Source organism: Triticum aestivum, chromosome 3A (assembly GCF_018294505.1).
Source record: "Triticum aestivum cultivar Chinese Spring chromosome 3A, IWGSC CS RefSeq v2.1, whole genome shotgun sequence".
Lineage (NCBI taxonomy): Eukaryota > Viridiplantae > Streptophyta > Magnoliopsida > Poales > Poaceae > Triticum > Triticum aestivum.
In genome coordinates this window covers 517,424,842-517,569,020 of record NC_057800.1, presented here as the reverse complement: position 1 = coordinate 517,569,020, position 144,179 = coordinate 517,424,842, and positions in this window count along the sequence as shown.

Below are 144,179 nucleotides of genomic sequence, written 5' to 3'. Positions count from 1 at the left end.
TCTCTATTTGCCTCCTTTTGTCCGCTTGCTTTTTTTTTGCTTGTGTGTTAGTTGGCTTGCTTGTCGTTATGGCTAGTCCCTTATCTTCTCCATTGTCTCCCGAGAATGAAATTCTAAATTTTAAGCAAAGGGAGGGTGAAAATCTAAAATATGCTTGGTATAGAATTTGCAAAGCTCAAAATAAATCTACTAGGAAGCAATCTACTACCATTCTCCTTCGCAATTTTTTTGTAGGCATTACTCCTTGGCACCGTTATGTTCTTGATACTATTACCGGAGGGAACTTTTTGGGTAGCCATACTTTTGATTCTTATAATGCTATGTTAGATTTATTTGGCTCACCCCCTCTCTTGGTTAATGGAACTATATTAACTTTGGAGCATGTAATGCAAAGGCTTGAAATTATCGAAAATAAGGTTGCTACTGTAGAATTGATTGAAAATTTGGATAAAAAGATCCACAGCCGAATCTCTCAATATGGATCTAAAGTAGGAGTTACTTTGAAAGATATTAAAGAAAAGGAACCCATAGTTAATGAGAAAATAAATCACGATTCCGTTAGGATCGATAAACTTGAGAATATTATTACCAACTTGGGAACCACTTTTTCTTCCGTAAAGTATACTCCGAGTCCTTCCACTAAAGTTTCCAAACTTATGTACGTTCCTAAAAATAAGGGTGAATCATCTAGTAAGGAAAATGCGGATCTCAAATCTATAAGTGCTCATCCCAATCTTTTTGCTATCATTAAAGAACCGTTTGTTACAAATGAATTTTTCGATCTTGTGCCTAAAAGTTTGATAATTAATCAAAAGAAATAAATTCCTAAAGATGGTAGATGCCTCATTGAAGAATTGCCTACCAAAGATGGCAATACCTAGATTTATTCTTGCTTGTTATGCCTAGCTAGGGGCGTTAAACGATAGCGCTTGTTGGGAGGCAACCCAATTTTATTTTTATTCCTTGCTTTTTGCTCCTGTTTAGTAATAAATAAATTATCTAGAATCTGTTTTGGTTGTGTTTTTTTGTGTTTAATTAGTGTTTGTGCCAAGTAGAACCGTTGGGAAGACTTGGGGAAAGTCTTGTTGAACTTGCTGTAAAAAACAGAAACTTTAGCGCTCACGAGAACTGCTGTCATTTTTATTTGGAAAGTGCTATTTAGTTAATTATTTTTGAAGATGATTAATAGATGAATTCCTCACGTCCGCACATTTATTTTAGAATTTTTGGGGTTCCAGATCTTGCGCTAGCTACAGATTACCACAGACTGTTCTGTTTTTGACAGATTCTGTTTTTCGTGTGTTGTTTGCTTATTTTGATGAATCTATGGCTAGTAAAATAGTTTATAAACCATAGATAAGTTGGAAATACAGTAGGTATAACACCCATATAGATAAAGAATGAGTTCATTACAGTACCTTGAAGTGGTCTTTTGTTTTCTTTCGCTAACGGAGCTCACGAGATTTTCCACTTTAAGTTTTGTGTTGTGAAGTTTTCAAGTTTTGGGTAAAGATTTGATGGATTATGGAACAAGGAGTGGCAAGAGCCTAAGCTTGGGGATGCCCATGGCACCCCCAAGATATCTAAGGACACCTAAAAGCCAAAGCTTGGGGATGCCCCGAAAGGCATCCCCTCTTTCGTCTACTTCTATCGGTAACTTTACTTGGAGCTATATTTTTATTTACCACATGATATGTGTTTTGTTTGGAGCGTCTTGTATGATTTGAGTCTTTGCTTGTTAGTTTACCACAATCATACTTGCTGCACACACCTTTTGAGAGAGCCATTCATGATTTGGAATTTTTTAGAATACTCTATGTGCTTCGCTTATATCTTTTGAGTTTTATATAATTTTGCTCTAGTGCTTCACTTATATCTTTTAGAGCACGATGGTGGATTTGTTTTATAGAAACTATTGATCTCTCATTCTTCATTTAGATTATTTTGAGAGTCTTAAATAGCATGGTAATTTGCTTAAAACCCTAATATGCTTGGTATGCAAGATTAAGAATAAAAATTCTCTTATGAGTGTGTTGAATACTATGAGAAGTTTGATACTTGATAATTGTTTTGAGATATGGAGATGGTGATATTAAAGTCATGCTAGTTGAGTAGTTGTGAATTTGAGAAATACTTGTGTTGAAGCTTGTGATTCCCGTAGCATGCACGTATGGTGAACCATTATGTGATGAAGTCGGAGCATGATTTTTTTATTGCCTTCCTTATGAGTGGCGGTCGGGGACGAGCGATGGTATTTTCCTACCAATCTATCCCCCTAGGAGCATGCGCATAATACTTTGCTTTGATAACTTGTAGATTTTTTCAATAAGTATATGAGTTCTTTATGACTAATGTTGAGTCCATGGATTATACACACTCTCACCCTTCCACCTTTGCTAGCCTCTCTAATACCGCGCACCTTTCGTCGGTATCATACACCCACCATATACCTTCCTCAAAACAGCCACCATACCTACCTATTATGGCATTTGCATAGCCATTCCGAGATATATTGCCATGCAACTTTCCACCATTCCGTTTATTATGACACACTCCATCATTGTCATATTGCATATCCCGGTACACCGCCGGAGGCATTCATATAGAGTCATATTTTGTTCTAAGTATCGAATTGTAACTGTTGAGTTGTAAGAAAAATAAAAGTGTGATGATCATCATTATTAGAGCATTGTCCCAGTGAGGAAAGGATGATGGAGACTATGATTTCCCCACAAGTCGGGATGAGACTCCGGATGAAAAATAAATAAAAGAGGCCAAAGAAGCCCAAATAAATAAAAGAGAAAGAATAGAGGCCATAAAAAAGAGAAAAGGACCAAATAAAAAAGAAAAAAAATGAGAGAAAAAGAGAGAAGGGACAATGTTACTATCCTTTTACCACACTTGTGCTTCAAAGTAGCACCATGATCTTCATAGTAGAGAGTCTCTCATGTTATAACTTTCATATACTAGTGGGAATTTTTCATTATAGAACTTGGCTTGTATATTCCAATTATAGGCTTCCTCAAATTTCCCTAGGTCTTCATGAGCAAGCAAGTTGGATGCACACCCACTTAGTTTCTTTTGAGCTTTCATATACTTATAGCTCTAGTGCATCCGTTGCATGGCAATCCCTACTCACTCACATTGATATCTATTAATGGGCATCTCCATAGCCCGTTGATACGCCTAGTTGATGTGAGACTATCTTCTCCTTTTTGTCTTCTCCAAAACCACCACTCTATTCCACCTATAGTGCTATATCCATGGCTCACGCTCATGTATTGCGTGAAGATTGAAAAAGTTTTGAGAATGTCAAAAGTATGAAACAATTGCTTGGCTTGTCATCGGGGTTGTGCATGATTTAAATATTTTGTGTAGTGAAGATAGAGCATAGCCAGACTATATGATTTTGTAGGGATAACTTTCTTTAGCCATGTTATTTTGAGAAGACATAATTGCTTTGTTAGTACGCTTGAAGTATTATTATTTTTATGTCAATATGAACTTTTGTCTTGTATCTTTCGGATCTGAATATTCATACCACAATTAAGAAGAATTACATTAAAATTATGCCAAGTAGCACCCCGCATCAAAAATTCTGTTTTTATCATTTACCTACTCGAGGACGAGCATGAATTAAGCTTGGGGATGCTTGATACGTCTCCAACGTATCTATAATTTTTGATTGCTCCATGCTATATTATCTACTGTTTTGGACATTATTGGGCTTTATTATCCACTTTTATATTATTTTAGGGACTAACCTATTAACCAGAGGCCCAACCCAGAATTGCTATTTTTTGCCTGTTTTAGGGTTTCGAAGAAAAAGAATATCAAACGGAGTCCAAACGGAATGAAACCTTCGGGAACGTGATTTTCTCATCGAATACAACTCAGGAGACTTGGACCCTATGTTAAGACACGTAATAGGAGGCCACGAGGTAGGGGGGCACGCCTACCCCCCCAGGCGCGCCCTCCACCCTCGTGGGCCCCCCTGTTGCTCCACCGACGTACTTCTTCCTCCTATATATATCCACGTACCCCCCAACGATCAGATACGGAGCCAAAACCCTAATTCCACCGCCGCAACTTTCTGTATCCACGAGATCCCATCTTGGGGCCTGTTCCGGAGCTCCGCCGGAGGGGGCATCGATCACGGAGGGCTTCTACATCAACACCATAGCCTCTCCGATGAAGTGTGAGTAGTTTACCTCAGACCTACGGGTCCATAGTTAGTAGCTAGATGGCTTCTTCTCTCTTTTTGGATCTCAATACAATGTTCTCCTCCTCTCTTGTGGAGATCTATTCGATGTAATCTTCTTTTTGCGGTGTGTTTGTTGAGACCGATGAATTGTGGGTTTATGATCAAGTCTATCTATGAATAATATTTGAATCTTCTCTGAATTCTTTTATGTATGATTGGTTATCTTTGCAAGTCTCTTCGAATTATCAGTTTGGTTTGGCCTACTAGATTGATCTTTCTTGCAATGGGAGAAGTGCTTAGCTTTGGGTTCAATCTTGCGGTGTCCTTTCCCGGTGACAGTAAGGGTAGCAAGGCACGTATTGTATTGTTGCCATCGAGGATAACAAGATGGGGTTTTCTTCATATTGCATGAGTCTATCCCTCTACATCATGTCATCTTGCTTAAGGTGTTACTCTGTTTTTAACTTAATACTCTAGATGCATGCTGGATAGCGGTCGATGAGTGGAGTAATAGTAGTAGATGCAGGCAGGAGTCGGTCTACTTGTCTCGAACGTGATGCCTATATACATGATCATACCTAGATATTCTCATAACTATGCTCAATTCTGTCAATTGCTCAACAGTAATTTGTTCACCCACCGTAGAATACTTATGCTCTCGAGAGAAGCCACTAGTGAAACCTATGGACCCCGGGTCTATCTTTATCATATCAATCTCCTACTACTTAGTTATTTACTTTGCTATTTACTTTGCCTTTATTTTACTTTGCATCTTTATCATAAAAATACAAAAAATATTATCTTATCATATCTATCAGATCTCACTCTCGTAAGTGGCCCTATAGGGATTGACAACCCCTATTTGCGTTGGTTGCGAGGATTTATTTGTTTTGTGAAGGTGCGAGGGACTTGCGCGTAGCCTCCTACTAGATTGATACCTTGGTTCTCAAAAACTGAGGGAAATACTTACGCTACTTTGCTGCATCATCCCTTCCTCTTCGGGGAAAACCAACACAATGCTAAAAGAGGTAGCAAGTCATCAATGTCCGGGGGTTGAACATATGTACCTTTGAAGTTATCAAGGAAGGCTTCTTCCAAGTCCTCCCAGCTGCCGATGGAATTTTCGGGCAGGCTGTTCAACCAGTGCCGGGCTGGTCCTTTGAGTTTTAAGGTGATGTATTTAATGGCATGAAGGTCATCGCCGCAGGCCATATGAATATGGAGAATGAAGCCTTCGATCCATACCGCGGGGTCTGTGGTTCCATCGTATGATTCTATATTCACGGGTTTGAACCCTTCTGGGAATTCATGTTGCATGACTTCGTCGGTGAACCAATGAGGGTGTGCGGCGCCTCTATATAGGGCTGTATCGCGACGTAGCTCTAATGGAGTCCGTCTGCGGCTTTCAGCCCGCGCATGACTAGGTTTGTCACGTCCGAATAGATGGCCGTCGTCGCGTGTCGGGGCACGTCCTCGCGATCCGTAGATCGATCTGGTATGTCCTCCTCTATTGTTAAGGTCCTGCCGAAGGTCATATGTATGACCGCGAGCTGATTTACCTCTGCCTTTGCGATGAGGCGGGGCGGGCTGGTGTTCGTCTTGAGTTGCCGTTTTATCCCATGTGGTGGTCGGTCAGCTGCATTGCGCGATGGTGGTATGTGTTTCGGCGCCTCGTCGTCGAACTGAGGTAGCAATTTGCGCCCCGGGTAGCTTTTGGCTGGGCGCTTGAGGCCATATTCTTCGGCTGCTAGGACATCGGTCCATTTATAGTTGAGCAGATCTTGGTCAGCTTGAAGCTACTACTGCTTCTTTTTCAGGCTCCTTGCAGTGGCTATTAGCTGGCACTTGAAGTGCTCCTGCTCAAGAGGTTCCTCAGGCACGATGAAATCCTAAGTGCCGAGGCTTGCCTCATCCTCGGAGAGCAGAAGATAATTACTATCCTCCGAGTCTTCGTGCATGGCCTGTTTACCAGGGCTAACCTGCCCATCTTCCCGTTCATCCTGTTCAGTAGCTGCGTCAATGGGGTCTTCGTTCTCTTCGGCACCTTTCGGAGTGTTATCTTCTCCTGTGCCGGTGTTGCTGTCTTTACTGCGGCATGAATTAGAGCGGCATCACTGACGCCGACGCCTTGATTGTATCTTGGGAGGTTTATCCTCAACTGGATATTCCTTGTCATCGCCGCTATTCTCCTTTGGTGCATCCACCATGTATACATAATATGAGGAAGTGGTCGTCCAACGTCCGGTGAACGGCGGTTCTGGGCCTCTTCTTCTCCGGCATCATTGTCCATACCGTCGATGTTGTCAGAGCAGTAATCAAGCATGTCAGTTAAGTCTTCGACTGTGGCTATGAAGTGGGCGGTGGGTGGGAAGTGAAATTCTCCATCATCAGCCTCCGGTTTGAACCGGACACAATTCGGCTGTGAGCCCCCCCGCTAAAGATAGTGCTCTTAATGAGTTTAACATGTCGCCCAAAGGGCGAGTGTCGGAAGATGTCCGCGGAGCTGAATTCGACGATCGATGACCGATCAAGCTCGATGTACACGGACGCACAAGGTTCGAAACCTGTAGCCTGAGACGAGTCTGTAGCTCTGGTGACATAGATGTCACCTGAAGTTAAGTCTCTGTGCGGCTTCAACGCTGCTGAGTCTGCGGCTTCCGCGGCGGGGTTGAGCTTCCCATCTTTGGATGGCGTGATCTACTCTGGATCTATGGCTAGAGCAACTACAGGTACTATCTCCTGCGTATGGACCGATGACAGACTTACGTCATGTTCATCGTGGTGGAAGGGAGCGGCTGCTGTGGTCTCGAATCCGTAGAAGATCAAGTCTCCACGGATATCTGCGATGTAGTTCAAGCTTCCAAATCTGACCTGGTGGCCAGGGGCGTAGCTTTCGATCTGCTCCAGATGGCCAAGCAAGTTAGCCCACAGTGCGAAGCCACCGAACACAAAGATCTATACGGGGAGGAAGACTTCCCCTTGGACAACATCATTGTAAGTTATCGAAGGAGTAATCAAACCTCTTGACGACGGCACAGTGGAACTCTCAATGAAAGCACCAATGTCGGTGTCAAAACCGGCGGATCTCGGGTAGGGGGTCCCGAACTGTGCGTCTAGGATCAATGGTAACAGGAGACGGGGGACACAATGTTTACCCAGGTTTGTGCCCTCTCTATGGAGGTAATACCCTACTTCCTACTTGATTGATCTTGATGAATATGAGTATTACAAGAGTTGATCTACCACATGATCATAATGGCTAAAACCCTAAAAGTCTAGCCTAACTATGATTATGAGGATATATCTACGAACCTAGCCCTCTGGGTTCTATAGATACAGGAGGGATCTAGGGTTACACAAGGTCGGTTACAGAGAAAGGAATCTTCATATTTGGTTGCCAAGCTTGCCTTCCACGCCAAGGAGAGTCCCATCCGAACACGGGTAGAGTCTTCGGTCTTTGTATCTTTACGACCCATCAGTCCGGCCCATATCCAATAGGTCGGGCACCCGAGGACCCCTTAGTCCAGGACTCCCTCATACCGACCGTCGCCTGGCGGGCGGGCGCCTGGAGCTGATCTCTGGCTGGATCCATTCCGACGTGGCCGTCCGGGCGGCGCTGAGCCAGGCTGCTGCGGACTCCGAGAAGGACAAGTAGGCCGTCACCCAAGCTACGGCTGCCCGCGAGGCAGCGCTGAAAGATGCCAGAGCCGCCCAAGATCGCTGCCAGCTGCTGGAGGCCGAACTGAAGACCATGCGCAGTGAGCGTGCGGACGAAGCTCGGGCCGCAGGGTGGAGGAGGAGAAGATGAAGGCCCGGGAGGACGCCATCAGGGGTTGCGACGCTGAGATAAGGCAATTGCCAGAGGAGCAGGCTGCGGAGCACAGCCGGTTGGAGAAGCTGGAGTAGGAGGTGGAGGCAGAAAAGGCCGAGTTGGAGGCCAAGGCACGGGTCCTGGCCGAAGACCGCATGGCCTTCAAGCTCCTCGAGGAGAGGTCTCGCGCGGCGCTGCGGTCACTCTACGAGAAGGGCTTGGAGGAGCCACTAGCCACCAACGACGAGGGCCCCACCCAGCTGCTTCCTTATCTGGTCGGGGCGCTTGAGGAAGTCGTGAGCAGTATCAGCTGCTTGGCAGAGGCAGAAGCCCGCATCGTTTCCTCGGCCGCGCTGACACGCGTCTTCAGCCACCTCCTTCTTCGTGATCCTGTGGCAAACCTCGACGAGCTGCTGGAGCCTGTGGACGCCGAGCACTACGCAGCTGCTGCCAAAGCCGTGAAGGGTTAGGTGGAGGCCCTGCTGAAGAGGTTCCACGCCTTTGATCCCGTGCCCTCAACCGGCGGTGCTGCTGATCCTGCGACTTCGGTGGGTGGTGCAGGTGAGGGCAACGCCGCTACGGGAGAAGCATCCCTTGCGGGTGACGGCGGCGTCCGGGGATGACGAGATGATCTGCTGGCGACTCCTTTCCTGCTTAGCTCCTGAGACATGCACCTTGCCTCGTGGAGGCATTTAAACTTGCGTTTGGTATCGGAAGAACAATATGATTACACAGTGGAACTCTCAATGAAAGCACCAATGTCGGTGTCAAAACCAGCGGATCTCGGGTAGGGGGTCCCGAACTATGCGTCTGAGGATCGAAGGTAACAGGAGGTAGGGGACATGATGTTTACCCAGGTTTGGGCCCTCTTAATGGAGTAATACTCTACTTCCTGCTTGATTGACTTTGGTGAGTATAGGGGTTACAAGAGTTGATCTACCTCGAGATCATAATGGCTAAACCCTAGATGTCTAGCCTGTATGATTTTCTTAGCCTCTAAGGACAAAACCCGGAGGGGCCTAGGGTTGTACATAGTCGGTTTACAGAGAAAGGAAACTACACATCCGGACTCCAAGCTTGCCATCCACGCAAAGGAGAGTCCCATCCGGACACGGGGGAAGGCCTTCGATATTGTATCTTCATGGCCCATCAGTCTGGCCCATGTCACATAGCCCGGATGCTCGGGTGTCGGATTTCGGGTTCCAGGAGACCCTTGAGGTTCGAACACTGGGTGCGCGCGGAGATCTCTCCCTACCAATCTATGTCCAATCTCCTCGCGTGATCTAAGCTGGAAACAACGAGCAACACAAGGGACACGAGGTTTATACTGGTTCGGGCCATCGTTGTGGTGTAATACCCTACTCTAGTGTGTGGTGTGGTGGATTGCCTCAGGGGCTGATGATGAATAGTACAAGGGAATAACAGCCTCGCGAGAGGTGTTCTTGAGCTGGTGCGATGAACTGCTAGGGTGAGTTCAGTCGCCTCTCTCTCTCTCTCTCTCTTTGCTAGGGCTCTACCAGATTTCTAGATGTCCCTCTTTCATCCCCCTTGGTGTCATCTTCCTTCTCGATATCTCTCTACTCTGTGGTGGCTAGCTCTATTTATAGGGGCCCTGGGCCTCTTCCCAAATAATGAGCGGGAAGGGCGCCAACAATTGGCCATTTTGAAGGGGAACATCTAGTACAAGTTATCCTGACCAAAGGTGGTCTTCGGCTGCCAAAAGTACTGGTGATGACGCCGTCTTGGGCTCCACGGTGACCTCCGTCCTGCCGCTCTGCTAGTCTTAGTCTCGTTGCACCGGAATGGTAACCTTTGCCCGATGCCTTGGCCTGTGCTTGCCCCCTTTGCACCAAAGGGGAAACAAGGACACTGCGCAGGTCGGTGCCCGCCTGGTCTCGATCATCATGGCTTGCATCACAGGTTCCTCGCGAGGTACCCCTACCTTCTCTCCACCTCCTCGCGAGCCTGCCTGATGAGGCTGCCTCTGAGGTAGCTTTCTGTCGTCCGCCCCACGAGGCTTGGCCCCTCGCGAGGGTCTTGAGCTTGAGCTGATGAAGATGGGCCGCGCTGGGCCCCCACTTGAGCCACGCCGCAGGATGCAGGCAGGCAAGTCTGGGGACCCCCGTTCCCAGAACACCGACAGTAGCCCCCGGGCCCAAGGCGTGCCCGGGCTTGGCCTGGCGGGGAAGCGAAGGGGTAAGAGCGAAGCGCCATGGGCCCCAACAGCCTGTGGCCTTGGGCGCCGCATGGCGGTTGACTGGACGTGGGCGTCTGCGCTTCCCCACGACACCTCGGCGGCTGCACAACTTGACAAGTCCCTGCATGCTGAGAGACTGGTCATGATTACCTGCGATTGTGGGGCTCTGCGGTTGGTCTCCTCCGGCTATAAGTACGGGGCTGTGTGAGCCCCTTCAGCCCGTCCCTTCTTGCTGCTCCTTTTCTTCTTCTTGGCTACTCGCCGTCCCCATGGCCCCAAAGAGATTCTCGTCCGCGGAGAAAGGAAAGGCCCCCCAGGCAGGGCCTGACTCCCCCCCGACCAAGCGCAGCCGAGGCCGCCCTCGCAAGTATACCGCGGTCCCCGTGGTGGCCTCCCGCGGCCATGGAGGTGGTTCCTTGCGCGGTGGTGAGCGCCCGGTTGCCGACGGGGGGCACGCCGTGGGTGTGGACCCCCTAGGCCACGCTTTCGCTCTGCGGAGCTGCTGTCGGAGTTCGTCGTGTGGTCGGCGGACCCATCCAGCACCCGGCTCCAGCTCCCCCGTTTCTTCATAGATGAACTGTCGGCCAGCGCTCGATGCGGCTTCTGGCTCCAGGCAGACGGCTGCTGCAGCAGGGCCTCCTGGGCTTCACTGGAGGTCTCCGTTTCTGGGAATGGGGCTCTGACACGCGGTTGGCAAACGTTTGCCCACGCGCGCGGCCTGGGCCGGTGGTGCACCTTGTACTTCAAGTTTGATAGCGACGCCACCCTCTACGTGAGGGTGTTCGGGGAAGATGGTCGCCGTGCCGGGTGCTGCCCTGAAGACGACGACCACGGCCGCCTGCCCAGCCCCGGCACTGACCAGGATGAAGATGGCGACTGGCGTACATGCGGCGGTGCTCGGGGTTTGCTGAGCTTCGGCGACCCTCTCTCAGGCAGCAGCTCCTCCAGCGGTGGCCGCGACCGGCCCCCGCGCCGTCGCGTCCGCCTGGGTGAAGGTAGCGGGTCAGCCCGCCGTCGCGCCCCAGTGAAGTGAGAGGGGGGATCCGCTTGAGCCCGAGGAGTAGCTCGAGCCTTCAGTGTGGGTTGGCGCAGGACGAATCACGCCCGTTTTGTTTTCTTTCTTATCCTGCGCAGAAAATAGAAAGTAATGTAGGGCCCCGCGGGGGCGTGTTAGAACTGCTGCTGTTTAACCATCGCGTTGTTTCCGCTATTTCTGCGCTGTGTTTCCGCGCCACGCACCCATGTGTGGGAACTATTTTAGCTCGGTGGGGCTTGGCGCGGTCCTCGCCTCCCGAGGCCGTGGCCTCGTCGTGCGCTTCGTGCCCTGCAAGGATCAGTAGGAGGGGTAACTTACGGTCTTGGTTGTGGGGGCGATCAGCCCAGGTCCCGCGCTCGTGTCGCGATGCCCGTGGGGCACGGACTGGGAGGGGTGCTCCCGCAGAGGATTCGGATAGGAAAGCTCCAAACGATCGGGACAGAAAACACTCGCGAGGGCGCCCGCGAACCTCCCTCACAAGACTTGCACGAGAGAAAACGAGGCAAGCGAGCAAGAAAGACAAAGAGTCACAAGCCAGGAACGTCAGCAACTCCAATAAAAATTCAAATGGGAATAAACAAGCCAACTGCAGAAAGCAAATGGGAAAGCCGCGTCCGGCACCTATTCTAGTCTTCGACGTCTTCTCACCAGCGCGGAGCTAAGTGCTGCCACTGGGCGTGGGCGGGAGCCCCCGAGGACCGAGGGCGGCACTCCGGAGACTCCTAGGCGTGTACAGCCCCACTCATTATTACGTGAGAGTGTCACGGGCGGTGAGCTTCACATGCATTTGCCTTCTTCACAGGCACTGGGCCTTTCCCAAAACGCAGCAGCTTCACAGGCATTCGCCTTCTTCACAGGCACCGGGCCTTTCCCAAATCGCAGCAGCTTCACAGGCATTCGCCTTCTTCACAGGCACCGGGCCTTTCCCAAAACGCAGCAGCTTCACAGGCATTCGCCTTCTTCACAGGCTCTGGGCCTTTCCCTAAACGCAGCAGCTTCACAGGCATTCGCCTTCTTCACAGGCACCGGGCCTTTCCTAGGCGCTAGGCCTTGCTCAGGGATAGAACATCCGGAGATGTTGAATGTTCCACGCGTTCTGGATGGGTACCCCCTCCGGGGTCTCCAAGCGCGCGGAGCCAGGCCTGGAAACATGAACAACCTTGAATGGGCCCTCCCACATGGGAGAGAGCTTGTGCAACCCCTCCCTGGAGAGAACCCGTCTGAGCACGTGATCCCCTACCTCAAGAGTTCTGGGGCGGATGTTGCGGCAGTGGTATCGTCGCAGAGCCTATTGATACCTTGCCACTCACAGCACGGCTTCTCGACGGTTTTCCTCCCCCAGCATGAGATCCGTCCCCCGCATGGCGTCCTGCTGCGTCTCATCGAACGCCAGGACCCGTGCGGAGCGACGCCTAACCTCGTGAGGGAGAACAGCCTCTGCTCCATAGACGAGGAAGAACGGGGCCTCGCCAGTCGGCTTGGTCGCAGTTGTGCGGATTGACCATAGCACGGACTGGAGCTCGTCGTACCAGCCCCTGCCGCAGGCTTCTAGCTTCTTCTTAAAGGTCCTGGCTTTGAGGCCCCTCAGGACCTCCGTGTTGGCCCGCTCGGCCTGTCCGTTGCTCCGGGGGTGTGGTACCGAAGCGTAGCATATCTGCGTTCCAAGGTTAGCACAATACGTTTTGAAGAGATTACTGGTGAATTGCGAACCGTTGTCAGTGATGATGCGGTTGGGCACCCCAAATCGGCTCACGAGGCCCTTGATGAATTTGACCATTGAGCCTGCCGGGATTGTGCGGACGGCTTCCACCTCAGCCCACTTGGTGAATTTGTCCACGACGACATAGAGGTAGCGATAGCCCCCTGGCGCCCGAGGAAACCGGCCCAAAATGTCCAGCCCCCCAAACTGCGAATGTCCATGAGAGGCGTATAGTTTGTAGACCCCCCGTAGGCTGATGGATCTGCTTAGCGTGAAACTGGCAGGCCTCGCAAGCCTTCACAAGCTCAACGGCGTCGTTGAGCGCTGTGGGCCAATAGAATCCACTACGGAACGCCTTGCCGACGAGGGTCCGTGACGATGAGTGGTGCCCGTAGTCTCTGTCGTGTATGTCCGCCAGTAGCTCCTTCCCTTGCTCTCGGGAGATGCAACGTAGGGACACGTCATTTGGTCGCTTCCTGTAGAGCTCTCCATCCCTGATGCAATAAGCCGTGGCTTGCCGCGCCACACGCTCCACTTCCTCCTCATTCTCCTGCAGAGTCCCTTGCATCAGGTAATCCTTGAGCTCCGGGATCCAACACCCTTCCTGAGGCTCTAACGCCAGGAGCAGGCGTGCCCCTGAGGCTGGGCCACAGACCGGGGCTCCTGAGGCAGGCGGCTGAGAGAGCTCCTCCCTTGGTTGCGCCGTGCTCGACAGTGACGGCACCGCCGAGGGTTTGAAGAGCCGCTCCTCGAAGACGCCAGGCTCCTGAGGCAGCCGCCTAGATGCCCTCTTGGCAATGTCATCAGCCTCCTGATTGGTGCCGCGAGGCACATGCTGCAACTCCAACCTCCAGAACTATTTCTCCATCTTGCGAACCTCGGCGAGGTAGGCTTCCATGTGCTCGTCCTTTGGCTCGTATATCTTGTTGGAGAAGTTGACGAGCAGCTGCGAATCGCCCTTGATGATGAGGCGCTTCACCCCTAAGGCAATTGCACCCTTCAAGCCTGCTATTAGGCCTTCGTACTCCGCTATGTTGTTGGAGACCTTTTCTCCGTGCTGGAAGCAAAGTTGTACGGCGTAGTAGAGTTTATCCTGGGTAGGGGATACGAGCACTGCGCCAGCTCCCGCACCGTGTTGGGAGAACGCCCCATCAAAGTACATGACCCAGCCATCCGGTGCTTCACTTCCCGGGGAAAGTGATCGGTCTTCGCCTGCCTTGAGACCCGGCGCTTCTGCCCATTCTGCCACGAAATCCGCAAGTGCGGCTCCCTTGATGACTCTGGTCGTACTGAATTCTAGCTGAAATGCCTGTAGCTCTATGTTCCATTCAGCAACCCTTCCAGTTGAGTTGGGGATCCTAAGCACTCTTTCCAAGGGGTATGCTGAGACAACTTTGATGGGATGTCCTTGGAAGTAGTGGCGCAGCTTGCGTGAGGCCACTAGTAGCGCGAGGAGGAGTTTTTGAGGCATGGGATACCATGCCCTTGCTTCCCGTAGCACCGTGCTGACAAAGTACACGGGATGCTCGACGAGGTTGAGGGTGCTGGTGCAGCTTGCGTCCTCCAGAGGTCGAGGCGTCTCTTGAGACGACGGAGCTCCTAGTGCTTGGTCGCCTGAAGAGGCCTCTCCTGCTTCGGGTGCGTTCTCCTGCTGCTGCTGTTCCTTTCCGGCTATGGTTGCAGCCTTCGCGAGGCCCTCCTGGCTCTGCTTTGCTTCAGTTCGGACGGTCGATGCGGCCTTGGCATAGCGCTCCTCCCTGACCACCACCGGGGCTGCGCTAGCGAGTAGGGGGTGGCTGCAAGGTAGAGCACCAGGGGCTCCCGAGGACGCGGGGCTACCATCACTGGTGGACTGGTAAGGTACCTCTTGAGGTCTTGGAATGCCTTGTCGGCCTCTTCAGTCCATTCGAAGGGGCCCTTTTTCTTCATCAGCTTGAAGAAGGGCAGCGCTCGTTCCCCCAGCTTGGAGATGAAGCGCCCCAGCGTAGTCACACGCCCAGTGAGCTTCTGCATTTCTCTGAGGGTCCTCGGCGGGCTCATGTCTTCGACTGCCTTGACCTTCTCCGGGTTGGCCTCGATGCCCCTGTGGGATACGAGGAAACCCAGGAGCTTGCCCGAGGGGACTCCAAACACGTGCTTCTCCGGGTTGAGCCGTAGGTCCACTTCGTTGAGGCTTGCAAAGGTTTCTTCCAGGTCCTGTATCAGGGTTCTTGCCTCACGAGACTTCACCACAATGTCATCGACATAAGCTTCAGTGTTCCTCCCTAGCTGCCGGCCTAAGGCGATGTGCATCAGCCACTGAAAGGTCGCGCCTGCATTGCGCAACCCGAACGGCATGCACGTATAGCAGTACACTCCACACGGGGTCAGGAAAGCCGTCTTCTCCACGTCTTCTACCGCCATCTTGATCTGGTGATAGCCCGAGAAGGCATCTAGGAAGCACAATAGGTCACACTCTGCGGTGGAGTCGACTATCTGGTCAATGCAGGGGAGCGGAAATGGATCCTGCGGGTAGGCCTTGTTGAGGTTGGTGAAGTCGACGCACATGCGCTCCTTTCCTCCCTTTTTTGGCACAACGACCGGATTAGCCAGCCAATTAGGGTAGCATACCTCGCGGATAACTCCTGTCACCTCTAGCTTCCGGGTCTCTTGAATGATGAAAGCCTGTTTCTCAGTAGACTGTCGCCTTGCCTGCTGCTTCACGGGGCGCACATTGGGGCACACGTTGAGGTGATGCTCAATCACTTCCCTTGGGGACCCCTGCTAACTGATCAGGTTCCCACGCGAACACCTTCTTGTTCGCATGCAGGAACCTGATCAGGGCCTTCTCCTACTCGGGCTCAAGGTTGGCCCCTATGGTGAAGGTGGTGCTAGTGGGCCCGTCCTCGTCGACTGGTACCTGCTTGGTTTCCGCCTTGTCTTGGGTGAACAGCTGCTTCTTTTTAGCCGGCGCAGCCTCCTTGGGCTCAAGGGCGTCGGTGCTAGTGGGCTGCGCCACCATGGCCACCCTGAAAACAAGCTGGAGCACATGCAGCGCATCCCTTGTGTCTCCTGACACGGCGAGGACGCCGCTGCTCACAGGCATCTTCATGAGGTTGTACGCCGGGTGAGTTGCTGCCATGAACTGAGCCAAGGACGGATAGCCGAGGATGGCGTTGTAGGGGAGGCCAATGGGGGCGATGTCGAAGTCGATCAGCTCCGTGCGGAAGTTGTCGCAGGTGCCGAAGGTCACTGGGAGGTGGATCTGTCCCAAGGAGGCGGTGGAACTGACTCCGACGCTCGAGAAAGGCCTGCTGGGTTGGAGCCGCTCCAGCGGCACGTGGAGGAGGCTGAAGGCCTCCACCGAGAGCATGTTGAGGCCAGCACCACCATCGATGAGGGTCCTAGTGACGGCCACTTGGCAGATGGTGGGGGTGCACAGCATCGGGAGCGCACCCGAACCAATGGGGTTAAAGGGGTGGTCCTTCGAGTCGAAGGTTAGATCGGCCTCGGGCGCCACCTAGCCCGGGGGGGGGGGGGCTTCTCTGCGCTTGGAGGCGGTGCTGATCCGGCGGGTGAACGGCTTGATGTGATGGCTCGAGGGTGGTGCCTGGGAGCCACCCAGGAGGGCTGCGACGACGGTGGCGCTGGTGCGGCGAAACGAGCGAGGAAGAGGTCGCGCAGCTCCTCCCAGGAGGTGACAGAGGCCGTTGGCAGGTGGAGGAGCCACGCACGTGGGATGCCAGTGAGGGCCATGGGTAACCAGTTGGCCATCACCCGGTCGTCGCCCCCGGCTCTGAGGACGGCCTCCTCGTACGCCAGCAGGAAAATCATTGGGTCCGTCGCGCCGTTGTAGCGCGGCGGCATCTTGGGCTTGAACTTGCGCGGCCACTGCACCTGTCGCAAGGTGGGGGCCAAGGCCCGGAGCCCCCTAGCCCCAGTGTTGGCATCCGTTGCTGGAGCGGACGACGCGTTGTCCGCCATGAGGGCGGGATGCGATGTCGGGGGAGAGCGGGTCGTCAGGAGGGAGGACTCCGGCGCACCCCCTACCTGGCGCGGCAAATGCCGGATTTCGGATTCCGGCAGACCCTTGAGGTTCGAACACTGGGGTGCGGGCGGAGATCTCTCCCCTACCGATCTACGTCCAATCTCCTCGCGTGATCTAAGCTGGAAACAACGAGCAACACAAGGGACACGAGGTTTATATTGGTTCGGGCCACCGTTGTGGTGTAATACCCTACTCCAGTGTGTGGTGTGGTGGATTGCCTCAGGGGCTGATGATGAACAGTACAAGGGAAGAATAGCCTCGCGAGAGGTGTTCTTGAGCTGGTGCGATGAACTGCTAGGGTGAGTTCAGTCGCCTCTCTCTCTCTCTCTCTGCTAGGGCTCTACCAGATTTCTAGATGTCCCTCTTTCACCCCCCTTGGTGTCATCTTCCTTCTTGATGTCTCTCTACTCTATGGTGGCTAGCTCTATTTATAGGGGCCCTGGGCCTCTTCCCAAATAATGAGCGGGAAGGGCGCCAACAATTGGCCATTTTGAAGGGGAACATCCAGTACAAGTTATCCTGACCAAAGGTGGTCTTCGGCTGCCAAAAGTACTGGTGATGACGCCGTCTTGGGCTCCATGGTGACCTCTGTCCTGCCGCTCTGCTATTCTTGGTATCGTTGCACCAGAATGGTAACCTTTGCCCGATGCCTTGGCCTGCGCTTGCCCCCTTTGCACCAAAGGGGAAACAAGGACACTGCGTAGGCCGGCGCCCGCCTGGTCTCGATCGTCATGGCTTGCATCACGGGTTCCTCGCGAGGTACCCCTGCCTTGATCTCTCCGCCTCCTCGCGAGCCTGCCTAATGAGGCTGCCTCTGAGGAAGCTTTCTATCATCCGCCTCGCGAGGCTTGGCCCCTCGCGAGGGTCTTGAGCTTGAGCTGATGAAGATGGGCCGCACTGGGCCCCACTTGAGCCACGCCGCAGGCAGGCAAGTCTGGGGACCCCCGTTCCCAGAACGCCGACATCGGGGACCCCCTAATCCAGGACTCCCTCATCTTCTTCCTCACACAACACGTGGTCATGCTGCGCGCCTTCGAGGGGTTGGCAGCTACATCGCCCATGGCCGTTGGGCGTGATCTCGAGGCTCGGCTCTGCATCCCACCCCACCAGCTACGGATGACGGCGCACTGTCCTGAGGACTTGCTAGTCATCTTCACCCAGCCGGCTCACCACACAAACGCCGTGTGCCGCGGCACCCTACGCGTCGACAACGCCAACTTCACCATCCTGCTGTGGTGCGAGGACGACCACGCCAGCTTCGCCACCTTCAATCTTCACATCTGCTGCATCATCGAGCACATGCCAATGCAGTACTGGTCCATCGAGGGGGCATGGGAGGTCTTCGGTGACAAGGTGCACATCGATCGCCTCGACAGCCACACGCTGTAGCGCGGCCACACCAAGACCTTTGCGTGCTGGGTCTGGGTGTGGGACATGGCGTTCATCCCCACCAGGAACACCTACTGGAAGCTTCCCCATGGCGCTAGCCATGTCGAGGAGATGGAGGGTTTCTCGTTGCCGGATCGCAGGGTTGCTCCTCCTCCGGGCGCAGCACGGTATGACCTCCTCATCCACATCGACCGCATTGAAGACTGGTCACCAAGATCACCATGCTCCTCCCACTCGGCGTAGAGTGGCCTGCCATCCTTCGGCTTCGACGACGACGACGACGCGCTGCCGCGCATCCACCCGGGGACCTGGACCATGCACGTCAAAGACGGTCAGCGCGAAGAGCGATAAAACTGGCACACCCGTGCCCCAGTGGCGGACACTGGGTGCCGAGGAATGCCACTCGGCGGCCCTAGGCGCGACCACGACAACTATGGGGCTGGAAGTAGATCCTGGAAGGACATGCTCCTGGGGCGTGGCCATGCTTACCATGAACGGGTCGAGGCGTCCTCTAAGGAGCGCCCCAACCATAGCCGCTCCCCTCTGGCGCATCACCGCTCCAGCAGCTCCAAGGGCCACAGGCGTTAGGGCGCGCGCCATGGATGGAAGAAGGGTGGAGCCAACGAGCATGGCGCAGCACCCCCTGCTACACCACCTGCTCAACCCTCCCCCAACGCACATGGTGACAACGTCGAGAAGTTCTTCTCCAAAGCCAAGAGGCCAATCAACGCCGGGGGGCAGGCGCACTGAGGACGCACTCCTCGACGCTAATATAGAGGCTACGCTGGTGGCCCCACTCGATTTCTCCGTCAAGGCTAAAGCAAAAGAGGATGACGCGGCGATGGCGATCCCAGACATCTTCGGCCCCACCCTCTCTGGGCCGAACCTGGTGAGCTTCAGCTGCCGCACACCCACTGCTGCATCCATGGTGGCGGTGCAGCTGGGAGAAGTGACCAAACAAGTCTGCCAACTGGAAATCGAAGACTCTGGTGCTGCACCTCGCCGCCTCTTCATTACCCCCACCAGCACTATTGCCTCCACCGCCTTCCAAGCGTCGCTCTGCCCGGCCCAAGTCTTGCGCGACGTCTATGCCACTGCCCCGCCAGAGTGTGCGCTAGGCCGCGCAGAACAACACAACCCTGAAGGAAATATGCCCTAGAGGCAATAATAAAGTTATTATTTATTTCCTTATATCATGATAAATGTTTATTATTCATGCTAGAATTGTATTAACCAGAAACGTAATACTTGTGTGAATACATAGACAAACAAAGTGTCACTAGTATGCCTCTACTTGACTAGCTCGTTAATCGAAGATGGTTATGTTTCCTAACCATAGACATGAGTTGTCATTTGATTAACGGGATCACATCATTAGGAGAATGATGTGATTGACATGAACCATTCCATTAGCTTAGCACCCGATCGTTTAGTATGTTGCTATTGCTTTCTTCATGACTTATACATGTTCCTATGACTATGAGATTATGCAACTCCTGTTTACCGGAGGAACACTTTGTGTGCTACCAAACATCACAACGTAACTGGGTGATTATAAAGGTTCTCTACAGGTGTCTCCAAAGGTACATGTTGGGTTGGCGTATTTCGAGATTAGGATTTGTCACTCCGATTGTCGGAGAGGTATCTCTGGGCCCTCTCGGTAATGCACATCACTTAAGCCTTGCAAGCAATGCAACTAATAAGTTAGTTGCAACATGATGTATTACAGAACGAGTAAAGAGACTTGCCGGTAACGAGATTGAACTAGGTATTGAGATACCGACGATCGAATCTCGGGCAAGTAACATACCGATGACAAAAGGAACAAACGTATGTTGTTATGCGGTCTGAGCGATAAAGATCTTTGTAGAATATGTAGGAGCCAATATGAGCATCCAGGTTCCGCTATTGGTTATTGACCGGAGACGTGTCTCAGTCATGTCTACATTGTTCTCGAACCCGTAGGGTCTGCACGCTTAACGTTATGATGACAGTTTCATTATGAGTTTATATATTTTGATGTACCGAAGGTTGTTCAGAGTCCTAGATGTGATCACGGACTTGATGAGGAGCCTCGAAATGGTCGAGACATAAAGATCGATATATTGGACGGATATATTTGGACACTGGAAAGGTTCCGGGTGAGATTGGGACAATACCGGATCACCGGGAGGTTATCAGAACCCCCCGGGAGGTATATGGGCCTTATTGGGCCTTAGTTGAAAGGAGGGGAAAGGAGCAAGGGAGGGGGCGCCCCAACAAGCCCAATCCGAATTGGGAGGGGGGCCGGCCCCCCTTTCTTTCCTCCCTCCTTCCTCTTCCTTCCCTCTCCCACTCCTAATAGGAAAAAGGGGAGTCCTACTCCCGGTGGGAGTTGGACTCCCCCCTAGGGCGCACCACCCTCCTTGGCTGGCCCCCTCCTCCACTCCTTTATATACGGGGGCAGGGGGCACCCCATAGACACAACAGTTGATCATTGATCTCTTAGCCGTGTGCGGTGCCCCCCTCCACCATAGTCCTCGGTAATATTGTAGCGGTGCTTAGGCAAAGCCCTGCTACGGTAAAACATCAAGATCGTCACCACACCACCATGCTGACGGAACTCATCCCCGACACTTTGCTGGATCGGAGTCCGGGGATCGTCATCGAGCTGAACGTGTGCTAGAACTCGGAGGTGCCGTAGTTTCGGTGCTTGATTGGTCGGGCCGTGAAGATGTACGACTACATCAACCGCGTTGTGCTAACGCTTCCGCTTCCGGTCTATGAGGATATGTAGACAACATTCTCCCCTCTCGTTTCTATGCATCACTATGATCTTGCGTGAGCGTAGGAAAATTTTGAAATTACTACGTTCCCCAACAGTGGCATCAGAGCCTAGGTTTTATGCGTTGATGTTGTATGCACGAGTAGAACACAAGTGAGTTGTGGGCGATATAAGTCATACTGCTTACCAGGATGTCATACTTTGGTTCAGCGGTATTGTTGGATGAAGCGGCCCGGACCGACATTACGCGTACGCTTACGCGAGACTGGTTCTACCGATGTGCTTTGCACACAGGTGGCTAGCGGGTGTCAGTTTCTCCAACTTTAGTTGAACCGAGTGTGGCTATGCCCGGTTCTTGCGAAGGTTAAAACAACACCAACTTGACAAACTATCGTTGTGATTTTGATGCGTAGGTAAGAACAGTTCTTGCTAAGCCCGTAGCAGCCACGTAACACTTGCAACAACAAAGTAGAGGACGTCTAACATGTTTTGCAGGGCATGTTGTGATGTGATATGGTCAAGACATGATGCTAAATTTTATTGTATGAGATGATCATGTTTTGTAACCGAGTTATCGACAACTGGCAGGAGCCATATGGTTGTCGCTTTATTGTATGCAATGCAATCGCGCTGTAATGCTTTACTTTATCACTAAGCGGTAGCGATAGTCGTGGAAGCATAAGATTGGCGAGACGACAACGATGCTACGATGGAGATCAAGGTGTCGCGCCGGTGACAATGGTGATCATGACGATGCTTCAGAGATGGAGATCACAAGCACAACATGATGATGGCCATATCATATCACTTATATTGATTGCATGTGATGTTTATCTTTTATGCATCTTATCTTGCTTTGATTGATGGTAGCATTATAAGATGATCTCTCACTAAATTTCAAGATAAAAGTGTTCTCCCTGAGTATGCACCGTTGCCAAAGTTCGTCGTGCCCAGACACCACGTGATGATCGGGTGTGATAAGCTCTACGTCCATCTACAACGGGTGCAAGCCAGTTTTGCACACGCGGAATACTCAGGTTAAACTTGATGAGCCTAGCATATGCAGATATGGCCTCGGAATACTAAGACCGAAAGGTCGAGCATGAATCATATAGTAGATATGATCAACATAGTGATGTTCACCATTAAAAACTACTCCATTTCACGTGATGATCGGTTATGGTTTAGTTGATTTGGATCATGTGATCACTTAGAAGATTAGAGGGATGTCTTTCTAAGTGGGAGTTCTTAAGTAATATGATTAATTGAACTTAAATTTATCATGAACTTAGTACCTGATAGTATCTTGCTTGTTTATGTTTGATTGTAGATAGATGGCCCGTGCTGTTGTTCCGTTGAATTTTAATGCGTTCCTTGAGAAAGTAAAGTTGAAAGATGATGGTAGCAATTATATGGACTGGCTCCATAACTTGAGGATTATCCTCATTGCTGCACAGAAGAATTACGTCCTGGAAGCACCGCTGGGTGCCAGGCCTGCTGCTGGAGCAACACCAGATGTTATGAATGTCTGGCAAAGCAAAGCTGATGACTACTCGATAGTTCAGTGTGCCATGCTTTACGGCTTAGAATCGGGACTTCAACGACATTTTGAATGTCATGGAGCATATGAGATGTTCCAGGAGTTGAAGGTAATATTTCAAGAAAATGCCCGGATTGAGAGATATGAAGTCTCCAATAAGTTCTATAGCTGCAAGATGGAGGAGAACAGTTCTGTCAGTGAGCATATACTCAAAATGTCTGGGTATAATAATCACTTAATTCAACTGGGAGTTAATCTTCCGGATGATTGTGTCATTGACAGAAATCTCCAATCACTTCCACCTAGCTACAAGAGCTTTGTGATGAACTATAATATGCAAGGGATGGATAAGACAATTCCCGAGCTCTTCCCAATGCTAAAAGCTGCGGAGGTAGAAATCAAGAAGGAGCATCAAGTGTTGATGGTCAACAAGACCACTAGTTTCAAGAAAAAGGGCAAGGGGAAGAAGAAGGGGAACTTCAAGAAGAACAGCAAGCAAGTTGCTGCCCAGGAGAAGAAAGCCAAGTCTGGACCTAAGCCTGAAACTGAGTGATTCTACTGCAAGCAGACTGGTCACCGGAAGCGGAACTGCGCCAAGTATTTGGCGGATAAGAAGGATGGCAAGGTGAACAAAGGCATATATGATATACATGTTATTGATGTGTACCTTACTTGAGCTCGCAGTAGCACCTGGGTATTTGATACTGGTTCTTTTGCTAATATTTGCAACTCAAAACAGGGACTACGGATTAAGCGAACATTGGCAAAGGACGAGGTAACGATGCGCGTGGGAAATGGTTCCAAAGTCGATGTGATCGCAGTCGGCACGCTACCTCTACATCTACCATTGGGATTAGTATTAGACCTAAATAATTGTTATTTGGTGCCAGCGTTGAGCATGAACATTATATCTGGATCTTGTTTGATGTGAGACGGTTATTCATTTAAATCAGAGAATAATGGTTGTTCTATTTATATGAGTAATATCTTTTATGGTCATGCACCCTTGAAGAGTGGTCTATTTTTGATGAATCTCGATAGTAGTGATACACATATTCATAATGTTGAAGCCAAAAGATGCAGAGTTGATAATGATAGTGCAACTTATTTGTGGCACTGCCGTTTAGGTCATATCGGTGTAAAGCGCATGGAGAAACTCCATACTGATGGACTTTTGGAATCACTTGATTATGAATCACTTGGTACTTGCGAACCATGCCTCATGGGCAAGATGACTAAAACACCATTCTCCGGTACTATGGAGAGAGCAACAGATTTGTTGGAACTCATACGTACAGATGTATGTGGTCCAATGAATGTTGAAGCTCGTGGCGGATATCGTTATTTTCTCACCTTCACAGATGATTAAAGCAGGTATGGGTATATCTACTTAATGAAACATAAGTCTGAAACATTTGAAAAGTTCAAAGAATTTCAGAGTGAAGTTGAAAATCATCGTAACAAGAAAATAAAGTTTCTACGATCTAATCGTGGAGGAGAATATTTGAGTTACGAGTTTGGTTTACATTTGAAACAATGCGGAATAGTTTCGCAACTCACACCACCCGGAACACCACAACATAATGGTGTGTCCGAACATCGTAATCGTACTTTACTTGATATGGTGTGATCTATGATGTCTGTCGGTGTCAAAACCGGCGGATCTCAGGTAGTGGGTCCCGAACTATGCGTCTAGGCCAGATGGTAATAGGAGGCAGGGAACACGATGTTTTACCCAGGTTCGGGCCCTCTTGATGGAGGTAAAAACCTACGTCCTGCTTGATTAATATTGATGATATGGGTAGTACAAGAGTAGATCTACCATGAGATCAAGGAGGCTAAACCCTAGAAGCTAGCCTATGGTATGATTGCTGTATATGGAGTTGATTGCCTACGGACTACAACCCTCCGGTTTATATAGACACCGGATAGGGTTAGGGTTACACAGATTCGGTTACAATGGTAGGAGACCTTGAATATCCGCATCGCCAAGCTTGCCTTCCACGCCAAGGAAAGTCCCATCCGGACACGGGACGAAGTCTTCAATCTTGTATATTCATAGTCCAGGAGTCCGGCTGAAGGTATAGTCCGGCTACCCGAACACCCCCTAATCCAGGACTCCCTCAGTAGCCCCTGAACCATGCTTCAATGATGACGAGTCTGGCGCGCAAATTGTCTTCGGCATTGCAAGGCGGGTTCCTCCTCCAAGTCCTTCATAGAAGATCGTAAACACCAAGAGTAGTGTCCGGCTCTGCAAAATAAGCTTCCACATATTGCCATAGAGAGAATAATATTAACACAAATCAAATCTGCTGACGTATTCCGCAGTGTGTCATCACACTACGGCCAAGTCCTTTACTCGAATCGTTTTTACTTTTCCACCTCAGCATGTTTTGCAAGGCAGTTTCCTTGGCACGTCTTGTCAAAGCAGAGATCGTGTACCCCCTTTACGGGATTCTCATCAATACGGACGTGGGTAACCCAACCGTGCCATTTATCACGGCGCTTGGGAGGCAAGCGAGTTTTACTAGGCTGGTGGGGACGCACAACCACATCCGCCCATATAAGGGGATAAGGATCCACCTTTTTACCTACGCCTTCTTCCTCCTTTGCCTATCCATCTCCTGCGCACTCGAGCTCCAGCGCCCAAGCCCGCACTTCCCACCTCAACCTTCTCCAGCAATGTGCGGAGCGGGAGGCAAGTGGATGGTCTCCTCCGCTATGGAGGGCCATGTCAAGAAGCTAAGGAAGGCCGGATACCTGTCCAAGGACATCGCGCACCGGCTTCCCGAAAAGGGGCAACTCCTCCCCACCCCAAGGCCCCATGAGAGGGTAGTATTTCTTCCCCACTTCCTCTGCGGACTGGGTTTTCCACTCCACCCATTTGTCCGGGGGCTCATGTTCTACTACGGCCTGGATTTCCACGATCTGGCCCCGAACTTCATCCTCAACATCTCGGCGTTTATCGTCGTGTGCGAGGCTTTCCTCCGCGTCCACCCTCATTTCGGCCTCTGGCTCAAGACCTTCAACGTCAAGCCCAAGGTGGTGCGCGGCAGCCAGGCGGAGTGCGGAGGCGCCATGGCGGGAGAGATGGCCAACGTCCTATGGTTCGAGGGCTCTTTTGTGGAGACCCTAAAGGGGTGGCAATCCGGGTGGTTTTACATCACCGATCCACGCGATCTGAACTGGATCGCAGCCCCCGAGTTCCGATCCGGACCCCCCACGCGGCTTATGTCCTGGAAAGAGACGGGCCTGTCATGGGGTGACGAAAAAGAGGTAACCGGATTGCAAACATGCATCCAGTCCCTGGTGAACAAGCCAATCTGGCTTGTTAATGTAATCCAGGTTATGCTCGTCCGCTGGATCCTCCCGTGCCAACAACGGGATTTTAATCTATGGGAGGTCGACCCGGCGCAGCACCAAACCCTTAGCAGGCTCTTCGACATGACGTACGAAGATGCCTGGAAGGTGCTATTCAAGGGCGCCGAGGCTCCCGCATCCGCTTTCGCGGACCGTGGATACAGCTCGCAGCGTCACGCTAGCGAGGTAGGCTATCTTCACCTTTTACAGGATGTTCAGCTTTTTTCATAGTTTAACTCTATGCGGGATCTAAACTCCCTTACCTTTGACAGGCTTGGCGGGCGATATCCGGACTGATTAACTGTCTGGCTCCGCTTCCCGAAGACCCAGCCCCAGCTCTACTAGTGAAGCTGCTGGCTCCGGCACCTTATGTGGTGCCGGAAAAGAAGGCCAAGAAGAAGAAGACCACATGGACTCGAAAGAGTGCCTGCAACGTGGTGGTGTCGGACTCGTCATCTGACGAGTCCGAGACGCCCTCCTCCCGCGAAAACGGGGAGGAGGAAGAAGAAAGCTCTCCCCCCTCAGCGGAGGGAGGAGAGAAGAGGAAGGCCGCCCCAACGGGGGAGGCCGAGGGGTCTAGGAAAAGGAAGACCCCTCCGCCGGACTACGCCCCCAACACCGAAGAGGGCAAAGAGGAGTGGCCAAACAGGGCCAAGCGTCCGGCGAAATCGTAAGTTCGGATATCAGAATAACTCATGATGTTCCTTTGTTGCACAGCTTTCCCTAATGTCGAATGTAATTATGCAGTCCGCCCCGGGCCGAATTTGACGAATCGTCGGGCGGCTCCCTGGACTCATCGGATGTGAACTCAGTTCCGCCCGCTGTCTCCCCCCGCACTGCAGACGACGCCGAAGTGGTGTCGCGACAAGCTCCGGGGCAGGAGGTGGTCCCGGAGGAGCCGCAAGGCAACCTCCCGGACTCCAGGAGTGAAAGGGATAAGGCCCCCCAGGGCTCCAAGTCTGGCTTTGTGCCGGACACCGCGCCGGCATCTTCCATAGTTCCGGACCGCGGTAGGCGAACTCCTTCCAAGAGGAGCAAGCCTTCTGAGCCGGCGGCCTACGTCCAACCGGAGGTGCCGGACAATCTGCTGGAGGTGCTTGACGGCGCCTCCATCGACGAGGGGCATCGTACTATTATGAGTACGGTGATCTAGAAGGTTCAGTCCGCCAAGAGCAGACTGACTGAAGCTTGCGCTAGCCTTCTAACAGGCTTCGAGGTAAGTGAAAATATGTAAAAATATTACTGCATAGACAGTAGCCCCTGATGCTCTGTTTGGCGTTCGGAAAGAAAAGCCGAATAGAAGATCTATTAAATTTCACAGGAGTCTAACAAAAAAAGAGTCAATATGCGTATGCAGGCTTCGCTGCTATCCACCGCCGCACTGACTGCGGAGGTGGGTGTCCTGAAGCAGGACTTCGAGCAGACCGAGCAAGAGCTCGGCCTTGCCAAGCGGCGGCTCGAGGAGAAAGAAGGTAAGAAATACCTTATAGAAAAAGTGCCTATAAAAAGGCTTGGTTGCAAAAAAAATAACAGGACTGTACTGCTTATTGTAGGGGCCACGACTGAGGTGGCGACCCTTAAGCAGGCACTGTCTGAGGCCGAAAAGAAAACGGCCGCGGAGCGCACCGAGTGAGATAGACTTGGGGCTCAGGTCGGCGAGGTGCAGCAAGAGCTTCAGGCTCTCATGAAAAAACATGAGAGTTTGGAGCTTGAGTCAAAGGCGCAAGCATCCAAGCTCGCGACGGCCCTTGAGACTGCCAAGTCTGCCAAGGCTGAAGCCCAAAAGGCCCTCCAAGAGTTGGAGGAGATGAGGAAGATAGCAGCGGGTAAGGCATTCTTCATGCAAAGCAGAAATATAAAAGTAAACTACTTGTTACTTACCCGAATCCGGAGCTCTCCAGGGGCATTCGCAGATCTTCCCCGCAGCGTATCCGATGCCGCCGCATTCTACCGAGCTGAAGAGGGCAGCTCGACGGAGAAGGTGTTCTGGTCTCAGTATTCTAAGGCCGAACACCCTGTGCCTTTGAGCGACCAGCTGAAACAGCTGGTCGAGCTCCACAAGGCGGCCGAACAGGCCATGAAGGGCTTCATAGTTCGGCTGTGGCCCAGAGAGGCCCTGCCTGGGAGCTATTTCGGGCTGGTGCGGCGGCTGGTGGAGGCCTGTCCGAGGCTCGAGGTCATCAAGCGCTCCGTCTGCATCGAAGGTGCCCGTCGGGCCCTTGCCCGTGCACAGGTGCACCGGGGTAAGCTGGACGGTGAGAAGGTTGTGAAGGACGGGCCGCCGCCGGGGAAGGAGCATCGCAAGCCCGAGAACTACTACAAGGATGTTCTTGCAGGTGCCCGCCTTGTGATGGATGAATGTACCAAGGATGTGATTTTTGAATGAACTCGCTCGTGTTTATCCTGTGCGCTGAAAACGTGTTCATATGCGCTAAGAAATGCTTATTGAATTTAAAATATTACTTTCTGTGTGGCCGTTTATCAAAAAATTGAGAGATGGCCAGTCGTCGGCTTCTGCCCCCATGCCACTAGTTCTGGGGTGTTCGGGATAAACCTGAGCGCTCTTTTTCCCATAGTTGGGTCCTTCGAGGGAGGCGCTCAGCACAACGAACTAGGCAATCGGACTATAATGCTTGAACACTCTCACTTAGCCATAGAACTCTATAATTTTAAATTTCGGCGAAGCCCCTAGTTCGAAAGACCGAGTTCGGGGCGCTATCCACGCCTTGGCCAGACAAAGCCAGCTCCTCGCTCGAAGCGGCATAAGTCTTTAGGGACTCGAAAAACCTCTCGAACAGCGACCAGTCTCTCGCCTCATCATGACAGTCAGTTTTAGCTTTCTCCACTGAGGTGCTTTACCCAGCTGAACCGGGGCACAATCGCAGTGGTTCTCCTAGTGCTACCATAGCCGATAGAGCAGAACGTAAGGCACCAAAACATAGGAGCCGGGCAAACCCAACTATTGACCCAAATCATGATTGGGAGCCGATGCATATAGTGCTATAAGTTCGGGGTGCCGCACTTGTGAAAGTGTACGGACTTCTCACACCATTATGAGGGGTACTGAAGCCCATGGCGTGTTTTCCGTACCATGGTGTACGGGTGCAATCATGTCATTTAATAAACATATATGTGAAAAGAGGATAATGCAAAAAATAGACAAAAAGCTAAGCATTGTTTATAGAGAGGCTATTTATCAAAGCCGAACGATACAAATAGTGCGGTAAGCAAAAGATATTGGACTATTCAGTATGTCCTGACCAGGGGCAGGCCGCGGAATTGTATTTAAAACAGGTATACCGCTCGTAATAGAGACCACCTGGGAGTTCCATAATGCGGCATGGCTTGTCTGCCTCCCTGGATCTTGCATCGTTTGTGCGGCAGTCGAATTGCCGAATAGGTCATCCGAAGTATGGAGTCCTGAAAGTAAGAAAGAATTAAAAAAAGAATCCGGCAGCCCCTAGTACGTTTTAAGCCGTATTTTGGGCGTGTCGTTATTGTGCCCCTTCCCCTGTGCCCATGGTATTTCAAGGGCGTAGTTATGTACGCGAGGTACTGGTTTCGCTATGTCGCGAAAGTTGGGGTTGGGGCCGCATTGCTATGCTTGCTCAGAGTGTGCCAGGCGGTCCTGCTTTGGGTTACTCCGGGCGCGCTTGGCAGTGTCTGGCTTTTTAATGGACGGACTGGAGAATTGCCTGAGAAGGCTACTTTGTACCTCCGCTGCGAGAGCTTCCGTATGCTCCTCCGTACGGAGGGAGCATTCGGTGTTTCCGTTGACCGTAATTACTCCTCGAGGGCCTGGCATCTTGAGCTTGAGATATGCGTAGTGCGGAACCGCATTGAACTTTGCGAATGCGGTTCGTCCGAGTAGGGTGTGATAGCCACTGTGAAACGGGACTATATCGAAGATTAACTCTTCGCTTCGGAAATTGTCCGGGGATCCGAAGACCACGTCAAGTGTTACTGAGCCTGTACAGTTGGCTTCTACACCTGGTATAACGCCTTTAAAGGTCGTTCTTGTGGGCTTAATCCTTGAGGGATCTATGCCCATTTTCCGCACTGTATCCTGATAAAGCAGGTTTAGGCTACTGCCGCCGTCCATGAGGACTCTTGTGAGATGAAATCCGTCGATGATTGGGTCGAGAACCAATGCGGCGAAGCCGCCATGACGGATGCTAGTGGGATGGTCCCTTCGATCAAAAGTGATCGGGCAGGAGGACCATGGGTTGAACTTTGGGGCGACTGGCTCCATCGCGTATACGTCCCGTAGCGCACGCTTCCGCTCCCGCTTGGCAATGTGGGTTGCGTATATCATGTTCACCGTCTGCACTTGTGGGGGAAAGCCCTTCTGTCCATTGTTGTTCGGCGGCTTGGGCTCCTCGTCGTCGCTGTGCAGCCCCTTGTCTCTGTTTTCGGCCCTTAACTTGCCTGCCTGCTTGAACACCCGACAATCCCTGTTAGTGTGATTGGCTGGCATTTCGGGGGTGCCATGTATCTGGCACAAGCGATCGAGTATTCGTTCCAAACTGGACGGGCCCTGAGTATTCTTTTTGAATGGCTTTTTCCGCTGACCGGATTTATAGCCTTTGAATCCGGCATTGACTGCCGTGTCTTCATTGCTGTCGCTGTTAACGCGGCGTTTTTGCTTATTCCGATGTGTCCTGCCACTTTTGTCCTTGGTATCCAAATTACCAGGGTTCTTTGATAAGTTGTTACTGCGAGCTAGCCAGCTGTCTTCTCCCGCGCAAAAGCGGGTCATGAGTGTCGTGAGGGCTGCCATGGACTTCGGCTTTTCCTATCCCAGGTGCCGGGCAAGCCACTCGTCACGGATGTTATGCTTGAAGGCTGCTAGGGCCTCTGCGTTCGGACAGTCGACTATCTAGTTTTTCTTTGTTAGGAACCGTGTCCAGAATTGTCTGGCTGATTCCTCTGGCTGCTGAATTATGTGGCTTAAGTCGTCGGCATCCGGCGGTCGCACGTAAGTGCCCTGGAAGTTGTCGAGGAATGCGGCTTCCAGGTCCTCCCAAGAACCGATTGAGTCTGCTGGCAAGTTGTTAAGCCAATGCCGGGCCGGTCCTTTAAGTTTGAGCGGGAGGTATTTGATGGCGTGTAGATCATCACCGCGTGCCATGTGGATGTGAAGGAGATAATCCTCGATCCATACCGCCGGATCTGTTGTGCCATCGTATGATTTGATGTTTACGGGTTTGAAACCCTCCTGGATTTTATGATCCATTACTTCATTCGTGAAGCATAGCGGGTGTGCGGCGCCTCTGTACTGGGCTATATCATGATGCAGCTCGGAAGAGCTATGTCTGTTGCGTTCGGCCCGACCCGATTTGTTGTATCCGGAGTGAAGATCATTGTCACATGCCGTAGGGCGCCTGCGCGATCTGTAGATCGATCTTGTTTGTCTTGCCTTATCCTCCAGTATGTCTCGCAGGTCGGGCGCATTTTCCCGTGCCTTAGTTGAGCGGCGTCGGGGCATGGCTTGGGTGGAGGGCCGAGAGGCCTCTCTGTCGCGGCCGCGAGGTGGCCGGTCTGCCATGTCATGCGCTGGTGATGTAGGTGCTTCCTCCTCTGATCGGGGTAGCGGCCTGCGCTTCGGGTAACTCTTGGAGGGGCGTTCGAGTTCATACTCTTCGGCCGCAAGGACTTCAGTCCATCTGTCAGCTAGCAAATCTTGGGCAGCTCTAAGCTGTTGCTGCTTTTTCTTGAGGCTGCTTGCCGTGGCTAAAAGCCTGCGTTTAAAACGCTCTTGTTCGGCGGGGTCTGATGGTATGAGGAATTCGTCGTCATCGAGGCTTGCCTTGTCTTCGGAGGGAGGCGTATAGTTATCATCCTCGGCCTCTCGGTCTGCCGCTCTCTCATGGGGGCTGGCTTCTCCATCTTCCTGTGCTGAATCTTGCTGAGGTGGGTGTTCTTTGGCGCTATCTGGGGTAGTATTATCTCCCGTGTCGGGATCACCGTTTTTGCTTTGGCGGGATTTAGAGCGGCGCCGCTGACGCCGGCGCTTTGGCTGTTTCTTGGGGGCGTCATCCCCCACTGTTCCATCGCCATCTCCATCTTTTGGAGTATCCACCATATATATGTCATATGACGAGGTGGCCTTCCAGCGCCCTACAGGTGCTGGTTCCTGTTCGTCTCCTACATCGTCGTCCATGCCGTCGGTGTCTTCGGAGCTGAAGTCAAGCATGTCGGTTAGATCGTCGACAGTGGCTACAAAGTGGGTGGTGGGTGGGCTTTGAATTTCCTCATCATCCGTATCCCACCCTCGCTGACCGTAGTCCGGCCAGGGCTCTCCTGATAAAGAGAGAGACTTAAGAGAATTCAGGATGTCGCCAAAAGGCGAGTGCTGAAAGATGTCTGCGGTGGTGAACTCCATTATCGGCGTCCAATCAGATTCGATTGGCAAGGGCGCGGGGGGTTCGGAGTCCGGGGAGGAGTCCGAATCCTCGGAGTCACGGGTCGTGCAGAGTGCGGGGCTAGCGTTCGGCTCGATCGCTTTCGGGATTGCAGCCCCCGAGGTGACGTCCAACCGCTCATCCTCGATTGGCGCAATAGGCTCCGAGTTATGGGTCGGAACCGATGCGTGTGCGGCCTCCAGGACACTGTCCGGGGGCAGAGCTAGATCATGCCCCTCAAGATAGTGCGGCGCGCTTGGCCGTGGCTCGAGTCCGTCAAAGATCAAGTCTCCGCAGATGTCAGCCGTGTAGTTTAAGCTTCCAAACCTGACTTGATGGCCAGGGGCGTAGCTTTCGATCTGCTCCAGGTGGCCGAGCGAATTGGCCCGCAGAGCGAAGCCGCCGAAGACGAAGATCTGTCCGGGGAGCAAAGTCTCACCCTGGACCGCATCATTGTTGATGATCAAAGGAGCCATCGGGCCTAAAGGCGACGACATAGAGGAACTCTCAATGAAAGCACCAATGTCGGTGTCAAAACCGGCGGATCTCGGGTAGTGGGTCCCGAACTATGTGTCTAGGCCGGATGGTAATAGGAGGTAGGGAACACGATGTTTTACCCAGGTTTGGGCCCTCTTGATGGAGGTAAAACCCTACGTCCTGCTTGATTAATATTGATGATATGGGTAGTACAAGAGTAGATCTACCACGAGATCAAGGAGGCTAAACCCTAGAAGCTAGCCTATGGTATGATTGTTGTATATGGAGTTGATTGCCTACGGACTACAACCCTCCGGTTTATATAGACACCGGATAGGGTTAGGGTTACACAAAGTCGGTTACAATGGTAGGAGACCTTGAATATCCGCATCGCCAAGCTTGCCTTCCACGCCAAGGAAAGTCCCATCCGGACACGGGACGAAGTCTTCAATCTTGTATCTTCATAGTCCAGGAGTCCGGCTGAAGGTATAGTCCGGCTACCCGAACACCCCCTAATCCAGGACTCCCTCAATGTCTCTTACAGATTACCGCTATCGTTTTGGGGTTATGCTTTAGAGACGGCCGCATTCACGTTGAATAGGGCACCATCAAAATCCGTTGAGACGACGCCTTATGAACTATGGTATGGCAAGAAACCAAAGTTGTCATTTTTGAAAGTTTGGGGCTGCGATGCTTATGTGAAAAAGCTTCAACCTGATAAGCTTGAACCCAAATCGGAGAAATGTGTCTTCATAGGATACCCGAAGGAACCTGTTGGGTACACCTTCTATCACAGATCCGAAGGCAAGACATTTGTTGCTAAGAATGGATCCTTTCTAGAGAAGGAGTTTCTCTCGAAAGAAGTGAGTGGGAGGAAAGTAGAACTTGATGAGGTAACTGTACCTGCTCCCTTATTGGAAAGTAGTACATCACAGAAATCGGTTTCTGTGACACCTACACCAATTAGTGAGGAAGCTAATGATGATGATCATGAAACTTCCGAACAAGTTACTACTGAACCTCGTAGATCAACCAGAGTAAGATCCGCACCAGAGTGGTACGGTAATCCTGTTTTGGAAGTCATGCTACTAGATCATGATGAACCTACGAACTATGAAGAAGCGATGGTGAGCCCAGATTCCGCAAAATGGCTTGAAGCCATGAAATCTGAGATGGGATCCATGTATGAGAACAAAGTGTGGACTTTGGTTGACTTGCCCGATGATCGGCAAGCAATTGAGAATAGATGGATCTTCAAGAAGAAGACTGACGCTGACGGTAATGTTACTGTCTACAAAGCTCGACTTGTCGCAAAAGGTTTTTGACAAGTTCAAGGGATTGACTACGATGAGACCTTCTCACCCGTAGCGATGCTTAAGTCTGTCCGAATCATGTTAGCAATTGCCGCATTTTATGATTATGAAATTTGGCAGATGGATGTCAAAACTGCATTCTTAAATGGATTTCTGGAAGAAGAGTTGTATATGATGCAGCGGGAAGGTTTTGTCGATCCAAAGGGAGCTAACAAAGTGTGCAAGCTCCAGCGATCCATTTATGGACTGGTGCAAGCATCTCAGAGTTGGAATAAACGCTTTTATAGTGTGACAAAACATTTGGTTTTATACAGACTTTTGGAGAAGCCTGTATTTACAAGAAAGTGAGTGGGAGCTCTGTAGCATTTATGATATTATATGTGGACATATTGCTAATCGGAAATGATATAGAATTTCTGGATAGCATAAAGGGATACTTGAATAAGAGTTTTTCAATGAAAGACCTCGGTGAAGCTGCTTACATATTGGGCATTAAGATCTATAGATATAGATCAAGACGCTTAATTGGACTTTCACAAAGCACATACCTTGACAATGTTTTGAAGAAGTTCAAAATGGATCAAGCAAAGAAAGGATTCTTGCCTGTGTTACAAGGTGTGAAGTTGAGTAAGACTCAATGCCCGACCACTGCAGAAGATAGAGAGAAAATGAAAGATGTTCCCTATGCTTCAGCCATAGGCTCTATCATGTATGCAATGCTGTGTACCAGACCTGATGTGTGCCTTGCTATAAGTCTAGCAGGGAGGTACCAAAGTAATCCAGGAGTGGATCACTGGACAGCGGTCAAGAACATCCTGAAATACCTGAAAAGGACTATGGATATGTTTCTCATATATGGAGGTGACAAAGAGCTCATCGTAAATGGTTACGTTGATGCAAGCTTTGACACTGATCCGGACGATTCTAAATCGCAAACCGGATACGTATTTACATTAAACGGTGGAGCTGTCAGTTGGTGCAGTTCTAAACAAAGCGTCGTGGCGGGATCTACATGTGAAGCGGAGTACATAGCTGCTTCGGAAGTAGCAAACGAAGGAGTCTGGATGAAGGAGTTCATATCCGATCTAGGTGTCATACCTAGTGTATTGGGTCCAAACACATCAAGAGACGCTTCAATTCCATCCGGGATCTAGTCCAGGTGGGAGACATAGAGATTTGCAAGATACATACGGATCTGAATGTAGCAGACCCATTGACTAAGCCTCTTCCACGAGCAAAACATGATCAGCACCAAGGCTCCATGGGTGTTAGAATCATTACTGTGTAATCTAGATTATTGACTCTAGTGCAAGTGGGAGACTGAAGGAAATATGCCCTAGAGGCAATAATAAAGTTATTATTTATTTCCTTATATCATGATAAATGTTTATTATTCATGCTAGAATTGTATTAACCGGAAACGTAATACTTGTGTGAATACATAGACAAACAAAGTGTCACTAGTATGCCTCTACTTGACTAGCTCGTTAATCGAAGATGGTTATGTTTCCTAACCATAGACATGAGTTGTCATTTGATTAACGGGATCACATCATTAGGAGAATGATGTGATTGACATGACCCATTCCATTAGCTTAGCACCCGATCGTTTAGTATGTTGCTATTGCTTTCTTCATGACTTATACATGTTCCTATGACTATGAGATTATGCAACTCCCATTTACCGGAGGAACACTTTATGTGCTACCAAACGTCACAACGTAACTGGGTGATTATAAAGGTGCTCTACAGGTGTCTCCAAAGGTACATGTTGGGTTGGCGTATTTCGAGATTAGGATTTGTCACTCCGATTGTCGGAGAGGTATCTCTGGGCCCTCTCGGTAATGCACATCACTTAAGCCTTGCAAGCAATGAACTAATAAGTTAGTTGTAAGATGATGTATTACAGAATGAGTAAAGAGACTTGCCAGTAACGAGATTGAACTAGGTATTGAGATACCAACAATCGAATCTCGGGCAAGTAACATACCGATGACAAAAGGAACAAAGTATGTTGTTATGTGGTCTGACCGATAAAGATCTTCGTAGAATATGTAGGAGCCAATATGAGCATCCAGGTTCCGCTATTGGTTATTGACCGGAGACGTGTCTCGGTCATGTCTACATTATTCTCGAACCCGTAGGGTCCGCACGCTTAACATTACGATGACAGTTTCATTATGAGTTTATATATTTTGATGTACCTAAGGTTGTTCGGAGTCCCGGATGTGATCACGGACTTGACAAGGAGTCTCGAAATGGTCGAGACATAAAGATCGATATATTGGATGACTATATTTGGACACCGGAAAGGTTCCGGGTGAGATTGGGACAATACCGGATCACCGGGAGGTTATCAGAACCCCCCGGGAGGTATATGGGCCTTATTGGGCCTTAGTGGAAAGGGTGGGAAAGGAGCAAGGGAGGGGGCGCCCCCCCAAGCCCAATCCGAATTGGGAGGGGGGCCGGCCCCCCTTTCCTTCCTCCCTCCTTCCTCTTCCTTCCCTCTCCCACTCCTAATAGGAAAAAGGGGAGTCCTACTCCCGGTGGGAGTTGGACTCCCCCCTAGGGCACGCCACCCTCCTTAGCCGGCCCCCTCCTCCACTCTTTTATATACGGGGGCAGGGGGCACCCCATAGACACAATAGTTGATCATTGATCTCTTAGCCGTGTGCGGTGCCCCCCTCCACCATAGTCCTCGATAATATTGTAGTGGTGCTTAGGCGAAGCCCTGCGACGGTAAAACATCAAGATCGTCACCACGCCGTCGTGCTGACGGAACTCATCCCCGACACTTTGCTGGATCGGAGTCCGGGGATCGTCATCGAGCTGAACGTGTGCTAGAACTCGGAGGTGCCGTAGTTTCGATGCTTGATCGGCCGGGCCATGAAGACGTACGACTACATCAACCGCGTTGTGCTAACGCTTCCGTTTCCGGTCTACGAGGGTACATAGACAACACTCTCCCCTCTCCTTGCTATGCATCACCATGATCTTGCGTGTGCGTAGGAAAATTTTGAAATTACTATGTTCCCCAACAAACCCCTGTGGCCCAACGCGCCACGCTTCGTCTGGTGAAGGGGTTGGGGCTGCTGGGGCCCAAGGAAAAGATGACAGCTAGGGCGCGATGACCCACAAGTATATGGGATCTAGCTCTTTTCGATAAGTAAGAGTGTCAAACCCAATGAGGAGTAGAAGGAAATGACAAGTGGTTTTCACCAAGGTAATATCTGCAAGTGCTGAAATTGTAAGTAACAGAGTAGTTTGATAGCAAGATATTTTGTAATGAGCAAGTAATGATAATAGTAACAAAAGTGCAGCAAGGTAGCCCAACCCTTTTGAGGCAAAGGACGGGCCTAAACGGTCTCTTATAATAAGCAAATCATTCTTGAGGGTACACGGGAATTTCATCTAGTCACTTTTATCATGTTGATTCGATTCGTGTTCGCTACTTTGATAATTTGATATGTGGGTGGACCGGCGCTTAGGTGTTGTTCTTACTTGAACAAACCTCCTACTTATGATTAACCCCCTCGCAAGCATCCACAACTATGAGAAAAGTATTAAGGATAAATCCTAACCATAGCATTAAACTTTTGGATCCAATCGGTCCCTTACGGAATAGCGCATAAACTAGGGTTCAAGCTTTTATCACTCTCGCAACCCATCATCTAATAATTACTCCACAATGCATTCCCTTAGGCCCAAATATGGTGAAGTGTCATGTAGTCGACGTTCACATGACACCACTAAGGGAATCACAACATACATAATAACAAAATATCGAACACATATCAAGTTCACATGATTACTTGCAACATGATTTCTCTCGTGATCTCAAGAACAAAAGTAACTACTCACAAATGTTAATCATGCTCAAGATCATAGGGGTATTAAATAGCATATTGGATATGAACATATAATCTTCCACCAAATAAACCATATAGTAATCAACTACAAGATGTAATCAACACTACTAGTCACCCACAAGCACCAATCACTACTGCAGGATGCTGCTAACGCGACACTACGATCAAAGACCCTTTCACGAAAATGTGTGCGATGCATTTATCACAAACGGGGATGTAAAAAACCCGTCAAAAAAGGTGCAAAACGTTTGCAATGGAGGATGCATCAAACACGATTCAGATTTTAGTTGCGTGTGCGATCCAGGGCATATTGTTCAGTCCAATGAACCGTTTGTGATGAGGTGGAACAGAAGAAACGGGCAGCCTAATGAAGGCGTGTGCGATGTACAACATATGGTTCACTCGGATGAACTGTTTGTGATTAGGCGACACAAAAGAAACGGTCAGCCAGATCAAGGTGTGTGCGATGTACAACATACAGTTCACTCAGATGAACTGTTTGTGATTAGGCAACACAAAAGAAATGGTCAGCCAGATCAAGGAGTGTGCGATGTACGACATGTGGTTCACCCGGATGAACTGTTTGCGTTGAGACAAGAGAAACGGTTCAGTATAACAAACACCATAAATATTGCAAGGTTCAAATTCAAAGGTTACAACGCCCAAATTCAAACATTTCAAACCGCGTAATTTCTGAAAAGGGATCAGCCGCTGACAAGTCATGTATGGGTTTGACACAATAACTTCCAATTGCTTTCCATATGCTCTTCCAATACGAAGTTTGGCATTTTTGGAGTGATACGTCTCCAACGTATCTATAATTTTTGATTGTTCCATGCTATTATATTATCTGTTTTGGATGTTTATGGGATTTATTATGCACTTTTATATTATTTTTGGGACTAACCTATTAACCCAGAGCCCCGTGCCAGTTTCTGTTTTTTCCTTCTTTTAGAGTATCGCAGAAAAGGAAAATCAAACGGAGTCCAATTGACCTAAAACTTCACGGAACTTATTTTTGGACCAGAAGAAGCCCACGGAGTATCGGAGTTGGACCAGGAGAGTCCCGGGCTGCCCACGAGGGTGGGGGCGCGCCCCCTGCCTCGTGGACAGCCCGGAGGTCCACCGACGTACTTCTTCCTCCCATATATACCCATATACCCTAAAAACTTCGGGGAGCACAATAGATCGGGAGTTCCGCTGCTAGAAGCCTCCATAGCCACTGAAACCCAATCTAGACCCATTCCGGCACCCTGCCGGAGGGGGAATCCCTCTCTGGTGGCCAGCTTCATCATCCCGGCGCTCTTCATGACGAGGAGGGAGTAGTTCCCGCTCGGGGCTGAGGGTATGTACCAGTAGCTATGTGTTTGATCTCTCTCTCTCTCTCTCTCGTGTTCTTGAGGTGGTACGATCTTGATGTATCGGGAGCTTTGCTATTATAGTTAGATTTTATGATGTTTCTCCCCCTCTACTCTCTTGTAATGGATTGAGTTTTCCTTTGAAGTTATCTTATCGGATTGAGTCTTTAAGGATTTGAGAACACTTGATGTATGTCTTGCGTGGGATACCTGTGGTGACAATGGGGTATTCTATGATCCACTTGATGTAAGTTTTGGTGATCAACTTGCGGGTTTCGTGACCTTGGGAATCTATGCATTGGGGTTGGCACACGTTTTGTCTTGACTCTCCGGTAGAAAGTTTGGGGCACTCTTTGAGGTTCTATGTGTTGGTTGAATAGATGAATCTGAGATTGTGTGATGCATATCGTATAATCATACCCACGGATACTTGAGGTGACATTGGAGTATCTAGGTGACATTAGGGTTTTGGTTGATTTGTGTCTTAAGGTGTTATTCTAGTACGAACTCTAGGGCTGTTTGTGACACTTATAGGAATAGCCCAACGGATTGATTGGAAAGAATAACGTTGAGGTGGTTTCGTACCCTACTATAATCTCTTCGTTTGTTCTCCGCTATTAGTGATTTTGGAGTGACTCTTTGTTGCATGTTGAGGGATAGATTATGTGATCCAATTATGTTATTATTGTTGAGAGGACTTGCACTAGTGAAAGTATGAACCCTAGGCCTTGTTTCAACGCATTGCAATACCATTTACGCTCACTTTTATCATTAGTTACCTTGCTGTTTTTATATTTTCAGATTACAAAAACCTATATCTACTATCCATATACCACTTGTATCACCATCTCTTCGCCGAACTAGTGCACCTATACAATTTACCATTGTATTGGGTTTGTTGGGGACACAAGAGACTCTTTGTTATTTGGTTGCAGGGTTGTTTGAGAGAGACCATCTTCATCCTATGCCTCCTACGGATTGATAAACCTTAGGTCATCCACTTGAGGGAAATTTGCTACTGTCCTACAAACCTCTGCACTTGGAGGCCCAACAACATCTACAAGAAGAATGTTGTGTAGTAGACATCATGGAGGCACTTCCATTCCGCAGTACCAGCCGCCTCTGATAATCATACCATTGATCTTTCCTAGTTAAATGCGTGTTCAACCTCAGTACCCTCAGCACCTTTGCTCTAGCAAGAAAGAACATGGCGAGTGTAATCTACGGTGGGGTCCCTCGGTAGGATTTCAAAGTAATATTTGAGAGATGCAGAACATCTTCCACCAGGCCTAATATGTACTACAAAAGAAGAGAACGTGTTAGTGCCTACATGCAGTTTTGAACACTGCTACACGCCCATTTGGTTTGCAGGATTTGTAAAATGCACCAACGTGCCATCTTCGATCTGTCATGATTAACATGTGCATTAATTTGATTACAATCTAGAAACATGTAGCCTTCTTCACAAGAGGTTGGATTGGATGAAAAATTCCCTAAGAAAATTAGTACAGATGAATCCAAAGGAGAAATGCTTATCGACGATTGTAACCATATGAATGAAGCAACCAATATGGGGTGGGGGTGTATATCCTAAAATCCTCCAAAATTCCTTCAGAAATCGTAGTACATAGTCATTGTAAACTTGGGAAAGGTGCAAAAAATTGAACTCCCTTATGGTTAACATTTAACAGGAAAGGAACATCACCTCGATATACAGCTTCTCCAGGCACGGAAAGCATCTTAGACGACTAAAAACTTGGTCCAGGTTGGGGACGAGAAATTCTAGTGCCAAGACCTTCACTGTGCCCAGAGTCTGGGTGAAGCTTCGCTGGATGACTGACGAACATACATCTTCAAAACTAGAAATAACGTTGATATCAAGAAGGAGAGGTATATAAGATGATTGTTGTACCTGAAAGTTGTAGTATTTGACAGACGAGTAGACCACCACTTTCAATTTCGGCGCAGAAATGACATTGATTCTTGTTGGACCTTGTTGATCAACTACAAGTAATCTCTCAAGTGAAGGTGTGTCCTGGATGACCATATTTTGGTCCACCTTTTGTGATCTCTCGTTGCAGCACCAACAACACACATAAATAGTGCGGAGAGTCCTGGAGGTGACGTGCAAGGTACTCAACCAATTCATCGCCTGAAGATGAAGGAACTCGAGTGAAGTACAGCCGCAGAGCAGTCACTCCATGTCATCCTTTGGGATGCGGACATCGACAAGCTCGAGGTGCTTCAGTCGTGGTAGAAAAAGAGCAGGCGCATCATTAAGGGGGGATGGCAGTTCATGAACTTGGTGAGGCGCAGCGTGGGCGCGAAGCGGAGCGCGGACTTTGGCAGCAAGCTCATATGCCCATCATTATAACTTAGCTTCTCGAGCTGATATATGGCGTGGGATCGGAACCACTCGTCAAGCTTGGCTCGCTCCTTGCCATTGGAATGGAACTTGCCCGCGATAAGGCCTTTGATTGGGCCATGGTGACTGCCGAGGATCTGGGAGAACACATCCAAGCTTTGGCGATAGCCATGGCAGAGCTTGTGGGCGTGGATGAGGTCGACAGGGGTGCGGAGCCATAGGGTGCGCCACCGCCGGGAAACGACGGCTGTCCTCGCCCGATTTATGATTGGGAGGAGGGATATGATGACTATCAACATATCATCAGGGAGGTTGTTGATGAAGTCTAGGCCTGCTGGAGTCGCTTGCGGTTCTTTCTTGACCCGCCTCCGCTTGTTGGCAGCCTCATTCTCCACCTCGTCGGCGGGGACGGGAACCTCTATCTCCATATTCACGCCATGCTCCGGTGCTTCAGCAGCCCCGGCGTCGCCACTCCCTCCGATGGGGCGCTTCAGCGGCATCCTCATACACTGACGGCTTTGAGGACTCGAAGCAGCGTCAAGGATGCGGGCGGAGAGAGAGCAATTGTGTGTGTGGCAAGGATGGGGGGGTGCGGCCGCTCAGCGTCGCCACTAATATACACCAATGGGAGCGAGGCGGGTGGCGGTCCAAGGCTATATCGCTTCCCGGTGAGAACGACTGCTTAATCTCTAGTATGAATGAAATCTATGCTTAATTACTGAATTTTAGTTGGAAAAAATAGATAGTGATATTGATTTTTAGCTGCATATTTTGACAAATCGCAGTGTCTCTTGGCTTAGCGCCGAAACTGGCTTTAATTTGCATACCGTAATCTGAACCATTTGTGTTGAAGACATGCACAGATCCTGCGATGAACAGCTTGTACGCTTCCCGATGAGCCTCCACACCGGACTGCGCTTGCACGCCCCCGTTTAGTCAAGCAGCTGTCCACATGGCACCTCCTATAGCCACTAAAACCAAGACACGTGGTGTCACATGAATGGTTAACCGAACACATAAGGTTTGAATTATACAAATGTTTGAGATATTGAAGTAGCAGCTATTTTTTTCAAAATGCCTTTGTTGGCTGTCATTATTCGAGTGCGCCTTCTCTCAAAATGGAGACGAAAAATACCACAGCATGTCGGGTGCCCTTCCAAGATAGCATGCCAAGTTTCATGAATTTCAGACAAGTTTTGGATTTACTAGAATTTAAAAACCAGGCATCTCAATGTTTTGCCGGCAATCAACGGTGCCCTGGTGTTTGAAATTCAATCCCATTTCTTGCATGGGACCTAAGCATGCACCCAAGGACACATATTTGATTTTTCAACCAATTTATATGCACTCGAGCATGCGCATGTAGTTCAAATTTGAAATATGCACATAAATGCATTGAAAACTCATTTAATGCATAAAAATGTCCAAACAAACCCCGAAAAATCACAAAAATTCACACAACACTCCTGTTGTTCTATGTTGACACGACAAAAAAACTTCAAAGCAATAAGAGGCAATGGATATCATTTCGTCCCCAAAGGTGGGACGTTCCCTATCGAAAACCATCATGCTTGTTGTGCGAAGCTCCGGTTTGTGAGAAGCATATACCCAAACCTGCCCCAAATGGGACAAAATTTGTACCACGGCATGTCGATGCCGCTCCATGATAGCATGCCAAGTTTCATGAACTTCAGACGAGTTTTGGATTTACTAGAATTTAAAAACCAGGCATCTCAATGTTTTGTCGGCAATCAACGGTGCCCAGGTGTTTGAAATTCATTCCCATTTCTTGCATGGGACCTAAGCACGCACCTAAGGACACATATTTGATTTTTCAACCAATTTATATGCACTGGAGCATGCGCATGTAGTTCCAATTTGAATTATGCACATAAATGCATTGAAAACTCAGTTAATGCATAAAAATGTCCAAACGAACCCCGAAAAATCACAAAAATTCACACAACACTCCTGTTGTTCTACGTTGACACAAGGAAAAAACTAGAAAGCAATAAGAGGCAATGGATATCGTTCCGTCCCCAAAGGTGAGGTTGTTCAATACCGAAAACCATCATGCTTGTTGTGAGAAGCTCCGGTTTGTGAGAAGCATGTACCCAAACCTACCCCAAATGGGACAAAATTTGTACCATGACATGTTGATGCCGCTCCATGATAGCATGCCAAGTTTCAAGAATTTCAGACGAGTTTTGGATTTACTAGAATTTAAAAACCAGGCATCTCAATGTTTTGCCGACAATCAATGGTACCCTGGTGTTTGAAATTCATTCCCATTTCTGGCATGGGACCTAAGCATGCACCCAAGGACACAAATTTGATTTTTCAACCAATTTATATGCACTGGAGCATGCGCATGTAGTTCAAATTTTAATTATGCGCATAAATGCATTGAAAACTCAGTTAATGCATAAAAATGTTCAAACGAACCCCGAAAAATCACAAAAAATCACACAAACTCTTGTTGTTCTATGTTGACACAAGAAAAAAAACTTCAAAGCAATAAGAGGCAATGGATATCGTTTCGTCCCCAATGATGGGACGTTCCCTACCGAAAACCATCATGCTTGTTGTGAGAAGCTCCGGTTTGTGAGAAGCATATACCGAAACCTGCCCCAAATGGGACAAAATTTGTACCATGGCATGTTGATGCCGCTCCATGATAGCATGCCAAGGTTCATGAATTTCAGACGAGTATTGGATTTACTACAATTTAAAAACCAGGCATTTGAATGTTTGCCGACAATCAACGTTGCCCTGGTATTTGAAATTCATTCCCATTTCTTGCATGGGACCTAAGCATGCACCCAAGGACACATATTTGATTTTTCAACCAATTTATATGCACTGGAGCATGCACATGTAGTTCAAATTTCAATTATGCACATAAATCCATTGAAAACTCAGTTAATGCATAAAAATGTCCAAACAAACCCCGAAAAATCACAAAAATTCACACAACACTCCTGTTGTTCTATGTTGACATGAGAAAAAAAACTTCAAATCAATAAGAGGCAATGGATATCATTTTGTCCCCAAAGGTGGGACGTTCCTACCGAAAACCATCATGCTTGTTGTGAGAAGCTCCGGTTTGTGAGAAGCATATACCCAAACCTGCCCCAAATGGGACAAAATTTGTAACACGGCATGTTGATGCCGCTCTATGATAGCATGCCAAGTTTCATGAATTTCAGACGAGTTTTGGATTTACTACAATTTAAAAACGAGGCATCTCAATGTTTTGCCGGCAATCAACGGTGCCCTGGTGTTTGAAATTCATTCTCATTTCTTGCATGGGACCTAAGCATGCACCCAAGGACGCATATTTGATTTTTCAACCAATTTATATGCACTTGAGCATGCACATGTAGTTCAAATTTGAATTATGCACATAAATGCGTTGAAAACTCACTTAATGCATAAAAATGTCCAAACGAACCCCGAAAAATCACAAAAATTCACACAACACTCCTGTTGTTCTATGTTGACAGGAGAAAAAACTTGAAATAAATAAGAGGCAATGGATACCGTTTCGTCACTAAAGGTGGGACGTTCCCTACCGGAAACCATCATGCTTGTTGTGAGAACCTCCGGTTTGTGAGAAGCATATACCCAAACCTGCCCCAAATGGGACAAAATGTGTACAACGGCATGTTAATGCTGCTCCATGATAGCATGCCAAGTTTCATGAATTCCAGACGAGTTTTGGATTTACTAGAATTTAAAAACCAGGTATCTCAATGTTTGCGGCCGAGTGATAGTGGCAGGGTGTTTGACATTCATTCCCTTTTCTTGCATGGGACCTAAGCATGCACCCAAGGACAAATATTTGATTTTTCAACGAATTTATATGCACTGGAGCATGTGCATGTAGTTCAAATTTGAATTATGCACATAAATGCATTAAAAACTCACTTAATGCATTAAAATGTCCAAACGAACCCTGATAATTCCAATTCTTTTATGATCACTGTAGATAAAAGGTCTAGCAATTCAAACACCGTCCATGGCCGCTGTGAACCCATTATGTAATTCAAATCAAGACCAAAAATCAAGTAGATCCCACATAGTTTATTATAACCAACCGTGTGAGATGCAGCACAAAATATCTTCAGACCTTGTCTGAATAAGGGACCGTGTCTGATGACACTTTGCGCGCCAGTTTTTTGTCTGAAGTGATTCCAAATTTTCGGCTTCTGCAGAAATATCTACCTCCCCGCCCCTCCCCCTTACCAAAAGCCACATTTCCCCTCTTTCCGCCTTCCTTTCCAAGTTGAAACCTTCACTCCTTGCTTGCAACGCTGTCGCCTCCTCGCCGACGACCCTCCTTCACACTGCTCGGCCTCGCCTATCCAGGCAGGTAATCCACACCCGACCCCCATCCTCCTCCTCCTCCTTCCACATCACACATGCCCCGACCGCCGGCGTGAGCATGACACCTTCCACCCAAATCACCGACCCCTCCATCGAATAAGCGCCGGCCTAAGCCATGGTGCACGCAGTATAGCCAGTACCTCAAGGAGCATTTGGTAGTGGAAAAGCAAATCGGGTTGGCTGCTTTAAACGACAGTTCATGGGTGTTCACAGATAGCAGCGGGTAAGGCATTCTTCATGCAAAGCAGAAATATAAAAGTAAACTACTTGTTACTTACCCGAATCCGGAGCTCTCCAGGGGCATTCGCAAATCTTCCCCGCAGCGTATCCGATGCCGCCGCATTCTACCGAGCTGAAGAGGGCAGCTCGATGGAGAAGGTGTTCTGGTCTCAGTATTCTGAGGCCGGACACCCTGTGCCTTTGAGCGACCAGCTGAAACAGCTGGTCGAGCTCCACAAGGCGGCCGAACAGGCCATGAAGGGATTCATGGTTCGGCTGTGGCCCGGAGAGGCCCTGCCTGGGAGCTATTTCGGGCTGGTGCGGCGGCTGGTGGAGGCCTGTCCGAGGCTCGAGGTCATCAAGCGCTCCGTCTGCATCGAAGGTGCCCGTCGGGCCCTTGCCCGTGCAAAGGTGCACTGGGGTAAGCTGGACGGTGAGAAGGTTGTGAAGGACGGGCCGCCGCCGGGGAAGGAGCATCGCAAGCCCGAGAACTACTACAAGGATGTTCTTGCAGGTGCCCGCCTTGTGGCGGATGAATGTACCAAGGATGTGATTTTTGAATGAACTCACTCGTGTTTATCCTGTGCGCTGAAAACTTGTTCATATGCGCTAAGCAATTCTTATTGAATTTAAAATATTACTTTCTGTGCGGTCGTTTATCAAAAAATTGAGAGATGGCCAATCGTCGGCTTCTGCCCCCATACCGCTAGTGCTGGGGTGTTCGGGATAAACCTGAGCGCTCTTTTTCCCATAGTTGGGTCCTTCAAGGGAGGCGCTCAGCACAATGAACCAGGCAATCGGACTATAATGCTTGAACACTCTCACTTAGCCATAGAACTCTATAATTTTAAATTTCGGTGAAGCCCCTAGTTCGAAAGACCGAGTTCGGGGCGCTATCCACGCCTTGGCCAGACAAAGCCAGCTCCTCACTCGAAGCGGCATAAGTCTTTAGGGACTCGAAAAACCTCTCGAACAGTGACCAGTCTCTCGCCTCATCATGACAGTCAGTTTTAGCTTTCTCCACTGAGGTGCTTAACCCAGCTGAACCAGGGCACAATCGCAGTGGTTCTCCTAGTGCTACCATAGACGATAGAGCGGAACGTAAGGCACCAAAACATAGGAGCCGGGCAAACCCAACTATTGACCCAAATCATGATTCGGAGCCGATGCATATAGTGCTATAAGTTCGGGGTGCCGCACTTGTGAAAGTGTACGGACTTCTCACACCATTATGAGGGGTACTGAAGCCCCTGGCGTGTTTTCCGTACCATGGTGTACGGGTGCAATCATGTCATTTAATAAACATATATGTGAAAAGAGGATAATGCAAAAAATAGACAAAAAGCTAAGCATTGTTTATAGAGAGGCTATTTATCAAAGCCGAACGATACAAATAGTGCGGTAAGCAAAAGATATTGGACTATTCAGTATGTCCTGACCAGGGGCAGGCCGCGGAATTGTATTTAAAACAGGTATACCGCTTGTAATAGAGACCACCTGGGAGTTCCATAATGCGGCATGGCTTGTCTGCCTCCCTGGATCTTGCATCGTTTGTGCGGCAGTCGAATTGCCGAACAGGTCGTCCGAAGTATGGAGTCCTGAAAGTAAGAAAGAATTAAAAAAAGAATCTGGCAGCCCCTAGTACATTTTAAGCCGTATTTTGGGCGTGCCGTTATTGTGCCCCTTCCCCTGTGCCCATGGTATTTCAAGGGCGTAGTTATGTACGCGAGGTACTGGTTTCACTATGTCGCGAAAGCTGGGGTTGGGGCCGCATTGCTACGCTTGCTCAGAGTGTGCCAGGCGGTCCTGCTTTGGGTTACTCCGGGCGCGCTTGGAAGTGTCTGGCTTTTTAATGGCCGGACTGGAGAATTGCCTGAGAAGGCTACTTTGTACCTCCGCTGCGAGAGCCGCCGTATGCTCCTCCGTACGGAGGGAGCGTTTGGTGTTTCCGTTGACCGTAATTACTCCTCGAGGGCCTGGCATCTTGAGCTTGAGATATGCATAGTGCGGAACCGCATTGAACTTTGCGAATGCGGTTCGTCCGAGCAGGGCGTGATAGCCACTGCGAAACGGGACTATATCAAAGATTAACTCTTCGCTTCGGAAATTGTCCGGGGATCCGAAGACCACGTCAAGTGTTACTGAGCCTTAACAGTTGGCTTCTACACCTGGTATAACGCCTTTAAAGGTCGTTCTTGTGGGCTTAATCCTTGAGGGATCTATGCCCATTTTCCGCACTGTATCTTGATAAAGCAGGTTTAGGCTACTGCCGCCGTCCATGAGGACTCTTGTGAGATGAAATCCGTCGATGATTGGGTCAAGAACCAATGCGGCGAAGCCGCCATGAGGGATGCTAGTGGGATGGTCCCTTCGATCAAAAGTGATCGGGCAGGAGGACCATGGGTTGAACTTTGGGGCGACTGGCTCCATCGCATATACGTCCCGTAGCGCACGCTTCCGCTCCCGCTTGGCAATGTGGGTTGCGTATATCATGTTCACCGTCCGCACTTGTGGGGGAAAGCCCTTCTGTCCATTGTTGTTCGGCGGCTTGGGCTCCTCGTCGTTGCTGTGCAGCCCCTTGTCTCTGTTTTCGGCCCTTAACTTGCCTGCCTGCTTGAACACCCGACAATCCCAGTTAGTGTGATTGGCCGGCCTTTCGGGGGTGCCATGTATCTGGCACAAGCGATCGAGTATTCAGTCCAAACTGGACGGGCCCTGAGTATTCTTTTTGAATGGCTTTTTCCGCTGACCGGATTTATAGCCTTTGAATCCGGCATTGACTGCCGTGTCTTCATTGCTGTCGCTGTTAACGCGACGTTTTTTCTTATTCTGACGTGTCCTGCCACTTTTTTCCTTGGTATCCGAATTACTAGGGTTCTTTGATAAGTTGTTACTGCGAGCTAGCCAGCTATCTTCTCCCGCGCAAAAGCGGGTCATGAGTGTCGTGAGGGCTGCCATGGACTTTGGCTTTTCCTGTCCCAGGTGCCGGGCAAGCCACTCGTCGCGGATGTTATGCTTGAAGGCTGCTAGGGCCTCTGCGTTCGGACAGTCGACTATCTAGTTTTTCTTTGTTAGGAACAGTGTCCAGAATTGTCTGGCTGATTCCTCTGGCTGTTGAATTATGTGGCTTAAGTCGTCGGCATCCGGCGGTCGCACGTAAGTGCCCTGGAAGTTGTCGAGGAATGCAGCTTCCAGGTCCTCCCAAGAACCGATTGAGTCTGCTGGCAAGCTGTTAAGCCAATGCTGGGCCGGTCCTTTAAGTTTGAGCGGGAGGTATTTGATGGCGTGTAGATCATCGCCGCGTGCCATGTGGATGTGGAGGAGATAATCCTCGATCCATACCGCCGGATCTGTTGTGCCATCGTATGATTCGATGTTTACGAGTTTGAAACCCTCCTGGATTTTATGATCCATTACTTCATTCGTGAAGCATAGCGGGTGTGCGGCGCCTCTGTACTGGGCTATATCACGACGCAGCTCGGAAGAGCTATGTCTGTTGCGTTCGGCCCAGCTGGATTTGTTGTATCCGGAGTGAAGATCATTGTCACATGCCGTAGGGCGCCTGCGCGATCCGTAGATCGATCTTGTTTGTCTTGCCTTATCCTCCAGTATGTCTCGCAGGTCGGGCGCATTTTCCCTTGCCTTAGTTGAGCGGCGTCGGGGCATGGCTTGGGTGGAGGGCCGAGAGGCCTCTCTCTCGCGGCCACGAGTTGGCCGGTCTGCCATGTCATGCGCTGGTGATGTAGGTGCTTCCTCCTCTGATCGGGGTAGCGGCCTGCGCTTCGGGTAACTCTTGGAGGGGCGTTCGAGTTCATACTCTTCGGCCGCAAGGACTTCAGTCCATCTGTCAGCTAGCAAATCTTGGGCAGCTCTAAGCTGTTGCTGCTTTTTCTTGAGGCTGCTTGCTGTGGCTAAAAGCCTGCGTTTAAAACGCTCTTGTTCGGCGGGGTCTGATGGTATGACGAATTTGTCGTCATCGAGGCTTGCCTCGTCTTCGGAGGGAGGCGTATAGTTATCATCCTCGACCTCACGGTCTGCCGCTCTCTCATGGGGGCTGGCTTCTCCATATTCCTGTGCCGAATCTTGCTGAGGTGGGTGTTTTTCGGCGCTATCCAGGGTAGTATTATCTCCCGTGCCGGGAGCACCGTTTTTGCTTTGGCGGGATTTAGAGCGGCGCCGCTGACGCCGGCACTTTGGCTGTTTCTTGGGGGCGTCATCCCCCACTGTTCCATCGCCATCTCCATCTTTTGGAGTATCCACCATATATATGTCATATGACGAGGTGGCCTTCCAGCGCCCTACAAGTGCTGGTTCCTGTTCGTCTCCTACATCGTCGTCCATGCCGTCGGTGTCTTAAGCTGAAGTCAAGCATGTCGGTTAGATCGTCGACAGTGGTTACAAAGTGGGTGGTGGGTGGGCTTTGAATTTCCTCATCGTCCATATCCCACCCTCGCTGACCGTAGTCCGGCCAGGGCTCTCCTGATAAAGAGAGAGACTTAAGAGAATGCAGGATGTCGCCAAAAGGCGAGTGCTGAAAGATGTCTGCGGTGCTGAACTCCATTATTGGCGCCCAATCGGATTCGATTGGCAAGGGCGCGGGGGATCGGAGTCCGGGGAGGAGTCCGGATCCTCGGAGTCACGGGTCGTGCAGAGTGCGGGGCTAGCGTTCGGCTCGATCGCTTTCGGGATCGCAGCCCCCGAGGTGACGTACAACCGCTCATCCTCGATTGGCGCAATAGGCTCCGAGTTATGGGTCGGAACCGATGCGTGTGCGGCCTCCAGGACAATGTCCGGGGGCAGAGCTAGATCATGCCCCTCGAGATAGTGCGGCGCGCTTGGCCGTGGCTCGAGTCCGTCGAAGATCAAGTCTCCGCGGATGTCAGCCGTGTAGTTTAAGCTTCCAAACCTGACTTGATGGCCAGGGGCGTAGCTTTCGATCTGCTCCAGGTGGCCGAGCGAATTGGCCCGCAAAGCGAAGCCGCCGAAGACGAAGATCTGTCCGGGGAGCAAAGTCTTACCTTGGACCGCATCGTTGTTGATGATCAAAGGAGCCATCGGGACTAAAGGCGACGACACAGAGGAACTCTCAATGAAAGCACCAATGTCGGTGTCAAAACCGGCGGATCTCGGGTAGTGGGTCCCAAACTGTGCGTCTAGGCCGGATGGTAATAGGAGGCAGGGAACACGATGTTTTACCCAGGTTCGGGCCCTCTTGATGGAGGTAAAACCCTACGTCCTGCTTGATTAATATTGATGATATGGGTAGTACAAGAGTAGATCTACCACGAGATCAAGGAGGCTAAACCCTAGAAGCTAGCCTATGGTATGATTGTTGTATATGGAGTTGATTGCCTACGGACTACAACCCTCCAGTTTATATAGACACCGGATAGGGTTAGGGTTACACAAAGTCGGTTACAATGGTAGGAGACCTTGAATATCCGCATCGCCAAGCTTGCCTTCCACGCCAAGGAAAGTCCCATCCGGACACGGGACGAAGTCTTCAATCTTGTATCTCCATAGTCCAGGAGTCCGGCTGAAGGTCTAGTCCGGCTACCCGAACACCCCCTAATCCAGGACTCCCTCAATGTCTCTTACAGATTACCGCTATCGTTTTGGGGTTATGCTTTAGAGACGACCGCATTCACGTTAAATAGGGCACCATCAAAATCCGTTGAGACGACGCCTTATGAACTATGGTTTGCAAGAAACCAAAGTTGTCGTTTCTGAAAGTTTGGGACTGCGATGCTTATATGAAAAAGCTTCAACCTGATAAGCTTGAACCCAAATCAGAGAAATGTGTCTTCATAGGATACCCGAAGGAGACTGTTGGGTACACCTTCTATCACAGATCTGAAGGCAAGACATTTGTTGCTAAGAATGGATCCTTTCTAGAGAAGGAGTTTCTCTCGAAAGAAGTGAGTGGGAGGAAAGTAGAACTTGATGAGGTAACTGTACCTGCTCCCTTATTGGAAAGTAGTACATCACAGAAACCGGTTTCTGTGACACCTACACCAATTAGTGAGGAAGCTAATGATGATGATCATGAAACTTCAGAACAGTTACTACTGAACCTCGTAGATCAACCAGAGTAACATCCGCACCAGAGTGGTACGGTAATCCTGTTTTGGAAGTCATGCTACTAGATCATGATGAACCTACGAACTATGAAGAAGCGATGGTGAGCCCAGATTCCGCAAAATGGCTTGAAGCCATGAAATCTGAGATGGGATCCATGTATGAGAACAAAGTGTGGACTTTGGTTGACTTGCCCAATGATCGGCAAGCAATTGATAATAGATGGATCTTCAAGAAGAAGACTGACGCTGATGGTAATGTTACTGTCTACAAAGCTCGACTTGTCGCAAAAGGTTTTCGACAAGTTCAAGGGATTGACTACGATGAGACCTTCTCACCCGTAGCGATGCTTAAGTCTGTCCGAATCATGTTAGCAATTGCCGCATTTTATGATTATGAAATTTGGCAGATGGATGTCAAAACTGCATTCCTGAATGGATTTCTGGAAGAAGAGTTGTATATGATGCAGCCGGAAGGTTTTGTCGATCCAAAGGGAGCTAACAAAGTGTGCAAGCTCCAGCGATCCATTTATGGACCGGTGCAAGCATCTCGGAGTTGGAATAAATGCTTTGATAGTGTGATCAAAACATTTGGTTTTATACAGACTTTTGGAGAAGCCTGTATTTACAAGAAAGTGAGTGGGAGCTCCGTAGCATTTATGATATTATATGTGGACATATTGCTAATCGGAAATGATATAGAATTTCTGGATAGCATAAAGGGTACCTGAATAAGAGTTTTTCAATGGAAGACCTCGTTGAAGCTGCTTACATATTGGGCATTAAGATCTATAGATATAGATCAAGACGCTTAATTGGACTTTCACAAAGCACATACCTTGACAAAGTTTTGAAGAAGTTCAAAATGGATCAAGCAAAGAAAGGATTCTTGCCTGTGTTACAAGGTGTGAAGTTGAGTAAGACTCAATGCCCGACCACTGCATAAGATAGAGAGAAAATGAAAGATATTCCCTATGCTTCAGCCATAGGCTCTATCATGTATGCAATGCTGTGTACCAGACCTGATGTGTGCCTTGCTATAAGTCTAGCAGGGAGGTACCAAAGTAATCCAGGAGTGGATCACTGGACAGCGGTCAAGAACATCCTGAAATACCTGAAAAGGACTATGGATATGTTTCTCGTATATGGAGGTGACAAAGAGCTCATCGTAAATGGTTACGTTGATGCAAGCTTTGACACTGATCCGGACGATTCTAAATCGCAAACCGGATACGTATTTACATTAAACGGTGGAGCTGTCAGTTGGTGCAGTTCTAAACAAAGCGTCGTGGCGGGATCTACATGTGAAGCGGAGTACATAGCTGCTTCGGAAGTAGCAAACGAAGGAGTCTGGATGAAGGAGTTCATATCCGATCTAGGTGTCATACCTAGTGTATTGGGTCCAATGAAAATCTTTTGTGACAATACTGGTGCAATTGCCTTGGCAAAGGAATCCAGATTTCACAAGAGAACCAAACACATCAAGAGACGCTTCAATTCCATCCGGGATCTAGTCCAGGTGGGAGACATAGAGATTTGCAAGATACATACGGATCTGAATGTAGCAGACCCATTGACTAAGCCTCTTCCACGAGCAAAACATGATCAGCACCAAGGCTCCATGGGTGTTAGAATCATTACTGTGTAATCTAGATTATTGACTCTAGTGCAAGTGGGAGACTGAAGGAAATATGCCCTAGAGGCAATAATAAAGTTATTATTTATTTCCTTATATCATGATAAATGTTTATTATTCATGCTAGAATTGTATTAACCGGAAACGTAATACTTGTGTGAATACATAGACAAACAAAGTGTCACTAGTATGCCTCTACTTGACTAGCTCGTTAATCGAAGATGGTTATGTTTCCTAACCATAGACATGAGTTGTCATTTGATTAACGGGATCACATCATTAGGAGAATGATGTGATTGACATGACCCATTCCATTAGCTTAGCACCCGATCGTTTAGTATGTTGCTATTGCTTTCTTCATGACTTATACATGTTCCTATGACTATGAGATTATGCAACTCCCATTTACCGGAGGAACACTTTGTGTGCTACCAAACGTCACAACGTAACTGGGTGATTATAAAGGTGCTCCATAGGTGTCTCCAAAGGTACATGTTGGGTTGGCGTATTTCGAGATTAGGATTTGTCACTGCGATTGTCGGAGAGGTATCTCTGGGCCCTCTCGGTAATGCACATCACTTAAGCCTTGCAAGCAATGCAACTAATAAGTTAGTTGCAAGATGATGTATTACAGAATGAGTAAAGAGACTTGCCGGTAACGAGATTGAACTAGGTATTGAGATACCGACGATCGAATCTCGGGCAAGTAACATACCGATGACAAAAGGAACAAAGTATGTTGTTATGCGGTCTGACCGATAAAGATCTTCGTAGAATATGTAGGAGCCAATATGAGCATCCAGGTTCCGCTATTGGTTATTGACCGGAGACGTGTCTCGGTCATGTCTACATTATTCTTGAACCCGTAGGGTCTGCACGCTTAACATTATGATGAAAGTTTCATTATGAGTTTATATATTTTGATGTACCTAAGGTTGTTCGGAGTCCCGGATGTGATCACGGACTTGACAAGGAGTCTCGAAATGGTCGAGACATAAAGATCGATATATTGGACGACTATATTTGGACATCGAAAAGGTTCCGGGTGAGATTGGGACAATACCGGATCACCGGGAGGTTATCGGAACCCCCCGGGAGGTATATGGGCCTTATTGGGCCTTAGTGGAAAGGATGGGAAAGGAGCAAGGGAGGGCCCCCCCCCCCAAGCCCAATCCGAATTGGGAGGGGGGCCGGCCCCCCTTTCCTTCCTCCCTCCTTCCTCTTCCTTCCCTCTCCCACTCCTAATAGGAAAAAGGGGAGTCCTACTCCCGGTGGGAGTTGGACTCCCCCCTAGGGCACGCCACCCTCCTTGACCGGCCCCCTCCTCCACTCCTTTATATACGGGGGCAGGGGGCACCCCATAGACCCAACAGTTGATCATTGATCTCTTAGCCGTGTGCGGTGCCCCCCTCCACCATAGTCCTCGATAATATTGTAGTGGTGCTTAGGCGAAGCCCTGCGACGGTAAAACATCAAGATCGTCACCACGCCATCGTGCTGACGGAACTCATCCCCGACACTTTGCTGGATCGGAGTTCGGGGATCGTCATCGAGCTGAACGTGTGCTAGAACTCGGAGGTGCCGTAGTTTCGATGCTTGATCGGTCGGGCCATGAAGACGTACGACTACATCAACCGTGTTGTGCTAACGCTTCCGTTTCCGGTCTACGAGGGTACGTAGAAAACACTCTCCCCTCTCGTTGCTATGCATCACCATGATCTTGCGTGTGCGTAGGAAAATTTTGAAATTACTACGTTCCCCAACAAACCCCTGTGGCCCAACGCGCCACGCTTCGTCTGGTGAAGTGGCTGGGGCTGCTGGGGCCCAAGGAAAAGATGACAGCTAGGGCGCGATGACCCACAAGTATAGGGGATCAATTGTAGCTCTTTTCGATAAGTAAGAGTGTCAAACCCAATGAGGAGCAGAAGGAAATGACAAGTGGTTTTCAGCAAGGTAATATCTGCAAGTGCTGAAATTCTAAGTAACAGAGTACTTTGATAGCAAGATATTTTGTAATGAGTAAGTAATGATAATAGTAACAAAAGTGCAGCAAGGTAGCCCAACCCTTTTGAGGCAAAGGACGGGCCTAAACGGTCTCTTATAATAAGCAAATCATTCTTGAGGGTACACGGGAATTTCATCTAGTCACTTTCATCATGTTGATTCGATTCATGTTCGCTACTTTGATAATTTGATATGTGGGTGGACCGGCGCTTAGGTGTTGTTCTTACTTGAACAAACCTCCTACTTATGATTAACCCCCTCGCAAGCATCCGCAACTATGAGAAAAGTATTAAGGATAAATCCTAACCATAGCATTAAACTTTTGGATCCAATCGGTCCCTTACGGAATAGCGCATAAACTAGGGTTCAAGCTTTTATCACTCTCGCAACCCATCATCTAATAACTACTCCACAATGCATTCCCTTAGGCCCAAATATGGTGAAGTGTCATGTAGTCGACGTTCACATGACACCACTAAGGGAATCACAACATACATAATAACAAAATATCGAACACATATCAAGTTCACATGATTACTTGCAACATGATTTCTCTCGTGATCTCAAGAACAAAAGTAACTACTCACAAATGTTAATCATGCTCAAGATCAGAGGGGTATTAAATAGCATATTGGATATGAACATATAATCTTCCACCAAATAAACCATATAGTAATCAACTACAAGATGTAATCAACACTGCTAGTCACCCACAAGCACCAATCACTACTGCAGGATGCTGCTAACGCGACAGTACGATCAAAGACCCTTTCACGAAAATGTGTGCGATGCATTTATCACAAACGGGGATGTAAAAAACCTGTCAAAAGAGGTGCAAAACGTTTGCAATGGAGGATGCATCAAACACGATTCAGATTTTAGTTGCATGTGCGATCCAGGGCATATGGTTCAGTCCAATGAACCGTTTGTGATGAGGTGGAACAGAAGAAACGGGCAGCCTAATGAAGGCATGTGCGATGTACAACATATGGTTCACTCGGATGAACTGTTTGTGATTAGGCGACACAAAAGAAACGGTCAGCCAGATCAAGGTGTGTGCGATGTACAACATACAGTTCACTCGGATGAACTGTTTGTGATTAGGCAACACAAAAGAAATGGTCAGCCAGATCAAGGAGTGTGCGATGTACGACATGTGGTTCACCCGGATGAACTGTTTGCGTTGAGACAAGAGAAACGGTTCAGTATAACAAACACCATAAATATTGCAAGGTTCAAATTCAAAGGTTACAACGCCCAAATTCAAACATTTCAAACTGCGTAATTTCTGAAAAGGGATCAGCCGCTGACAAGTCATGTATGGGTTTGACACAATAACTTCCAATTGCTTTCCATATGCTCTTCCAATACGAAGTTTGGCATTTTTGGAGTGATACGTCTCCAACGTATCTATAATTTTTGATTGTTCCATGCTATTATATTATCTGTTTTGGATGTTTATGGGATTTATTATGCACTTTTATATTATTTTTGGGACTAACCTATTAACCCAGAGCCCCGTGCCAGTTTCTGTTTTTTCCTTCTTTTAGAGTATCGCAGAAAAGGAAAATCAAACGGAGTCCAATTGACCTGAAACTTCACGGAACTTATTTTTGGACCAGAAGAAGCCCACGGAGTATCGGAGTTGGACCAGGAGAGTCCCGGGCTGCCCACGAGGGTGGGGGCGCGCCCCCTGCCTCGTGGACAGCCCGGAGGTCCACCGACATACTTCTTCCTCCCATATATACCCATATACCCTAAAAACTTCGGGGAGCACAATAGATCGGGAGTTCCGCTGCTAGAAGCCTCCATAGCCACTGAAAACCAATCTAGACCCGTTCCGGCACCCTGCCGGAGGGGGAATCCCTCTCCGGTGGCTAGCTTCATCATCCCGGCGCTCTTCATGACGAGGAGGGAGTAGTTCCCGCTCGGGGCTGAGGGTATGTACCAGTAGCTATGTGTTTGATCTCTCTCTCTCTCTCTCTCTCTCTCTCTCTCGTGTTCTTGAGGTGGTACGATCTTGATGTATCGCGAGCTTTGCTATTATAGTTGGATCTTATGATGTTTCTCCCCCTCTACTCTCTTGTAATGGATTGAGTTTTCCTTTGAAGTTATCTTTTCAGATTGAGTCTTTAAGGATTTGAGAACACTTGATGTATGTCTTGCGCGGGATACCTGTGGTGACAATGGGGTATTCTATGATCCACTTGATGTAAGTTTTGGTGATCAACTTGCGGGTTCCGTGACCTTGGGAATCTATGCATAGGGGTTGGCACATGTTTTGTCTTGACTCTCCGGTAGAAACTTTGGGCCACTCTTTGAGGTTCTATGTGTTGGTTGAATAGATGAATCTGAGATTGTGTGATGCATATCGTATAATCATACTCACGGATACTTGAGGTGACATTGGAGTATCTAGGTGACATTAGGGTTTTGGTTGATTTGTGTCTTAAGGTGTTATTCTAGTACGAACTCTAGGGCTGTTTGTGACACTTATAGGAATAGCCCAACGGATTGATTGGAAAGAATAACGTTGAGGTGGTTTCGTATCCTACCATAATCTCTTCGTTTGTTCTCCGCTATTAGTGATTTTGGAGTGACTCTTTGTTGCATGTTGAGGGATAGATTATGTGATCCAATTATGTTATTATTGTTGAGAGGACTTGCACTAGTGAAAGTATGAACCCTAGGCCTTGTTTCAACGCATTGCAATACCATTTACGCTCACTTTTATCATTAGTTACCTTGCTGTTTTTATATTTTCAGATTACAAAAACCTATATCTACTATCCATATACCACTTGTATCACCATCTCTTCGCCGAACTAGTGCACCTATACAATTTACCATTGTATTGGGTTTGTTCGGGACACAAGAGACTCTTTGTTATTTGGTTGCAGGGTTGTTTGAGAGAGACCATCTTCATCCTACGCCTCCTACGGATTGATAAACCTTAGGTCATCCACTTGAGGGAAATTTGCTACTGTCCTACAAACCTCTGCACTTGGAGGCCCAACAACGTCTACAAGAAGAAGGTTGTGTAGTAGACATCATGGAGGCACTTCCATTCCGCAGTACCAGCCGCCTCTGATAATCATACCATTGATCTTTCCTAATTAAATGCGTGTTCAACCTCAGTACCCTCAGCACCTTTGCTCTGGCAAGAAAGAACATGGCGAGTGTAATCTACGATGGGGTCCCTCGGTAGGATTTCAAAGTAATATTTGAGAGATGCAGATCCAGGCATTCGATGTGATTGTCGTTATCAACATCTTCCACCGGGCCTAATATGCACTACAAAAGAAGAGAACGTGTTAGTGCCTACATGCAGTTTTGAACACTGCTACACGCCCATTTGGTTTGCAGGATTTGTAAAATGCACCAACGTGCCATCTTCGATCTGTCATGATTAACATGTGCATTAATTTGATTACAATCTAGAAACATGTAGCCTCTTCACAAGAGGTTGGATTGGATGAAAAATTCCCTAATAAAATTAGTACAGATGAATCCAAAGGAGAAATGCTTATCGACGATTGTAACCATATGAATGAAGCAACCAATATGGGGTGGGGTGTATATCCTAAAATCCTCCAAAATTCCTTCAGAAATCGTAGTACATAGTCATTGTAAACTTGGGAAAAGGTGCAAAAAATTGAACTCCCTTATGGTTAACATTTAACAGGAAAGGAACATCACCTCGATATACAACTTCTTCAGGCACGGAAAGCATCTCAGGCAACTGAAAACTTGGTCCAGGTTGGGGACGACAGATTCTAGTGCCAAGACCTTCACTGTGCCCAGAGTCTGGGTGAAGCTTCGCTGGATGACAGACGAACATACATCTTCAAAACTAGAAATAACGTTGATATCAAGAAGGAGAGGTATATAAGGTGACTGTTGTACCTGAAAGTTGTAGTATTTGACAGACGAGTAGCCCACCACTTTCAATTTCGGCGCAGAAATGACATTGATTCTTGTTGGACCTTGTTGATCAACTACAAGTAATCTCTCAAGTGAAGGTGTGTCCTGGATGACCATATTGTGGTCCACCTTTTGTGATCTCTCGTTGCAGCACCAGCAACACACATAAATAGTGCGGAGAGTCCTGGAGGTGATGTGCAAGGTACTCGACCAATTCATCGCCTGAAGACGAAGGAACTCGAGTGAAGTACAGCCGCGGAGCAGGCGCTCCATGTCATCCTTTGGGATGCGGACGGCGACGAGCTCGAGGTGCTTCAGTCGTGGTAGAAAAAGAGCGGGCGCATCATTAAGGGGGGATGGCAGTTCATGAACTTGGCGAGGCGCAGCGTGGGCGCGAAGCGGAGCGCGGACGTTGGCAGCAAGCTCATATGCCCATCATTATAACTTAGCTTCTCGAGCTGATCTATGGCGTGGGATCGGAACCACTCATCAAGCTTGGCTCGCTCCTTGCCATTGGAACGGAACTTGCCCGCGATAAGGCCTTTGATTGGGCCATGGTGACTGCCGAGGATCTGGGAGAACGCATCCAAGCTTTGGCGATAGCCATGGCAGAGCTTGTGGGCGTGGAGGAGGTCGACAGGGGTGCGGAGCCATAGGGTGCGCCACCGCCGGGAAACGGCGGCTGTCCTCGCCCGATTTCTGATTGGGAGGAGGGATATGATGACTATCAACATATCATCGGGGAGGTTGTTGATGAAGTCTAGGCCTGCTGGAGTCGCTTGCGGTTCTTTCTCGACCCGCCTCCGCTTGTTGGCAGCCTCGTTCTCCACCTCGTCGGCGGGGACGGGAACCTCTGTCTCCATATTCACGCCGTGCTCCGGTGCTTCAGCAGCCCCGGCGTCGCCACTCCCTCCGATGGGGCGCTTCGGCGGCATCCTCATACACTGACGGCTTTGAGGACTCAGAGCAGCGTCAAGGATGCGGGCGGAGAGAGAGCAATTGTGTGTGTGGCAAGGATGGGGGGTGCGGCCGCTAAGCGGCGCCACTAATATACACCAATGGGAGCGAGGCGGGCGGCGGTCCAAGGCTATCTCGCTTCCCGGTGAGAACGACTGCTTAATCTCTAGTATGAATGAAATCTATGCTTAATTACTGAATTTTAGTTGGAAAAAATAGATAGTGATATTGATTTTTAGCTGCATATTTTGACAAATCACAGTGTCTCTTGGCTTAGCGCCGAAACCTGGCTTTAATTTGCATACCGTAATCTGAACTATTTGCGTTGAAGACATGCACAGATCCTGCGATGAACAGCTTGTACGCTTCCCGATGAGCCTCCACACCGGACTGCGCTTGCACGCCCCCGTTCAGTCAAGCAGCTGTCCACATGGCACCTCCTATAGCCACTAAAACCAAGACACATGGTGTCACATGAATGGTTAACCGAACACATACGATTTGAATTATACAAATGTTTGAGATATTAAAGTGGCAGCTATTTTTTTCAAAATGCCTTGGTTGGCTGTCATTATTCGAGTGCGCCTTCTCTCAAACTGGAGACGAAAAATACCACAACATGTCGGGTGCCCTTCCAAGATAGCATGCCAAGTTTCATGAATTTCAGGAAAGTTTTGGATTTACTAGAATTTAAAAACCAGGCATCTCAATGTTTTGCCGGCAATCAACGGTGCCCTGGTGTTTGAAATTCAATCCCATTTCTTGCACGGGACCTAAGCATGCACCCAAGGACACATATTTGATTTTTCAACCAATTTATATGCACTGGAGCATGCGCATGTAGTTCAAATTTGAATTATGCACATAAATGCATTGAAAACTCAGTTAATGCATAAAAATGTCCAAACGAACCCCGAAAAATCACAAAAATTCACACAACACTCCTGTTGTTCTATGTTGACACGAGAAAAAACTTGAAAGCAATAAGAGGCAATGGATATCGTTTCGTCCCCAAAGGTGGGACGTTCCCTACCGAAAACCATCATGCTTGTTGTGAGAAGCTCCGGTTTGTGAGAAGCATATACCCAAACCTGCCCCAAATGGGACAAAATTTGTACCACGGCATGTTGATGCCGCTCCATGATAGCATGCCAAGTTTCATGAATTTCAGACGAGTTTTGGATTTACTAGAATTTAAAAACCAGGCATCTCAATGTTTTGCCGGCAATCAACGGTGCCCTGGTGTTTGAAATTCATTCCCATTTCTTGCATGGGACCTAAGCATGCACCCAAGGACACATATTTGATTTTTCAACCAATTTATATGCACTGGAGCATGCGCATGTAGTTCAAATTTGAATTATGCACATAAATGCATTGAAAACTCAGTTAATGCATAAAAATGTCCAAACGAACCCCGAAAAATCACAAAAATTCACACAACACTCCTGTTGTTCTATGTTGACACGAGAAAAAAATTGAAAGCAATAAGAGGCAATGGATATCGTTTCGTCCCCAAAGGTGGGACGTTCCCTACCGAAAACCATCATGCTTGTTGTGAGAAGCTCCGGTTTGTGAGAAGCATATACCCAAACCTGCCCCAAATGGGACAAAATTTGTACCACGACATGTTGATGCCGCTCCATGATAGCATGCCAAGTTTCATGAATTTCAGACGAGTTTTGGATTTACTAGAATTTAAAAACCAGGCATCTCAATGTTTTGCCGGCAATCAACGGTGCCCTGGTGTTTGAAATTCATTCCCATTTCTGGCATGGGACCTAAGCATGCACCCAAGGACACAAATTTGATTTTACAACCAATTTATATGCACTGGAGCATGTGCATGTAGTTCAAATTTTAATTATGCACATAAATGCATTGAAAACTCAGTTAATGCATAAAAATGTTCAAACGAACCCCGAAAAATCACAAAAAATCACACAACACTCTTGTTGTTCTATGTTGACACGAGAAAAAAAAACTTCAAAGCAATAAGAGGCAATGGATATCATTTCGTCCCCAATGGTGGGACGTTTCCTACCGAAAACCATCATGCTTGTTGTGAGAAGCTTCGGTTTGTGAGAAGCATATACCGAAACCTGCCCCAAATGGGACAAAATTTGTACCACGGCATGTTGATGCCGCTCCATATAGCATGCCAAGTTTCATGAATTTCAGACGAGTATTGGATTTACTACAATTTAAAAACTAGACATTTGAATGTTTTGCTGGCAATCAACGTTGCCCTGGTATTTGAAATTCATTCCCATTTCTTGCATGGGACCTAGGCATGCACCCAAGGACACATATTTGATTTTTCAACCAATTTATATGCACTGGAGCATGCACATGTAGTTCAAATTTCAATTATGCACATAAATCCATTGAAAACTCAGTTAATGCATAAAAATGTCCAAACAAACCCCAAAAATCACAAAAATTCACACAACACTCCTGTTGTTCTATGTTAACATGAGAAAAAAACTTCAAATCAATAAGAGGCAATGGATATCATTTTGTCCCCAAAGGTGGGACGTTCCCTACCGAAAACCATCATGCTTGTTGTGAGAAGCTCCGGTTTGTGAGAAGCATATACCCAAACCTGCCCCAAATGGGACAAAATTTGTACCACGGCATGTTGATGCCGCTCCATGATAGCATGCCAAGTTTCATGAATTTCAGACGAGTTTTGGATTTACTAGAATTTAAAAACCAGGCATCTCAATGTTTTGCCGGCAATCAACGGTGCCCTGGTGTTTGAAATTCATTCCCATTTCTTGCATGGGACCTAAGCATGCACCCAAGGACACAGATTTGATTTTTCAACCAATTTATATGCACTGGAGCATGCACATGTAGTTCAAATTTGAATTATGCACATAAATGCATTGAAAACTCAGTTAATGCATAAAAATGTCCAAACAAACCCCGAAAAATCACAAAAATTCACACAACACTCCTGTTGTTCTATGTTGACACGAGAAAAAAACTTGAAAGCAATAAGAGGCAATGGATACCGTTTCATCCCTAAAGGTGGGACGTTCCCTACCGGAAACCATCATGCTTGTTGTGAGAACTCCGGTTTGTGAGAAGCATATACCCAAACCTGCCCCAAATGGGACAAAATGTGTACCAACGGCATGTTGATGCTGCTCCATGATAGCATGCCAAGTTTCATGAATTCCAGACGAGTTTTGGATTTACTAGAATTTAAAAACCAGGTATCTCAATGTTTGCGGCCGAGTGATAGGTGGCAGGGTGTTTGACATTCATTCCCATTTCTTGCATGGGACCTAAGCATGCACCCAAGGACAAATATTTGATTTTTTCAACGAATTTATATGCACTGGAGCATGTGCATGTAGTTCAAATTTGAATTATGCACATAAATGTATTAAAAACTCACTTAATGCATTAAAATGTCCAAATGAACCCTGATAATTCCAATTCTTTTATGATCACTATAGATAAAAGGTCTAGCAATTCAAACACCGTCCATGGCCGCTGTGAACCCATTATGTAATTCAAATCAAGACCAAAAATCAAGTAGATCCCACACAGTTTATTATAACCAACCGTGTGAGATGCAGCACAAAATATCTTCGGACCGTGTCTGAATAAAGGACCGTGTCTGATGACACTTTGCGCGCCAGTTTTTTGTCTGAAGTGATTCCAAATTTTTGGCTTCTGCAGAAATATCTACCTCCCTGCCCCCTCCCCCTTGCCAAAAGCCACATTTCCCCTCTTTCCGCCTTCCTTTCCAAGTTGAAACCTTCACTCCTTGCTTGCAACGTTGTCGCCTCCTCGCCGACGACCCTCCTTCACACTGCTCGGCCTCGCCTATCCAGGCAGGTAATCCACACCCGACCCCCATCCTCCTCCTCCTTCCACATCACACATGCCCCGACCGCCGGCGTGAGCGTGACACCTTCCACCCAAATCACCGACCCCTCCACCGAATAAGCGCCGGCCTAAGCCATGGTGCACGCAGTATAGCCAGTACCTCAAGGAGCATTTGGTAGCGGAGAAGCAAATCGCGGCCGCACGCGCGGATGAGATTGCGATGGCTGCCATTCGTGCCGAACCCCAACTCTTGGAGGAGAACCTCACCGTCGAGGCCACCGTTGATGCCTCGCGCGCCGACGCGGCGATGCAGTTGGCTGCTTTAAACGACAGCTCGTGGCATTTTCTCGAGGCCACCGTCGGTGCCTTAGATGAAGACTACGAGGTGTTTTATCAGTGTGCACGTGCTTACCTCATCTCAAGAGCCAGCAGGTTGGTGCCCGGAGTGGCTCAGACAACTCACCACTACAACGAGGGCACCCACGATGCGGAGGCCTCGCCCTCTTCCATGTCCAAGGAGCCAATCGTCATCGATATATCCGACAATGAGGAGTAGCTTGTCTTATTAGCTCACTATAAGGACCCATGTTCAGTTTGCTAGCTACTGCCTTTCCTTAACAAATTCTAGTGAATTGTGCTATCTACTTTTACCATGCAATCTTCTGCTATAGTGTATATGTTCTATATGTCGTGCAATGTGGTGTTCAATTAACTGCTTGGTTCAATTATGCAAATGTGATGTTCAATTCTTCAGGGTGCAATATTTCCAAGTTGTTAAGCATGCTTGGTCTGATCTTCTATTAGGAGTATGTTATATTGTTCAATTGGTGTTTAGTTAACTGCTTGGTTCATTTGTTGTGGCTTGGTTCACTTGTTGTGGTGTTTAGTTAACTGCTTGGTTCAATTCTGCAATGCGATGTTCAATTGTTGTGGCTGCATTCTGTTATTGTATACCATGTGAGGAATAAATCGAATTTGGTTGTACTAAATACATGAGAAACAAATACAATTGCTATATTTCCAAGTTGTTAAGCATGCTTGGTTTGGTTAATTGTCTGATCTTCTATTAGGAGTACGTTATATTGTTCAATTGGTGTTTAGTTAACTGTTTGGTTCATTTGTTGTGGCTTGGTTCACTTGTTGTGGTGTTTAGTTAACTGCTTGGTTCAATTCTGCAATGTGATGTTCAATTGTTGTGGCTGCATTCTGTTATTGTATACCATGTGAGGAATAAATCGAATTTGGTTGTACTAAATACATGAGAAACAAATACAATTGCTATATTTCCAAGTTGTTAAGCATGCTTGGTTTGGTTAACTGTCTGATCTTCTATTAGGGGTATGTTATATTGTGCAATGTGGTGCTCAGTTAACGTTTGGTTCATTTGTTGTGGTGTTTAGTTAACTGCTTGGTTCAATTCTGCAATGTGATGTTCAATTGATGTGGCTGCATTCTGTTATTGTATACCATGTGAGGAATAAATCAAATTTGGTTGCACTTAATACATGAGAAACATATACAAGTGCTATATTTCCTAGTTCTTAATCATGCTTGGTTTGGATAAATGGGTTTTCCATGTGGCTTGAATTAATCTGATGAATCTGCAATGTGCTTATTTATCATCAACATATTTTACTGATAGCATGTGAACCCTTACTTAACCTGATGACTAACTACCTTATATGTGTTGCAGGGAAACAATGGGAAGCAGTGAGGTTTACAAGATGGTACTAACTATTATACCTTGCCTTTTTGTATTCCTTTGCCCCATTTCCAATATAGAGAAGATATTTATGCACATCCTTGTTTTTAGGCTTCACTAATGATTACCTCTCAAACCACTTTTTTGGTCAGGAGGCGAGGAAAGTTTTCATACAACACCCATGGTTCAATATTGAAGTGTTCCTGAAGAGGTCGAAGGATGGGCGGTCAATCATCCACAGGCATTGGCCTAAAGTTGCAAAGACCTTCAACATGAATGAAGGCTCAATATTCGCCTTCCGCTTCAGACGTATTCTAGATGAGATGCATCTCTCTATGTACCGTCTATGATGCTAATTTCGAAAGGTTCTACATGTTGCATGTGAAACTTGCTGCTGGTGCAGTTGTGTAATGGGTAGTTGAGTGCTGAAGCTATATCATGTTGTACTCTGATGTATTTCAATTATGAAATCCTGCGTCCTTAATATGGAAATGGAATATATTATGTGCTTAATATGAATGTCAATTAGATTAGTAAATGGATTATTAATAATAGGGCAATTAGCCCGCTAATTAGGTTTTCCTATTGCAAACGGTTAATGAGAAACCACCGTGGTTAATGACCTAAAGCAACGCACACATTTCTAGGAATAAACCGTGTTGGATCAATGAACAATAACACACGACATTCTCTTCAAAACTGTTTGCGTTACGCCACCTTGCGCAAACATTTTCCTTGTAGTGACTGTGTGGCATGTATATATGAACGGAAATGTTTAGTGGTGACTGACTATGTGGGATGTACTTATGACCGTAAATGATTTCGCCTGTATAATTGTACTTTTTTAGCACTACTGTACGTATTTTTGTATTTGAGTGCTCGCCGGTCGCACACGACCTCATTTTGCCGAGCGTGTATGCCAGGAGGGCATATCCCCAACGGTTTCGGGGTCGTGTGGGAAGGATCCCCCTATCGCCCACACTCACTTGGCGACGGTTCTGAATGCCGTCGGGGAAAGGGGTTAAAAATGGTTTGTTTAGGATCGACACACACCGATGAATCTATAGTTCCGGTAACAAGATTGAACACAAGAGATGAACTAGGGTTTGAGATGAGATGGTGTTGTTGAAGATGTTAATGGAGATTGCCCTTCCCAAGATGGGAGAGTTGTTGGTGATGATGATGATGATGATGATTTCCCCTTTGAGAGGGAAGTTCCCCTGGCGGAATCGCTCCACTAGAGGGAAAAAGTGCTCCTGCCCAAGTTCCGCCTCGAGACAACGGTGCTCCATCTAGAAAGTCCTCTCCTTATTTTTTCTAGGTCAAAATGACTTATATACCATAAGATGGGCACTGCAGGTGGGCCTGGGTGAGCACAACCCACCAGGGCATGCTAGGCTCCCTGGCGCGCCCAAGTGGGTTGTGCTCACCTGGTGGGGCCCCTCTGGTACTTATTGGCTCCAATATTCCTCAAATATTCCATAAAAAATCTTCGTAAAGTTTCAGCTCATTTGGAGTTGTGCAGAATAGGTAGCTTGACGTAGATTTTTCAGGTCCAGATTTCCAGCTGCCAGAATTCTCCCTCTTTGTGTGTACCTTGCATATTATGAGAGAGAAGGCATTAGAATTACTCCAAAAAGCATTATTATGCATAAAAACATCATAAATAATAGTAGGAAAACATGATGCAAAATGTACTATCAACTCCCCCAAGCTTAGACCTTGCTTGTCCTCAAGCAAAGACCGAAATCGAAAAACATGTCCACATGCTTAGAGAGAGAGGTGTCGATAAAAACAAAATACGGACATAGAAGCATCATGTGAATTATTATAACAGCAACAAACTTTAACATAAAATTTTATCATATAACTTTTATCATAGACTTCTCATGAATAAGTAACAATTCATCACACTATTGAAGTATAAAGCATAAACTCTATTAGAAACCAACAAACTATGTTCTCTGTCAACTTTGCAACTACAATTCATCATCTTTTTAGGAAGGGTCATGTATCGGAGCCTTTAGGCAAGTCCACATACTCGACCATCATATAGTCTTCTATGATTGCTAACACTCACCGCATACACATGAGCAAAACGTTTCAACCGTACACATAGAAAGATTGGGGCTTATAGTTTTGCCTCCCAATGTACTCACCTCAAGGGTGATGTCAACAATAATAACTTATGACACCCATATTCAACTGGACATATGTGCCTAGATCTTTCCTCACCACATGATGCTTCCCAAAGGAGAAAAATAAAAAGGAATAGAGGGAAAACTTTGACTCATGCATAAAAGTAAAGACATAAAAGTAAAATATAGGCCCTTCGCAGAGCGAAGTGATAACCCACAAGTATAGGGGATTGCAACAGTTTTCGAGGGCAAAGTATTCAACCCAAATTTATTGATTCGACACAAGGGGAGCCAAAGAATACTCTCAAGTATTAGCAGCTGAGTTGTCAATTCAACCACACCTGGAAACTTAATATCTGCAGCAAAGTGTTTAGTAGCAAAGTAATATGATAGTAGTGATAACGGTAACAAAAGGTAACTGTAGTAAAAGCAATGTTTTTGGTATTTTGTAGTGATGATAGCAATAGCAACGGGAAAGTAAATAAGCGAAGAACAATATATGGAAAGCTCGTAGGCAATGGATCGGTGATAGAGAATTATGCCGGATGCGGTTCATCATGTAACAGTCATAACATAGGGTGACACAGAACTAGCTCCAGCTCATTGATATAATGTAGGTATGTATTCCGAATATAGTCATACGTGCTTATGGAAAAGAACTTGGATGACATCTTTTGTCCTACCCTCCCGTGGCAGGGGGGTCCTTACAGAAACTAAGGGATATTAAGGCCTCCTTTTAATAGAGAACTGGAACAAAGCATTAACACATAGTGAATACATGAACTCCTCAAACTACGGTCATCACCGGTAAGTATATCGATTATTGTCACTTCGGGGTTAATGGATCATAACACATAATAGGTGACTATAGGCTTGCAAGATAGTTTCAAGAACACTCATATATTGATGAGAACATAATAGGTTCAGATCTGAAATCATGGCACTCGGGCCCTAGTGACAAGCATTAAGCATAGCAAAGTCATAGCAACATCAATCTCAGAACATAGTGGACACTAGGGATCAAACCCTAACAAAACTAACTCGATTACATGATAGATCCCATCCAACCCATCACCGTCCAGCAAGCCTACGATGGAATTACTCACGCACGGTGGTGAGCATCATGAAATTGCTGATGGAGGATGGTTGATGATGATGATGGCGACGGATTCCCCTCTCCGGAGCCCCGAACGGACTCCAGATTCCCGAGAGGTTTTAGGGCTTGGCGGCGGCTCCGTATCATAAAATGCGATGAATTCTTCTCCTTGATTTTTTCTCCCTGAAACTCAATATATGGAGGTGGAGTTGGAGTCGAAGAGGCAACAGGGGGGCCACGAGGTAGGGGGCGCGCCCTAGGGGGGCAGGCGTGCCCCCCACCCTCGTGGCAAGGTGGTGGGCCCCTGGCCTTCATCTTTGGCAGGTATTTTTCTTATTTTCCGAAAATTGGCTCCGTGAAGTTTCAGGTCATTCCGAGAACGTTTGCTCCTGCACATAAATAACACCATGGTAATTCTGTTGAAAACATCGTCAGTCCGGGTTAGTTCCATTCAAATCATGCAAGTTAGAGTCCAAAACAAGGGCAAAAGTGTTTGGAAAAGTAGATACGTTGGAGACGTATCAACTCCCCCAAGCTTAAACCTTTGCTTGTCCTCAAGCAATTCAGTTGACAAACTGAAAGTGATAAAGAAAAAAATTTACAAACTCTGTTTGCTCTTGTTGTTGTAAATATGTAAAGCCAGCATTCAAGTTTTCAGCAAAGATTATAACTAACCACATTTGCAATAACGCATAGGTCTCAAGTTTACTCATATCAATAGCATAATCAACTAGCAAGTCATAATAATAAATCTCGGATGACAACACTTTCTCAAAACAATCATAATATGATATAACAAGGTGGTATCTCGCTAGCCCTTTCTAAGACCGCAAAACATAAATGCAGAGCACCTTTAAAGACCAAGGACTGACTAGACATTGTAATTCATGGTAAAAGAGATCCAGTCATGTCATACTCAATGTAAACTAACAGTAATGAATGCAAATGACAGCGGTGCTCTCCAACTAGTGCTTTTTAATAAGAGGATGATGACTCAACATAAAAGTAAATAGATAGGCCCTTCGTAGAGGGAAGCAGGGATTTGTAGAGGTGCCAGAGCTCGGTTTTGAAACAGAGGTGAATAATATTTTGAGCGGTATACTTTCATTGTCAACATAACAACTAAGAGATGGCGATATCTTCCATGCTACACACATTATAGGCGGTTCGCAAACAGAATGGTAAAGTTTATACTCCCCCTTCCACCACAAGCATCAATCCATGGCTTGCTCGAAACAACGAGTGCCTCCAACTAACAAGAGCCCCAGGGGAGTTTTGTTTGCAATTATTTTGATTTAGTTTGCATAAAGCATGGGACTGGGCATCCCGGTGACCAGCCATTTATCTCGTGAGTGAGGAGCGGAGTCCACTCCTCTTGAGAATAACCCGCCTAACATGGAAGATACAGACAACCCTAGTTGATACATGAGCTATTCGAGCATACAAAACAGGATATTTATTTGAAGGTTTAGAGTTTGGCACATACAAATTTACTTTGGAACGGCAGGTAGATACCGTATATAGGTAGGTATAGTGGACTCATGTGGAATAACTTTGGGGTTTAAGGGATTGGATGCACAAGCAGTATTCCCGCTTAGTACAGGTGAAGGCTAGCAAAAGAGTGGGAAGCGACCAGCTAGAGAGCGACAACAGTCATGAACATGCATTAAAATTAATCAACACCGAATGCAAGCATGAGTAGGATATAATCCACCATGAACATAAATATCGTGAAGGCTATGTTGATTTTGTTTCAACTACATGCGTGAACCTGCGCCAAGTCAAGTCACTTAAATCATTCAGAGGAGGATACCACCGTATCATACCACATCATAACCATTTTAATAGCATGTTGGCATGCAAGGTAAACCATTATAACTCATAGCTAATCAAGCATGGCACAAGAAACTATGATCTCTAATTGTCATTGCAAACATGTTTATTCATAATAGGCTGAATCAGGAATGATGAACTAATCATATTTACAAAAACAAAAGAGGTCGAGTTCATACCAGCTTTTCTTATCTCAGCCAGTCCATCATATATCGTCATAATTGCCTTTCACTTGCACGACCGAACGATGTGAATAATAATAATAGTGCATGTGCATTGAACTAAGCTGGAATCTGCAGACATTCAATAAACATGAGAAGACAAGGCAATATGGGCTCTTTTATCAGATCAACAATAATGCATATAAGAGCCACTTCAACAATTTAATTATGGTCTTCTCCTATCGACCCCCAAAGAAAAGAAAAGAAATAAAACTATTTACACGGGAAAGCTCCCAACAAGCAAGAGAAGAACAGGAAATCTTTTTGGGTTTTCTTTTTAATTACTACTACAAGCATGGAAAGTAAATTGATTAAAAGCTACCACTATTTTTTTGTTTTTCTTAAGGTTTATTAAACACACAAGAAGAAAGCATAAAAAGGAAAATAAACTAGCATGGATGATACAATGAAAAAGTATGAGCACCGACATCTAGCAATGAGTGTGTGAGCATAAATGTAATGTCGGTGGGAAATACGTACTCCCCCAAGCTTAGCCTTTTGGCCTAAGTTGGTCTATGGCCACGGCTGGCCTGGCAGATATCCATAATAGTAGTTGGGGTTGTACTACGAGGAAGAAGAGGAAGACTCATCTTGCCATTGGCTGACAATCATCTCCGGATCCCACTGGTAATTAGATTGTCGTGAAGGATCAATTTGTGGTTCCGGCTCTGGCTCCTCAGCTGGTGCAGGGTTCCAGATCAATTTGTGAATAGCCTTCAATGGAACAAGGTACGTGCCTACAGACAAATCAAACAAAAAAGGAGCAGGCAGGGTAATAGTCTCATGATGATGTTTGTTAAAGAACAATTGATATTTAAGTTCTCCTTCCCTATTCTTAACAATAAAATCATGTGCCACCATACTTTTATAATCTAAATAAACACGAAGCAGCACTTTTTCTTCCTTCTCAGAATGCCTAATAGGTATGTTAAAGTGTGCAGCTAAGCGTGAGGCATAGATGCCTCCAAAGATGGGGCCCTTTGTACGGTTCAGACTTAACCGTTTGGCAATAATGTCACCCATACTAAAAGTGTTATCACCGTATAAACCTTGGAGCAAAATAATAATATCAGGGATACTAAGGTTTCCATAGTTTCCGCGACCAATTAAACAACGACTAGCAAATAATGCAAAGTAACGTAAAACAGGAAAATGTATGCTAGTGATTCATGCATCGGAAACCTTCCTTGTTTCCCCTACAGTGATAGTACCAACAAATCCCTCCACATCATCACACTGTGGCTCTTCTGTCTTGCCCTCAAAAGGGACTAAACAAATCTGACAAAAATCATAAAGCGACATCTCCTTATGCTCATCATATAAATGAAACTCCACCGTAGGTGGTGAGTTCCTAGAATGAAAATGAAAGTTTTGCACAAAGGTATTTGTGAGTAAGAGATACTGGTCGCATTGGTCGTGGAGGAAAGCGGCGAGGCCTGCATTATGAGCCAATTCATGAAAATCTTCATAAATCCCGACTGCTCTCAAGAAATCCTCGAAAGGCCATTCACACGCCCGAACCTCCGCGGTGCGAGGCAGATTATACTTAGGCTTTGGTGCCTTTTCCTTCGAGCTTTGGCTCGATGAGCCCCTCAAAAATCTCCTCATCATTTTCTGAAAAATTCTGAAATTTTTAGTAACTTCAAAATAAAAGTAAACCAAACTCAATAGTATTGATAGCAACTACTCCTACAAGTGCCTAGGGCCTATATCATGCATCAAAACTACTTTTGACCATATAATTTTGACATGCAAGCTCAAGAACAGGGTCACCTAAGCAACACATATTTGCAACGAATAAAGCACTAGAAAAAAACTAATTGGATCAATGGAGGAGTCACATACCAAGGAACAATCTTCCCAAGCAGTTTTGTGAGAGGTGCTTTGAGCAAGGAGATCAAAAATGGCAGCAAGATGAGCTAGAACTCGTGCTTGAGCTGGTTATTCATGCTTGTGGGAGGAAGATGAAGTGTGTGGCTGCAGGAATAAGTGGAGGAGGGCCACCGTGGGACCACGAGGCAGGGGGCGCGCCCTCCACCCTCGTGGGCAGGTGGTTGACCCCCCCTGGTGTGTTGTGAGTTCCATAAATCCTCAAATATTCTAGAAAAAATCATATTTAAATTTCAGGGCATTTGGAGAACTTTTATTTTCGAGGTATTTTTATATTGCATGAATAATCAGATAACCGACAGAAAAAATTTATTTTTATTTTATTTAATATAAATAACAGAAAGTAAAAGTGGGATACAGAAGGTTGTGCCTTCTAGTTTCATCCATCTCATGATCATCAAAAGGAATCCACTAACAAGGTTGATCAAGTCTTGTTAACGAACTCATTCCGAATAACATGGAACCGGAGAAATTTCGAATAACACTATGTTACCTCAACGGGGATATGCACATCCCCAATAATAAGAATATCATATTTCTTCTTGATAGTAGGAAGAGGAAATTCAAAACCTCCAAATATAATTGATGGAATTTTTCCAATAGAGTTGATACTATGAACTTGAGGTTGTTTCCTCGGAAAGTGTACCGTATGCTCATTGCCATTAACATGAAAAGTGACATTGCCTTTAGTGCAATCAATAACAGCCCCTACAGTATTCAAAAAGGGTCTTCCAAGAATAATAGACATACTATCATCCTCGGGAATATCAAGAATAACAAAGTCCGTTAAAATAATAACGTTTGCAACTACAACAGGCACATCCTCACAAATACCGACAGGTATAGCAGTTGATTTATCAGCCATTTGCAAAGATATTTCAGTATGTGTCAACTTATTCAAATCAAGTCTACGATATAAAGAGAGAGGCATAACACTAACACCGGCTCCAAGATCACATAAAGCAGTTTTAACATAATTTCTTTTAATGGAGCATGGTATAGTGGGTACTCCTGGATCTCCAAGTTTCTTTGGTATTCCACCCTTAAAAGTATAATTAGCAAGCATGGTGGAAATTTCAGCCTCCGGTATCTTTCATTTATTTGTAATAATATCTTTCATGTACTTAGCATAAGGATTGGTTTTGAGTATATCAGTTAATCGCATACGCAAAAAGATAGGTCTAATCATTTCAGCAAAGCGCTCAAAATCCTCATCATCCTTTTTCTTGGATGGTTTGGGAGGAAAAGGCATGGGTTTCTAAACCCAAGGCTCTCTTTCTTTACCATGTTTCCTAGCAACAAAATCGTCTTATCATAACGTTGATTCTTTGATTATGGGTTATCAAGATCAACAGCAGGTTCAATTTCTATGTCATTATCATTACTAGGTTGAGCATCATTATGAACATTATCACTAATTTCAGGTTCATTACCAGATTGAGTTTCAGCATCAGAAATAGAAATATCATTTGGATTCTCAGGTGTTTCAGTAATAGGTTCACTAGAAGCATGCAAAGTCCTATCATTTTTCTTTTTCTTCTTTTTATAAGAACTAGGTACATCAATATTATTTCTCTGAGAATCTTGCTCAATTCTCTTAGGGTGGCTGTCGGTGTCAAAACCGGCGGATCTCGGGTAGGGGGTCCCGAACTGTGCGTCTAGGCTGGATGGTAACAGGAGGCAGGGGACACAATGTTTTACCCAGGTTCGGGCCCTCTTGATGGAGGTAAAACCCTACGTCCTGCTTGATTGATATTGATGATATGGGTAGTACAAGAGTAGATCTACCACGAGATCAAAGAGGCTAAACCCTAGAAGCTAGCCTATGGTATGATTGTTGTTCGTCCTACGGACTAAAACCCTCCGGTTTATATAGACACCGGAGAGGGCTAGGGTTACACACAGTCGGTTACAATGGTAGAAGATCTACATATCCGTATCGCCAAGCTTGCCTTCCACGCCAAGGAAAGTCCCTTCCGGACACGGGACGAAGTCTTCAATCTTGTATCTTCATAGTCCAGGAGTCCGGCCGAAGGTATAGTCCGGCTATCCGGACACCCCCTAATCCAGGACTCCCTCAGTAGCCCCTGAACCAGGCTTCAATGACGACGAGTCCGGCGCGCAGATTGTCTTCGGCATTGCAAGGCGGGTTCCTCCTCCAAGTACTTCATAGAAGATTTTGAACACAAAGGTAGTGTCCGGCTCTGCAAAATAAGTTTCCACATATTGCCATAGAGAGAATAATATTTACACAAATCTAATCTGCTGACGTATTCCGTAGCGTGACATCACACCACGGCCAAGTCTTTATTCGAATCGTTTTACTGTCCCACCTCAGCGCGTTTAGCGAGGCGGTTTCCTTGGCACGTCTTGTCAAAGCAGAGATCGTGTCCCCTTATTCCGGGATTCTCATCAATACGGGCGTGGGTAACCCAACCGCGCCATTGATTACGGCGCTTGGGAGATAAGCGAGTTTTACCAGGCTGGTGGGGACGCATAGTCGCGTCCGCCCATATAAGGGGATAAGGATCCACCTTTTCATCCACGCCTTCTTCCTCCTTTGCCTATCCATTTCCGCGCACTCGAGCTCCAGCGCCCAAGTCCGCACACCCCACCTCAACCTTCTCCAGCCATGTCCGGAGCGGGAGGCAAGTGGATGGTCTCCTCCGTCACGGAGGGACACATCAAAAAACTGAGGAAGGCCGGATACTTGTCTAACGACATTGCGCACCGGCTTCCCGAAGAGGGGCAGCTCATCCCCACCCCTAGGCCCCATGAGAGGGTGGTGTTCCTCCCCCATTTCCTCCGCGGACTGGGCTTCCCTCTCCACCCATTTGTCCGGGGGCTCATGTTCTACTATGGCCTGGATTTCCACGATCTGGCCCCGAACTTTGTCCTCAACATCTTGGCGTTTATCGTCGTGTGCGAGGCTTTCCTCTGCATCCGCCCCCATTTCGGCCTATGGCTCAAGACTTTCAATGTCAAGCCGAAGGTGGTGCGCGGCACCCAGGTGGAGTGCGGAGGCGCCATGGTGGGCAAGATGCCCAACGTCCTATGGCTCGAGGGCTCCTTCATGGAGACCCTAAAGGGGTGGCAATCGGGGTGGTTTTACATCACCGAGCCGCGCGACCCTGAATGGGTCGCAGCCCCTGAGTTCCGATCCGGACCCCCTACGCGGCTCACCTCCTGGAAAGAGACGGGCCTGTCGTGGGGTAAAAAAGGAGAGCTGACCGGACTCCAAACATGCGTCCAAACCCTAGTGGACAAGAAGCTCAAACTTGTCAACGTAGTCCAGGTTATGCTCATCCGCCGGATCCTCCCGTGTCAACAACGGGCTTTCAACCTGTGGGAGTTCGACCCGGCGCAGCACCGAACTCTGAGCAGGCTCTTCGACACGACGTACGAAGATGCCTGGAAGGTGCTTTTCAAGGGCGCCGAGGCCCCCGCATCCGCTACCGAGGATCGCGGATTCAGCACGCAGTGTCACGCTAGTGCGGTAAGCTGTTTTTACCTTTTACAGGGTATTAGTTTTTCATAGTTTGACTCCATGCGGGATCTAAGCTCCCTTACCTTTGACAGGATTGGCAGGAGACGTCCGGACAGATCAACTGTCCGGCTCCTTTGCCCGAAGGCCCAGCGGACGCTCGCTTGGCGAAGCTGCTGGTTCCGGCACCCTATGTGGTGCCGGAGAAGAAGGCCAAGAAGAAGGCCACGGGGACTCGAAAGAGTGCCCGGCGCCTGGAGGTGTCGGATTCATCATCCGACGACTCCAAGACGCACTCCTCCCGTGAAGACGAGGAGGAGGAAGAAGAGACCTCTCCCCCTCCAGCGGGGGAAGGGAAGAAAAGGAAGGCCGCCCCAACTGGGGAGGCCGAAGGGTCCAAGAAGGGGAAAACCCTTCCTCCGGACTACTCCACCAACACCGATGATGGCGAAGAGGAGTGGCCGCACAGGGCCAAGCCCCTAGCGAGATCGTAAGTATTCGGACGCCAGAGCAATTCATAGTGTTCCTTTCTTACACAGCTCCTCCTTACGCCGAATATGACTATGCAGTCCGCCCAAGGCCGGGCTCGACGAATCGTCGAGCGGCTCCCTGGATTCGTCGGATGTGAATTCGCTTCCGACGGCTACCTCCCCCCATCCTGCGGACGATGCTGAGGTGGCGTCACAACAGGTTCCAAGCCAGGAGGAGGTGGTCCTGGAGGCGCCGCAAGGCGACCACCCGGACTCCAGGCGTAAAGGAGATAGAACCCCCAAGGGCTCCAAGTCCGGCCTTGAGCCGGACACCGCGCCAGAACCTTCAACAGTTCCGGACTCTGGTAGGCAGCCTCCTTCCAAGAGGAGCAAGCCTATCGAGCCGGTGACCTCCGTCCAACCAGAAGCATCGAACAATTTGCTGGAGGTGCTTAACGGCGCCTCCATCGACGAGGAGCACCGCACTATTATGAGTGCGGTGATCCGGAAGGTTCAGTCCGCCAAGAGCGGACTGACCGAAGCCTGTGCCAGCCTTCTAACAGGCTTTGAGGTAAGTAAAGAATATGTAAAAATATTACCGCATAGACAGTATCCCTGATGCTCTGTTCGGCGTTCAGAAAGAAAAGCCGAATAGAGGATCTAATAACATTCGCAGGAGTCTAACATAATCAAGTCAATATGCGTATGCAGGCTTCGCTGCTGGCCTCCACTGCACTGACTGCGGAGGTGGATACGCTGAAGCAAAACCTCGCGTGGTTCGAGAACAAGCTCGGCCATGCCAAGAGGCAACTCGAGGAGAAGGAAGGTAAGTAATACCTTGCGCAAGTATATAGAGAAGATGTGGTTGCAAAAAATGACAGGATCAACGTGCTATTATAGGGGCCACGACCGAGGTGGCAACCCTTAAGAAAGCGCTGTCCGAGGCCGAAAACAGAGCGGCCGCGGAGCGCACAGAGAGAGGGAAGCAGGAGGCGCGGTTGGAGGAGGTGCAAAAAGAGCTCTAGGCTCTCATGAAAAAACACGAGAGTTTGGAGCTTGACTCAAAGATGCAAGCGTCCGAGCTTGCGGCAGCCCTCGAAAGCACGAAGTCTGCTAAGGCCGAAGCCCAGAAAGCCCTCCAAGAAATTGAAGCGATGAAGAAGATAGCGGCGGGTAAGGCATTCATTATGCAAAGCAAGCACGTGAAAGTGAATTACTTGTTACTTACCCGAGTCCGGAGCTCTCCAGGAGCATTCGCAGATTTGCCCCGCAGTGCATCTGATGCTGCCGCCTACTATCGAGCCGAGGAGGGGAGTTCGACAGAGAAGGTGTTCTGGTCTCAGTATGCTGAGGTCGGACACTTGGTGCCTTTGAGCGACCAGCTGAAGCAAATGGTCGAGCTCCACAAGGTGGCCGAATAGGCCATAAAGGGCCTCATAGTTCGGCTTTGGCCTGGAGAGGCTCTACCTGGGAGCTATTTCGGGCTGGTGAGGTGGCTGGTGGATGCATGTCCACGGCTTGAAGTAATCAAGCGCTCCCTCTGCATCGAAGGTGCCCGTAGGGCGCTTGCCCGTGCTAAAGTGCACTGGGGCAAGATGGATGCGGAGAAGCTGGTGAAGGACGGGCTGCCACCGGGCAAGGAGCATCGCGTCCTGGAAGCGTATTATGAGGGCGTCCTAAAGGGTGCCCGCCTTATAGCGGATGAATGCTCCAAAGATGTAATTTTTGAGTAAACTTGCATTTGTGATCCTGTATGCTGAAAACTTGTTCATATGCGCTAAGCAACGCTTTTGAATTTAAAATATTACCTTATGTGCGGCCGTTTATCAAATTTGAGAGATGGCGAGTCATTGGCTTCTGCCCCCATGCCGCGAGTGCTGGGGTGTTCAGGATAAACATGAGCGCTCTTTTTCCCATTCTTGGGTCCTTCGAGGGAGGCGCTCAACACAACGAACAAGGCAATCGGACTATAATGCTTGAACACTCTCACTTAGCCATAGAATTCTATAATTTTAAATTTCGGCTAAGCCCTTAGTGTTTGGAATACCGAGTTCGGGGCGCTATCCACGCCTAGGCCGGACAAAGCCGACTCCTCGCTCTAAGCAGCATAAGTCTTTAGGGACTCGAAAACCTCTCGAACAGTGACCAGCTCTCGCCTCATCATGACGGTCAGTTTTAGCTTTCTCTACTGAGGTGCTTAGCCCAGCTCAACCGGGGCACAATCGCAGTAGTTCTCCTAGTGCTACCTTAGCTGATATAACGGAATGTGAGGTACCAAAACATAGGAGCCGGGCAAACCCAACTATTGACCCAAGACATGATTCAGAGCCGATGCATATAATGCTATAAGTTCGGGGTGCCGCACTTGTGAAAGTGTTCGCACTTCTCACACCGTATTGTGGGGTACTTAAGCCCCTGGCGTATTGGTCGTACCAAAGTGTACGGGTGCAACATGTCATTAATGAACATATATTCGTAAAAAAGAGTAATGCAATAATAGACGGAAGCTATGCATTGTTTATTTTAAAAAGCTGCAATCAAAGCAGAACGATACAAATAGTGCAATAAGCAAAAGATGGGACTATTTAACATGTCCTTTCCAGGGGCGAGCTGCGGAATGGTATTTGAAACAGGTATACTGCTCGTTATAGAGACCACCTTAGAGTTCCATAGTGCGGCGTAGCTTTCTGCTTCCCTGGTTGTATCGTTTGTGTGGCAATTGTACTGCCGGACAAGCCTTCCGAAGAATGGAGTCCTTAAAATAAGAGAAAATTAAGAAATCGGCAGCCCCTAGTGCGGTTTAAGCCGCGTTTCGGGCGTGCCATGATGGTGCCCCTCCCCCTGTGCCCATGGTATTTCTAGAGCGTAGTTATGTACGCGCAACACTGGTTTCGCAAGTTCGCAAGGGCTGGGGTTGGGGCCGCATTGCTACGCTTGCTTGGAACGTGTCAGGCGGTCTTGTTGTAGGTTACTCCGGGCGCGCTTGACGTTGTCCTGACGTTTAATGGCCGGACTGGAGAATTGCCTTGAGAGGCCGCTTTGTACTTCCGCTGCGATAGCCGCCGTATGCTCCTCCGTTTGGAGAGAGCGTTCGATGTTTCCATTGACCGTGATGACTCCTCGAGGGCCTGGCATCTTGAGCTTGAGGTATGCATAGTGCGGCACCGCATTGAACTTAGCAAATGCGGTTCGCCCGAGCAGTGCGTGATAGCCACTGCGGAACGGGACTATGTCGAAGATTAACTCCTTGCTTTGGAAATTATCCGGAGATCCGAAGACCACTTCAAGTGTAACTGAGCCTGTACAGTTGGCCTCTACACCTAGTATGACGCCTTTAAAGGTCGTTTTAGTGGGTTTAATCCTCGAGGGATCGATGCCCATTTTCTGCACTGTATCCTGGTAAAGCAGGTTCAGGCTGCTGCCACCGTCCATAAGGACTCTAGTGAGGTGAAATCCGTCGATAATTGGGTCTAGAACCAATGCGGTGAATCCGCCATGACAGATGCTAGTGGGGTGGTCCCTTCGATCAAAAGTGATCGGGCAGGAAGACCATGGGTTGAACTTTGGGGCGACTGGCTCCATGGCATATACGTCCCTTAGCGCACGCTTCCGCTCCCTCTTGGGGACGTGGGTTGCGTATATCATGTTCACCGTCCGCACTTGTGGGGGAAAACCTTTCTGTCCATTGTTGTTCGGCTGCCGGGGCTCCTCCTCGTCATCACTATGCAGCCCCTTGTCTCTGCTTTCGGCATTTAACTTGCCTACCTACTTGAACACCCAACAATCCCTGTTGGTGTGATTGACTGGTTTTTCGGGGGTGCCATGTATCTGGCATGAGCGGTCGAGTATTTGGTCCAAACTGGACAGGCCCGGAGTATTTCTTTTGAACGGCTTTTTCCGTTGACCAGGTTTAGAGCCTCTGAATCCGGCATTAACTGCCATATCCTCAGCATTGTCGCCGTTAATGCGGTGCTTTTGCTTGTTGCGACGCGACCTGCCACTGCTGTCCTTGGTATCCGAATTACCAGGGCTCTTGGTCATGTTATTGCTGCGAGCTAGCCAACTGTCTTCTCCAGCGCAAAAGCGGGTCATAAGTGTCGTGAGGGCTGCCATAGATTTCGGCTTTTCCTATCCTAGGTGCCATGCAAGCCACTCATCGCGGATGTTATGCTTGAAGGCTGCTAGGGCCTCTGCGTCCGGACAGTCGACGATTTGATTTTTCTTGGTTAGGAACCGTGTCCAGAATTGTCTGGCCGATTCCTCTGGCTGTTGAATTATGTGGCTTAGGTCATCGGCGTCTGGTGGTCGCACATAAGTGCCCTGGAAATTGTCGAGGAATGCGGCTTCTAGGTCCTCCCAACAACCAATTGATTCTGGTGGCAAGCTGTTAAGCCAATGCCGAGCTGGTCCTTTAACCTTGAGTGGGAGGTATTTGATGGCGTGTAGGTCATCACCGCGAGCCATGTGGATATGAAGGAGATAGTCCTCGATCCATACCGCAGGATCTGTTGTGCCATCGTATGATTCGATGTTCACGGGTTTGAAACCCTCGGGGATTTGATGATCCATTACTTCATCTGTGAAGCATAGTGGGTGTGCGGCGCCTCTGTATTGGGCTATATCACGACGCAGCTCAAACGAGCTTTGTCTAATGTGTTCAGCCCGGCTGGATTTACTGTATCCGGCGTGACGAGTACCGTCTCGTGCCGTGGGGCGCCCACGTGATCCGTAGATTGATCTTGTTTGCCTTGCCTTGTCTTCCAATATATCTCGTAGGTCTGGCGCGTTTTCCCGTTCCTTGGTATTTTTTAAGCGGCACCGGGGTGCGGCTTGAGTGGAGGGCCGAGAGGCCTCTCTGTCGCGGCCACGGGGTGGCTGGTCGGCCGCGTCATGCGCTGGTGATGTAGGTTTAGCTGCTTCCTCCTCTAATTGGGGTAGCAACCTGCGCTTTGGGTAGCTCTTGGAGGGGCGTTCGAGTTCATACTCTTCGGCCGCAAGGACTTCAGTCCATCTGTCGGCTAGCAAATCTTGATAAGCTCTAAGCTGTTGCTGTTTTTTCTTGAGGCTGCTCGCCATGGCCATAAGCCTGCGTTTGAAACGCTCTTGTTCGACGAGATCCTCCGGCACAACAAATTCGTCGTCGTCGAGGCTTGCCTCATCTTCGGAGGGGGGCATATAATTATCATCCTCGACCTCTCTGTCTGCCGCTCTCTCATGAGGGTTGGCTTCTCCATCCTCCTGTGCTGAATCTTGCTGGAGGTGGTTATCTTCGGCACTGTCCGGGGTGTTATTATCTCCCGTGCCGGAATCACCGTTTTTCCTTTGGCGGGATTTAGAGCGGCGCCGCTGACGCCGGCGCTTAGGCTGCTTCTTGGAGGGGTCATCCTCCGCTGTTCCATCGCCATTGCCTTCTTTTGGGGTGTCCACCATGTATATATCATATGACGAGATGGCTTTCCAGTTCCCTATAAGCGCTGGTTCTTGATCGTCTCCTGTATCGGCGTCCATACCGTCGATGTCTTCGGAGTCGAAGTCGAGTATGTCGGTTGAATCATCGACAGTGGCTACGAAGTGGGTGGTGGGTGGGCTTTGAATTTCTTCATCATCCACATCCCAACCTTGCTGACCATAGTCCGACCAGGGCTCTCCTGATAAAGAGAGAGACTTTAGTGAATTCAGAATATCGTCGAAGGGCGAGTGCTTGAAAGATGTCCGCGGCGGTGAACTCCATGATCGGCACCCAATCGGGTTCGATCGGTAGGGGCGCGGAGGGCTCGGAGTCAGGAGAGGAGTCCGGCTCCTTGGAGTCATGGGCTTCGCAGAGAATAGGGCTGGTGTTCGGCTCGATCGCCATAGAGATTGCAGCCCTCGAGGCGGTGTCCAACCACCCATCCTCGATTGGCGCAGTTGGCTCCGAATTAAGGGTCGGAGCTGATGCGGGTGCGGCCTCTAGGGCACTGTTCGGCGGCAGAGCTAGATCATGCCCATCGTGACAGTGCGGCGCGCTCGGCTGTGGCTCGAATCCGTCGAAGATCAAGTCTCCGCGGAGGTCGACCGTGTAACTCAAACTTCCAAATCTGACCTGATGGCCAGGGGCATAGCTTTCGATCTGCTCCAGATGAGCAAGCGAATTGGCCGGCAGTGCAAAGCCGCCGAATACAAAGATCTGTCCGGGGAGAAAAGTGTCACCCTGGATCGCATCGCTATTGATGATCAGAGAAGCCATCGGGCCTAAAAGTGATGACACAGAGGAACTCTCAATGAAAGCACCAATGTCGGTGTCAAAACCGGAGGATCTCGGGTAGGGGGTCCCGAACTGTGCATCTAGGCTGGATGGTAACAGGAGGCAGGGGACACAATGTTTAACCAAGGTTTGGGCCCTCTTGATGGAGGTAAAACCCTACGTCCTGCTTGATTGATATTGATGATATGGGTAGTACAAGAGTAGATCTACCACGAGATCAAAGAGGCTAAACCCTAGAAGCTAGCCTATGGTATGATTGTTGTTCGTCCTACAGACTAAAACCCTCCGGTTTATATAGACACCGGAGAGGGCTAGGGTTACACAGAGTCGGTTACAATGGTAGGAGATCTACATATCCGTATCGCCAAGCTTGCCTTCCACGCCAAGGAAAGTCCCTTCCGGACACGGGACGAAGTCTTCAATCTTGTATCTTCATAGTCTAGGAGTCCGACCGAAGGTATAGTCCAGCTATCCGGACACCCCCTAATCCAGGACTCCCTCAGTGACCTTCGGGATACAAAGGTTCCTGAGTCATTCTACCAGTTCTAGTAGCCACTCTAACAGCATAATCATTATCTTTACTATTCAATTCATTGAGCAAATCATTTTGAGCTTTAAGTACTTGTTCTACTTGAGTGGTAACCATAGAAGCATGTTTACTAATAAGTTTAACTTCACCTTTAACATTAGCCATATAATCACCCAAGTGTTCAAGCATATTTGAATTGTGTTTCAATTGTCTACCAAAATAAGCATTAAAGTCTTCTTTCTTAGACATAAATTTATCAAACTCATCTAAGCATGGGCTAGCAAATTTAGTAAATGGGATTACAGCTTTATCATATCTATAGAGAGAATTTACCTTCACTACCTGTGTCGGGTTATCAAGACCATGTGTTTCTTCAATAGGTAAAGGATTAAGATTATATGTTTCTTCAACAGGCGGTAAATTAAGACCATGTACTTCTTCAATAGGAGGTAAATTCTTAACATCTTCGGCTTTAATACCTTTTTCTTTCATAGATTTCTTTCCCTCTTGCATATCTTCAGGACTGAGAAATAGAATACCCCTCTTCTTCAGAGTTGGTTTTGGAATAGGCTCAGGAATTGGCTCCGGAGGTGTCCAATTATTTTCATTTGTCAACATACTATTCAATAAAATTTCAGCTTTCTCGGTGTTATTTCCCTGAAAACAGAACCAGCACAACTATCCAGGTAATCTCTGGAGGCATCGGTTAGTCCATTATAGAAGATATCAAGTATTTAATTTTTCTTAAGAGGATGATCAGGCAAAGCATTAAGTAATTGGAGAAGCCTCCCCCAAGCTTGTGGGAGACCCTCTTCTTCAATTTGCACAAAATTATATATATCCCTTAAAGTAGCTTGTTTCTTATGAGCAAGGAAATATTTAGCAGAGAAGTAATAAATCATATCCTGGGGACTACGCACACAACCAGGATCAAGAGAATTAAACCATATCTTAGCATCACCCTTTAATGAGAACGGAAATATTTTAAGGATGTAAAAGTAACGAATTCTCTCATATTTAGTGAACATGGTGGCTATACCATTTAATTTAGTAAGATGTGCCACAAAAGTTTCAGATTCATAACCATGAAAAGGATCAGATTCAACCAAAGTAATTATATCATGATCAACAGAGAATTCAGAATCCTTATCAGTAACAAAGATGGGTGAAGTAGCAAAAGCAGAGTCAGGTTTCATTCTAGCATTTAGAGATGGCTTACTCCATTTAGCTAATAATCTTTTGAGTTCAGTTCTATTTTGGCACGCTAAAATAGCTAAGGAAGCTTCTTGATCAAAGACATAACCCTTAGGAATAACAAGTGATTCTTCATCGTCACTTTCATCAGTATCATCAGATTCAATATTTTCAATCTCTTTAGCCCTAGCAAGTTGTTTATCGAGAAAATCACTAAGTGGCATAGTAGTATCAGGCATAGAGGTAGTTTCATCATAAGTATCATGCATAGCAGAAGTGGCATCATCAATAACATGCGACATATCAGAATGAATAGCAGAAGCAGGTGTATGTGTCGCAAACTTACTCATAACAAAAGGTGAATCAAGTGCAGAGCTAGATGGCAATTCCTTACCTCCCCTCGTAGTTGAGGGATAGATCTTGGTTTTTGGATATCTCCAGTTCTTCATAATGATAAGTAGATATACATCCCAAGTGACTCAAAGAATAGAGCTATGTTCCCCAGCAACAGTGCCAGAAAATAGTCTTGATAACCCACAAGTATAGGGGATCGCAACAGTTTTCGAGGGTAAAGTATTCAACCCAAATTTATTGATTCGACACAAGGGGAGCCAAAGAATACTCTCAAGTATTAGCAGCTGAGTTGTCAATTCAACCACACATGGAAACTTAATATCTGCAGCAAAGTGTTTAGTAGCAAAGTAATATGATAGTAGTGATAACGGTAACAAAAGGTAACGCTAGTAAAAGCAATGTTTTTGGTATTTTGTAGTGATGATAGCAATAGCAACGGGAAATTAAATAAGCGAAGAACAATATATGGAAATCTCGTAGGCAATGGATCGGTGATAGAGAATTATGCCGGATGCGGTTCATCATGTAACAGTCATAACATAGCGTGACACAGAACTAGCTCCAGTTCATTGATATAATGTAGGCATGTATTCCGAATATAGTCATATGTGCTTATGGAAAAGAACTTGCACGGCATCTTTTGTCCTACCCTCCTCGACAACGGTGCCAGAAAATAGTCTTGATAACCGACAAGTATAGGGGATCGCAACAGTTTTTGAGGGTAAAGTATTCAACCCAAATTTATTGATTCGACACAAGGCGAGCCAAAGAATACTCTCAAGTATTAGCAGCTGAGTTGTCAATTCAACCACACCTAGAAACTTAATATCTGCAGCAAAGTGTTTAGTAGCAAAGTAATATGATAGTAGTGATAACGGTAACAAAAGTAACGGTAGTAAAAGCAATGTTTTTGGTATTTTGTAATGATGATAGCAATAGCAACGGGAAATTAAATAAGCGAAGAACAATATATGGAAAGCTCGTAGGCAATGGATCGGTGATAGAGAATTATGCCGGATGCGGTTCATCATGTGACATTCATAACATAGGGTGACACAGAACTAGCTCCAGTTCATTGATATAATGTAGGCATGTATTCCGAATATAGTCATACGTGCTTATGGAAAAGAACTTGCATGAAATCTTTTGTCCTACCCTCCCGTGGCAGTGGGGTCCTTACAGAAACTAAGGGATATTAAGGCCTCCTTTTAATAGAGAACCGGAACAAAGCATTAACACATAGTGAATACATGAACTCCTCAAACTATGGTCATCACCGGTAAGTATCCCGATTATTGTCACTTCGGGGTTAACGGATCATAACACATAATAGGTGACTATAGACTTGCAAGATAGGATCAAGAACACTCATATATTGATGCAAAAATAATAGGTTCAGATCTGAAATCATGGCATTCGGGCCCTAGTGACAAGCATTAGGCATAGCAAAGTCATAGCAACATCAATCTCGGAACATAGTGGACACTAGGGATCAAACCCTAACAAAACTAACTCGATTACATGATAGATCCCATCCAACCCATCACCGTCCAGCAAGCCTACGATGGAATTACTCACGCACGGCGGTGAGCATCATGAAATTGGTGATGGAGGATGGTTGATGATGATGATGGCGACGGATTCCCCTCTCCGGAGCCCCGAACGGACTCCAGATCAGCCCTCCCGGGAGGTTTTAGGGCTTGGCGGTGGCTCCGTATCGTAAAACGCGATGAATTCTTCTCCTTGATTTTTTTCTCCCCGAAACTCAATATATGGAGGTGGAGTTGGAGTCAGAGAGGCAACAGGGGGCGCACGAGGTAGGGGGGCGCGCCCCCCACCCTCATGGCAAGGTGGTGGGCCCCCTGGCCTTCATCTTTGGCATGTATTTTTCTTATTTTCTGAAAAGTGGCTCCGTGAAGTTTCAGGTCATTTCGAGAACGTTTGCTCCTGCACATAAGTAACACCATGGTAATTCTGCTGAAAACAGCGTCAGTCCAGGTTAGTTCCATTCAAATCATTCAAGTTAGAGTCCAAAACAAGGGGAAAAGTGTTTGGAAAAGTAGATACGTTGAGACGTATCAGGAAGCAGAGGTTGCCATGCGCTTATTTGTTTGTATGCTCACCCCCTTAGTGCAAAGGAACGTCACATTGTATTGCCCCTTGTGATGGAAACCTTTATTATGCAGTCTGTCGCTTTTATTCTTCACCATCACAAGTTTGTACAACGCTCATTTTTCTCTTACACTAAATGATCTCACACTTTTAGAAGCAGTTTTTATTGCCTTACTGCACTGATGACAACTTACTTGAAGGATCTGACTAAATCCTTAGGTAGGTATGGTGGACACTTGAAAATAAGATTTGGGTTTAAGGGCTTTTGGACGCACAAGTAGTATCTCTACTTAGTGCAGAATTTTTGGCTAGCAAAGATGGGGGCAAGCATCGCATGTTGAAGGATATATGACAATATAACTTCTATGTGAATATTAACAAACATAAATCATTAAGTTGTCTTCCTTGTCCAACGTCAACCATTTTGGCATATAATATTTTGATGGGGGCTCACAATCACAATAGATTTCCACGATAGTGTATTTATATGTGAATCTTCTCTTCCCTTATTAATTCTTTCGTGAGTTACATCATTGACCAATGCTATGTTTGTCAATCTCTAACAAAATTTTCTACTTATACTTTTCCTTACGTGGTGTCATCACCTACCATAAGATTAGCATATGATCTTATTCATTTATTTCCTTTATTTTTATTGGAACATGAAAGTAAAGAAAGAAAAAACTCAAACTAAACTTTATTATATATCTCGCACACGATTGCAAGGATAGATCACTAAGCAAACTCTCAAAAAGAAAGGATTGAACTAAACTTTTATTCATCTAAAGCAAAGGATACTATGGATCGAACTAAAATAAGTAAAGGAAAAAATATAGTGGGGATGATACGATACCGGGGCACCTCCCCCAAGCTTGGCAGAAGTGCCCATACCCGATACTCAATTTTCTTTTGGTGATGAAGAAGGTGGTGGTGATGAAGTAGAGACCTTGTCTTCGGGTTTCCATGGCAGAGGTCAAGCATCATAAGAGGAAGAGTGAGTCTCACGGGTCCTGCAACCGGCAGCCAAACTCATACCTTTAAACCTCGCCTCATATTCAAGGACTTGGTTCTGGAGATCGTAGATCTGGCTTTGGAGGAAGTTGGTTTGCTCGTTGAGGGTGAAGACGATGTCCTTCATGGACTTGCCATCCACCTTGAGATCATGAGTAAGGTCCGTGATCATGAGGTGATTGGCATTGAGTCCACTCTCCACCATCCCTTTGCACTGGAAGACCTCCTGCTCCATAGCTTCAAGCCTGGCCTCCATGGTTCCCGTCCCCTTGGGACCTTGCACATCGCGGATGTGGAGCACCCCCTCATGCATCTGGATCACCTGAGGGTGCTACACCACTTCCCAGAAATATTGGTTGATGACGTTCTTGAAGAACTTGTCCTTGGAGGAGCTTGAAGCAACCATGGTAGATGGGATCCGACAGAAAACAACAAGGAAAAGAAAGCAGAAGATTTCTCCGTGATACGGTGATCTATAGGTTCGGGGGGGTATATAAAGATTTTTTATCTTGGGGAACAAGCAAACTATAGAAAAAGGAGTCCGGAAGGTACCCGAGGTGGGCACAACCCACCTTGGCGTGCTTGGCAAGCCAGGTGCGCCCTGGTGTCTTGTGCCCACCAGGGTGCACTTCCTGAAATTTCCTTATTTTCCTAATTTTTGTTATATTCCAAAACTGACAAAAAATATTTTTGCGGATTTTTCAGAGTCCGTTTACTTATTGTATCACGTACCTCCTCTTTTTAATGATTTTGGAGTGTTCCGGAAGGACTCTTTTATGTGTTCTTCTGGTGTCATAGTTTGGATAATATTACTTTCAACATTAATGGACGTACCTGAGATATAATGTTTTATTCGTTGCCCATTAACAACCTTTGGGTTAGTACCTTCGGCATAATTTATTTTGATAGCTCTGGACCGATAAACCTCCTTGATAACATAGGGTCCTTCCCATCTGGAGAGGAGTTTTCCTGCAAAGAACCTGAAACGAGAGTAGGGCAATAAAATCCAGATTCCAATACCTTGTGAGTAGTTCTGTCTCCTGCATGATGCCCTCCATAAGCTTAAGAGTGACATTTGCGTAGGATTTGTCCCTGTTTCATGCTCATGTACACAATGTCTAATAACACCATCTACTCCTTATTTATAAAGATGTGGGTCATCCCAAAAGTAATGTCTTAAATCATAGAAGACTTTTTTCTTTTGTTGGTATGTAAAGCTAGGTGGTACATATTTAGCAACAATGTAATTAGCTTAGTTAGCATACCAAGGAGTGTTATGAGAAACATTTATTGCAGCTAACTACTCATTAGGAAAACTATCATCAATAGGTAGTGGGTCATCAAGCACATTTTCAAGCCTAGACAAGTTATCAGCTACGGGGTTCTCTGCTCCTTTTCTATCAGTGATATGTAAATCAAATTCTTGTAGCAAGAGAACCCACCGAATAAGTATAGGTTGAGCATCTTTCTTTTCCATAAGATATTTAATAGTAGCATGATCAGTGTGAACAATTACTTTTGAATCAACAATGTAAGATCTAAATTTATCACAAGCAAACACCACTGCTAGAAATTCTTTTTCAGTACTAGCATAATTTCTCTGAGCACTGTCTAGATTTTTACTAGAATAATGAATAACATTCAACTTTTTTATCAACCATAATCACTAGCATCACACATAATTTCAAAAGGCAAGTTCCAATCAGGTGGTTGAACAATAGGTGCAAAAATTAAGGCTTTCTTGAGTGTTTCGAAGGCTTCTAAACAATCATCATAAAAACAAAAGGAACATCCTTTTGCAAAAGATTTGTAAGAGGCCCAGAATTTTTATAAAAATCTTTGATAAATCTCCTATAGAAACTAGCATGACCTAAGAAACTACGAATACCTTTGGTATCTTTAGGACATGGCATTTTATCAATTGCATCAACCTTAGCTTTGTCCACGTCAATACCTTTTTTAGAAATTTTATGACCCAAGACAAAACCTTTGTTAACCATAAAGTGGCACTTCTCCCAATTCAAGAAAATATTTGTTTGTTCACATCTCTGCAAAACTCGATCAAGATTGCTTAAACAATCATCAAAAGACTTCCCATAAACGGAGAAGTCATCCATGAAAACCTCAAAAATCATTTCACAAAAGTCAGATAATATAGCACACATACATCTTTGAAAGGTAGCAAGTGCATTGCATAAACCAAAAGGCATATGTCTATAAGCATAAGTTTCAACGGATAGGTAAAAGTGGTCTTTTCTTGATCAGGTTGAGAAACAGGTATTTGTGAAAAACCAGAGTATCCATTAAGGAAGCAAAATGTGTGTGCTTAGATAGTCTTTCTACCATTTGATCAATAAAAGGCAGAGGGTAATGATCTTTTCTAGTTGCTTTGTTTAATTTTCTAAAGTCAATTAACATTCTATAGCCTGTAACAATTCTTTGGGGAATAAGTTCATTCCTATCATTAGGAATAACAGTGATACCTCCCTTCTTAGGGACACAATGAATAGGACTTACCCATCTACTATCAGCTATAGGATAGATTATACCTGCTTCCATAAGTTTTAATATTTCCGTTCTTACCACTTCCTTCATCTTTGGATTTAAACGACGTTGGTGATCAACAACGGGTTTAGCATCAGGCTCCATATTAATCTTGTGTTGACATAGAGTGAGACTAATGCCCTTTAAATCATCAAGAGTATATCCAATAGAAGCTCGGTGCTTCCTTAGAACTTTCAATAATCTTTCTTCTTCATGTTCTGAAAGGTTAGCACTAATAATAATAGGATATATCTTCTTTTCATCAAGATAAGCATATTTCAAAGTGTCTTGCAATTGTTTTAATTCAAAAACAGGATCACCTTTAGGTGGAGGAGGACCTCTTAGAGTTTCAACTGGAAAATTGTATTTAAGCAGAGGACGTTGTTCAAAGAAAATCTTATCTATTTCATTTCTTTCATGCATATGCAAATCATTTTCATGATCTAGCAGATATTGTTCTAGAGGATCAGTAGGAGGCACAACAATATAAGCAAGACCAATTATTTCATCCTTACTAGGCAATTATTTTTCATGAAGCTTTCTACTAAACTTGGAAAAATTAAACTCATGAGACTCATCACCAAAGCTAACACTGACAGTTTGTTTCTCACAGTCTATTTTAGGATTAACGGTGTTCAAGAAAGGTCTACCAAAGATAATGGGACAAAAATCATCTTGTGGGGAACCAAGAAGAAGAAAATCAGTAGGGTATTTTATTTTCCCACACAAGACTTCAACATCTCTATCAATCCCAATTGGTGATATAGTATCTCTATTAGCAAGTTTAATAGTAACATCAATGTCTTCTATCTCTGCGGGTGCTATGTCATTCATAATTTCTTGATATAAGGTATAGGGAATAGCACGCACGCTAGCACCTATGTCACATAAACCATGATAACAGTGATCTCCTATTTTAACTGAGACAACGGGCATGCCAACAACGGGTCTATGATTATCCGTTCTATCGGGTTTGACAATTCTAGTAGCTTCATTACAGAAGTAAATAACATGCCCATCTATATTTTCTTCCAGGAGATCCTTAACCATAGCAACACTAGGTTCTACTTTGATTTGTTCATCGGGTTTAGGAGTTCTAATATAACTTTTGTTAACCACAGTTGAAACTTTAGCATGTTCCTTTATCCTAACAGGCAAAGGTGGTTTCTCAATATAAGCAGTAGGAACAACTGGATCAACATTATAAAGTATAGTTTCCTCTTTAGCTAATTCCGGTTCTTTAATTTCTTATTTAATATGTGGGTGATATTTAAACCACTTCTCCTCAGGGAGATCAAGATGAGTAGAAAATGATTCGCAAAAGGAGGCTACTATCTCAGAGTCAAGTCCATATTTAGTGCTGAACTTTTGAAAAGCATCGTTATTCATAAAAGATTTAACACAATCATATTTAAGCTTAATACCCGACTCTTTACCTTTGTCGAGTTCCCAATCTTCAGAGTTGCGTTTAATTCTTTCCAAAACATCCCACCGGAATTCAATAGGCTTCTTCATAAAAGAACCAGTACAGGAAGTATTGAGAATGGATTGATCATCACGAGAAAGCTGAGCATAAAAATTCTGAATAATAATTTCTCGTGAGAGCTCATGACTGGGGCATGAATATAACACTGTCTTAAGCCTCCCCCAAGCTAGAGCGATACTTTCTCCTTCACGAGGCCTAAAATTATATATGTAGTTCCGATCACAATGAAATAGATGCATATGATAATTTTTTTGGGTGAAATTCCAATTTCAATCGATTCCAATTCCAAGATCCAATATCATCGCATAGCCTATACCATGCCAATGCTTTTCCATTCAAAGATAAAGGGAAAACCTTCTTCTTAACTTCATCTCCGGGTAAAGCTGCAAGCTTAAACAATCCACAAATTTCTTCCATATATATCACATGCATATCAGGATGTTCGGTTCCATCTCCTGCATAACGATTAGCTAGCAGTTGCTCTATCATACCCGAAGGAATTTCATATACAATATTTTCATTAGGTGGTTCCGGTTGAGGTGAAGATACCCCAAACAAACCCCTCAAAGGATTGTTTTCCATAGTAACAAGTGACAGTAAATTTCAGAACACAATATAAATGTTTCCTTACCAATTTCCACTTACCAAAGGCGCTTCACTCCCCGGCAAATAGCCTTGATGACCCACAAGTATAGGGTATCAATTGTAGCTCTTTTCAATAAGTAAGAGTGTCGAACCCAACGAGGAGCGGAAGGAAATGACAAGTGGTTTTCAGCAAGGTGATGTCTGCAAGTGCTGAAATTGTAAGTAACAGAGTAGTTTGATAGCAAGATATTTTGTAAGGAGCAAGTAATGATAATAGTAACAAAAGTGCAGCAAGGTAGACCAATCCTTTTGAGGCAAAGGACAGGCCAAAACGGTCTCTTATAATAAGCAAATAGTTCCTGAGGGTACACGGGAATTTCATCTAGTCACTTCCATCATGTTGATTCGATTCATGTTCGCTACTTCGATAATTTTGATATGTGGGAGGACCGGCACTTAGGTGTTGTTCTTACTTGAACAAACCTCATACTTTTGATTAACCCCCTCGCAAGCATCCGCAACTACGAGAAAAGTATTAAGGACAAATCCTAACCATAACATTAAACTTTTGGGTCCAATCGGTCCCTTACGGAATAGCACATAAACTAGGGTTTAAGCTTCTGTCACTATCGCAAACCATCATCTAATAACTACTCCACAATGCATTCCCTTAAGCCCAAATATGGTGAAGTGTCATGTAGTCGACGTTCACATGACACCACTAAGGGAATCACAACATACATATTATCAAAATATCGAACACATATTAAGGTCACATGATTACTTGCAACATGATTTCTCCCGTGACCTCAAGAACAAAAGTAACTACTCACGAGTGATAATCATGCTCAAGATTAGAGGGGTATTAAATAGCATATTGGATCTAAACATATAATCTTCCACCAAATAAACCATATAGTAATCAACTACAAGATGTAATCAACACTACTAGTCACCCACAAGCACCAATCTATAGTTCCGGTAACAAGATTGAACACAAGAGATGAACTAGGATTTGAGATGAGATGGTGATGTTGAAGATGTTGATGGAGATTGCCCTCCCCAAGATGGGAGAGTTGTTGGTGATGATGATGACGATGATTTCCCCCTCCGAGAGGGAAGTTCCCCCGGCGGAATCGCTCCGTCGGAGGCAAAAGTTCTCCTTCCCAATTTCCACCTTGAAACGGCGGCGCTCCATCTCGAAAGTCCTCTCCTTATTTTTTTCTAGGTCAAAATGAATTACATAATAGAAGATGGGCACCGGAGGTGGGCCTGGGTGAGCACAACCCACCAGGGCGCGCTTGGATTCCCTGGCGCGCCTAGGTGGGTTGTGCCCACCTGGTGGGCCCCCTCTAGTACTTATTGGCTCCAATATTCCTCATATATTCCATAAAAATCTCCTTAATGTTTCAGCTCATTCGGAGTTGTGCCGAATAGGTAGCCTGACGTAGCTTTTCCAGGTCTAGATTTCTAGCTGCCAGAATTCTCCCTCTTTGTGTGTACCTTGCATATTATGAGAGAAAAGGCATTAGAATTACTCCAAAAAGCATTATTATGCATAAAAACATCATAAATAACAGTAGGAAAACATGATGCAAAATGGATGTATCAGGGCGGCGGAGGCCCTCATCCACAGGTTCAACGAGCCCCTCACGGATGACGACATCAATACCATCTCCAAGCTAACCAGGCTGAACAGGGACGCGCTCCAAGTGGCTGTAGGACTGGCGGGACCTGATGGTGTTGCCGAGGAGGCCTAGTGTAGTCATGTTAGTTCGTCTTTGCTACCTCTGTTTCTGTTGTAGTCTCCGACAGCGGTCACCATTAGGGTGGCTTGAGCTAGGTTTAGTCATCCTTTATACCAGTAGCGGTGGGTGGTGTTGCTGGCACCGTCGAGATTTGGGGCCTATTGCTGGTCGGCGGCATCCCCCGACAAGTCTGGATGCGTATCTGTTTGACAATAGTTGTGTTAGCTGTCGAAGCTTGTGTTTGCTGCTGATGGAGATGACCTGTGTGCCCAATGAATAACACAAACCTTGCAATCTTGAGCTAGAATGTGTGAGGGTTGAACTCGCTGGCGAAGAGAACTGATGTATGTCAGGTTGCCGAAGCGCAGCGAGCGTCAATTCTCTGTCTTCAAGAAACAAAGATTGAGAGCTGGCTGCAAACCACTGTCAGAGACCTGGGAGGAAACACATTAGAGGGTTGTGCCATTCTCCCAGCCATGGGCACTAGGGGAGGTGCTGCAATCCTCTGGAACAAGAACATTGTTAGCTTTGCATCATAGGCAGTTGGCTGTTTTTCAATCACAGGAAAGGTCTCAGTGCTCCATGATGGATCATGGTTCTGGATGACAATGGTTTACGGACTGGTGGATGACACACACAAAGACACCATACTGGTTGAGCTTGCTCATGCCGCCTGAGGGAGTCCTGGATTAGGGGGTCTCCGGACAGCCGGACTATATCCTTTGGACGGACTGTTGGACTATGAAGATACAAGATTGAAGACTTCGTTCCGTGTCCAGATGGGACTCTACTTGGCATGGAAGGCAAGCTAGGAAATACAGATATGGATATCTCCTCCTTTGTAACCGACCTTGTGTAACCCTAGCCCCCTCCGGTGTCTATATAAACCGGAGGGTTTTAGTCCGTAGGATAACATACAATCATACCATAGGCTAGCTTCTAGGGTTTAGCTTCTCTGATCTCGTGGTAGATCAACTCTTGTACTACTCATACTATCAAGAATAAACAAGCAGGACGTAGGGTTTTACCTCCATCAAGAGGGCCCGAACCTGGGTAAAACATCGTGTCCCCTGCCTCCTATTACCATCTGCCTAGACGGACAGTTCAGGACCACCTACCCGAGATCCGCCGGTTTTGACATCGACATTGGTGCTTTCATTGAGAGTTCCACTGTGTCGTCGCCATAAGGAAGGATGCCTCGTCTCGTTGTTAAAAACAACATTACCGCCGGGGGAGCCCTGGTTGTCGGCCAAACTCTCCGGCTAGGCAGTTTCATCATGACCGCTCATTCGGCTGCTGCACCGACGATGACTTCTCGGGTCATCGAAAACAGCCTCCACGTCGGCTCGGAATTCGCCGACAAGATGGATCCAAAGGAGCTCCCGTCCATAAATGAGCTCTTGGATCATACCGCCGCCTTGGGAGTCGCTACAGACTATGATCGGATTGGGCTTAAACCCGATCAAAGAGAGATTAACTCTCCACCAGTTGATACGTCTCCAACGTATCTATAATTTTTGATTGCTCCATGCTATATTATCTACTGTTTTGGGCAATATTGGGCTTTATTATCCACTTTTATATTATTTTTTGGGACTAACCTATTAACCGGAGGCCCAGCCCAGATTTGCTGTTTTATGCCTATTTCAGTGTTTTGAAGAAAAGGAATATCAGACGGAGTCGAAATGGAACGAAATCAACTTGAGAAGTTATTTTTGGAAGGAAACACACCTGATGGACTTGGACCTCACGTCAGAAGATACAGGAGCTGCCCACGAGGGTGGGGGCATGCTCCCCTGCCTCGTGGGCCCCCTGTGGCTCCCCCGACGTGCTTCTTCTGCCTATATAACTCCATATACCCTAAAACTTCCAGAACAGGGATTAGATCGGGAGTTCCGCCGCCGCAAGCCTCTGTAGCCACCAAAAGTCAATCGGGACCCTGTTCTGACACCCTGCCGGAGGGGGAATCCCTCTCGAGTGGCCATCTTCATCATCTCGGCGCTCTCCGTGACGAGGAGGGAGTAGTTCTCCCTCGGGGCTGAGGGTATGTACCAGTAGTTATGTGTTTGATCTCTCTCTCTCACTCTCGTGTTCTTGAGGCGATACGATCTTGATGTATCGTGAGCTTTGCTATTATAGTTGGATCCTATGTTTCTCCTCCCCCTCTTCTCTCTTGTAATGAATTGAGTTTCCCCTTTGAAGTAATCTTATCGGATTGAGTCTTTAAATATTTGAGAACACTTGATGTATGTCTTGCCGTGAGTATCTGTGGTGACAATGGGATGCCACGTGATTCACTTGATGTATGTTTTGGTGATCAACTTGCGGGTTCCGCCCATGAACCTATGCATAGGGGTTGGCACACGTTTTCGTCGTGATTCTCCGGTAGAAACTTTTGGCACTCTTTGAGGTTCTATGTGTTGGTTGAATAGATGAATCTGAGATTGTGTGACGCATATCGTATAATCATACCCACGGATACTTGAGGTGACATTGGAGTATCTAGGTGACATTAGGGTTTTGGTTGATTTGTGTCTTAAGGTGTTATTCTAGTACGAACTCTAGGGCTGTTTGTGACACTTATAGGAATAGCCCAACGGATTGATTTGAAAGAATAACTTTGAGGTGGTTTCGTACCCTACCATAATCTCTTCATTCGTTCTCCGCTATTTGTGACTTTGGAGTGACTCTTTGTTGCATGTTGAGGGATAGTTATGTGATCCAATTATGTTAGTATTGTTGAGGGAACTTTCACTAGCGAAAGTATGAACCCTAGGCCTTATTTCCACACATTGCAATACCGTTTACGCTCACTTTTATCATTCGTTACCTTGCTGTTTTTATTATTTCAGATTACAAATACCTTTATCTACTATCCATATACCACTTGTTTCACCATTTCTTCGCCGAACTAGTGCACCTATACAATTTACCATTGTATTGGGTGTGTTGGGGACACAAGAGACTCTTTGTTATTTGGTTGCAGGGTTGCTTGAGAGAGACCATCTTCATCCTACGCCTCCTATGGATTGATAAACCTTATGTCATCCACTTGAGGGAAATTTGCTACTGTCCTACAAACCTGTGCACTTGCAGGCCCAACAATGTCTACAAGAAGAAGGTTGTGTAGTAGACATCAAGCTCTTTTCTGGCGCCGTTGCCGGGGAGGCAAGGAAACCAGCACTAACACACCCCGTCAACTAAGCTCTTTTTTGGCGCCGTTGCCGGGGAGGCAAGGAAAGCGGCACTAACACACCCCGTCAACTAAGCTCTTTTCTGGTGCCGTTGCCAGGGAGGTGAGTGCTTGAAGGTATATCTTTAGATCTTGCAATTGATTCTTTTAGTTTCTTGTTTTATCACTAGTTTAGTTTATAAAAGAAAACTAAAAATGGAATTGAGTTTGTCTCATACGCTTCACCTTTTTAATATCTTTTGGAAGTATGATGGAAAGGATAATTGTGCTCAAGTGCTAGAAGAAGAAATCTATAAAATGTTTGGCACTAAATATTTGAATGATGAGCATGATTGCAATGTTGTTAGTATGAATTCCTTGAATATCCATGATGCTAATGATATGCAAAGCCACAAGCTTGGGGAAGCTATGTTTGATGAAGATGATATTTTTTGTCCCCCAAGTTTTGATGAGCAAATTTATTATGATGAAAGCATGCCTCCTATCTATGATGATTATTATGATGACATGTATGCTTTAAAGAATAATGATAACCATGAAACTTGTCATCTTGATCTTAATTTTCAATCACATGATAGTTATTTTGTTGAGTTTGCTCCCACTATTATCCATGAGAAGAATTTTGCTTGTGTGGAGAGTAGTAAATTTTCTATGCTTGTAGATCATGAAAAGAATGCTTTACGTGCTGGTTATATTGTTGAATTCATTCATGATGCTACTGAAAATTATTATGAGGGAGGAACATATGCTTGTAGGAATTGCAATAATATCAAGTTTCCTCTCTATGTGCTTAAAGTTTTGAAGTTATGCTTGTTTTACCTTCCTATGCTAGTTGATTATTGTTCCCACAAGTTGTTTGCTCACAAAATCCCTATGCATAGGAAGAGGGTTAGACTTAAATTTGCTAGTCATATTCTTCATGATGCTCTATTTATGTTTCAATTCTTATCTTTTATGTGAGCATCATTGAAATCGTCATGCCTAGCTAGGGGCGATAAACGATAGCGCTTGTTGGGAGGCAACCCAATTTTATTTTTGTTACTTGATTTTTGTTCCTGTTTAGTAATAAATAATTCATCTAGCCTCTGTTTTGATGTGGTTTTATGTCTTTAATTAGTGTTTGTGCCAAGTAGAACCTTTGGGAAGACTTGGGGGAAGTCTTTGTGATCATGCTGTAAAAAAACAGAAACTTTAGCGCTCACGAGAATTGATGCCATTTTTATTTGCAGAGCGCTATTTAGTTAATTCTTTTTGAAGATTATTAATAGATAAATTCCTCAGGTCCAACAATTTATTTGAGAATTTTATGAGTTCCAGAAGTATACGTTTGATCCAGATTACTACAGATTGTTCTGTTTTTGACAAATTTATTTTCATTGTGTTGTTTGCTTATTTTGAAGAATCTATGGCTAGTAAAATAGTTTATAAACCATAGAGAAGTTGTAATACAGTAGGTTTAACACCAATATAAATAAATAATGAGTTCATTACAGTACCTTGAAGTGGTGTTTTGTTTTCTTTCGCTAACGGAGCTTACGAGTTTTTTGTTAAGTTTTGTGTTGTGAAGTTTTCAAGTTTTGGATAAGGATTCGATGGACTACGGAATAAGGAGTGGCAAGAGGCTAAGATTGGGGATGCACAAGGCACCCCAAGGTAATATTCAAGGACAACCAAGAGCCTAAGCTTGGGGATGCCCCGGAAGGCATCCCCTCTTTCGTCTTCGTCCATCGGTAACTTTACTTGGAGCTATATTTTTATTCACCACATGATATGTGTTTTGCTTGGAGTGTCAATTTATTTTGTTAGGATTTGCTTTCTGTTATTTAGAACAATGTTTTGCATCTTTTATTTCAATAAAAGTGGCATTGATAGCCTTTACTATGCCTATTTTAGAAGTCCACATGTTGCTGTTTGAAAACAGAAAGTTTACCGCTGTTGCAATAATTCCCTAGAAAAGTAAAAATGTGATAAAATGTTGAAACCTTTTGCATATTAAGATCTGATAAATTTACTACAGTGGGAATTTTCTTTCATAATTTTGGAGCTAGGGAAGTATGGATGTTGCTGCATTCTTTACAGACTGTCCTGTTTAGGCCGATTGCTGTTATGTTTGCATTGTTTGCATATGTTTGCTTCTTTAATGATTCTATTTGAGGATGGGACTATTAAATATGCAGAGGCATTTAGTATGCAATGTTGAATAATAATTTTAGTGATTCTCTACAATAGAGTATGATAAGATTTTTACAATGGTTTATACTAACTTATCTCACGAGTCCTTGTTGAGTTTTGTGTGGATGAAGCTTTTGAGATTTAGGGAGACCGTGATGTGAGAGGAATTAAGGAGACACAAAAGCTCAAGCTTGTGGATGCCCAAGGCATCCCAAGATAATATTTCAAGAAGTCTCAAGTGTCTAAGCTTGGGGATGCCCCGGTTGGCATCCCACCTTTCTTCTTCAACAACTATCGGTTAGTATCGATTGATCCTAAGTTTTTGCTTCTTCACATGATGTTTGCTATTCTTAGATTTAATTTTATTTTGCTTTGCTTGCTGTTTGAATCAAATACCAAGATCTGAAATTATTAAATGTTAGAGAGTCTTCACATAGTTGCATAATTATTCGACTACTCATTGATCTTCACTTATATCTTTCGGAGTAGTTTGTCGTTTGTTGTAGTGCTTCACTTATACCTTTTAGAGCATGGTGGTAGTTTTTATTTTGAAGAAATAGATGAACTCTCATGCTTCACTTATATTATTTTGAGAGTCTTAAATAGCATGGTAATTTGCTTAAAATCCTAATATGCTAGGTATTCAAGAATAATAAAATTCTCTTGTGAGTGTGTTGAATACTAAGAGAAGGTTGATACTTGATGATTGTTTTGAGATATGGAGGTAATAATATCAAAGTCGTGCTAGTTGAGTAGTTGTGAAACTGAGAAATACTTGTGTTGAAGTTTGCAAGTCCCGTAGCATGCATGTATGGTAAATGTTATGTAACAAGTTTGAAACATGAGGTGTTATTTGATTGTCCTCCTTATGAGTGGCGGTCGGGGACGAGCGATGGTCTTTTCCTACCAATCTATCCCTCTAGGAGCATGCCGTAGTGCCGAGGTTTTTGATGACTTGTAGATTTTTGCAATAAGTATGTGAGTTCTTTATGACTAATGTTGAGTCCATGTATTATAAGCACTCTCACCCTTCCATACTTGCTAGCCTCTTCGGTACCGTGCATTGCCCTTTCTCACATTGAGAGTTGGTGCAAACTTCGCCGGTGCATCCAAACCCCGTGATATGATACGCTCTTTCACACATAAACCTCCTTATATCTTCCTCAAAACAGCCACCATACCTACCTATTATGGCATTTCCATAGCCATTCTGAGATATATTGCCATGCAACTTTCCACCATTCCATTCATCATGACACATTCATCATTGTCATATTGCTTAGCATGATCATGTAGTTGACATAGTATTTGTGGCAAAGCCACCATTCATAATTTTTGCATACTTGTCACTCTTGATTCATTACATATCCCGGTACACCGCCGGAGGCATTCATATAGAGTCATATTTTGTTCTAATATCGAGTTGTAATCATTGAGTTGTAAATAAATAGAAGTGTGATGATCATCATTAATAGAGCATTGTCCCAAATAAAAAAAAGGCCAAAAAAAGGGAAAGGCCAAAAAAAGAAAAAGGAAAGGCCAAATAAAAAAATAAAAGGGACAATGCTACTATCCTTTTTCCACACTTGTGCTTCAAAGTAGCACCATGATCTTTATGATAGAGAGTCTCTTGTTCTGTCACTTTCATATACTAGTGGGAATTTTTCATTATAGAACTTGGCTTGTATATTCCAACAATGGGTCTCCTCAAGTGCCCTAGGTCTTTGTGAGCAAGCAAGTTGGATGCACACCCACTAGTTTCTTTTGTTGAGCTTTCATGCATTTATAGCTCTAGTGCATCCGTTGCATGGCAATCCCTACTCCTCGCATTAAAATCAATCGATGGGCATCTCCATAGCACATTGATTAGCCTCGTTGATGTGAGACTTTCTCCTTTTTGTCTTCTCCACATGACCCCCATCATCATATTCTATTCCACCCATAGTGCTATATCCATGGCTCACGCTCATGTATTGCGTGAAGGTTTATAAGTTTGAGATTACTAAAGTATGAAACAATTGCTTGGCTTGTCATCGGGGTTGTGCATGATGAGAGCATTCTTGTGTGACGAAAATGGAGCATGACTAAACTATATGATTTTGTAGGGATGAACTTTCTTTAGCCATGTTATTTTGAGAAGACATAATTGCTTAGTTAGTGTGCTTGAAGTATTATTATTTCTATATCAATATAAACTTTTTTCTTGAATCTTATGGATCTGAATATTCATATCACAATTAAGAAGAATTACATTGAAATTATGCCAACTTGCATTCCACATCAAAAATTATCTTTTTTATCATTTACCTACTCGAGGACGAGCAGGAATTAAGCTTGGGGATGCTTGATACGTCTCCAACGTGTCTATAATTTTTGATTGCTCCATGCTATATTATCTACTGTTTTGGGCAATATTGGGCTTTATTATCCACTTTTATATTATTTTTGGGGACTAACCTATCAACCGGAGGCCCAGCCCAGATTTGTTGTTTTATGCCTATTTCAGTGTTTTGAAGAAAAGGAATATCAGACGGAGTCGAAACGGAACAAAATCAACTGGAGAAGTTATTTTTGGAAGGAAACACACCTGATGGACTTGGACCTCATGTCAGAAGATACGGGAGCTGCCCACGAGGGTGGGGGGCACGCCCACCCCCCTAGGGCACGCCCCCTGCCTCGTGGGGGCCCCATGGCTCCCCTGACGTGCTTCTTCTCCCTATATAACTCCATATACCCTAAAACTTCCAGAACAAAGATTAGATCGGGAGTTCCGCCGCCGCAAGCCTCTGTAGCCACCTGTAGCCACCAAAAGTCAATCGGGGCCATGTTCCGGCACCCTGCCAGAGGGGGAATCCCTCTCCGGTGGCCATCTTCATCATCCCGGCGCTCTCCATGACAAGGAGGGAGTAGTTCTCCCTCGGGGCTGAGGGTATGTACCAGTAGCTATGTGTTTGATCTCTCTCTCTCTCTCTCGTGTTCTTGAGGTGATACGATCTTGATGTATCGCGAGCTTTGCTATTATAGTTGGATCCTATGTTTCTCATCCCCCTCTTCTCTCTTGTAATGAATTGAGTTTCCCCTTTGAAGTAATCTTATCGGATTGAGTCTTTAAAATTTGAGAACACTTGATGTATGTATTGCCGTGAGTATCTGTGGTGACAATGGGATGCCACGTGATTCACTTGATGTATGTTTTGGTGATCAACTTGCGGGTTCTGCCCATGAACCTATGCATAGGGGTTCGCACACGTTTTCGTTGTGATTCTCCGGTGGAAACTTTGGGCACTCTTTGAGGTTCTATGTGTTGGTTGAATAGATGAATCTGAGATTGTGTGACGCATATCGTATAATCATACCCACGGATACTTGAGGTGACATTGGAGTATCTAGGTGACATTAGGGTTTTGGTTGATTTGTGTCTTAAGGTGTTATTCTAGTACGAACTCTAGGATGTTTGTGACACTTATAGGAATAGCCCAACGGATTGATTGGAAAGAATAACTTTGAGTTGGTTTCGTACCCTACCATAATCTCTTCGTTCGTTCTCAGCTATTAGTGACTTTGGAGTGACTCTTTGTTGCATGTTGAGGGATAGTTATGTGATCCAATTATGTTAGTATTGTTGAGGGAACTTGCACTAGCGAAAGTATGAACCCTAGGCCTTATTTCCACACATTGCAATACCGTTTACGCTCACTTTTATCATTCATTACCTTGCTGTTTTTATTATTTCAGATTACAAATACCTTTATCTACTATCCATATACCACTTGTTTCACCATCTCTTCGCCGAACTAGTGCACCTATACAATTTACCATTGTATTGGGTGTGTTGGGGACACATGAGATTCTTTGTTATTTGGTTGCAGGGTTGCTTTAGAGAGACCATCTTCATCCTACGCCTCCTACGGATTGATAAACCTTAGGTCATCCACTTGAGGGAAATTTGCTACTGTCCTACAAACCTGTGCACTTGCAGGCCCAACAACGTCTACAAGAAGAAGGTTGTGTAGTAGACATCACCGGTCACCCACCATATTGCGGTAGTGGAGGAAAAATGCGGCGATTCTTCCTCTATTTTGAGGACTAACCATGTCCGGATGCCTGAGCTCTCCGAGCCGGATACCCGCTTACGGGACGACATCACCCAAGCCCTGAACCTAGAATCAGGCAGCGGGCCAGACTTATCGGGCAACACTCCGGAACCCGAACTTCCAAGATCAGAAACTCCTCGACCCCTGGGTCTCAGATTGGGTAGGGGTTCGGACTCAAAACCACCCAGCCACCCAGACATAAACGATCTTTCCCACATCAGGCAAGATCCCCAAGAAACAGTACATCATTATTGGGCCAGATTCCTCCTTGTGATGAGCAAGGTTAAGGACTGTTGCGAGGAAGACACAGCCTCATTTTTCTGCAATAATTGCACGGATAGGGGAATCCTTAATGCCTTAAGTCGCTGTGACATATCATGCTTCGCTGACTTGGCGTCCATAGTACGAAAGTACTGAGTGATGGAAAGCGCCTGGAAAACCAAAACAAAATTTTGGGATAATCCGGCTCAGAATATACACCCAGTCCGAAGCAAAAGGGTCCACTATCATAAGACACCCAAGTTTGTTACAAAGAAACAAAAACCCTCTACAGGGCACGGAACCATATTGGAGGGATGGCTTAACAGCCCCTGCAAAATTCATAGTACGGCGGATACCATACCAACACACAGCCTTAGAGCATGTTGGATACTCCGGCAGGTGGCCAAGAGCGGCGAGGATCTTCTCATCCCAGATGCCACAGAGCACCATCCCACGGATAACAATACGGTATTAACAGTCTTTGAGACCTTCGCATCAAATAATAGGCGCAAGCGAACACTCCGCAGCATTGCCAAAATCTGCCACGTGGCAGCAATAAATCCATGGAGCGACACGGCTATTACCTTCAATGCCAGTGACGAACCTAAATCCCGAACAGCCGGAGCACCAGCCGCACTGGTCCTCAGTCCAATCGTGGACGGCTTTCGACTCACCGAAGTACTCATGGACGGCGGCAGTGGATTAAACCTCATCTATGAGGAAACTCTTCAAAAAATGGAAATAGACTGGAACCGCATTGAGCAAAGTAGCACAACCTTCAAAGGAATCATCACCAGTCGGGAAGCATGCTACGCTGGGAAAATCACACTAGATGTGGTATTCGGCATGCTGGAGAACTATAGGTCCGAAGAAATTACATTTCAAGTGGCCCCGTTCAGTAGTGGATACCACACCCTTTTAGGACGTGAGACGTTCACGATCTTCCAAGCCGTACCCCATTATGGGTACATGAAGCTCAAAATGCCCGGGCCCAACGGAATCATCACTCTCGCTAGTGATCTGGACACAGCACTCCGCGCCGAAAACAAAATAGCCGCATTGGCCCTCGAGGCATTATCCGAAGCCCTTTCGGCCGAGGAATTAACCACGCTACGCTCCATAGTGGACAGGGACGACATGATACTTGACAAGAGATCCAAGTCCACCTTTTTTAAACCAGCGGATGAAATACTCAAATTCCAAGTCCAACCAATGGACCCTACAAAAACAGCCTCCATCGGGGCATAGTTAAACCCTGCCGTGGACGCCGCACTATGAGAGTTCCTGCGCGAGAATTGGGACATATTCGTCTGGCACCCCTCAGACATGCCAGGAATCCCATGCAGGCTGGCCGAGCACAACCTCAATATCCTAAAGGGATTCAAGTCGGTCAAGCAGGCTCTTCGGCGTTTCTCCGAACCTAAGAGACAGGCCATGGGAGACGAACTAGCCAAGTTATTGGAGGCCGGATTCATCAGAGAAATAAAACACCCGGACTGGCTAGCAAACCTGGTGATGGTACCAAAGAAGGACAAATCCTGGCACCTATGTGTCGATTTCAAGGACCTCAACAAGGCTTGCCCAAAGGATCCCTTCCCCCTCCCCCGCATAGATCAAATTATCGATGCTACCGCAGGACACGAGTCATTGTGTTTCCTCGACGCATACTCTGGCTACCACCAAATCAAGATGGCGGAGTCCGACCAAGCCACAACGGCATTTATCACACCATACGGTCCCTTCTGTTTCAACACAATGCCTTTTGGGCTCAAAAACGCTGGCGCAACATATCAGCGCATGATTCAGACATGTCTGGAGAAACAGATCGACAAAACAGTAGAGGCATACGTAGACGATGTGGTCGTCAAAACCAAACACGTCAACTCTCTAATAGACGACTTGAGGCTCACATTCGACAACCTCTGGACATACGACATCAAGCTCAATCCGAAAAAATGCGTTTTCGGCATACCAGCCGGAAAGCTCCTGGGTTTCATTGTCTCCAGTAGAGGTATTGAAGCTAATCCGGCCAAAATCCGAGCTCTGTTACAGTTGGCTACCCCAACAGACCTCAAAAAAATCCAGAAATTAACTGGATGTGTGGCGGCTCTAAGCCGATTTATCTCCCGCTTAGGAGAAAAGGCATTACCCCTTTATCACCTCCTTCGGCGCACCAAACACTTCGAGTGGATGGACACTGCCACAGCCGGATTGGAAGAAATAAAAGCCATACTGGCAACCAACCCAATCCTGGCCGCGCCAGACATCGGCGAACCAATGCTATTATACATTGCAGCAACTCATCAAGTTGTAAGCGCAGTGCTCGTCGTCGAACGAGAAGCGGACGGACATAAAATCCCTCTTCAAAAGCCAGTATATTATGTATCCACTGTCCTCACTCCATGCAAATCACGGTACCCACATTATCAAAAGACAGCAAACGCGGTATTCATGGCATCCCGGAAGCTGCGACACTACTTTCAAGAGTGTTCGATTACAGTAGCCTCGGAGGTGCCACTCAATGATATTATAAACAACCGCGATGCCACGGGCCGGATTGCCAAATGGGCAATTGAGCTCCTCCCGTTCGACATAACATACAAACCTCGGCGAGCCATTAAATCGCAAGTATTGGCCGACTTTGTCGCCGAATCGACGGAAGCCGAACTCCCTAAAGAGTACGACGCATACTCCAATTGGATCATGCACTTCGACGGCTCCAAAATGCTGGCTAGTCTGGGGGCTGGCATCATCCTCACGTCCCCAACTGGAGATACAGTGCAATACGTACTGTAGATACTGTATACAGACTCCAACAACGCAGCCGAATACGAAGCCCTGTTACATGGTCTTCGGATGGCAGTTTCCATGGGCATTCGACACCTAGAGGTGCGCGGGGATTCAAACCTCGCAATATCCCAAATAAATGGAGACTTTGATGCCAAAGATCCAAAGATGGCGGCCTATCGAAACGTCATCCTAAAGATGTCAGCTCGGTTCAAGGGGCTCGAATTTCATCATGTGGCTCGGGAAAACAATCAGGCGGCGGATATCCTCGCCCGCATCGGTGCAAAACGCGATGCGGTCCCCCCAACATCTTTTTGGAGAGGTTGTTTAAGCCATCTGTGGTATGGGAAGGGGACACCGGTAACAATAGTCCGGACCCGGCCAAAATGCCCGATACCGAACACCCTGACATAATCGGAGGCTCTGCCACCGAAATAACACCTTCAACCCACATCATAATGGCCATCATTGCCCCATGGACAGAACCATTCTTGGCCTACTTAACTAGGCAGGAACTTCCCGCTGACCAAAATGAGGCACGCTGCATAGTGCGGCGATCTAAAGCCTACAGGGTCCACGAGGGAGAGCTGTATAAAAAAAGCACTATCGGAGTCCTTCAAAGGTGCATCTCCGAAGAGGAAGGGCGGAAGCTTTTGGCAGAAATTCACGCCGGACTTGGCGGCCAACACATTGCAGCCTGGGCCCTTGTAAGCAAGGCCTTCCGTACATGGTTTTATTGGCCGACGGCCCGGGCAGACGCACAGGACTTGGTCCAACGCTGCGCTGATTGCCAGCTTTTTGCAAAGCAAAGCCACATGCCACCCACCGCCCTCCAAACAATCCCCATTACCTGGCCCTTCGCGGTCTGGGGGCTTGACATGGTTGGATCCCTTAAAGGGGGAACCCATAAGAAAAAATACTTACTGGTCATGGTGGATAAATTCACCAAATGGATAGAAGCCAAACCTGTTAAAACAGCCGAATCCGGACCGGTGATAGACTTCATATCCGGGGTCGTACACCGTTATGGCGTCCCCCACAGAATCATCACTAACAACGGCACGAACTTCACGGTCGATGAGGTAAAACTCTGGTGCAGCAACATGGGCATCAAGCTCGATTATGCTTCCGTCTATCACCCACAAACCAATGACCAAGTTGAGCGAGCAAATGGTCTTATCATGAGCGGCATTAAACCCAGATTAGTGCGGTCCTTAAAGGAGTTCAACACGTACTGGGTAGAGGAGCTCGACTCCGTACTCTGGGGCTGCGGACCATGCCGAACCGTACTACCGGATATACACCCTTCTTTATGGTATACGGCGCTGAGGCAGTTCTGCCCTGCGACATAATTCATGACTCACCTCGAGTGCGCATGTACGAAGAAAGAGAAGCCGAGCTCGATCGGCAGGACAGTATGGACACCCTGGAGGACAGCGCGACGTGGCAAAAGCCCGTTTCGCATTTTATCAACAACAGGCTCGCAGATACGAAAGCAGAGAAGTACGGGCCAAAACTTATAACGTTGGCGAGTTAGTTCTACGCCTGCCGGAGAAGAAAAAGTCCAAGCTCGAGCCCAAATGGGAAGGACCCTTCATTATTGACCAAGTTCTGACCGGTGGAGCATACCGTCTGCGGGATGCATCGAATAATCGACTTGAGCCGAACCCATGGAACACAGCTAGGCTCCAAAGATTCTACGCCTAGCGCCGGACTCTATGTTCATCTCCTTCCTTTGTCCATTTTTTGCATATACATTATCTGTCTCGTTTACCTTTCTTTCTTTTATTCTTTCTCTAGGCCTTCAAGGGCCAACTTGTGCCTCGCTTGCACATTATAGATGCGCTAGCCGCGCTCATCGTACCTGGGGGCTTCTTACACAGAAGCTTAATTATTTATCTGGGCTTCATGCCCCGCACATGTGTTATTCTTCCGCATGTACCTTTTTCTTCGCCATTATATGCATCGATATGACTTAAGTTTTGGCCAAGCTGGGTTGCCTGGCTCTTGTATTTATGCCCTACGTTCCCGTTAATTCGGCTAGGGCATAAGGGGAGAACCTCTGCAATTGTTACTGCTGGGTCAGCCGGATGTGTACCTCAGATTGGGTGAAGCCGAAAGCTAGCGTTCTTAAGGGAATATTCGGTCGGTGAACAAAAGATGATTTTTATTTTTCATACATGCCCCCAGATGTTTTTTCCTACGTTTCCTCTCGTAGTCCGGACATGCACTTTAGGGCATGCGTACCCAGGGAAAGGAACCCTTAACGGAACTATTCTCCCTGGAAGATGTTTCTTACTACCCATGTAATATAACATAACTAGTTGGGCACTTGTCTGTTCAAGCACTAATGACCCCTACGCCTGGTCTCCATGCATACTCAGGTTCTTATATAACTGAGCGGGTATTCGGATACACTCCGGACTATCGGGTCCTGAGGTTGAAGCGAAAAGGTCCGCCATGACAAATGATCTACAATCCGGCTAGAAGGCATTATACATGTCACATTAATTACATAGTCATGTAGACTGACTAAATTCTTCTTCTATACCATCCAATAGGCGGTCCAGGCTACAATCCTTTTGGGAATACTTTGCGGCTAATTCTACTTGCCCATAAACTAAGCTAACGGGGATCTCTTTCCCGTCGGGCCCCACAGGTCCGACCTCAGCCATGTGATTTGGGTCAGTCTTGGTATACCGTGTCTTCACCATGGCCCAGGCTTCCCTGGCACCTTGACGGCAGGCAGATATCTTCCATAATCGGAAGCGCCGCCCTGCTCCCTTCAGCCTCTCCACAAGCTGTCCAACGCCTTCTAGTAGGGAGACGGATGGCCATAAGGCCTGGGCAATACCTTGCATCACCTGCTGAACTTGTTCGTGTAGTTGTGAGAGCTCGGATAGAAGATCACCCGCAGACCCGGGCATCTCCTATGCGGGGTGACCCGTTAGCATACCTGCAGACATAACTCTGTTAGCCGGCTTCTCCGCCGTCCCCTTTTTTAAGGGTTCGTTCAAGCACTTACTAAATATGCCGCGTCGAAGCCGCTTATTCTCCTTCTCGGAGTCCGCAAGCTGGGCTCGAACATCTTTCAGTTCCATGCTCAGCTTGGTATTGGCGTCTTGGAGATTGTTTTTCTCCCGCCTGACCTTAGTCAGCACGCGTTTGCCAGCCTTTAGCTGTCGTACGGCATGCTGGTCCTCCGGATTCTCTCCGGATTCATCTACAACATCTATTGTTAGATCTGCAGCCATGCCACACGCTATACGGTACCCATCATTCTTTGAAAGAAATGTTACCAGCTGGGGACTTTTTAGGTTCCTTCAATGCGGCAATGGCGGCCCAAAGTTGGGTCTTGCATTCCTCTAGCTCCTGTGACAGTCGAGTATTCTTCTCTGTAAGAACCTGCACAATAAAGATGATCCTTAAATAAGTTCTGCTAACTGTTTCAAGTCTCAAGGGCTACTGATACATATAATCGTCAGATTTACTTACCCATACATCCTTTACATACTGGTCCGTGGCTCTGGCTAGACCATCTTGAGCAGCACGGAGGTACGCCTCTCCAGAATTGAAGGCATCAAATGCCTCTGGTGAGAAGCAAGCGTCACGAAGTACGACCCAGCGACGCCTATGATTCATGGCGCTCTCCACTTCTGAATTTGTAGCGGATAGCCTATCCGCATCCTCTGTAGGGAGGGTATTCGGAGTCCGCCCCATGTCGGCTTCCGCCTCTATGTCCGGTCCTGGAGCCCGACTGGTGGAAGCGTGATCGGCAGCCTCACCGGACATGTTCCAGCGAGCGTTTTTTCTGTTAAAGAAACAGGGACGTCATTACATTTAAAGAAAGATGACAACCACGGAGCGGGGTTCCTGTCATACCTCTGCACTGGCGTCTCTGTCCTGACTGCCTTACTTTTTGGCCTGCTAGCCTCGGTGCCTGTTGTGGGCGAGTCGATGCGGGTTCGGCATGGCGTCCCGAATGCCTTCCCTATAAAACACCATATGTATATGGTAGGTGAAGTGTCTAAAAGGGGATCCTAGTTTCTGGAGTTGGGATTTTTGTTTTTTTTACGTGCGACGCAGGAAGCAGTCCGGGATAGTCGGCCGTAATGGCCACCATGGCGTCATCACAACTTAATTGATAGAACTGTCGGTCTATCAGCTCCACGAATATGTCCGGATCTTCTTCGAGTCCGGGACCAAGGGCCCGGTCAGGGTCCTTTGGTTATGGAGATGGGATGCTGACCTCCCTTATGGTTTTCCGCAATTCCTGCCGCAAAACGGCAAGGTGAGTACCTACGACAAAGAACGCGGGAAGAATGGGAGTAAGGAGATAGAACTCACCCAGCTTGGAGGGTTGTACATGGAGAATCCATCCCGTGGCTTGATGCGGATGAACTCCTCTTCCTCTCCCTTGAATAATTCGGACAGAATTTTTGCTAAAGCGGTAGCATTATCTGGACCCTTACGCCCGCAACGGGTGGCATCATCTTCCCCGTTAAAACACCACAGGGGGTGTCCTCGATATTGAAGTGGTTGCACTCCTCGTGTTATGCATATTGACATAACCTCGATTACTGTCAATCCTGATTGAGCCAGCGCTTTAATCTGGTTCATCAGGTACATGACTTCTCCGTTGTCTTCCTCCTGGGGGCTCTGTGGGCGCCAACTTTGGCGTTTCTTCAGAGGAGCATTGCTGAACTCAGGAAGACCCCGCCGAACAGGGTCCGGAAGGGGGACATCCTCCATATAAAACCATTCCGAAGGCTGGTCTTCGGACGTCTTCTTCGGAGTACCGGACAGGTATCCGGTTCCGGCGATGCGCCATATTTTGGCTCCGCCCACTTGATAAAGTGACCCCTTCTGTGTGCGAGGGACGAGGCAAAATAACCTTTTCCACAACTCGAAATGAGCCCGCAGCCCAGGAATAACTCGCAGAGGGCAACGTAGCCGGCGATGTGTAAAATGGAAGCCGGGGTAAAATTATGTAGTTGGAGGTTGTAAAACTCCAGGAGCCCACGGAGGAACGGCTGAATTGGAAATCCGAGTCCCCTTAATAAGTAAGGTACAAGGCAGACCCGCTCCCCCGTAGAGGGGCTGGAGAAGCTCTCCGCTTGCTCCCCGCCATTGTAGGTGGCGAGCCCAGCTCGGACGAGCACCATGTACGCTGGAGGGAGAAATCCCTAGTCTGTAGTTCGACTAATCGACTGTGTGGGACTGAACACCTCTCCCAATCATCGGGCTTAGGGCTATGGGGCCGAGAGGAGGAGATGCGGGGTTCGGCCATGCTGGAGTGGATCTTTCCGAAGCGCGCTCTGATGGATTCTCGCTAGGGGAGGATGGTATGGATCGGATCTAAGAGTCCCCATCCCTTTAATAGGCAATTTATTTATCTGGCTAGGGGGCGAATGTAAAAACGCCCTGGCGCCTCATATTCATTCGACGCGTGGGAGATAGCCCTTATTGGGCGCAGAAGCCAAGAGGTCCAACATTTATGGGACCGGACACTTCTTAACAAACGTTTGAAATTTGGAGAAGAACCCGCCTTGCAATGCAGAAGACAACACTGCGCGCCGGACTCATCGTCATTGAAGCCTGGTTCGGGGGCTACTGAGGGAGTCCTGGATTAGGGGGTCTCCGGACAGCCAGACTATATCCTTTGGCTGGACTATTGGACTATGAAGACACAAGATTGAAGACTTCGTTTCGTGTCCGGATGGGACTCTACTTGGCGTGGAAGGCAAGCTAGGCAATACGGATATGTATATCTCCTCCTTTGTAACTTTGTGTAACCCTAGCCCCCTCCGGTGTCTATATAAAACGGAGGGTTTTAGTCCGTAGGACAACATACAATCATACCATAGGCTAGCTTCTAGGGTTTAGCCTCTCTGATCTCGTGGTAGATCAACTCTTTTACTACTCATACTATCAAGAATAAACAAGCAGGACGTAGGGTTTTACCTCCATCAAGAGGGCCCAAACCTGGGTAAAACATCGTGTCCCCTGCCTCCTGTTACCATCCGCCTAGACGCACAGTTCGGGACCCCCTACCCGAGATCCGCCGGTTTTGACACCGACACCGCCCCTCCTCTCGGAGAGCCATGGTTGATCAATGGAGACTTTAACATCATTTACGAAGCGTGGGACAAGAATAACCTCAACCTGAACCAAAGGATTATGGGAATGTTCAGATCAGCAATTGACAGAGCAGGCGTAAGAGATATTAAGTGCAAAAATAGAAGATTTACTTGGTCGAATGAGAGGGAAATCCAATGAGGGTTAGCATTGATAAAGTATTCTGCAATGTGGAATGGGAGGCTCTCTTCCCCTCCTTCATTCTCAAGGTTGCGTCAATGGCCTGCTCGGATCACTGCCCTCTTCTGCTAGTGAACACTGTCGCCCCGTGTAGAAGACTAGCCTTCCATTTTGAAAACTTCTGGCCAAGTTTCCCCCACTTCCAGGAGACTATTGCTAGAGCTTGGCAATGACCAGTGAATAACAGTTGCCCTTTCGTCCGGATGGAGAAGAAGATGGAAAGGATGGCCACTGATATCAAAATATGGTCCAAAACTCTCTTCAGTGAAGCAAAGGTGTAGTTCCACTTTCCCTGCAAGGTAATTCTTTGGTTAGATGTTGCACAAGAGAATAGAAGGCTCTCACAGAGTGAATTCCTCCTAAGGAAGCAACTCAAGATGAGGACCCTGGGACTAGCTGCGGTGGAAAGAGCAAGAAACGCTCGGCTTCTAGGATCACCTGGATTAGAGTTGGAGACGCACACATGACATTTTTCCAAGCAAAGATCAACTCAAGAAGAAGAAAGAACTTCATACACTCTCTGCAAATAGACATGGCTACTACCACTGCCCATGAAGACAAAGCTTCAGCTATACACCACCACTTCTTTAATCTGCTGGGAAGAAAGGAAGCCAAAGGAAGATCCATCAATTGGGATGAACTAGACATGCCAAGGTTGCAAAACGAAGGGCTTGATAAGCCATTCTCTGAACAGGAGGTTTGGGCTGCTATCCTGGCCTCTGAGGGACTCCTAGACTAAGGGGTCCTCGGGCGTCCGGCCTATTATCTATGGGCCGGACTGATGGGCTGCGAAGATATGAAGACCGAAGATTGTGCCCTTGTCCGGATGGGATTCTCCTCGGCGTGGAAGGCAAGCTTGGCGAACAACTATGAAGATTCCATATTATGTAACCGACTCTATGTAACCCTAGATTCCCCTAATGTCTATATAAACCATAGGACATAGTCCGGATAGGGGATACTCAATACCTTAGTCATACAGGCTAGACTTCTAGGGTTTAGCCATTATGATCTCGTGGTAGATCAACTCTTGTAACACTCATATTCATAAATATCAATCAAAAAGGACATAGGGTATTACCTCCATCAAGAGGGCCCGAACCTGGGTAAAACATCGTGTCCCCTGTCACCTGTTACCATCAACCTTAGACGCACAGTTTGGGGCCCCCTACCCGAGATTCGCCGGTTTTGACACCAACATTGGTGCTTTCATTGAGAGTTCCACTGTGCCGTCATCGCAGAGGTTGATGGATCGACTTATAATCAAGGAAAATATTACCTCCGGAGGAGCTCTGGCCTCGGGCCAAACCCTCCGACTGGGCGATTTTACCATGATCGCCCGCTCGGCCAATGAGCCAGCTAAGATGACCTCTCGAGTCATTGAAAAACATATCTGCATTGATTCTGAATATGCCAAACGGATGGATCCGATGGAGTTATCATGTTTGAATGGACTCCTAGACCGCATTACCGCCTTGGGAGTCTCTACAGACTACGATCGGATTGGGCTTAAACCCGACCAGAGAGAGATTAATTCTCCACCGATCACCCACCAGATAGTGGTAGTCGAGGAGCAAGATAACCCTTCCTCTATATTGAGGACGAATTATGTTCGGATCTTCGACCTCGAGAAGCCGGACACCTACCAGCGGAAGGACACGCCTTGCCCTCCGAACTTAGAGTCGGACGACAGGCTTCAAAAATTAGAAGACACCCCGAAGCCCGGACTGTTCAGTCTGAAAAAACCTCAGACTCTGGATCATCGATCGGGTCAGGGTTCAGATCCAATTCCACCCACCCACCCAGACATAAGTGCTCTCACGAGCACAAAACAACAGTCTCGAGAAACGGTCCACCACTTCTGGGCCAGATTCCTCCTCGTCAAGAACAAGGTCAAAGATTGCCGCGACGAGGACGTGATATCAGCGTTCCGCAATAACTGCACAAACGAAGGACTCCTCAACGCCATTAATCGCCGCCGCATACTACAATTTGCTGACTTGGCAACTATTGTACAGAAGTACAACACAATGGATAGCGCCTGGAGAGATCACACAGTTTGGGAGCTATCGGCCCCAACTCAACCACTGGTCCAGGCAAAAAGGGTGCACCCCTGTAACGCGCCCAGACCAATAGCCAAGAAATACAAACCCATTACGCGGCGCGGAACTGTTCTAGAGGGATGGCTTGATGGCCCCTGCAAAATACACACCACACCGGATACTATACCAACCCATAGCCTTAGAGCATGTTGGATACTCCGGCAGGTAGCCAAAAACAGCAAGGACATCCTCACCAAGGATATCCCGGAGCAACACCCTCCAGAAGACGACGAACCCAGAGTACTAACAGTCTTTGAGATATTCACTTCAAACAATAGGCGCAAAAGGGCACTCCACGAACTTGCCGAAGTCTGCCAGATCGCAACAATAAACCACTGGAGCGACACAACGATAACCTTTAACGCTGGCGACGAACCAAAACACAGGACAATCCGAGCACCAGCCGCCTTGGTCCTCAGCCCAATTGTGGATGGCTTTCGGCTCACCAAGGTTCTCATGGACGGCGGCAGCGGACTAAACCTCATCTATGAGGATACAATATGAAAGATGGAAATAGACAGGAGCCGCATTGAGCAAAGCAGCACGACCTTCCGAGTAATCATTCCCAGCCGAGAGGCACGGTGTGCAGGAAAAATCACACTCGACGTGGTATTCGGCATGCCGGAGAACTATCGGTTCGAAGAAATAACCTTCCAGGTGGCCCCCTTCAACAGAGGATATCACGCCCTCTTGGGGCGAGATGCATTCACTCGCTTTCACGCAATACCCCATTACAGGTACATAAAGCTTAAGATGCCCGGCCCCAACGGCATAATCACTCTAGTGAGTGATCCGGACATAGCACTCCGCGCCGAGAATAAAACCGTGTCCCTGGCCCTTGAGGCATTATCTGAAGCCCTCGCGGCCGAAGAATTAACCGCGCTGCGCTCCACAGTGGACAGAGATGATGTGGTCCTAGAAAAACGACCCAAATCCACCTCATTCAAGCCGGCATAAGAAATAGTCAAATTCCAAGTCCATCCAACGGACCCCAAGAAGACAACATCCATAGGAGCACAACTAGACCCAACGATTGACACTGCTCTATGAGATTTCCTGCGCGAGAATTGGGATATATTCACCTGGCACCCTTCTGATATGCCAGGAATCCCACGCTAGTTGGCCGAACACAGGCTTAATATATTGAAGGGACACAAACCGGTCAAGCAAACACTGCGGCGCTTCTCCGAACCCAAATGCCAAGCTATGGGGGAAGAGCTAGCCAAGCTAATCGAGGCCGGATTCATTAGAGAAATAAAACATCTGGACTGGCTGGCAAATTTGGTGATGGTACCAAAGAAGGACAAATCCTAGCGCCTGTGTGTCGATTTTAAAGACCTCAACAAGGCATGCCCCAAGGATCCCTTCCCCCTCCCTTGCATCGATCAAATCATTGACGCCACCGCTGGACACGACTCACTGTGTTTTCTTGACGCATATTCCGGATACCATCAAATAAAAATGAAGGAATCCGATCAAGCTGCAACGGCATTCATCACCCCATATGGGCCATTCTGCTTCAACACTGTGCCCTTCGGGCTCAAGAACACCGGCGCCACATACCAACGCATGATTCAAACATGCCTAGAGAAACAGATCGACAAGACAGTTGAAGCTTACGTGAACAACATCGTCATCAAAAGTAGGCAGGTCGAAACACTAATAGACGATTTATGTCTCACATTCGACAACCTCCGCGTGTATGACATTAAGCTCAATCCGGAGAAGTGCGTTTTCGGCATCCCTGCTGGAAAACTGCTGGGCTTCATCGTTTCCAATAGAGGAATTGAAGCAAACCCAGCCAAAATCCGAGCTTTGTCACAATTGGCTAAGCCAACAGACCTTAAACAAGTTCAAAAGCTCGCGGATTGCGTAGCATTTCTAAGCCGCTTTATCTCCAGATTGGGAGAAAAGGCACGTCCACTCTATCGCCTTCTACGGCGAACCGACCACTTAGAGTGGACGAACGCGACAATAGCTGGACTGGAGGAAATAAAAACCCTTCTTGCGATCAATCCAATCCTGGCCGCACCAAACGCCCGTGAACCGATGTTATTATACATACCGGCAAAACATCAGGTGGTGAGCGTCGTACTCATTGTTGAACGAGAACATGACAAACATAAATTCCCGCTTCGGAAGCCAGTATACTACGTATCTATTGTCCTTACACCATGCAAATCCCGGTACCCTCATTATCAAAAGATAGCATACGCGGTCTTCATGGCATTCCGAAAGCTCCGTCACTACTTCCAGGAGTGTTCGATCACGATGGCCTCCGAAGTACCACTCAATGACATTATAAACAACCGCGATGCTACAGGCTGGATTGCCAAATTGGCCATCGAGGTCCTCCCATTTGACATTACATATAAGCCACGTCGAGCTATCAAATCCCAAGTACTGACCGACTTCGTCGCCGAATGGACAGAGGCCGAACTCCCTAAAGAGTACGGCACATACTCCAATTGGGTCATGTATTTGGACGGCTACAAAATGCTGGCAGGGTTAGGAGCGGGTGTTGTTTTAACATCCCCTACTGGTGATGTCGTCCAGTATGTTCTCCAAATACTATACACGGACTCCAATAACGCAGCCGAATACGAGGCCTTATTGCATGGTCTCCGGATGGCTGTCTCCATGGGCATACAACACCTAGAAGTACGCGGGACTCAAACCTTGCAATATCTCAAATAAATGGAGATTTCGATGCCAAAGATCCGAAGATGGCAGCGTATCGTAACGCAGTCATAAAAATGTCGGCCCGGTTCGAAGGGCTCGAGTTCCATCATGTGGCTCAAGAAAGTAATCAAGCGGCGGATGTTCTTGCTCGTATCGGCGCTAAGCGCGACCCCGTCCCACCTAATATTTTCCTGGAAAGGCTCTTTAAACCGTCCGTGGTGTGGCAGGGGGAAATGGCAATACTAGTCCGGATCCAAACATAACCCCAGATCCCGAAAACACCGACGTCTTCGGGGGCTTAGCCACTGAAATAACACCGTCGGCGCTTCTCATCATGGCAGTCATTGCCCCATGGACCGAACCCTTCCTGGCCTACCTTAACAGGGAAGAGCTTCCTGAGGACCAGAATGAGGCCCGCTACATTGTCCGGCATTCAATGGCGAAGACGGTTCATGATGGAGAGCTCTATAAGAAAAGCGCCACCGGAGTCCTTCAATGATGTATATCCGAGGAAGAGCGGCGACAGCTCTTGCTGAAATTCATGCCGGACTCGGTGGTCACCACGCCGCAGCTCGGGCCCTTGTTAGCAGGCCTTCCATACAGGGTTTTATTGGCCGACGGCCTGAGCAGATGCACAGGACCTTGTCCAATGTTGCGTCGGATGTCAACTCTTTGCCAATCAAAGCCATATGCCCCCCACTGCCTTACAAACAATCCCCATCACTTGGCCTTTTGCGGTCTGGGGACTCGATATGGTCGGACCCCTTAAAGGAGGAAGCCATAAGAGAAAGTATCTGCTGGTCATGGTGGATAAATTCACTAAGTGGATAGAGGCCAAAACAGTTAAAATGGCCGAAGCGGGCCCAGTAATAGATTTCATATCCGACATGGTACACCATTATGGTGTCCCGCACAGTATAATCACCGATAATGGCTCCAATTTTACAGCCGATGAGGTGAAAACCTGATGCGCTAATCTAGGCATTAAGCTCGATTACGCCTCTGTCTATCACCCGCAAACAAATGGTCAAGTCGAACGGGCTAATGGTCTCATTATGAGCGGCATCAAACCCAGACTAGTGCTGTCTTCGAAGGAATTAGACAAGCACTGGGTGGAGGAACTTGACTCCGTACTCTGGGGGCTACGGACCACGCCCAACCGCTCTACTTGATATACACCCTTCTTCATGGTGTACGGTGCGGAAGAAGTGTTACCCTATGATATTATTCATGACTCACCTCGAGTGCGTATGTACGAAGAGAGTGAAGCCGAGCTTGATCGGTAGGACACCTTAGATGCCTTGGAGGAGGTGCGCGACGTCGCCAAAGCCCGTTCCGCATTTTATCAATAGCAGGCTCGTAGGTATCAAAGCAGAGAAGTGCAGGCCAAGACGTATAACGTTGGTGAACTCGTTTTACGCTTGCTGGAGAAGAAAAAGGACAAACTCAAGCTCAAGTGGGAGGGTCCCTTCATCATTGAAGAAGTTCTCACCAGAGGAGCATACCGCCTATGTGATGCGTCAGATAATCACCTAGAGCCGAACCCCTGGAATGCGGCCAGACTGCGATGATTTTATGCCTAACGCCGAACTCTGTGTTCGTTTCCTCCCTCCTGTTATTACCATTATTTATTTTTCTCTCTTTTCGTCTTTTACCTTTTTTCATTTTCTCTTTAGCCTTACTGCTTTAGTGCGGCTAGACCATCCCTACCTGACGTGTACATCTCTAAATATTTATGTTCACTATACCTGGGGGCTTCTCGTACAGAAGCTTGCGACTATTCTTCGAGCATCAAGCTCAGCACATATGCGTTCCTTTTTCTCCATATGTACCTTTTCTTCGCCACTATATGCATCGATTTGACTTAAGTTTTAGCCAAGCTAGGTTGCCTGGCTCATGTGCTTATGCCCTACGTTCCCGTTAGTTCAGCTAGGGCATAACGGGAGCACCTCTGCGATTGTTACTGCTGGGTCATCCGGATGTGTACCTCAGACTGGGTGAAGCTGAAAGCTAGCGTTCTTAAGGGAATATTCAGTCGGTGAATTAAAGGTGTTTCCGCATTCACTCCATTGTGAACCCCAGATGTTACTTACTCTACGATTTTATCAATCATAGTTCGGACATGCACATTAACATGCATGCACACCTAGGGAAAGGAACCCTTAACGGAACTATACTCTCTGGAAGATGTTTCTTACATAATGTAATATAACATAATTAGCCGGACACACATTGTCTTTTTGAGCAATTATGACCCCTACGCCTGGTTTCCACGCATACCCCGGTATATTCTACCGCTACGGTATTCGGAAACACTCCGAACCTTCGGGTCCAGAGGTTGAAGCGAAAAGGTCGGCGATGACAATTGTCTTTATTATCCAGCTAGAAGGAATGTACATAGTCACTCACGACTCAAACACTTCCTCCTCTATACCGTCCAAAAGGCGGTCTAAATTACAATCCTATTGGGAATATTTGGTGGCCACCTCTACTTGGTCATATACTAAACTAACGGGAATTTCTTCCCCATTCGGCCCTAGCAGCCCGACACGAGCCATGTGATTAGGATCCAGCTTGGTATATCGCATCTTCACCATGGCCCAGGCCTCTTGCGCACCCTCTCGGCAGGCCGATATCTTCCACAGCCGGACACGCTGTCGCGCTCCCTTGAACAGCTCTACCAGCTTCTCCATGCTTCCTGGAAGGGAGTCGGATGGCGATAAGGCCTTGGCTACACTCTGCATCGCCGACCGAGCTTGCTCGTGCAACTGCGATAGCCCTTGCGGAAGATCACTTGATGATCCGGACACCTCCTCTTCGGGGCAGTTCGTCAATACACCTGCAATTACAGCTATATCAGCTACCCTACCCTTACCTCCAAACTGTTATAAGATAAAAGTGGCCACGTACTAAATATGCCGCCTCGCAGCTTCTTGTTCTCCTTCACAGAGTCCGCTAGCTGAGCTCACACATCTTTCAGTTCTTCGCCCAGTTTGGCGTTCGAATCCTGGAGTTTTTTTTCTCCTGAACGACTTTTGTCAATACACGCTCGCCCGCTGCTAGTAGCTTTTTGGCTCTGTGTTCTCCGCTTCGAGCGGCGCCCAGCTGCTCCCGGACTTGGTCTAACGACCCAACACAAAGATAAGTACCCAGATTCACACTATCAGTGTATCATTATGAATTTTTGATAGAGGGAAATATTACCGGGAGATGCCTTGTATTTCTCCAGTTCAGCATTGGCAGCAAGCAGCTGGCGCTGACACTTTTCTAGTTCCTGAGCTAGCTGGGTGTTCTTCTCCGTAAGCACCTGGTTGTACATTGATCCTTAAATCAGTTGTTTCAACTCCTTTAAGTCTCGGGGGCTACTAGTATATGGTTATCATAGTCAGACAAAACAAATTTACCTGCACATCTTTGAAATGTTGCTTTGTGGTCGTGTTAATTCCATCTCGAGCAGCTCGGATGTATGCATCGGCCGAGCTGAATGTGTTACACGATTCTTCTGAAAAGCCAGGGTCTTGTAAAATGGCCCGGCGGCGCCGATGATTCATGGCACTCTCCACTACCGAGTTGGTGACAGATACATCGTCCGCGTCCTCGGCTGGAGGACAGTCCGGCGTCGCCCCCGCATCAGCCCCTGTCTTCACGGCAGGATTTGAATCCTGACTGCGGGAAGTACGGCCGCTCGAACCTCCAGATATAGTCCGGTGCACCTTTCTCCTGACACATGGAAAACAGGAAGGTCAAAGTTGGACGTGACTACTCAGGTGCATGTTGGTGAATTCATACCTCTTCGATGAAGGTACGGCCGTGTCTTCGTTTGCTTTCCTCTTGGGAGACTTGCCCAGAGTAGGGGACGCCCTCTTCGGAGGTACCCTTGGAGCGGTACGGCGCGCCGAACCCTTCCCCTTTTGAGCACATGATAGTGCGGTGGGTAAGAAGGAAGGAGAGATTTCTTTTAAATAAGGTGTCTTCGGATCACTTACGTGTGAAGCTGGAAGGAGGCCGGGGTAATCGGCGATAATAGGTACATATGTACCATCGTAGCTCATCTGATAGAATGTTCCCTCCTCAAGCTCCACGAATATATCTGGGTCTTCTTCATATCCGGGGTCAAGATCCCGGTTGCGATTCTCCGGCTAAGGGGCAGGGTCATGGATCCCCTCTATAGCCTTTCGCCATTCCTATTATGAGCAGATAAGATGCTGCCTGTCAACGAATAATCCAAGGACAAGATAAATTAAGTGAAGCCGAACCTTACCCAGCTGGGAGGATTGTACATGGAAAGTCCATCTCGATGTTGGAGACGGCTGAACTCCTCCTTCTCCCCTATATACAGCTCGGCCAGGATCTTGGCTAGAACGGCGGGGGTCTTCGGGCCTTTTCGGCCATAACATGAGGCGTCGTCTTCTCCGTTATAATGCCACATGGGCAGTCCTCGGTATTGGAGTTGCTGGATGATACGTCCATTTTGCATCATGCTTTTATATTGATATTTATTGCATTATGGGCTATTATTACACATTATGTCACAATACTTATGCCTATTCTCACTTATTTTACAAGGTTTACATAAAGAGGGAAAATGCTGGCAGCTGGAATTCTGGGCTAGAAAAGGAGCAAATATTAGAGACCTATTCTGCACAGCTCCAAAAGTCCTGAAACTTCACGGAAGTCATTTTCAGAATATATAAAAAATACTGAGCGCAAGAAGTTCACCAGGGGGCCAGACCCTGCCAACAAGGGTGGGGGCACGCCCTACCCCCTGGGCGCGCCCCCTACCTCGTGGGCCCATTGGTGGCCCTCCGATGACCATCTTCTGCTATATGGAGTCTTTCGATGAGTAAAAAATCATGAGCCATCTTTCTGGATGAGACTCCGCCGCCACGAGGCGGAACCTTGGCGGAACTAATCTAGGGCTCCGGCGGAGCTGTTCTGCCGGGGAAACTTCCCTCCGGGAGGGGGAAATCATCACCACCATCATCACCAACGATCCTCTCATCGGGAGGGGGTCAATCTCCATCAACATCTTCACCAGCACCATCTCCTCTCAAACCCTAGTTCATCTCTTGTATCCAATTCTTGTCTCTAAGTCCGGGATTGGTATCTGTGGGTTGCTAGTAGTGTTAATTACTCCTTGTAGTTGATGCTAGTTGGTTTATTTGGTGGAAGATCATATGTTCAGATCCTATATGCATATTAATACCCCTCTGATTATGAACATGAATATGCTTTGTGAGTAGTTACATTTGTTCCTGAGGACATGGGAGAGGTATTGCTATTAGTAGTCATGTGAATTTGGTATTCGTTCGATATTTTGATGAGATGTATGTTGTCTCTCCTCTAGTGGTGTTATGTGAACGTCGACTACATGACACTTCACCATTATTTGGGCCTAGAGGAAGGCATTGGGAAGTAATAAGTAGATGATGGGTTGCTAGGGTGACAGAAGCTTAAACCCTAGTTTATGCGTTGCTTCGTAAGGGGCTGATTTGGATCCGTATGTTTCATGCTATGGTTAGGTTTACCTTAATACTTTTGTTGTAGTTGCGGTGCTTGCAATAGAGGTTAATCATAAGTGGGATGCTTGTCCAAGTAAGGGTAGTACCCAAGCACCGGTCCACCCACATACCAAATTATCAAAGTACCGAACGCGAATCATATGAACGTGATGAAAACTAGCTTGACGATATTCCCATGTGTCCTCGGGAGCGCTTTACATCATATAAGAGTTTGTCCAGGCTTGTCCTTTGCTACAAAAAGGATTGGGACACCTTGTTGCACTTTATTTACTTTTGTTACTTGTTGCTCGTTACCAATTATCTTATCACAAAACTATCTGTTACCTATAATTTCAGTGCTTGCAGAGAATACCTTGCTGAAAACCGCTTATCATTTCCTTCTGCTCCTCGTTGGGCTCGACACTCTTACTTATCGAAAGTACTATGATAGATCCCCTATACTTGTGGGTCATCAAGACTCTTTTCTGGCGTCGTTGCCGGGGAGTGAAGTGCCTTTGATAGGTGGAATTTGGTAAGGAAAAATTTATATAGTGTGCTGAAATTTACTGTCACTTGTTACTATGGAAAGTAATCCTCTGAGGGGCTTGTTCGGGGTATCTTCACCCCGACCAGTAGAGAAAAGAGTTGCTCCAGAACCTACCGAACCTACTGAAAATGAAGTCTTCTTTGAAATTCCTTCGGGTATGTTAGAAAAACTGCTAGCTAATCCTTTTGCAGGAGATGGAACAAAGCATCCTGATGAGCACCTAATATATGTGGATGAAGTTTGTGGATTATTTAAGCTTGTAGGTGTGCCCGAAGATGTTATTAAGAAGAAGGTCTTCCCTTTATCTTCGAAGGGAGATGCATTGACATGGTATAGGCTATGTGATGATATGGGGTCATGGAACTACAAACAATTGAAATTGGAATTTCATCAGAAGTTTTATCCTATGCATCTTGTTCATCGTGATCGCAATTATATATATAATTTCTGGCCTCGCAAAGGAGAAAGCATCACTCAAGCTTGGGGGGGGCTTAAATCAATGTTATAGTCATGCCCCAATCATGAGCTTTCAAGAGAAATGATTATTCAAAAAATTTATGCTCGGCTTTCTGTTAACAATCGCACCATGCTCGATACTTCTTGTGCTGGCTCTTTTATTATGAAGACTATTGAATTCAAATGGGATTTATTGGAAAGAATTAGACGCAACTCTGAAGATTGGGACCTCGACGAAGGTAAGGAGTCAGGTATGGCACCTAAGTATGATTGTGTTAAATCTTTTATGGATACCGATGTTTTCCGTAAATTTAGCACTAAATTTGGACTTGACTCTGAGATAAGCCTCTTTCTGTGAATCTTTTGCTGTTCATATCAATCTCCCTAAGGAGAAGTGGTTTAAATATCATCCTCCCATAGAAGTAAAAGTAGCTGCACCTATTAAAGTTGAACAAAAGACTATCACTTATAATGATCCTATTGTTCCTACTTCTTATGTTGAGAAACCACCTTTCCCTGTTAGGATAAAGGATCATGCTAAAGCTTCAACTGTGGTTAATAAAAGCAATATTAGAACTTATACACCTCCCAAGCAAATTAAAGTTGAACCTAATATTGCTATTGTTAAAGATCTCTTGTCTGATAATATTGATGGGCATGTTATTTATTTCTGTGATGAAACTACTAGAATTGCTAAACCTTGTGCTAAAGATAAACATAGACCCGTGGTAGGCATGCCTGTTATTTCTGTTAAAATAGGAGATCATTGTTATCATGGCTTGTGTGATATGGGTGCTAGTGCTAGTGCAATACATATTGACTTATACAGAGAAATTATGCATGATATTGCACCTGCTGAGTTAGAAGATATTGATGTCACAATTAAACTTGCCAATAGAGATACTATTTCACCAATGGGAATAGTTAGAGATGTTGAAGTCCTGTGTGGGAAAACTAAATGTACTGCTGATTTTCTTGTTCTTGGTTCCCCACAAGATAGCTTTTGTCCCATTATATTTGGTAGACCCTTCTTGAACACGGTTAATGCTAAGATAGATTGCAAAAAGGATGTTGTTACTATTGGTTTGGGTGATATGTCTCCTGAGTTCAACTTCTCTAAATTTCATAGACAACACCGTGAAGAGGAGTTGCCTAGTAAAGATGAAATTATTGGTCTTGCTTCTATTGTCGTGCCTCCTAGTGATCCTTTAGAACAGTATTTGCTAGACCATGAGAATGACATGTTTATGAATGAAAGAAGGGAAATAGATGAAGTATTCTTTAAACAGGAACCCATCCTGAAACACAATTTGCCTGTTGAAATACTAGGGGATCCTCCTCCACCGAAGGGTGATCCCGTGTTTGAGCTTAAACCATTACCTGATACTCTTAAATATGCTTATCTTGATGAAAAGAAGATATATCCTGTTATTATTAGTGCTAACCTTTCAGAGCATCAAGAAGAGAGAATATTGAAAACTCTAAAGAAGCACCGTGCTACTATTGGATATACTCTCGATGATCTTAAGGGCATTAGTCCCACACTATGTCAACAAAAAATACATTTGGAGAAAGATGCCAAACCAGTTCATGATCACCAACGACGGCTGAATCCTACGATGAAAGAAGTGGTAAGAAAGGAAATACTAAAGCTCCTTGAGGTAGGTATAATTTATCCCGTTGCTGATAGTCAGTGGGTAAGTCCTGTCCATTGTGTCCCTAAAAAGGGAGGTATTACTTTCGTTCCTAATGATAAAGATGAATTGATTCCGCAAAGAATTATTACAGGTTATAGGATGGTAATTGATTTCCGCAAATTAAATAAGGCTACTAAAAAGATCATTACCCCTTACCTTTTATTGATCAAATGCTAGAAAGATTATCCAAACATACACATTTTTGCTTTCTAGATGGTTATTCTGGTTTCTCTCAAATACCCGTGTCAGTTGATGATCAATCTAAGACCACTTTTACTTGCCCGTTCGGTACTTTTGCTTATAGACGTATGCCTTTTGGTTTATGTAATGCACCTGCTACCTCCCAAAGATGCATGATGGCTATATTCTCTAACTTTTGTGAAAAGATTTGTGAGGTTTTCATGGACGATTTCTCCGTCTATGGATCCTCTTTTGATGATTGCTTGAGCAACCTTGATCGAGTTTCGCAGAGATGTGAAGAAACTAATCTTGTCTTGAATTGGGAAAAGTGCCACTTTATGGTTAATGAAGGTATTGTCTTGGGGCATAAAGTTTATGAAAGAGGTATTGAAGTTGATAAAGCCAAGGTTGATGCTATTGAAAAGATGCCATGTCCCAAGGACATCAAAGGTATAAGAAGTTTCCTTGGTCACGCCGGATTTTATAGGAGGTTCATTAAGGACTTCTCAAAAATTTACCGGCCTCTGACTAATTTATTACAAAAAGATATACCATTTGTCTTTGATGATGATTGTGTAGAAGCATTTGAAATACTTAAGAAAGCATTAGTCTCTGCACCTATTGTTCAGCCACCTGATTGGAATTTACCCTTTGAAATTATGTGTGATGCTAGTGATTATGCTGTAGGTGCTGTTCTAGGGCAAAGAGTTGATAAGAAATTAAATTTTATCCATTATGCTAGTAAGACTCTAGACAATGCTCAAAGAAATTATGCTACTACTGAAAAAGAACTTTTAGCAGTTGTATTTGCTTGTGATAAGTTCAGACCTTATATTGTTGATTCTAAAGTAACTATCCACACTGATCATGCTGCTATTAAATATCTTATGGAGAAGAAAGATGCTAAACCTAGACTTATTAGATGGGTTCTCTTGATACACGAATTTGATTTGCATATTATTGATAGAAAGGGAGCTGAGAACCCCGTTGCAGACAACTTGTCTAGGCTAGAGAATGTTCTTGATGACCCACTACCTATTGATTATAGCTTTCCTGATGAACAATTAAATGTCATAAATGCTTCTCGTACTGCTCCTTGGTATGCTGATTATGCTAATTATATTGTTGCTAAATTTATACCACCTAGTTTCACATACCAGCAAAAGAAAAAGTTCTTCTATGATTTGAGACATTACTTTTGGGATGACCCACATCTTTATAAAGGAGTAGATGGTGTTATTAGACGTTGTGTACCTAAGCATGAACAGGAACATATCCTACGCAAGTGTCACTCCGAGGCTTATGGAGGAAACCATGCTGGAGATAGAACTGCACACAAGGTATTGCAATCCAGTTTTTATTGGCCTACTCTCTTCAAGGATGCCCGTAAGTTTGTTGTATCATATGATGAATGTCAAAGAATTGGTAATATTAGTAGAAGTCAAGAAATGCCTATGAATCATTACTTGTTATTGAACCATTTGATGTTTGGTTCTTTGATTATATGGGACCTTTTCCCGCCTCTAATGGATATACACATATTTTAGTTGCTGTTGATTACGTTACTAAGTGGGTAGAAGCTATTCCAACTAGTAGTGCTGATCATAACACCTCTATTAAGATGCTTAAAGAAGTTATTTTTCCGAGGTTTGGAGTCCCTAGATATTTAATGACTGATGGTGGTTCACATTTTATTCATGTTGCTTTCTGTAAAATGCTTGCTAAGTACGACGTTAATCATAGAATTGCATCTCCTTATCACCCACAGTCTAGTGGTCAAGTAGAATTGAGTAATAGAGAACTCAAATTAATTTTACAAAAGACTATTAATAGATCTAGAAAGAATTGGTCCAAGAAACTTGATGATGCATTATGGGCCTATAGAACTGCATATAAAAATCCTATGGGTATGTCTTCATATAAAATGGTTTATGGAAAAGCATGTCACTTACCTCTCGAACTAGAACATAAGGCTTATTGGGCTATTAAAGAGCTCAACTATGATTTCAAACTTGCCGGTGAGAAGAGGTTATTTGACATTAGCTCACTTGATGAATGGAGAACCCAAGCCTATGAGAATGCCAAATTATTTAAAGAAAAAGTTAAAAGATGGCATGACAAAAGGATACAATAGCGTGAGTTTAATGTGGGTGATTATGTATAGTTATACAACTCTCGTTTAAGATTTTTTGCAGGAAAACTTCTCTCTAAATGGGAAGGTCCTTACGTTATCGAGGAGGTCTATCGTTCCAGTGCCATAAAAATCAATAACTTCGAAGGCAGAAATCTGAAGGTGGTGAACGGTCAAAGAATTAAACATTATATCTTAGGTAATCCTATAAATGTTGAAACCAATCTTTTTGAAATCGTAACCCCGGAGGAATACATAAGGGACACTTTCCGGAACGTTTCAGACTCTGAAAAGGAATAGGTATGTGGCACGGTAAGTAAACCGACTCCAAAACAGTTCTAATGGCAATTTTCCTCCATTTTGGAATATTTAGAAAAATAGAAAAATAAGAAGCAGTCTGGGAAGGACACAAGGGCTCCACGGGGGTGGAGGGCGCGCCCTACCCCCCTGGGCGCACCCCCCTACCTCGTGGGTACCTCGTGTGCTCTCCAGACTCCGTTTTCTTACACGTCATGTATTTTGGTCGGTAAAAATTCATTATATAACCTCCCGAAGGTTTTGACCACCGTATCACGCAAAAATCTCCTGTCTTTGTTTCGAGCTGTTTTTCTGACAGATCCAGGTCGTCATGTCGTCTTCAAGTGTCCCAAAGGACCAGTTCTTCGAGAAGGTCATCAACCCCTACCTCGCGGAAGTGCGGCAACACCCTCAAACCATTGAGATGCGTGAGGGGTTGTTGCACATCCGCGATGTTGAGGGACCAAGAATGACCAGAAGCACGGAGGCAAGGCTCGAGGCATTGGAGCAAGAAGTTTTTAAGTGTCAGGAGATGGTGGAGCCTGGACTCGATTCCAATCACATTATGATCACGGAGTTCACCAACAACCACAAGCTGGACGTCAAGGACATTGGGGAGGCCATCTTCAAGCTTCATGAGAAAATCGAGCACCTCCAAGCCCAGATCTATGACCTGCAAAATCAAAACTGTGAGTATGAATATAGATTCAAGAGGCTGAGTTTGGCTATAGATTTGAGGTTTCAGGAGACTCGATCATCCTTCTATGATGGTGAGCCTATGCCTTGGAAGAAGGACGACAAGCCTACGCCATCAACAAAACCATCAACTTCTTCACCAACAAAGGAGACATAATCGCATGGGTATGGGCACTCCCCTTGGCAACTGCCAAGCTTGGGGGAGTGCCCCGGTATCGTATCACCATCACCTTCACTTTTATATTTACCGTTTTTCTTAGTTCGATCCTTTTGATAATATCTTGATCTAGTAGCATAAAGTTTTTAGTATGATCTAGTTGTGAGTTTTGCTTTATGATCCTTCTATGTAATCGAGTCCGTGAGATATATATAATAAAGATTAGTGTTGAGTCAAGGGCTTGATTATTTTACCATAATCTTGAGTGAATAAAATAAAAGAGAAAGAATAAAAATAAATAAAAGAGATCATATGGATCTTATGGCGAGTAATGAGCTCACATATAAAGAGTATGATGATTAAAAGTTGTTGAGAGTTAACAAACATAGTTTTGGTCATCGTTGCAATTAATAAGAAGTAATAAAGAAAGAGATGCCTTCACATATAAATACACTATCTTGGACATCTTTTATGATTGTGAGCACTCATTAAAATATGACATGCTAAAGAGTTGACATTGTACAAGGAAGACAACGTAATGGGTTATGTTTTCTTACATCTGAGATAAATTATATTGTCATGGATCACCTAACATGGTTGAGCTTGCCTTTCCCTCTCATGCTAGCCAATTCTTCGCACCAAGTAGAGATACTACTTGTGCTTCCAAATATCCCTTAAACTAGTTTTGCCATGAGAGTCCACCATACCTACCTATGGATTGAGTAAAATCCTCCAAGTAAATTGTCATCGGTGCAAGCAATAAAAAATTGCTCTCTAAATATGTATGACTTATTAGTGTGGCAGAAAATAAGCTTTATACGATTGTGTGATATGGAAGAAATAAAAGCGACGGACTGCATAATAAAGGTCCATATCACAAGTGGCAATATAAAGTGACGTTCTTTCGCATTAAGATTTTGTGCATCCAACCATAAAAGCGCATGACAACCTCTGCTTCCCTCTGCGAAGGGCCTATCTTTTACTTTTATCTCCTACCTTACATAAGGGTCATGGTGATCTTCACCCTTCCTTTTTACATTTTATCTTTTGGCAAGCACAACATGTTGGAAAGATCCTGGTATATATGGCTAATTGGATGTGAGTTTTCATGATCTACTGTTGTTGACATTACCCTTGAGGTAAAATGTTGGGAGGCAAAACTATAAGCCCCTATCTTTCTCTGTGTCCGATTAAAACTCCATACCCATAAGTATTGCGTGAGTGATAGCAATTGTGAAAGACTATATGATAGTTGAGTATGTGGACTTGCTGAAAAGCTCCTATATTGACTCTTTCCTATGTTATGATAAATTGCAATTGCTCCAATGACTGAGATTATAGTTTGTTAGTTTTCAATGAAGTTTATGATTCATACTTGAAATCGTGATTGAATTGTTACTCTAGCATAAGAGATCATATGACAAGAATTATATAAGTTGTTGTTCTAAGAATGATCATGATGCCCTCATGTCCGTATTTTATTTTTATCGACACCTCTATCTCTAAACATGTGGACATATTTTTTGATTTTGGCTTTCGCTTGAGGAAAAGCGAGGTCTAAGCTTGGGGGAGTTGATACGTCCATTTTGCATCATGCTTTTATATCGATATTTATTGCATTATGGGCTGTTATTACACATTATGTCACAATACGTATGCCCATTCTCTCTTATTTTACAAGGTTTACATAAAGAGGGAGAATGCCGGCAGCTAGGATTCTGGGCTGGAAAAGGAGAAAATATTAGAGACCTATTCTACACAGCTCCAAAAGTCCTGAAACTTCACGGAAGTCATTTTCAGAATATATAAAAAATACTGAGCGCAAGAAGTTCACCAGGGGGGCCAGACCCTGCCCACGATGGTGGGGGCGCGCCCTACCCCCCTAGGCGCGCCCCCTACCTCGTGGGCCCCCTGGTGGACGTCCGATGACCATCTTCTGCTATATGGAGTCTTTCGATGAGGAAAAAATTCATAAGCCATCTTTCCAGACGAGACTCCGCCGCCACGAGGCGGAACCTTGGCGGAACTAATCTAGGGCTCCGGCGGAGCTGTTCTGCCGGGAAAACTTCCCTCTGGGAGGGGGAAATCACCACCATCGTCATCACCAATGATCCTCTCATCGGGAGGGGGTCAATCTCCATCAACATCTTCACCAGCACCATCTCCTCTCAAACCCTAGTTCATCTCTTGTATCCAATTCTTGTCTCTAAGTCCGGGATTGGTACCTGTGGGTTGCTAGTAGTGTTAATTACTCCTTGTAGTTGATGCTAGTTGGTTTATTTGGTGGAAGATCATATGTTCAGATCCTATATGCATATTAATACCCCTCTGATTATGAACATGAATATGCTTTGTGAGTAGTTACGTTTGTTCCTGAGGACATGGGAGAAGTCTTGCTATTAGTAGTCATGTGAATTTGGTATTTGTTCGATATTTTGATGAGATGTATGTTGTCTCTCCTCTAGTGGTGTTATGTGAACGTCGACTACATGACACCTCACCATTATTTGGGCCTAGAGGAAGGCATTGGGAAGTAATAAGTAGATGATGGGTTGCTAGAGTGACAGAAGCTTAAACCCTAGTTTATGCGTTGCTTCGTAAGGGGCTGATTTGGATCCGTATGTTTCATGCTATGGCTAGGTTTACCTTAATACTTTTGTTGTAGTTGCGGATGCTTGCAATAGAGGTTAATCATAAGTGGGATGCTTGTCCGAGTAAGGGCAGTACCCAAGCACCGGTCCACACACATACCAAATTATCAAAGTATCGAACGCGAATCATGTGAACGTGATGAAAACTAGCTTGACGATATTCCCATGTGTCCTCGGGAGCGCTTTACATCATATAAGAGTTTGTCCAGGCTTGTCCTTTGCTACAAAAAGGATTGGGCCACCTTGCTGCACTTTATTTACTTTTGTTACTTGTTGCTCGTTACCAATTATCTTATCACAAAACTATCTGTTACCTATAATTTTAGTGCTTCCAGAGAATACCTTGCTGAAAACCGCTTATCATTTCCTTCTACTCCTCGTTGGGTTCGACACTCTTACTTATCGAAAGGACTATGATAGATCCCCTATACTTGTGGGTCATCACTGGACCCCCCGCGTTATGGAAATTGCCATCACTTCGACTATTGACAATCCAGACTGGGCAAGCGTTTTAATCTTGCCCAGTAGCAAGCTGATTTCCGTGCTATCCTCTTCCTCGAGGCTCCGAGGACGCCAGCTGTGGCGCTTCTTCAGCGGAGCATTTGAAAACTCGGGGAGGCCTATGCGGACGGGGTCGGGCTGAGCGACATCGTCAATGTAGAACCATTCGGAAGACCACTCTTCAGGAGCTTTCTTCGGCGTGCCGGACAGATATCCGGTCCCGACAATGCACCACACTTCGGCTCCTCCCACTTCAAAGATTGATCCACCTTGATTGCGAGGGACGAGGCAGAATAGTCTTCTCCATAAATCAAAATGGGCCTCGCAACCCAGGAATAGTTTGCATAGGGCGACATAACCCGCAATGTGGAGGATGGAGCCGGGGGTAAAATTGTGCAGCTGGAGGCCGTAGTACTCCAGCAGCCCTCGGAGGAATGGGTGAATTGGAAACCCCACCCCCCTCAACAGATAGGGGACGAAGCATACCCGTTCTCCCACTGAGGGATTGGGAGAATCCTCTGCCTGGGTTTTGCCATTGAAGGAGGCCAACCCTACTCGAATAGGGACCAGATCTGCTGGAGGGAGAAATCCCTACGTTTGCAGCTTTGCCAATCGGCTATGGGACACAGAGCACCTCTCCCACTCGCCTCTCTCTAGGTTGGAACGGGAAGAGGAGCTGGGGTTGTTGGCCATGTTGGAATGGTCCTGCTTGGTGGTCTCTAAGGATTTTCTCCGCCTGGTGCCAAAAGGATCTAAGATCCAATCTCTTTAAATAGATACTCTTCCTTACAAGGCTGGGGTGTTGTTTGCAAAAAATACACTGACTGTCTGCATTCGCTCGACACATGGAAAACGAGGACATTAAGCGCGCAGAAGCCGAGGGGAGACATTGAATCTACGGACGAATACACTACTTAAGGGAGGAACCCGCCTTGCAATACCGAAGATAATCCATGTGCCGAACACCTCGCTATTGAAGACTGGTTCGGGGGCTATTGAGGGAGTCCTGGACTAAGGGGTCCTTGGGTGTCCGGCCTATTATCTATGGGCCGGACTAATGGGCTGCAAAGATATGAAGACCGAAGACGGTGCCCGTGTCCAGATGGGATTCTCCTTGGCGTGGAAGGCAATCTTGGCGAACAACTATGAAGATTCCATATTATATAACCGACTCTATGTAACCCTAGATTCCCCCGGTGTCTATATAAATCGGAGGACTTAGTCCGGATAGGGGATACTCAATACCTTAGTCATACAGGCTAGACTTCTAGGGTTTAACCATTACGATCTCATGGTAGATCAACTCTTGTAACACTCATATTCATTAATATCAATCAAGCAGGACGTAAGGTATTACCTCCATCAAGAAGGCCCGAACTTGGGTAAAACATCGTGTTCCCTGTCTGCTGTTACAACCTTAGACGCACAGTTCGGGACCCCCTACCCGAGATCCGCCGATTTTGACACCTACAGCCTCCCCGGTAGAAAAAGCGCTAGGGCCTGATGTTTTTTTGGCATTTTCTACAGATCATGTTGGGGCAAGATCAAGGATGATGTCATGGCAGTTTTTGACAAATTCTATAGGCTGGCAGATGGCAACTTTGCTGAGCTCAACCCGACCATGATCGCCCTCATCCCAAAGAAGGACGGGGCCATGAGAATAACCGAGTTTAGGCCCATCATCCTTATCCATTCCACTGCTAAGCTGATCACTAAGGTGTTATCCATGGGGCTGCACTACAAAAAAATACTCTTCCGTGATGATACATGTTTGTCATAGTAGGTCACGTTTTCTGTCATGCATGTACATCCATGACGATTTTATGACAGAATCACGATAGTCATACCTGTGCTATCGTAGAAGTGTTCCATGACATTACCAAAATTATCATCAAGGAAGTGTCCACTTCCATGGCGATAAATCACGCGTCATGGAAGTGCTTTCATCAAGGGTGACCGACACGTGGCATCCACCATAATGGGTCGCCATTAAGCTATCGGGTTTCGGTTTGGATCCGATAACCCATTAACAGCCCGGACCAATGGGCATTTTCCATGTGTAAAATCATCATTGGCTGGAGGAAACACGTGTCTGCTCCTTGGTGGGCCAGATGTCGTCTGTCCATTGGAGGAGACATGCCTATGATACGTCGACACGTGGTAGGGCCCAACAGAGGCCCATATAGGTTAAAAGGCCGGCTCAGTCAAAGGCCCGTAGTACTTACTCACGTACTAGTGGGCCAGCCCAATAACGACCTGTTTAATAAAGGCCCATTTACGGCCCGAAGTCAGATATGGCCCGTTAATTGTTCGCTGAATATTTGGGCCCAATTACAGCCCAGTGACTTTCGGCCTGTTAGAGGCCCAATGTAGACATGGGCTCATTTCAGCCCGGTGTGTCTTTCGGCCTGGGAATGGCCTGTGTTGCCCATGGGCCATATATGGTCCGATGCAACATCCGACCCACTAACGGCACGTGATAAAGGTGGCAACAGTTTAGCCCAACGTGACTTTGGACCTGTTAAAGGCCTATCGTATAATTCGGCCCGTTGATGCCTATACTAAGCTTTCGGCCTTTTAAAGGCCCATGATATCAGTGGGGCAACTAAGGCCCGAGATATGTTTCGGCCTGGTAACAGCCCGTCATATAACTGGGCCAAAAAAGGCCCGGTCTACATTTCAGCCTGCCGAAGGCCCGTAGACGACTAGTGAAAATTGAGGCCCAACATGCATTTCGGCCTGCTAAAGGCCCATGGTTCCTTCTGGGCCATAACAGGCCAGCAGAATATTCAGCCTATTAATGGCCCAACGCTACATGGGCCAAACTAAGTGCTGGGTCCACAAAAGGCCCAACTAAAATTTGGTCCGAATATAGGCCGAAGTAAGTTGTGGGCCTGGCACAAAGTGTGAAGGCCCCAATGGCCATTCGAGCCCAAGAAAGATGCAGGCTGACCCAATTGTGGCCTGAAATCAGGCCCGTTACAGGCGAATGTTTCAGCCTGGTCGACTACATCAATTTTTTTAGATAGCTAATGATGGCAGTAACTAGTAGGAATTAAGAACAAACCTACTCTATACAATAAATAAAGTACGACATAGTAACTTAGAATAAACCTACACTATACAATAAAGGATTTATGGTATATTACATCCACTGGGCATCGAAGTTCGCCACGAGTGATCATAAAGCGCAGCGAAGAAGCAGATTACAAAAACTGGGAACCATTGCAGCGTAACAAAATAATACTGAACCGAGACCACTTCCAAGACAATTCAAGAAAGGTTAGCCTTGCACGGGAACTGCTGGCAAGTTGCTGAGCAAGGTTGTGAGACCGGCCTAGCATGTCGGCCATAGCTTCTAGGTGTAGCTATTTAGCAATGAGGTTCTCATTAGTTTTCTCCGCAATCTTTCTTAGAGATAGGACTTCAAGTCGAAGTTGAGTTGCAGGATGCCATTCTGCTAGAACCTGGGACTGAAGAAGTCGAACTAATTCAGGCAACGAATTATGTGAGCATGTCTGACTGCTAGTCTCAAATAACTTGAACACTGCATCAAGACAAGACTTTGGGGTTGTCTCTCTATCTTCAAGATGTTTTGCCTTCTTTGTTGTAATATATGTTGGGTTTGTCTCACAGCCTTCAGCAGACTAGTGCATGCCATCAGGCATATCACCCTGAAACAAGTAGAGAGATGACATGTTTTGAATGTGTATAAACAAAGATGGTAACTGTGTTGTCAATTCCATCCAATTTCAAATTAGAGAATAAAGAGTAAGTTCAAAATATCAATAGCATAATTTGGCATTGTTCATAATGCGGGGAGCTTCACCACACTACTGGATTACCATGTCAACATAACAAGCATAGATGAAGGGCAAAGACAATCATTGTATCTATTTTGGTTAATGTGCATGGCATGTTGTTCATATCATTAGCCACATCAGTAAGATAAAACAGTAGATGACAAGGTGCGAACGTGGGCTGCTTCACCAGACACTGGATTATAGATCCACAAAAACAAGCATACATATAGGGAGTATTGATTAATGTGCATGGTATGAATAAGGAATTTGGTTTTACAAGTAAAACTTGGAACTTACGGTTCTTGCGAACATGCATTTTGATAGAAACAGCAAACTAAACAGCAGTAAACGATATGGAGTATGAGCAAATTAAACAGCAATTGAGGATAAAGGCTTTACAAGGACTGACTTACGTTAACAGTTAACACCGGCTTTATAATGCCCTTCTCCATGTCAAGGGAAGGATAACTCCAGAATTTCAGCATAGAATCTTCTTCATAAGCATTGCCTGTACTCTACATTTTGTAGAGAGTAATTATAGATATGATAATACTAGAAGGGTTAGAGGATAATGAATATAAGATGCAGATTGATGCTATATAATCAACTACCAATCCTTGGAAGTACAAGCATTACAGGACAAAATTTACTAATGAGAGAAATGGGCTACACTTCTACACTGGCATTGTCTGTGTATTCAACTTTTGGGTAGGATTAAATATAGATCTGATATTTTAGTAAATGGTGGGTGAGGGAGATAAGATGCAGAATGCTACACAATGAACCAATCCCTCTTCCCATAATACAAGAGTGTTTTGAACACTGGTGTACTATACAAAACATTCTTATATTATGGGACGGAGGGAGTAGCTCTTAATGTAAGTAAAGTGATAGACAACGTTCAGTCCTTACAAGAGGACTGTAGAGCTAAACCTCTTCAAAAGCATTGGGTTGATTCTAAATTTATGTAAGAATCCATACAGATCTTATAATTTCCACCAAATGGATGATAACGAGGCTAACATGTGCAGTGATGCTACATAATCAAATAACTATGAAAGTAAGTATGGTCATACGGGGCAAGAGGTACTCACAAGAGCAATGCTGTGTGCAGTATAGTTGTGAGATTCTATGGTCCCTTGAGAATGAATGCTCTTCTGCTAACATTTTTCGTACAAGTGAGACGTTAAGGAAAATGCAGGAATGTAGTTCAAATTGTGATGTGATATCATAGACAGTACCTTACACTGCAGACGAGACCAATGTGTAACAAGATTATTCCAGTCATTGTCAGAAAATGTAGCACCAGAGACTTCACAGAAATTTCGTTTAGAGGCTTGCAATTGAAGTGCGCTTGCCTCAGGTAGGAATGATACTTCATAAACGAGTGCTTGAAGAGCGCAACCAACCCTTGCTCGTCTTGACAATCCAGTTTGGTCCTCGCCTATTTAAAAGAATGAAATATTGTGTCTTCTGTCAGTAGAAACATATGCAGTAATTACCATGAATAACATTAGTACATTAATTATGCGTAAATTGCAGAGGAAGACTGGAAATTGTTTTGTGTCCATGGTATAATCTTTCCATGAAGGAAAGATGCGCACAAAGTTCCAGACAACAATATAAGCTTCATCTTCTAAACTAGGAAGAACTGGAATAGGGGTCCTATTTGGTGCAATTGGGGCTGTCTGTGGTTCGAAAAGGGATTTGGCAACTGGATTTGGTGTACTCTTTGCTGGAATGGGGGTTTTGTGTCGTAGAGCTGGTGCTATGTCAACTAGCATCATCATACTGTTTGCTGCAGTTGGGGTCTGCTGAGTTGGGGCATCAGAAATGACCAGTGTAGAAGGGCTACAGTCTGCTAGAGTTGGGATGTTTTGTTGGCCAGGTGATATTGCAACTACACCTAATGGGCTATTTTATTTATCTGGTGTCACTACCTTTTCCAAATACTTTGCTCATGCTCCTCTGCGATTAGCAATCGCCCTCTTACTTTTGAATGTCTGATACACAAGAACAACATTTGAATGGATAAATATGGTATGAGACAGATGGAATATGTACTGAAAATGGATAGGCAGGGCGTATTCACATACACTATGTGTAAACTAAGCTAATGGCAGTGCAACAAAGTAGAAGCAATGCAAAGCATCAGTTGCAAGATATGTGCGACCAATGTAACCTTGGAAAGTTAGAGCAAGCACCTTGATAGGTGAATACGATAGGGCATCTGCCTCTGACTCCTCCCCTAGGGAGCTACATTGACTTAGGTCTCCCTCTAGCTCAGAATCACTATTAGGATAATATTCTGAGCATGAATCTGTAGGTGGAGAGCGTTTGCATTGCATTGCATCCAAACTTGATTTCAGTCCCTTAATGCCAAGTTTGACAGCCATGTCATTGTTCTGCTTTATTCTTTTCATGCGCGCAAGCTCATAATCATTATGATGTTTTTCAGAATCTGAGATTCATGAAGACATAAAAAGTAGTCAGATTATCTATGGAATGCATTGCGGATTCAACTCGAAGAGTGTCTCCCTATAAACCCCTGCATATGCAATGTTCACCCCCAACCATGTTGACCAGACCACACACATAAATACAAACCTCTTATGTCTCTATAACAGGTAGACACACATTTCAAAACTGAAGTAGGAACATTAGAATCATATCAAATTCGTATTTGAACAAATAAACTAAGGAATTGTGAGTGGCATAATGTTTAGCTTCAAGGGTGGAGTGCTGGTAGTGCAACACAAAGCAAGCAGGCAGATTGTATTCCATGTAAAAGATCGTAGTCTATGTAAAAGCTGGAAATGACACTTTCTTTCTATACAATTCAGTGTTCGTTGCCCACACATGATGGAATAGATAGAGAAGTAATATTCACTCATGTCTATGGTTCCGTATTTTGACACAGGGTGGTCCACCCTAAAAGAATATTGACAACAAATATGACAAGGCAAGCATAGATGTAGTGAATCAATCATTTACTTGTGAGCTTACTAAGACAAGTATGCATAATTGTAATTGCAGTAAGAGACCGTCCAAAATCTGAATCAAGAAGTTTGTCTAGCACTTATTGTTTGCAACTAATCGACATGAATAATTGGATATCATATCGAATGAGTAAGAAAGACAAGTAAAATTGTCAACAAACCTGGCCTGCAGTAGTAATCTAGGTCAATGCCACTATGACCAACAATCCAAAATGACCAGTGTCTGTTCCTAGGGCCGGAATTTTGAAACCCTGTGAACTTTACAAGTACTAAAGATTACTGAAATATATCTAAACCATTAAGTGTAGGTAGCACTCAGCACACAAGAAACCCTAATGACAGTCCTGCCTAATGAGTAATGAATCAATTAGAAAATGGCGATGAAGAGTGGATGCTAAGTGTTGAGGACGTATCTCAGGATAAATCGGGTTGGCTTAGTGGGTGTTGCACACCTGAGCCTTGAATGGACTGGGAAGGTAGGCACGGCGGCACGCCTGGGCAGCGGTGACACTGTTGGGCGAGCGGCTCCTGACCTCCTGTTAGTCCAGCGTCTCCTCCTAGAGTCATGCCGTCCGGGGACGGCAAGTCGCCGGCGAGGCAGGCGGCTGGGGGCGAGTAGAGATCGAAAGCGCACAGCAGAACACAGGGGAATCGGGGCCTAGGCCGACCCAAAATCCCAGGGTGGGCCACGGCCCATCGTGGGCACCCTATAGAGGTAAACACCCGAGCGACGAACATGCATTTTCGAAACTAAATTAGGAACATTTAGCTGACCAATTAAACAACTCTATTTTAATAATATCATATTCGTATTTGAACAACTAAGCTTGTTTAGCTTGATGGGTGGAGCAGTGCTATTATGACATGAAGCACGTATGCTAATCGTATAGTGATCATAAAAGGGGGAAACCCTAAGCATTTTTTGAGCAAAAGAGGGTTTCCCCTCCGATTTCTATTAAAGAAACCACCACGGAACCAACATGATCAATTATACCCTAAGCATGATCAATTAAACCCTATTATGACTGTGCCATGGCAGATTTAAAGCTGCAATCCAGAGAAATGCTATTTAGCATCCATTGTTTGCTTCGAACTAAATTCTAAGAGCTGAAAAGAAAGTACAATAACCAAGTTACGATCTATTTTCTGGTTGAGATAAAAAAGTTGAGGAGATATGAAGTACCACCTCTCTTGCGGTGCCATGTAAGCATCGGGGGTGCGATGGCTGTCGGTGGTGTTGAAGCAGATCTGCGATGGTAGATGGGTGCATCGAGGGATAAGTCCCATTGCGGTGGAAGAGAAGGTCGTGTGAGCGGCCCTGGCAAAGAGGACGACGACGCCGATGAAGTGAGAGGATGCAATGCAAGTCTCTTGGTCCGTCGCCGTGGATGAGAAACGTTCATCTGTAGAAGTGGATGACGCGGTCTTGGTAGGCGCTCCGGCATGGTGGAGGACGGTGGTGATGGATGGGGTGGAGGATGGCGGCGATGGATGGGGTGGCAGACGGAGGATGCTGGTGTGGGGATGGTGTTCTAGCACGGATGGTGTATGAATGGGAAAATTGAGGGAGAGGTACGGGGAACCATGTTTTTGGGACACGCCTGTCTGAAATATGGGAACGTTACGAACTTATCCCCCATTTAAAATTTGGACGTCTCATTGGTTGGGGATAGGACGGTAATCTCGCATCTCGCCAATATTTTCCCAAAGCGATTTTGGGCGAGAAGAGGGTGTTTTGGCGCCCATGGTTGGCGCCCACGATGTATGAACGGGGCTGACAGGTAGGACGGTTGTGTCACGTCTGAGTGAAGTTACAAACCTGCCCCTATTGAAAATATGTGCCTACATCGATTTTGGCCGAGTTGAGTTTGTTTTGCCGCCCACCATGTATGAATGGGGAAATGGAGGGAGAAATAGTGGTATTTCGAACGAGCTTGAATCAAATATGTTTTGCCGCCCATGTTTGGCGTCCACCGTGTCGAAATGGGCTTAGAGGCGGTCATGTCACGTCTAATTGAAGTTACTAACCTACCTGTCAGTGTCAAAACCGGCGGATCTCGGGTAGGGGGCCCCGAACTGTGCGTCTAAGGCGGATGGTAACAGGAGGCAGGGGACACGATGTTTTACGCAGGTTCGGGCCCTCTTGATGGAGGTAAAACCCTACGTCCTGCTTGATTTATTCTTGATGATATGAGTATTACAAGAGTTGATCTGCCACGAGATCGGAGAGGCTAAACCCTAGAAGCTAGCCTATGGTATGATTGTATGTTGTCCTACGGACTAAAACCCTCCGGTTTATTTAGACACCGGAGGGGGCTAGGGTTACACAAGGTCGGTTACAAAGGAGGAGATATCCATATCCGTATTGCCTAGCTTGCCTTCCACGCCAAGTAGAGTCCCATCCAGACACGAGATGAAGTCTTCAATCTTGTATCTTCATAGTCCAACAGTCCGGCCAAAGGATATAGTCCGGCTGTCCAGAGACCCCCTAATCCGGGACTCCCTCACTACCCCAATTGAGAGCAGTGGAAATCGGGCCAATGGATTGTCCGTGTAAGGGGTAGACAGTAATTTCCATCTCCCAAACATTTGGCTTTGGGCAGCCAACATGGGAGTGGACATGTTGCCGCTTCTTTCGAATTTTGGGACAATAAGCATCCACGTTTACCCTGGCAACTAAATTCGAATCCGTTTTGTATTCCTATATGAATCTTTATAAATCATTCTATGTATTTTTATATATCTTCAAAAGCACGACAAAGATGTATTCCACTGTCATATCTGAATATGATTTACAAATGCCAATACTCAAATGGAGAAGCTAGAATCCAGTTTAAGGTGAATTCCAATATTTGGAACACTTTATGTCCAACTCAAATGTCACATGCAGCATAATGTGTACTCCCATTTAGATATGTACACAAGCAATGTATCAAGATTTAAATACCGATTCAGTCAACCAAGAATGTACATAACTAACAGACATATAAACACTTATAGAGTATATGGATCAATAATATCAACTAACATACATAAGCCAGGCCGCTATACTTTTTTTTTGCTAGAAGAGCATCCTTTTTTTAGCGAAGCTAGTACAACATCTTGGCCCTTTTCGATGCGTGCCACTTATGGTTCATCTATACTACTATTATTGCTGAATGCACATTCAGCCCGATTGGCATATTTGTAGGTCTAGCACAACAATCAAAATAAAATGTCTCCGAGTCTTATCAATTAATACAGACATGTGCTCAAATAAAATTACAAACCAAAAACCAAAAAACAATTATTACATGATCTCTAAAACAAGTGGTTTGATCGATTACATGAACAAACAACACAAAGGTTATTCAATGATGGAAAGAACATTTCACCTATGATTTACCAAGTGGGAATTTAATTTCCTTTTTCCCTTCAGGAGCTTAACAATGCGGTCAGTCTCAGCTTG